Raw genomic sequence first — 144,179 nt, 5'->3', positions numbered from 1 at the left:
CTGTTTACTATTGGAACTGGTTCTCCAAAGAGTCCTGAGACTGAACCAGTGAGCAGAGAGGATCAGCACCTCATACGTAGGTCTGAGAGAGTTACAAAGGGTGTACCGCCCAAGAGGTATTCAAAAGAGTTTGCTAACTCAGCTGTTGCATGTGTTACTATTGTTGACAACTCAAGACAGGTTGAAGCTGTGTCTAGGGGACTTCCGGGTTAGCGCGATCGACTAATGGCGGATTCCCTCCGAGCTCTGGAGGGAATCGGCTCCGTGGAAGATGGGTCCTGCCGTGGCGGCGACGCGGGGACCCTCAGAAACCACAGACGCTGAAGCCTGTGGACTTGGTGACTCAGCGGGCACCATTTGCGCCCTCCGACCTGCGAAGAAGCCTTTTTAAAGGCTTTGGAGCGGGGGCCGGAGAGGGGCATGGTGCTGTGAGCAGACCGCTTCTTCTACGGAGTGAAGCCGCAAGCCATGGCCGGAGAGCGCTGACTTCTTCCTTTGAACATTTGGATTACAAAAGTAACAACCCGTGAGTAGTACGGAAATTGGACTTAAAAATTTATTTTTCCTTTGAATTCGGTACGATCGGGGGAGGTGTCAAAAGGAAGTCCGCCCCCCGTCCTGCAGACAATTTAAAGCAAGAATTGGATAACTAAGGTCGAGAGATTACTTCTCTCTTCGTGAGGCAAAAGTTATTAATTTCACGATTTTGTTGGGAATCTGCCAGGGAGATATTGTCCATCATGGCCCCAAGCCATCGATCTCCCGTAGACAGGCAGATCCAGCAGTTAGCGACACGAAGCCTGAGAAACGGATTGCCACATTCCAGGCTTGTGTACACTGTTTATCAGCAGATAAAAGCACAGCCAAAAGCTCGCACCACAGAAGAGCATTATTTACAGACTTTATTTAGCGTGGAACAGAACAAAGAAAAACATGACCGTTCTGTGTCAGCATCTTCGGCCAACTGAGAAAACGAAAGGAAACAGCAAGCATAAACATCCTGTGAACAGGACATGCGCAGACTCTGTGACTCTCAAAGCCTGCTCCCTTTTAAGGTGGAACGGAAATATCCTAACATCCTCCCCCTTTCCGTGTAACCTGTTGTACCTGTGGTTCACTCAATTGCAACCTTTGTACATAAACCTTAAGTTGTTCTCTGTTAACAACCTTAGACAACAGATCAGCAGGAATTTCATTTCCTGGCATGTAGGACACCTGAATCAGTCCTTTCTGAATACACTCTCTTGCACGATGTAACTTGATCTGCAAGTACTTGGTTCTCTGCTTGCAACTCTCCGAGTTCAGCAAAGCCAAACAAGATCTATTGTCTTGATACACTTGTACAGGACATTTCACAGAAACCCCGATGTCCTTAAACAGTTGCATCAACCATTCACAATCCATGAGTGAAAATGACAGAGCATTGAGTTCTGCTTCACAGGAACTTAGGCTCACTGTTGTTTGCTTCTTGCACAACCAGTCAAACAGGCAGTGGTTTAACATGTAGCATACTCCAGAAGTGCTTGTACCATCCGTGGTGTCACTTCCAAAACTTGCATCTGCAAAGATTTCAAGACCCCCAGTCTTCTGACTGGTGAACCTCAGCCTGTAGTGCATAGTCCCTTTCAAATAGCGGGCTATGCGCTTCAGAGCTTTCCAATCCTGAACCGTAGGATTGTTGGCATGTCTGCTAAGCAGATTACAGCTTACAGCTATGTCAGGTCTTGAACATCTGGCAATGAAATTCAGCTTGCCTAGAATGCATCTGTATAGCGTTGTGTCAGAAAACGCTTCAGCAGTACTGTCTACCTGGTAACCTGTCACCATCGGTGTGTCTGCTGGATTTGCATCAACCAAATTCAACCTGGTTAATACATCAGTAATTTTCTGTGTTTGGTGTACCAGAAAATTACCTGCTTGGTCCTTCTCCACCTGCAGAGAAAGATAGTTGGATACCTCACCAAGATCCTTCATGTCAAAGTGATCCTTCAGTTGAGCTAGGGTGCCTTGGTAAAAAGCCTGATTCTTCCAAAACATCAGAAGATCATCAACAAAACATAAACAATACAGTTTGTTTTGCCCCTCCTCCTTGACAAACACACATGGATCAGCTTTGCCCTGGTGAAAACCTAGAGAAAGCAATGTCTCAGTGAGTTTTGTGTTCCAACACCTGGCACTCTGCTTAAGACCATATAAGGATTTCCGCAGTTTACAGACCATTCCCTTCTGTATCTGCATCCCATCAGGTGGAAGCATGAACAGCTCCTCGTTCAAAATCCCGTACAAAAAAGCTGTATTAATGTCGTGGTGGGAAACATGCAGTTTCTCCTCCGCAGCGACCTTGAGCATCAGCCGAATGCTCTCATATTTGACTGTGGGTGAGTAGGTCTCGTGGTAATCCTGTCCTGGTACCTGTGAAAAACCTCTGGCAACCAATCTGGCTTTGTGTCTGACTACCTTGCCATTCTGGTCTGTCTTGGCCTTGAAGACCCATTTGCTGCCAACCAGTCTCATTCCTGGGACTACCGGTACCAATTCCCAAGTTTGGTTCCTGTTCAAGGAATCAACTTCAGCCTTCATGGCATTAAGCCAAGGCTCAGCATCTTTAGAGGTTAACTCCTGAACCTCTTTGAAGCTTGAAGGTTCCCACACCTTCTCTGAGCTACTAAGAACAGCAGTTGCTGTCTTAGCAAACTCATCAGCATACCTCTTTGGAGGTCTGCCTTTGGTTGCCCTTTCAGACCTACGTACTAGACGCAAGTCTTCTGGACTCATCTCCTCTTTCTTAGGAGAAAAGTGACCAATGGTGAACAGTGGTTCTTCCAGTTCATTGTCAGACGCATCAGATGGTCTGACTGAGGCCTTTGCGCTCTGGTAGTCTGCTGTGTCATCACTGTCACTGACACCAGCAGCTGCACCGCCCACTGAACTGGAATCCGAACTCTGATCATCATCATCCTCATCCTCATCCTCATCCTCATCCTCATCCTCATCAGCAGCAGCTTTCTCATCTTTAGCTGCTTGCTTGACATCACCTTCATCCTCCTCTGGGTAACTCTGGAAAATTCCCACATTTTCCCCCCACTTAGGATTGTACTTAACACTCCTTGTGAACTTAATGGACTTAGAGTTAGTCATCCATACCCTGTATGCACCTTTTTCGTACCCCATGAACAAACCATGTGCCCCACGCTTCCCAAGCTTGTTGGTTTGTGGGGAGTGTACCCACATGTCAGAACCAAAGATTTTCATGTGTTTGGTGTTGGGTTTCTTGCCAAACATCTTCTCATAGGGGGTACAACCAATGGGTGATGACAATCTGCGATTAAAGGAGTAAACCAAATTCCCCAGAGCCTCCCCCCAAAACTTATCAGGGAGATTGGCATCATGCAACAAGGTTTTTATCCCTTGCAGCAATGTCTGATTTGCTCTCTCCGCAAGCCCATTCATCCATGGCGATCTGGGCGTTGACATGTCATGCTGGATTCCCTTCTCTGTCAGGAAAGCTTCAAACTGCTGAGAAGTAAACTCCCCGCCTCGATCGGTAAACAGACAGGAAATACGTTTACCGTGCACATTCTCCAACCAAGCACAGAATGACTTAAACTTCGGAAACGCTTGCGATTTCTGTTCGAGCAAAAACACATGAATGTACCTAGAAAAAGAATCAATCAGAACCATGAAGTACTTTGCTCCCCCTAAAGAGGGCGCAAGTGGACCAACCAGGTCCGCATGCACTAGCTGGTAGGGCTTGGAGGCCTGCCTGCTAGACTCCTTGCCTTTTGGAGCAACCTTCACCTTGTTCTCTGCACAAGATACACACTTCATGTGAAATTTACAGGGTTTGATGTTCAAACCTTCAACCACCTCTGGCATCTTGGCCAGTGCCTTCCAAGAGAGGTGACCAAATCTTCGATGTGCATCGTGAATGCAACCTGCATGAAGAACTTTGTTAGTTTGAGCAACACAACAAGAATCAGCATTAGACACAACAGCACTAGTGTCGTCATAAGTTATATGGAACAAACCATCCATAAACTTTGCATGCAAATAGTCCTCTTTGCCTTTACTGATGACACAGACGCTCCTCTTGAAGGAAATCTGAAAACCATGCCCAGTAAGCTGCGGGACACTCAGCAAATTGCTTGCAGCGCCTGGAACATAAAGTACACCGCTGATGGTTGTGTGCAAACTTGCAAGTTTCACAGTCCCTTCTCCTGCAATTTGCAACGTCCTTCCATCAGCCAGGTGGATCTCACCTTCTTGAGGCTTGAAGGAGATAAACAGGTGGCGATCCTTCGAAATATGGCGGCTGGCACCTGAATCGATAATAAACCTGCCTTTGGCTGTTGGAGCAGTCTTTACAGCAAGCAAACCCTTGTTTTCCACTGGCGTGGGCTTTTGCAGCTTGCCCCCCTGCTCCTGGTCAGCAGACGTGCCTTTAGCCTTTGGTGAAGCTGTGCCAGCAAACATAAACTTGTTTTCCACTGGCGTGGGCTTTTGCAGCTTGCCCCCCTGCTTCTGGTCAGCAGACGTGCCTTTAGCCTTTGGTGAAGCTGTGCCAGCAAACAACGCTTTGTTTTTCCCTGGCGCGGGCTCTTCACCCTCCCTCTGCTCCTGGCCATCTGCAGATGCCTGCCTGTGTTTACCTTTGCCTTTCCGGCCTCTGCAAAGGCGATGACCTTGGTTCTCACGAGAAACAGAGCTCTCAGCTGCCGACTCCTTGGCTCCCCCTGGAGGCTGGAATGCTGCCTGGGATGACGTGACGGTCAGCTCCCCCTGCAGCTTGCAACCGGTGCCCTCAGCATCCCTGCATTCACTCGCATTCTGGGAAACAGCTAGGACCTCCGATGCAGTCAAACTCTGGGCTGGGATGACTGGCAAATGAGCTTTCATCAAAGCATTCCACATTCCACGTGCAGTGGTGTTGCCAGCCAGCGTCTTAATTTCCTCAAGAGATACGGATAAGACTATTACGTCTATCGCCTTCAAATCATCGGCTTTCCATCTCTCTGTCAGAGGAACCGGGGGGGGGGGCTCAAATATGGTATGCCAGACCCCAAACTGACGCAGCAAACTTTCACACCATTTTGCCCAGGTTTCATAATTCTGCCCATCCAACTTAGGACACTGAGTATCTCCATAAGCTTGGAAAAACTCCATTTCCAGCTTTTGCTTTAGCCGTGAGTCTTTTTTTAACTTCAGAGACTCCTTATCTTGGCAGCCATTAATCACGAAGCCTCTTTGGCGCAGCTCCCAGGCCAATTAAGCCTTGCCGGAGATCAAAGGCTCCTTGCCGAGGTAAACAGAAAAGCGTCCCTTTCTTTCGCTTTCCCCACAACATACCTCTCTGACGCAGTCTGTTGCAGCTTTTACTCTCCTGTAGGTGCTGTGAATCTGGGCCCGAAACCTTGTTGTTGGGAATCTGCCAGGGAGATATTGTCCATCATGGCCCCAAGCCAGCTGTCGGACGACCATCGATCTCCCGTAGACAGGCAGATCCAGCAGTTAGCGACACGAAGCCTGAGAAACGGATTGCCACATTCCAGGCTTGTGTACACTGTTTATCAGCAGATAAAAGCACAGCCAAAAGCTCGCACCGCAGAAGAGCATTATTTACAGACTTTATTTAGCGTGGAACAGAACAAAGAAAAACATGACCGTTCTGTGTCAGCATCTTCGGCCAACTGAGAAAACGAAAGGAAACAGCAAGCATAAACATCCTGTGAACAGGACATGCGCAGACTCTGTGACTCTCAAAGCCTGCTCCCTTTTAAGGTGGAACGGAAATATCCTAACAGATTTGGCATTAGAAGTATTTTGCTGGAGGATAAGAACTGATTTTTAGGAGCTGACGTGCAACCCCCCGGGATCCGGGAGCGATCGGTAAGACAGCCTGTTGAGAAGACATAAAGAGTTTGACAGCTGCCAAATGAGCTGTCAAAGATAGAAAAATTTGCCTTTCGTTATTTCTGCTGGTTAATTTTGATACATTTGACTTTAAGTTGTGGAAAATAAAGAAGAAATAAAAACAAAGTAACTAGACTGTTGGAGAAAGAATACTAAGTAACTAAAATCCCTCTAGAGGGGGTTTTGAGACATTACAATGGCTGCAGATGGAAAAGTACAGGCTGAGCTGAATAGAATGTTCTTTCTCTTGGGAAAATTACAAGATCAGAGTGAAGCTCTGGCTACAGAAGTAACGACCTTGAACTCTAAAGTAAATAAACTTGTTGATTGTGCTGAGGACTTGACTCAAGAAGATTCTGCAGCTGAACAAGAGGAGATATGTGCTGATTCAGAGGAGTGGGAAGGAGGAGCTGAAATGCCGCAAGTGGAAAAGATCAACCAGAGGCCTGTAAAAATGGATTACAAGGGAAACAAGACCTGGATGATGAGAATTTGGTATGAATTTGAGAATGAAGATTGGAGAGATCTCTCCAGGGGGAGATCGGAAGATCTATGGATTACAAATTTGATTAAGACGAAAGTTGGAGCTTTTGGGACATTTGGGACATTTGGGACATTTGGACTTAAAAGGAACAAGAAACACAATTTGGGCTCCACTCTTGAATATGGAGGTCTGGCTGGAAGAAACATAGACCCTATTGGGACAGAGCTTCTCCGGGACTCGATGTCCAACATAAAGGAATACCAACAAAACCGGCAGAGAGGGACTGAGAGAGATTTGAGGGCCTCGGACGTGAGGGATCCAGGCTGAGAACTGATAGACTGATGGATATTCTTTGGGGATCGAAACCGGGAAAGGGGGGGGTGAGGGTTTTGGAATCCAAAGGGTGTACAATTATATGTTGTTTTTTGTTATTTTGTTTAAAAATTAATATAAAAATTGGGAAATTTGTGGAAGGGAACTTGGGTCGACCTTAGAAAAGGAGGTAAAAGATGGGTATTGTTGTTTAATGGAGGTTTATAAGTTAAATTTGGTTAACTAAGAAGAATTAAGTAAAATATTAATAAGGTAAAAGTAGGAGATAAGAACTTGCTGAGTTAATTATGGAATTGGGATGCAAGAAGGGGAGGTGTGGGGAAGTCAGGGAAAGTGGTTAAGAAATTAAGGATTGGAAATTATATGTGTTTGTTTTTGTGTTTGTATGTCTGTATCGTGTATTATGTGTGTTTATATAAATTGTGAAAACCCAATAAATTTTTTATAAAAAAATAAATGAAGCTGTGTCTAAGTCAGAGACAAAGACACAACAGAGAGTTGCTAAGCGTAACACTACATTCCCTAGCCAAGGAAATGCAGATGCACTCATTCCTTGGAAGTCAGACAACCAGAGAGGTACACTGGGGAAACCAGTGGCGGGTAGTTCCAAGGGTGGAACTGAAACAACAGGGGAGTGTTATGTGTATAACAACTGTTTGTTTTCTTCTCTGGATCACGCTTTGCTCGCAGCGCACATTGATTCATATGGGGGAGTATGTTACGATATTGAAGCAATGCAGCCGCGAGCTGCTGGTAGCTTGAAAACAAAACATAATGGGAATGTTGGGACTGTTCCGTGGGAAACAGAGGGACAGTCAATTCACAGTGCAGAGGGCACCGGAATTAGCTCAGAGTGTAATATGAGCTGGACAGGAAGTGTTTGTTCTCTCTCGACTGCAGGAGTATGAAGAGAGCAGTCATGTTTTCTGTAATGCTGCAAAGACAGAAATAAAGGCATGTAAATACGTTTCTGTCTATCTCTTTCCCCTGCCCGGGGGGGGGGGCAGGAAAGAGGGGGGGGTGTTCTTCTCACGCTGAGAAGGATCGCCTATCGCGACCTCTGCCTGGATCTTGCCGGTAAAGCAGACAGGGAGGTCAACAGGAGACCAAGCCGGGTGCCTGGGAGAGTTGCCAGTTTCTCCTGATAAAGGCTTGATTCCTCACACGCACACCCTTAATATTGTGTTATACGTTATCCACTTCTCTTTGATGTTGTTGCTTTTTTTAACAGCGATTGCTTCTAGTGGAGAGTTCCATCTTGGGGTTTTCTTTCTTTTTTAAAAATAAAATATTTATTGAGATTTTACACAAAAGAAAAACAGTGTGACAAACAATACAAAAAAAACATTCAAAAAAGTAGAAAAAGAAGAGGAAAAAAAGAAAAAATATCTTAAAAAAAGAAATAATCCATTTTTCAATATCTTTCAGCAAATCCTTACCCTCTTTCATTTTTCTTTACTCTATATTCTTAACCTATTATAACTATAATTTCTCATCCAAATAACTATCTATATTTACATATTCTTATAAGCCTTAATACCAAAACCATTTATTTTCAGTCCAACATCACTTTAACATTCATTAATTTTACAGTATTTCTGCAGATAGTCTTTAAATTTCTTCCAGTCTTCTTCCACCATTTCTTCTCCCTGGTCTCGGATTCTGCCAGTCATTTCTGCCAATTCCATATAATCCATCATCTTCATTTGCCATTCTTCCAGAGTGGGTAAATCTTGTGTCTTCCAATACTTTGCAATAAGTAACCTTGCTGCTGTTGTAGCATACATAAAAAAGTTCTATCCTTCTTTGGCACCAATTGGCCGACAATGCCTAGAAGAAAGGCCTCTGGTTTCTTCAGGAAAGTATATTTAAATACCTTTTTCATTTCATTATAGATCATTTCCCAGAAAGCCTCAATCCTTGGGCATGTCCACCAAAGGTGAAAGAATGTACCTTCAGTTTTTTACATTTCCAACATTTATTATCGGGCAAATGATAGATTTTTGCAAGCTTGACTGGGGTCATGTACCACCTGTAAATCATTTTCATAATATTCTCTCTCAAGGCATTACATGCCATAAACTTCATACCTGTGGTCCACAACTGTTCCCAGTCAGCAAACATAATGTTATGTCCAACATCTTGTGCCCATTTAATCATAGCAGATTTAACCGTCTCGTCCTGAGTGTTCCATTTTAACAGCAAGTTATACATTCTTGAAAGTATCTTTGTTTTAGGATCTAACAATTCTATTTCCAACTTTGATTTTTCCACCTGGAAGCCAATTTTTTTGTCTAAATTATAGGCCTCTCTTATTTGGTAATAGTGAAGCCAGTCTCGCACTTTATCTTTTAGTTTCTCAAAACTCTGCAATTTCAGATTATCTCCTTCCTGCTCCAAAATTTCCCAATATTTCAGCCACTTGGCCTCCATATTGAGCTTTTTCTGGGCCTTTGCCTCCATCGGTGACAACCACCTTGGGGTTTTGTTTTCAAGTAAGTCTTTATATCTTGTCCAGACATTAAATAATGCTTTCCTGACAATATGGTTTTTAAATGCTTTATGTGCTTTAACCTTGTCGTACCACAAGTATGCATGCCACCCAAAAACATTGTTAAAACCTTCTAAATCCAAAATGTCTGTGTTCTCAAGAAGCAGCCAATCTTTCAACCAGCAGAATGCTGCTGATTCATAGTAAAGTTTAAAGTCTGGCAGGGCAAATCCACCTCTGTCCTTTGCATCCGTTAATATTTTAATTTTATCCTGGGCTTCTTGCCCTGCCAGACAAATCTAGAAATGTCTCTCTGCCACTTCTTGAAACAGTCCATTTTGTCTAAGATTTGTAATGATTGAAATAAAAACAGCATTCTTGGCAATACATTCATCTTTATAGTAGCAATTTGACCCAACAAGGAAAGCTTCAGATTTGACCATATTTCTAAATCCTTTTTGACCTCCGACCAACATTTTTCATAATTGTCTTTAAATAAATTCCCATTTTTGGCTGTCATATTAATCCCAAAATATTTCACCTTCTTAACCACTGTTAAACCTGTCTCGTTCTGAAACCTCTCTTTCTCATTCGTTGTTAAGTTTTTCTCAAGGACTTTAGTTTTTAACTTATTCAACTTAAATCCTGCCACGTGACCAAATTCTTGGATCAGTTCTAATACTCTTTTAGTACTAGGTTCTGGCTCCTGTAATGTCAATACTAAGTCATCTGCAAAGGCTTTCAATTTATATTGTTTGGCTCCAACCTTTATACCCTTAATCAGATGGTCCCTTCTGATCATATTTAACAAAACCTCCAGGACCGAAATAAAGAGTAATGGGGAAATTGGGCAGCCTTGTCGTGTCCCTTTCTCTATCTTAAATTCCTCTGTCACCACATTATTAACTATTAATTTAGCCTTTTATTCTTAATAAATTGCACTTATACCATTTTCAAACTCTTGACCGACCCCCATCCCCTGAAGGTTTTTCTTCATAAAACTCCAAGAAATATTATCAAAGGCTTTCTCGGCGTCCACAAAGATTAAAACTGCTTTAGTGTTAATGTCCTCTTGCAACTTCTCCAAAATGTTAATTATATTCCTCGTGTTGTCAGACAAGTGTCTGCCTGGGAGAAAGCCAGCTTGGTCCTTATGTATCTCTTCCCCTAGTACTTTTTTCAGCCTTTTAGCCAAAATGTCAGCAAATATTTTATAATCCACATTTAACAGGGATATGGGTCGATAGTTCTTAAGTTGTGTCTTTTCGGACTCAGTTTTCGGTATAAGAGTAATATATGCTTCTTTCCACGACTCTGGCGCTTTTCCCCCCTCCAAAATTTCATTGCAAACCTCTTTTAGTGGTTGAATTATCCAGTCCTTCAAGGTTCTATAGTATTTTGAGGTTAAGCCATCCGGCCCTGGAGATTTTCCCAACTGCATATTCTGAATGGCACCTTCTACCTCCTGTTCCGTAATTTTGTAGCTCAACATTATTTTATTTTCTTGAGAGATCTTTTGCAATCCATTTGTTTTCAAAAACTGGTCTATCTCAGTCTCTTTCTGAGGCCCTTGCGTATATAGTTGTTTAAAATACCTCTGGAAGCATTTTCTAATTTCCACTGGATTCTGAATGTTCTTTCCATCCACCTCTAAATTAGCAATAGTATTTAACTTTTGTCTTTTTTTCATCTGCCAAGCTAGCAGTTTCCCACATTTATTAGCCAATTCAAAAGTCCTTTGTCTCATTTGTTTAATTTTCCATTCAATTTCCTGATTCATTATTATCATGGGAATTGGGGTTGCTTGTGTGTAAACCTCCAGCTGTTCCAATTGCTTAGGGGTGGTTGCATCTTTCCCTGGCTGAGCAGCCCTTTTGCGCGGCTGCCTCAGTCGCTGGTAGAATCCGTCAGTGGGTGTCTCCTAAATTTCCTCCAGCATAAGAATTCCTTAACGGACAACCTCCTCCTCGCCTCTCTGCGCGGAAGCCTTCTGCGCAGAGTGGGCGTGCCACACGGTGGTCCTCCACTCTCCTCACTGACTTCACTGGAAGAGTCTCGGAGCCTCCCCTCCGAAGTGCTCTCTGCCTCTCCCTTCTTCCTGGTGTCACCTGGACTTCCTTCCCCAGAGGACGTTCTCTCTCTTCCCTTACTGGTTCCCTCTCCGGCAGAATCTGGGAGCCTAGCCTCTCCACTCTGCTCCGATGTCAGTTCCCTGACAATTATCTTCATATATTGCACTTGATGTAGCTTTATTTCTCTCAGAATCTCTTGTGAATTGGGTTTCACTCTCAGTTTCTTCTCGCCCTCTTTAATTTTTTCCATTTTTTTTCTCATTTTGGACTCTCTTCTTTAAAGCCATTTCCGCCTTGGAGGAGATGGGGTTGCGGGCGGACTCCTCCCACATGCGTGCGGGGGCTGGCCTTTGCCCCCGCGCGAGCAGGGAATCCCCGGGTGTTTCACTGAGCCGGCCCCCAATCAGCGGGCCGGGGAGGTGGGGCCTGGCCTGGCCAGGCACGCCCGGAGACCGCCCTCTTTCCACCTGGGCAGCACAGAGGGTTTTTTTTCTTCGCTTCTGCGTTTAGCCACTACGAACCTCACCTTTAGCCGCACGCGCCTCTCCCCGCCTGAGCTGAAATCACTGTAGAGACCACAGTCTCCTCCGGAGCTGAAATCACTGGTGCCGCAGGGGTGTGCCGGCAAAAGAAGGTCGAGAGACGCGAGCAGCTGCGCAGCAATTTTGTGCTTTTGCTTCGTTCCAACCTGGTCGGCTGCAGAGAGGCAGGGGGATCGGAGCAGCGGACAAGTCGTCCCTAGCCAATAACGGAGGCATGGTCACCACCGGGAGCGTCGCGCTTGCGCCAGGAGAGGAAGAGGGGTAAAGTACCCGTAGCAGCCACCTTCCGCTCCTTCATTCCCCTGTGTGTCGCTGTTGTCGCGCTTGCGCCAGGAGGGGAAGAGTGGTAAAGTACCGGAGCAGCCACCTTTCGCTCCTTCATTCACCTGCGTGCCGCTGTTTGCCTCCCGGGCCGCCTTTCCCCCGCCTCCATCTCTGCTTCCCTTTTCTTCAGCTACCTCCCCTGCTTTTCCTCATTTTCCTCCTTGCTAGCGCCGGATTAGAGCTGCAGATAGGTAGCCCTGATCTGCCCTCCTCCATCCTTAAATCCCCCCCCCCCGGGCATTGCCGATCGCGCTTCCCTTTTCATTGTTGTTGTTTTGCCGGAATTCTTCTGCCGGGTTGCTGCGGACATAGCACTCAGAAGCCGTGGCCGCCATTTATGTTAAGGGGTCGGGTAAGGGCAGAGAATAAGCGCCATTGTTGAGGGCACTCGTGTGGTGCCGCGAGCGGCCATTTTAGTGTAGGCAGGGGGAAAGGGCTGATAGCGGCCGCCATCTTGGTAGGTCCACGTGTTGAAGCCCCGGCGGCCATTTTAGGTGTGGCGCGCGAGAGCGTTTTACTTTAGCCTTTTAATTAAGCAGGTCTATTGTGTCTTTATCTCGGCTGCTAAACAGAAGGTGGAGGGATTTTATTACTCTTGTTTTTCCTGGTTTCTTTCAACTGTCGGCTAAGCGCGGTGTGCTTTATTTCTTAATCTTTTCAAATTGCCTTTCTGCTGCTGGGTGACCAGTCGGTAGAGGGAGCGTACAACTAAGCGGTATTTATTGGAATTTTCAAGATAATTGACATAAAATAGATAAGGATCTATAAACAATTACAATAATAATCTATTTAATAACAATATTAATATCTATATAATTAATACTTTAAAAATATAAATAATAAATAAATAAATAAATATAAAAATACAAAAAATACTAATAAAAAATAAAATAAATATAAAAATAATATTTTTTTAAAAAAAAAGAAGAAGAAGAGGGGGTTGTGGGGTTATTAGTCTATTTGGTTTAGGTTACAGTTGAACTGGTCTGATTATTTGAACTATTTTGATTCTTCCTCTAGAGCTTGAATATCTTATATTACCAATTAGATCACAGCGAGCCTTGTTAAAATTAAGCTAGCCCTAAGTCAGTGTGGTTAATACGGACAGCGAGCCTTGTTAAAATTAAGCTAGCCCTAAGTCAGTGTGGTTAATACGGACAGCGAGCCTTGTTAAAATTAAGCTAGCCCTAAGTCATTGTGGTTAATACTGACCGTGGCAGTGTGGATAATACTGAAGATTAGAAGATTAGTCAACCCCTTCTAGGGTAGGTAATAGCTAGGCCAGTGTTGATCAGCATTTCTAGAGTCAAGCGCAAGCTGAGACAGGGTTGACAATCCCGAGCTGGGTTCAACTTGAGGCCGTGTTGCTGTTAGCGGTGGCTCTTAAGTCAGCCTAGATGATCTGAACTGGTAAAGGGGTACACGGACCTCCTAGGCGGGCAATTCTAAATTTCTAGACCAACAACTTGGTGGTTAGTTCCCAATTCTTTACGAAATGGCTTCCGGTGGAGACCAGCAGGCATCCACTTCCACCAATCAGCAGGCACCTCCCGCAGGCAATGGCAGCGCACAAGTGCCGGCCATGCCTTGCGACCCACAAGCCTTCGCCCAATTTTTCATGGCATTTGAAACATTTTACAAACAGTGTAGGTCTAGGGGGGCTTTGGCACTGCCAGCCCCAGAACCTTCGCAGGAGGTGATACCCGACACTCCTCCTAGCTGCCAAGTTCAGCAGGTCATCACCGCCATTGCAGGGGGCAGCAACCAGTCAGAAACGACGAATATAGGTCGCCCAAACACCCGTGCCCAGGCAGCCACTGCTAAGAAAACTAACCAAAGCATAGGCAAAGGAAAGGCACCGGCTAAGGGTCCCGGCAAGGGGAAGGCCACTGCCAAGGGCGCCAGCCGTAACACCGCCTCACAGATTGTAGACATCCCTAGTGTGTTTCAGGAACAGCAGCCCCAGCACAGCTCTACCGAGGACAGCGCGGGTTCTGCCCTGGAGGATGAGCACATTGAACCTCCCATCCCTCAGCCAGCGGAAAGTGCGACCACAGCCAACGTCGAGGTACAAGGTGGAAAGAGGAAGTCCAAGAAGAAGCACACGTCCTCTAAGAGGAAGAGAAGTAAACAGTCAGAGACTGAGGATGAGTCAGGTACGTCATCCTCGGATTCGGATAGCGAGGGCCCCATGGATAGCTATTGGGGTCTAGGGGAGGATAATCATGGGCTCCCACTTTGGGCTCATGAAAGGAGGGCAATTCCCATCGCAAGACCTTCAATGGTGTACTGGCATGGAAGGATGGGGCATTGGTGGAGGATGTAAAAGTTGCCACCAACCAATCCACTGATTTTATTTTGGGATACCATTTGTCCCAGAAGAAGAGGAATAAGATCCTCAATGGGGACTACGTGGACATGTTTACCCTTCTCCCTCCGACCAAGTTGACAGGGAAAGGGGAGAAGAGGCGCTCCTATGGTAAGCGGAGGTATAGGACGCCTAGGGCGGAGCGCACCTTTGAGAATTGGTTGGACGGGTACCAGGTTTTCATGGGAGTTGTGTGCGCAGCTTATCCTCGGCGCTCCATGGATTTGGTTGCTTATTTGGCTCACGTCAGGTGGGCGCATGCCCTTTCGGGAGAAAATGCTCTAACGTATGATGAGAATTTCTGTAGAAACGCATCTCTCCTACCTTCCACCCGCTGGGATCTAACGGATCCTAATTTCTGGGGAGAGGACGTCAATCCCTACATCGAAAAGAAAAATCAGGAATCCTCCAAGGCGGTTAAGACAGAGGCGAAGCGGCGCCACCAGTGCTGGGAGTACAACAGGGGTGTATGCTCGCGACCCTCCTGTAAGTATCTGCATGAATGTGAGCGGTGCTGGGGTAACCACCCCGCCTCTGCCTGCTTCAAGAACAAACAGCAGCCCTTTCGGGGGGGGCCAGGGGTTCTTCCACAACAATAACAGGGGTGCCCCCGGATCCACCCACCAGGGATCAGGTAACCGCCAGTAATTTGCACCTGGGTCTAGCCTCCTCCCCCATCAAACTTCAGCCCCTCAAAACTTTGCTGGAACAATATCCCGACCGAAAAGCGACACAATACCTTTGGGAGGGGTTCTCCAAGGGGTTTAGAATCCCCGTGGCTGCCCCCCTAACACCGGGGACCCACAAAATCAAAAATCAGTTAGGGGAAGGCCAGAGACTGTCAAAAAAAAGATAGAGAAGGAAATCCGCACAGGTAGGGTAGCAGGTCCTTTTGCAGAGCCCCCACTAGAAGGTCTTCACTTATCCCCATTGGGCATCGTACCAAAAAAGTCCCCAGGGGAATTTCGCATGATCCACAACCTCTCCTACCCAAGGGGGGGCTCGGTCAACGATTTGATTCCCCGGGAGCTTTGCACGGTGAAATACGCCTCCTTCGACCAAGCAGTAAAAATGATTCACAGATTTGGGCAGGGGGCACTCCTGGCAAAATGCGACATTGAGTCAGCGTTTCGTTTGCTTCCTGTCCATCCAGCGGACTTCCGTTGGTTAGGCTTCCGGTTTGGGGGGGCGTATTTCATTGACAAGGCGATGCCCATGGGCTGCTCCGTGGCTTGCTTAGCCTTCGAGTGCTTCAGTACCTTTCTTGACTGGGCCCTACGCTTTAGGACAGGATCGTTGGGCGTTTCCCATTACCTCGATGATTTTATTTTGGTGGCAGAGAACAGGCTTAGATGCGCCGTGCTCTTGGACGCCTTCACGGCATTGGCAGGCGAGCTGGGGGTGCCATTGGCCTCCGAGAAAACAGAGGGTCCCGCTACTTCATTAGTTTATTTAGGCATCAAATTAGACACTGTGGCCCAAACCTCCAAACTACCCCGGGAAAAGCTGTTAAGCCTTAAGGAATTCATACAACAGCTACTGCCCCTCAAGAAGGTCACCTTAAGGCAAATTCAATCACTATTAGGCCACCTAAATTTCGCTTGTAGGGTAGTGGCACCAGGTAGACCTTTTTGTGGCCGGCTAGCCAGACTGTCAGCAGGTCTTAGGGCACCCCAGCATAGAGTGCGCCTCTCTAAGGAGGTCAAAGCAGACTTGGAAGTCTGGTTACAATTCCTCGAAAAATACAACGGTATTTCCTTGTGGCAAGATTCCATGGCACTCAATGCTGACTTCCAAGTCCAGTCAGATGCGGCAGGGTCCTTGGGTTTCGGAGTCTGTTTCAGGGGTCAATGGTGTGCAAGAAGTTGGCCTGAAGATTGGCGGGGCCAGCCCATTTCTCGGGACCTTACGTTCTTGGAATTCTTCCCTATCGTAGTGGCAGTTCATCTTTGGACAGAGCAGTTCCGCAATCATAGACTTTGTTTCAACACAGATAACCAGGCTGTGGTAGCAGTCCTCTCCAGACAGTCTGCGTGCTCCCCCAGGGTCGGAAGCTTGTTACGGTCCTTCGTCCTCCTATGTCTCGAGCAGAACATATATTTCTCAGCCAAATTTGTACCCGGCACTAATAATGACATCGCGGATGCTCTGTCTCGCCTTCAGATGGAGCGCTTCCGCTCGTTAGCGCCGGAGGCGGAGCAGTCATCGATGCCTTTCCTGGAGCATCTCTGGAGTCTTGGGAGCAAGAAGTGATGAAGGGAGTATTCGGCGCAGTCGCCCCTTCCACAATGAGATCTTACAAAAAAGGGTGGGCCGACTTTTTAAAGTTCCGCATTAAATTACCCAGCGCATGTCGGAACTCTGTCCCCTCTACGAGGGAGGTCCTTCACTATTTGGCACACTTGAAGGAACTGGGCAGGGCACCTAAAACTCTCAATATTCAGTCTGCAGGGATTTCATATTTTTGCAAAACCTTTTTCGCCACCGACCCGTGTGCTAAGTTTATAGTGCGCAAGACTTTAGAGGGGTGGCGCCGGCTCCAGCCCCCCAGCTCCGACAGGAGGAGGCCCATAACTTTTGATGTTCTGACCCAGATACATAAAAAATTACGTGCAATTTGTTGGTCAAAATACGAGGCTCGCCTATTTTCGGCAGCCTATTCCATAGCCTTCTTTGGTGCCCTCCGCATAGGGGAAGTGGTCTGCGAGGTAAGGGTTGCCCACGGCCGGAGGGGCATCCTCCTAAGTGATCTGACCCTATCAACAAGCGAGCTCATAGTTCAAGTGCGGAGCTCTAAGACGGATCAGCAGGGCAGGGGGGCACTCTTGCGGTTACCAGCCGCACAAGGCAGTGGCCCCTGCCCGGTTAGGGATACAAGGCGTTTCCTCTACTTAAGACCCAGTGGCCCAGGCCCCTTCCTAATCCATGCTGATGGATCACCTTTGGCTAGACACCAGTTTACTCGAGTGATGCGCAAAGCTTTGGCTGCTTGTGGGCTGCCCGAGGCCGAATTCGCAGCCCACTCCTTCCGTGTTGGTGCAGCAACTACCGCGGTGCACCTCGGTCTCTCCATGGAAAGGATAAAGGATCTGGGCCGGTGGAAGTCTAACGCATACAGGGCCTACTTAAGAAGGTAATTGTGAATAGTGGCATACACCTGACCTTGGTCTTTCTATTTATTTTCTTTTCAGAATTACAAAAGGTACACATTTGGTTGGTGGGCCACAGCATTGTGCACTGGGCCAAGAATCGGGCCATGACTACCGGGCTGGGGCCAAACTTAAATTTACCTGCGAATGTCGAGCTGTCATGGATGGAGCGAAGAGGGATGCGCTGGAGCGAATTCAAGCCAGCTGTGATGGCGAGAGCTGCCTTTGAGGGCCCCCCGGATGCTTTGGTTATTCAGTTGGGGGAAAACAACCTTGTATACCGCAAAGCTATTGACTTGAGATGGAATATATTTGACGATCTGGCTGATTTGATGGCGGTTTACCCAAACATTACGATATTGTGGTCCTCACTGCTTGAAAGGAGGACATGGAGGGATTGTGTGAGCCCGGTTGGGATAAATAAAGCAAGAAAGGTTTTGGAGCGGGCTGTGCAGCGTAGAGTGGCGGCTCTGGGTGGGGGCGTCATTGGCCACCCAAGCATCCAGTACAGCAACAAGGCCCTCTACAGAGGTGATGGCGTGCATCTCTCAGATGCGGGAAACGACATTTGGTTGGGGGACATCACGGCAGGGATTAGGAATTGGTTGCAGGGTTAAAGGTATTGGCGGCGAGCTTCACTCGGGTGGCGGTTAGGCATTGGCACGGGGAATTGTTATGCAAATGAAAGGGGGGAAGGAAGCGCCATCACCTTCCCGCAATGAAAGGGGTAGTCCGGTAGAGGACTCCGGGGGGCGTTGCCTTGTCTGAAACCTAGGGAGGTAAGGGCCTCCGGCACGCCCCCGAGCGGTGACACCCGTGGGATCCTAGTTGGCGTACTTCAACAGGACCCCCATGGTTTGTGGACAACCCTTCCCGGTCTCCATGCCGGGTATCACTTTCTGTAACTTGTCCAATCCCAAGGTTGGTGGTACTTTGTCTAATGTTCCTGGTCGTAAGGCCCTTGGATCTTCTTCCACTCCTTTTTGCAGGTCTTCTTCGTGATCTCTCAGAAATTTTTCTTTCTCCTCCACTGATCTTATTTTAAACTTTTTACCTTTAAAGGTAAAAGATAGGCCTTGGGGGAATTCCCACCTAAAGATGGTTCTATTACCTTTCAACAGTGTCACCAAATCTCCGTAGTTAGACCTAAGGTCCAGCAACTATTTCGGAATATCCTTAAATATCTCCACTCTTGATTCGTGTATTGTCAGAGTATTCTGGTAATGCAGGCTCAATATTTTATCTCTCTCCTCTTTTGATCGAAGGGTGATCAAACAGTCTCTCACCCTGTTCTTTCTCCCTCCTCTTCCAAGTCTAAAAGCTTTTACTATCTTAAAGTCTTGCTTGTCATCCAGTTTCCAAAAGCCTGCAAATTCCTGTGTCAAAAAGTCACTTAGGTTATCTTTCTCAAGTTCAGGTACCACCCTGACTCTCAAATTGGTCTGTTTCTCCTTCAATTCAATCGTAGACAAAAGTGCCTGGTGGGTCCCAAGCTGTGACTGGTGGTCTCCAAGCTGTTTACATATCGGTGTTATCTTTTCCTCTACAGCGGCTGCTTTTTCTTTTGCTTCCTCAGCTGTCTTTTGATTTGATGCAGATTCTTGCAGCAATTTTTCAATAGATTCTGTATTTGAATTTACCTTCTGCCCCAAATTGTTAATGCTTATGGTGTTCTGGTCAATTTTATTTGTCGCTTCAGTAACTTGTTTACTTAATTTATCTAAGGTTTCATATATTTTGCTTAAAACTGAAGTGAATCCTTCTTCCAATGTCATACCTTTTACCCCCGCCTGTGCCGGGTCTTCCCCTTGTGGAACAGAAGGGCCAGATGCAGATGCTCTGCGCTGTTGCAGTGCTGCGCTGGTCTGTTGGATTCTAACTTTGCCCAAACTTGTTGTCCTTTCCTCCATAACACTTTATCAACGAGTCAAGGTCGCTCCCACAGTCGAACTTGTTTTGTAGTTAGAAGTGGAAAATTCCCCAGCCAATTGTAACAATTTCAGTGAGCCTCTAGGGGGACACAATAACAGTCAGAAATAGTGCAATAAAGTAACTTCCCAGCTCTTCAAGAGGCCCCCTACAAGAAAGTTAATACCAATTTCTAGTCCAAAGTGTCTCACATGCAGAGTTAGCTGTCCAAAAAGTTACATTGTCCATAAATAGTGCGGTTCTCAGAACGACTGTTCTATTTGTCTTGGCAATCCGATCCCAGGGATTGAGTGGTGGTCTTATATCCCTCCTTCTTTTCCTTCCTCTCTTATTTTTTACAAGCAGAAAACACTTTCCCTTCTTCCCTCCCCTCTGAATTCAGGGAGGGAGTTCTTCATTATTTGACGTTTGGGCTTGAGACTTTTAACGCACCTCTCCCGGTCTTAGCTTAGTCAGTCTTTGCTTTAATCTATATACAAAACGGAAGGTGGACTTCCTGTTTACACCTTGCCGCTTCGGTGCCAAATTAGTCCATTTTTTTTCTTTTAACTTCAGATCTTAAAGCTTGACCTACTCACGGGTTGTTGTTTAATAGCCGAATTGTCCCAGGAAAAAAGGTCAGCGCTCTCTGGCAACAGCTGCACGGCTTCACTCCACGGACGTAGCGATCAACTCTCAGCACCGCGTCAAACCCCCGTTTTGCTCCGGAGCCCCTTGCAGGGTTCCCTTTTGCCTCCCGGACAAAAAGCCAGCTAGGTCATTGTGTATCATCATCTGGAAGCCTTTTTTTGATCTTTCGGCTAAAATAGTTGCATATAATTTATAATCGTTATTTAGAAGTGCAATAGGCCTATAGTTGTTAATAAGTAGATTGTCCGTTCCCTGTTTTGGAATTAATGCAATAAAGCTGTCTTTCCAAGAATCCGGCATGGTTCCGTCTTTTAAGATGTTGTTCATGATACTTCTTAATGGGTCAGACAGGTAGTCCTCCATTTTTTTATCATATATTGCCGGTAGGCCGTCTGGCCCTGGTGGCTTTCCTATCTTTGCTTCCTTAATTGCTCTTTGCATTTCGTACGATGTAATAGGGGCATTCAACAGTTCTTTTTGTTCTTTAGTAAGTTTCGGAAGACAGTTCTGTTCTAAATGTTCTCTAACTTCTTCTGTTGTTTCATTTCCTTCCTTATAGATTTCTCTAAAGAATTCGAGGAATCGTTTCTCTATTTCTTTAGGGTTGTTTATTATTTTGCCTTTGCACTTAACTCTATTTATAAGCCTTTCTGCCTCTCTCTTCTTTAATTGCCATGCTAATAACCAGGCTCAGGTTCTGTTTCAGGCTGTGTCTCTGTTTCAGGCTCTGGCGCTGTATCAAACACTGTTGCAGACTCAGGCTGTGGCACTATGGCTGTAGCTGTGGCTCTGGTTCTGTTTCAAGCTCTGGCACTGTATCAAGCACTGTTTCAGGCTCAGGCTCAGGCTCAGGCTCCTGCTCTTTATTAGGCTTTGTGTCAGTCTTTGGCTCTAGCACTTATTCTAGCTCTATTTCAGGCTCGGCCTGTGTCTCAGTCTTTGTCTCTGTTTCACGCTGTTTCTCTGTTTCAGGCTCCGACGCTGTTTCAAGCCCTGTATCTGTCTCTGCCTCTGTTTCAGGCTCTGGCACTCTATCAAGCACTGTTTCTGGCTCTGGCTCTCTTTCAGGCTCTGGTTCTGAATTAGGGTTTTGTTCTGGCTCTGGCTGTGTCTCTGGATCTGGCTCTGACTCCAGCTCCAGCTCCGGCACTGTATCAAGTACTGCTGCAGACTCAGGCTGTGGCTCTAGGCTGTGGCTGCAGCTATGTTTTGCGCTCCGGCCCTGTATCAAGCCCTATTTCTGGCTCTGGCTCTGGCTCTGGCTCTGGCTCTGGCTCTGGCTCTGGCTCTGGCTCTGGCTCTGGCTCTGGCTCTGGCTCTGGCTCTGGCTTTCTTTCAGCTCTGGCTCTGAATGAGGCTCTGGCTCTGGCTCTGATTCAGGGTCTCGCTCTGGCTCTGGCTCTGGCACTCTATCTTTTTTTTTTTTAATAAATATTTTATTCAATTTTCAAACATAAAATAGAAAATCACATAGCAAACACACACAATCCCTTCACCAAAGAAATAACAATAAAAAAACAAATGCAATTACACCAACGAACAGTATAAAAAAGAAAAAAGAAAGAAAACACAACTGTTCATAACATTTTTTATATAACTAACTGGACTTCCTCACATCTCCCTTACCCTGCATTCTCTGTAATAAAAGTACCAGCAAATTATTACCTTGTTTCATTTCTTATTTTGTACTTCTCAAATGTTATATTTCTAGACTTAAAGTAATTTTTGTCAATTATTTGTAACTTAGGTTAAACATAGTATTGCTTTAAGTTTCGACCTTTTCTTACATATCACTTAATTTTCTATATCTCACAGTCAAGTTACTGGAACCATATTTTTCTAGATCGTGCAATTTCTTAACATTCATACAGTTTGTACTGTTTTTGTAGATAGTCTTTAAACTTTTTCCAATCTTCTTCCATTGTTTCTTCTCCCAAATCTCGGATTCTGCCAGTCATTTCGGCCAGTTCCATATAATCCATCAATTGCGTCTGCCACTCTTCCAGTGTGGGTAAATCTTGTGTCTTCCAATGTTTTGCAATAAGTATTCTTGCTGCTGTAGTCGCATACATAAAAAAAGTTCTGTCCTTCTTTAACACTTTCTGGCCGACAATGCCCAAGAGGAAGGCTTCTGGTTTCTTAGTAAAGGTATATTTAAATACCTTTTTTAACTCATTGTAGATCATTTCCCAGAAGGCCTTCACTCTTGGACAAGTCCACCAGAGGTGAAAGAATGTCCCTTCAGCCTCCTTACATTTCCAACATTTATTATCAGACAGGTGATATATTTTTGCAAGCTTGACTGGGGTCATGTACCACCTATATATCATTTTCATAATATTTTCCTTCAAGGCATTACATGCCGTGAATTTTTTTTTTAAATATATATTTATTAAGGTTTTTCAATACAAAAAGGCATATTTAGTAAAACAATGTTAATTATTTAACATCTTTTCATCATAACTTTGGACTCCCTCCCTCTTCCCCCACACACTTGCATCATTATAAAATTATTTCCAAGCAAATTATCATTTTGTTCCTAATCTTTAGATTCAGTCATTAAAATATAGTTAAACTTAAATCTAGTTTAGTGAAAGACAGTTATTTCTGTTCTGGCATCCCTGTCAATATTCAGCCAAATTACAATATTTTTGTAAATAAGTCTTAAATTTCTTCCAGTCTTCTTCAACTCTCTCTTCTCCCAGATCTCGGATTCTGCCGGTCATCTCAGCTAGTTGCATATAGTCCATCAGCTGCATCTGCCATTCTTCCAGGGTGGGTAGATCTTGAGTCTTCCAATTCTTAGCGATCAGTATCCTTGCTGCCGTTGTTGCATACACTCCCAAGGTGGCCACATTAAACGCTATCAGTTCGGTGTGCCTTGCCACCTTCATTATCATTGGGACGGTCTGCAAGCTGACTTCTCCTCCCAACAGCTCCCTGCCATCGATCGTGGTCACCTGCAGGGGGTTGCTTAAAGGGATAGTCTGTATCTGGTGCTCAGCAGCAAACTCCTTACTCATGAAATTGCAGGAGCTGCCTGAGTCCAATAGCGCCTTTATCTTTAGTGGGTGTCCGTTAGCCAGCTCTAGTAACACCTCTATGACTAGGGCAGGTTTAGGAGGTTCTGGCGTGGGCACTTTCACTGCTCTTTGGCCTGGCTGCTGTGCCCCGACGGTGGCAGCCAGGTGTTGGCTTTTACTTGCTCCGGTATTTCTTCCTCTCTTCCCTCAACAGCTCCCACCATCCCTTGCCATTCCTTCCTCTGGGGGCAGACTCTGGCAAAGTGACCTGGCTGTTGGCAGAGATAGCATTTCCGGGCGCCTTTTCCCTCCTTCTTTCCCCCCTCACTGGGCTTTGAAACTGCGCGCGCGCTGTTCCGATTTCCATCGGCTCTGCCGGCGGGAAAGTTGGCTCTGGAATGTCTGGAATGCGGAACTCCTTCCAACGTTCCCCCTTCCCGCCTCTCCAATGCTCTCGCCTCCTGGCGCGCTCCTATGGTCAGCGCAGATTTGGTCAGCTGGTCCATAGAATCCGCCCTGGGGCCCCGGGAAAGTTCGTCTTTCACAGCCGAAGCAAGCCCTTCTTCAAATAACATTTGAATGGGTTCCGCCGATAAGTCCCACCCCAATCTGTGAACCAGCATGGTGAACTCAGTCCAGTACTCACGGACAGATCGGCTCCCCTGTTTGCAAGCCATTAACTGTCTGCGCACCACTCCCTTCTCAATATCGCTGGAAAACATCAGATCCAAGGCGCGAAAGAACTTCATCGTGTCCTTTAGGACGTCACTATTCGCTGCCATCAGGGGTCTAACCCAGTCTCTCGCCCCCTTTTCAAGATGCCCAATCACGAAAGCCACTCGCGATTCCTCATCAGGGAATTCATCAAACTGCAGATTGAGGGCATATTGCATCTCTGTCCGAAAGGCATGATAGTCCTTGGGCTCCCCCCCAAACTTCTGCACCAATCCTGGTACCTTTCTGGCGAGCTGGGTGGCTTTCCCCTTTTTGTCTGCATCCTGAGCCCTCCTCTCCTCAAGCCTCGCCGTCTGCAGCGCTAGCTGGACTTCCAACACCCGGTACCTTTCTTCCAGGCTTGGACTCGCTCCCGCTCCTGCTTCTCCGGTTCCGGCTGGGTTGCTCATGATGCCTTCTCCTGCACAAGCTGCTTTTCAGAGACTGTCAGAATGCTGTGATGGGATGATGAGCTGCTTGTGCGTAAAATCGTAGTCCCTCAGAGTTTGTTCAAGTCCACAAACCTCTGTCTGTGACGGAGCTCCTCAGACATGGCTCCTCTAGTCACTCGCAGATTCTGACAGTGGCTGCTTTCGGAATCGCTTCCAACATAAAAGCTCCTTAACGGAAACACGTCTTCTGGACTCACGGCGTGACAGTTTCCGGCGAGGAGTGGGTCTCCCTATGGGAGGTCCAGAAACCTCCCCACTGTTCTCGCTGGACGTGTCCCTGAGCCCTCCCTCTTGCTCGCTTTCCCTCAGAGACCCACCTCTCCCCCTGCTGGTTCCTGCTTCCGCTGCTGGGTCTCTCCCAACCTCCGTGAGCCCTTCCACCACCCGTCCCTCCGATGGCAGTTCCCTGACAGGAATATCCTTGAATATCACCACGCTTGAATCGTCAATTTCCAGAGTCTTTTGATAGTGCAAATTCAGAATTTTATCTCTCTCTTCTTTTGTTCGAAAAGTAATCAAACAGTCTCTCACCTTGTCTTCTTCCAAGTCCTAGGGGATTTTAACATCCATGCCGACACGACCTTACAAGGGGCCGCTTGGGACTTCGTGGAAAGCATGGCCTCCATGGGGCTGTCCCTGAATAAGTCTGGCCCAACCCATAGCCGCGGACATGCCTTGGACCTGGTGTTTACCTCTATGGATGTTGGTGATCTGACACTAAGTAAAAGAAAAACGAAAGAAGTGCCATGGTCAGATCACTTCCTGGTGCAACTGGACTTCTCCGCGACCCATCCCCTCTGCAGGGAGGTGGGACCAATTCGGATGGTCCGCCCCCACCACTTAATGGATCCAAATGGTTTCCAGAGAGTGGTAGGGGATGCTTTATCCCATGTTGATGGCCTTTCAGCTGATTCCCTGGTGGCCCGCTGGAATGTGGAGTTAACCAGGGCTATTGACTGTTTGGCTCCGAAGCGCCCTCTCTGATTGCATGGAGCCCGGACAGCCCCATCGTTTTCCACGGATTTGAGGGCAATGAAACAATCGTTGAGACGGCTAGAGCGCCGGCGGCGGATAACTCATTCCAAATCTGACCGGACACAGGTTAGAGCTCAACGTCGAGCCTACCAAGTGACGACGGTGACGGCGAAGAGGAGCTTCTTCACCGCCTCTATTGCATCTGCAGAAAACAGCAGCAGGAGACATCGGGGCCCAGTACGGGCCATATGATCTCCTGCAATGATTTTGCAAAGTTTTTTGCAGATAAAATCGCTCAGATTCGGGAAGAAGTAGACTCCACCGTGGGAGCAGGGCCGGGGCGGGAGAGTGCTAGAGTTTTGTCTAGTCAAGTTGCATGGGATTAATTCCAATCTGTTACCTCCGAGGATGTGGACAGGCTGCTTGGACGAGTGAAACCTGTTACGATATGAGAGCAATGCAGTTGCAAACTGCCAGCTCGATGTTTACATCACATGATGCGACTAGCTGTGGGAAAGAATCTTCCCGGAAGTTCACAGGCTGGAAAAGTCTTTGTGAAGTGTGTAATATGAGACCTTCCTGTTGTGTTTGTAAAGGAGGTCCTTGTGACTTGCTTGAAGGAGTCTGAAGTGATCGGATGTGTTTTCTTGTAGGCTTGTACGGTCAGAAATAAACATGATGTAAAAGGACTTTCTAAGTACTCTTCTTTCCCCTGCCAAGGGCGAGAAGTGGGTGTGCATTTTCCACGCTGGGAAATGTCGCCTATTAAGATCTACCCTGGACCTGCGGGGATTGCAGCCAGGGAGGTCACCGGTAAACAAGCCGGGAGCCTGGGAGAGATGGGCCAGCCTCTCCTGTTAAGGCTTGTTTTCCAACATGTGGTAGCAGAGGATGGTTGATGGATCGTAAACATCCTCTGCAATGAGTTGTGGTAGCACGCGGATGGTGGCTACAAAGTAACGGCTAAGGACAGCTGGAGCACCGGTGGAGACGTGTTTTGCTGATAAGCGATGTTCCACGGACCCCTGATGATTGAAGATTGATGGCTGGATGGTGTACATGGATTGAAAATTCTCCGGTTCACTCTGATGCTGCCGTGTTTTTGGATTAAAACTGGCAGAGAAAGCCACATACTTCGCATTCCAGGGGAGCTGATAAAGTCTGCCGTCACCTGCCAAGTGCCGTTGTCTGCCAATGACTTTCGTGAGCACTTTTGAGCTAATTTATGAGCTAGTTAGCTTCAAAAGCAAAGAGAGAAAAGCAAGCCGAAGCGAAAGCGAGGCTGAGGCTGAGAGGCTGGAAATAGCTGTTGGAATTTCAGCGTTTGTTTGTTATCTCACTGACTCTTGGAAGGGACTTTCCAAGCGAGCTGCCAGGTGCATAGCAGCTAGTAAACAGCACTATAGGCTTTTGGGTTTTTCAGCTCGTGACTGAGAGCTGAAGCTTGGATTCAAAATGGATGCCAAGAAAAGGGGAGGTTTACCTTATCCACTTCCCCTAAGAGAGAGAGACCGCCTTGCTGCAATAGATGTCGCTGACAGGGGAGCGATTCTAGCACCCCCACTGCTAATGCAAGTGAAGAGTAAGCTGTAGCTCTGAACGTTGTCCGTTGTTACAATTGTGGACAGACTGGACATATTCAGAGGAACTGTAAGAAGCCACGTCAGCAGAAAGGAGCTAGAGGGAGCTCTGCAAAGCCTGAGGCCTCATGCAAAGGTCGTCCCAAGTCCCAGGTGAAACCTGCGAAGGCTTTGCTGTCGCTAAAAGTCACATCATCGGTGGAAAACACTTTTGTTTTGGACACGGGAGTGACGCAGCACATGGCATCACGCCGGGAACTGTTTTCTACATTTGAGAAGCAAAGCTTCACAGTGAAACAGGCCAATGGTCAGGCGATCGCAGCGACTGGGTTTGGAACTGTTTACATGGAGAGCCTGAACTTAACTATAAACAATGTGTATTTTGTTCCTGATCACCACCTGTCTCCTGGATCCTTGCCCATCCTGGCTTATAAAAGCAAGCCGGGAAGGACTGGGTGATGGGCTTCGTGGGGTGGTGAATGCTTCCCTCCGTGAGGGAGCCTTCCCAGACCCGCTGAAAGAGGTGGTTATTAAACCGCTTCTTAAAACCCATCTTTAGATGAGGCCATGATGGCCAACTATTGCTCAGTCTCAAATCTTCCATTCTTGGGCAAGGTGATTGAGCGAGTGGTTGCTGAACAACTCCAAGCACGCCTGGAGGATGCGGAGCGTTTGGATCCCTTCCAATCAGGATTCAAGCCTCATCATGGGACTGAAACTGCCTTGGTCGCACTGGCTGATGATCTCCGGCAGGCTAGGGACAAAGGTGAGAGCTGTTTCCTAGTTCTGCTGGATCTCTCAGCGGCATTTGATACCATCGACCATAACATCCTTCTGGACCGTCTTGAGGGGCTGGGAGCTGGGGGCACTGTCATACAGTGGTTCCGCTCCTTCCTCCTGGGCCGTGTTCAGAAAGGGGGGGGTTGAGTGTTCAGACCCCTGAGCTCTCACTTGTGGGGTGCCTCAGGGTTCTGTCCTCTCCCCCATGCTTTTCAACATTTACATGCAGCCACTGGGAGAGATCATCAGGAGGTTTGGGCTGGGTGTTCATCAGTATGCGGATGATACCCAGCTCTACCTCTCTTTTAAATCAGAACCAGTGAAGGTGGTGAAGGTCCTGTGTGAGTGTCTGGAGGCGGTTGGAGGATGGATGGTGGCTAAGAGATTGAGGTTGAATCCTGACAAGACAGAAGTACTGTTTTTGGGGGACAGGAGGCGGGCAGGTGTGGAGGACTCCCTGGTCCTGAATGGGGTAACTGTGCCCCTGAAGGACAAGGTGCGCAGCCTGGGAGTCATTTTGGACTCACAGCTGTCCATGAAGGCACAGGTCAAATCCGTGTCCAGGACAGCTGTTTACCAGCTCCATCTGGTACGTAGGCTGAGACCCTACCTGCCTGCGGACTGTCTTTTTTTAAAAAAGTAATATTTATTGAAATTTTACAAACAATAAAAAGTTTCAAAGTTTAAACATAAAAAATAAGAACAAAGAATAACCCTAATAAAAGAAAAAAGAGCTACAAAGATACAAAAACAAAACACATGAAAAATGCAAAATAGAAAGCAGTTAACAAGAAGAAAAAAAAGAAAAAAAATCAATATTTTCATATCTTATACTTCATTACTAGTTTCCTGACCTCCTCACACCTCCCTTTTTGTATTCCAGTTCAGATATTTAATTCAGCAAGTCCTTACCCTCTATCATTTGTCCTTGCTCAGCATTAAGATTCTGCCTGCGGACTGTCTTACCAGAGTGGTGCATGCTCTAGTTATCTCCCACTTGGACTACTGCAATGCGCTCTACGTGGGGCTACCTTTGAAGGTGACCTGGAAACTGCAATTAATCCAGAATGCGGCAGCTAGACTGGTGACTGGGAGCAGCCGCCGAGACCATATAACACCGGTCTTGAAAGACCTACATTGGCTCCCAGTATGTTTCCGAGCACAATTCAAAGTGTTGGTGCTGACCTTTAAAGCCCTAAATGGCCTTGGTCCAGTATACCTGAAGGAGCGTCTCCACCCCCATCGTTCTGCCCGGACGCTGAGGTCCAGCGCCGAGGGCCTTCTGGCGGTTCCCTCATTGCGAGAAGCAAAGCTACAGGGAACCAGGCAGAGGGCCTTCTCGGTAGTGGCACCCGCCCTGTGGAACGCCCTTCCAGCAGATGTCAAAGCGATAAACAACTACCTGACATTCACAAGACATCTTAAGGCAGCCCTGTTCAGGGAAGTTTTTAACGTGTGATATTTTAGTGTATTTTTGGTTTCTATGGAAGCCGCCCAGAGTGGCTGGGGAGGCCCAGCCAGATGGGCGGGGTATAAATAATAAATTATTATTATTATTATTATTATTATTATTATTATTATTATTATTATTATTATTATTATTATTATTACTAAAAGTTGAAGCTATGGTGGGGTGTGTGGGTGTCCGTCCGTCCATGTGGCCGCTGTGTATTCAACATTCCACCCCCTCAAAAGCAACCTAAGAACCTTAGTTTTCCTTTCACAGTGCTACGATTCCCAGCACCCTTAACAAAACAAACCATTGTTCCCAGGACTTTTTGGGTGTGGGTGGGAGGAGATGTGCTTTACATGTGTGGTGTGCAGGCATCTCCCAGCACATGTGTGTGGGGATTCAAGACTAACTCCTATGCTTTTCTTCCTTAGACCAGCTTGACGTTGAGAGCCACGTGGTAAGGAAGATCTCCAAGCACACTTCCTAGGGGGTCCTCTTTAATCCTCAGATGTGCCCACAAAGGCATGATCCAGCACCCTCATGCCACAGCTGCCTCTGGAGTGACCTTCCCTCCTGTAAGAGGCATGCCTCACAGCTGAGTGCCTGGTTGTTTGGGTAGGGCGGAGGCTGGGAATCTTGTGGGCTCCCAGATATTGCCAGATCCAATGGCCTTCTGCCTCAGCCAGCATGGCCAACGGTCAGGGGTGATGGAATCCAACAACATCTAGAGGGCCACAGAATTCCCCATCCCTGGTCTAATGAATTTGAGGTTCTTGGTTTCTCTCCCTCTGCCCCCTTTTGCCTGGAAAAGCACTTTGGCAGATTCCTTTGGAGGATTTGGGTGTGACAAGCTGTAGCAGTGCACTGAATAAAACAACTTTGAGAAGCTGAAACACCGGGCTGTTTTCTTTTCTAATAAAAATGTTCACTTTGCAGTTCACAGGCACAAAACACAATGTTGATATTGTCCAGGAAATGGGTTTTCAGTTGGAGGGCATGGGTTGCGTGAGAGCATGTTGTGTGGGATAACCAGTCTTATATAACCAACATGCTTCAGTCTACTTAGTGCATGAAGGGGTTAACACCATAGAGTAAACTGTCCTGCCATCTTAGCCATGTCTCTTCCCCTTACCTTGGGAGTGAGTTCTGATCTATTCTGGTATTCACTTCTTCAGCGTTTAATGTACTGTAGGGTTTTCCTGATTTTATGGTTTTATCTTTCTGTAAACGGCTTTGATGTTTCTTACCATCTGGTAGTGTATAAATTTTATGAAATAAATAAATAATTTTGAATAAATAAATAAATAGGAAAATGTAAAACCACAACCTCCGAAATGAAAGCTACTGTCCTTCCAGACGGATGTTTTTGCGTGGAGGGGGGCCGTATTCTGCAATGTGCTATCGATGCAATAATAGTGCAGCTTTGTAATGGACTGTCCACGCAAACATCATTCTGCTTTCTCAGTTGCTCTGCAATGCTTCGCCAGAGATCTCGGAGGCCAAAGAGTTTGCTTTTCTGCTCAGTACAGGGGATCTTGCCAGCTCTTCACCCCTGACTGGCCGAAGATGCCCATCTCTCATCCATGCAGCTCCACAGCGTGCCTGGATGATGACTCAGATGGAGCTGGACACACCATTCCTGAAGGATGCAATAATATTGCAATTGTGGTGGGCCAACTACATGTCATTTTGCTTTGCAAGTTGTTCTGTGATGCTTCCCCTGTGCTACTATATTATTATCAGCCAGAGGGGCCCTCTTGATCTATAAAGTGCAACTTAAGTGGGACAAATCCCCCCCATAACATTTAGATGGATTTAGGGGAGTGCAACTGGTTTGGTCACACTGGCGTGAAGCCTTGCGAGCCCCATAGGAGACACCGCAACTATGATGTTGAATAGACTTTGAGAGGTGTGGGGGCACTGAATTTTGGCATCGTACAGGGCTCCCCTGGAATTTGAGATGCCATGGTTTACCACTGAAGAACAGTTGTGGTATGAAAAAGGTACCTGGTTTCAGCTGGAAGTTAGGGGGCACTGGTTGGAAGTGTCGGAGTATGTCTGTCCCGAAAGCTTTGCAGGCACGAACAGTACTGAATACAGTCTTGCATATAACTGCCCTCCTACTGTCATGAATAGAAACAATCATGAATCGACAAAAACGGGCATCTGGAAGGAACCACTATGCCAAAAGGATGTCGGACTGAATGGGCCTTGGCCTGACCCAGCAAGGCTCTTCAAATGCGCTTATGTTCCCCTGACTTTGGGGACGCCTTGCAGGAGTCCCACCCGTCTCATGGCTATTCTTCTAGTGTGGACCAGTTCGACAAGCTCTCCCCCGAAAGCAGGTGCACCATCCAGAACATGCTGGCGCTGTATCTGAAGAAGAAAGCGAACACAGACCAGGAGGCAGGGAAATCTAGGGGAAGCGAGGCCTTCATCCGGGAAGCCTTGACTCCTCACGTGCTCCATGGGATCAGCTTCGACCCCACCACCCAGTCGTCTGCTGCAGCAGATGAGGATGGGCATTCCTCCCCTTTCAACCATCTGGCGGAGTCACTCTTCCACCTGGCCCAGAACAGGAGGCTCCTTCCCAACACGCAGAATGCCTTGCACGTGATCAATGGGCCTGTGGTCACTGTGACATAGGCAGGGCCGGATTTATGTATAGGCTAGGGGGCCTCGCCAGCCTGCCCACTCCCCAGCGCCGCAGACAGTCTTCCCTCTCCCAAAATTGCAAACCCAAGACTTCATGCCGGGCATTTCTCCCCCATTTCAATGACATTTTGCTTCAAAAGGAAAGGTGGACTTGGAGAAGGCAAGCAAAATGCGAGGGAGATAGTGAAAGATACAGGAAATTGAATGCAGATTTCCAAAAAATAGCAAGGAGAGACAAGAAGGCCTTCTTAAACGACCAATGCAAAGAAATAGAGGAAAACAACAGAATGGGAAGAACCAGAGATCTGTTCAAGAAAACTGGAGCTATGAAAGGAACATTTCATACAAAGATTACCATAATAAAGGACAAAGGTGGAAAGACCCTAACAGAAGCAGAAGACGTCAAGAAGAGGTGGCAAGAATAAACAGAGGAATTATACCAGAAAGATATGGATGGCTCGTACACCCCAAGTAGTGTGGTTGCTGACCTTGAGCCTGACATCCTGGAGAGCAAAGTCAAATGGGCCTTAGAAAGCACCGCTAATAACAAGGCCAGTGGAAGTGATGATATTCCAGCTGAACTATTAAATTTTGTTAAAGATGATGCTGTTAAGGTGCTACACTCAATATGCCAGCAAGTTTGGAAAACTCAGCAGTGGCCAGAGGATTGGAGAAGATCAGTCTACCTCCTTTAGAGGAAAAGGCCTTGAGGGGAGGACCTGTTGCCTCCACAATCCTTCCTAAACATGCATAAGCTGAGAGGCAATTGTCCGACAAATGTGGTGCTGTGGGGAGGCAGGAACATTTCCCTGCAGTTAAGTATTTTCTAAGTCCCTTTCCCAAAACTTCCCCAAACGGTTCTGAAGCCTCTCTAACCTCAGAAGTCTTTTCTTCTCTTAGGAATTCTGGGATTCGAGGATAACTTCAGTGTTATGAGTATGGAGAAGGAAAGAAACCTGCAGAATCAGCAAATGAGTGCCCGCCGGGAGCCTCCACCCCCACTGCTGCCACCAAGCAGGCTGTAAGGTGCCTTAGAGGTGTACTGTGCCCTCCTGCCTCCTTGGTTTTAAGGACTACTTGAGTTCTGTTCTCATCTCCCTTAGGCATATCCGTGACAAGGAGAGCATGAGCAAGAAGCAACCCAAAGTGACCAACACTATGCGCAAGCTCTTTGTCCCTTCCACACATACGCAGTCCGGACAGAGAGAGGGACTCATCAAGCACGTCCTCGCCAAGAGAGAGAAGGAATATGTCAACATCCAGAATTTCAGGTCAGATCATGCAAAAGTGCAAACACCATGCAAACACCAGTGGAACCTGTATCATAGTTGGGGTTGGAGAAAGCGACATCTACATGACAGCTTTATTGTTGGGTGCCAGGCAAAGTCTGTCCTGTTCACTCAGGCCACATGGGTGGGTAATTTAAAGTATGAGTTGTGGTGGGCAATTTTCCTTGGTGCCACATACTGAACCGTGGCTTCATATTATGAGCAGGACAGCAGCCTCTCCTCCAGGTTTGCACACCTCTCCCCCACCCCAAGCCTATTGGGAAGCTTCCACTTGGATTTTAAATTAACCACAGTTTGGTGTGTCCAGATCCTATGGTGGTTAATTTTACCAGCTTTGTAAACCCATGATTGGAAGTTGGCATGTTTCAATGAACCATGGTTAAAATTAAGCGGTTTGTGCAGCTTCAGACATTGTGACAAGATGCAGTTAATCCAAAACTGAAGCAAAACCTTTGGAACTCCTCCTAAAAGCTGTGCTGGAGGACAGGGAGGTGTGACCCCCCCCCAACACTTGGTGTGAGTCATTCTTATAATGCTAAGCTTACTATTTCAAACAAAGTTTTTGCTTTGGTTATTTCCCCGTACCGTTAGTAGTACGCAGTGGCCATTTGTTTTTAATGTCTGCTTTTATGATATGTTTATCAGTATGTGGTTAGCAGCTTCAGATGCTACTGTTTTACAGAGGCTGTTTAGCTTGCTCTTTTTACCCCTTTACTAGACAGGCTGTATTTCTGTGCTGTTTTCAGAGTGGGGAATGCCCATTCCTTCATGGCCAGCATGGAAACACAGAATGCTAGCCATTTAGGAGGTTTGCAAAGAGGACAAGGGTGTTACGGGGTAATCTTCTAGCAAACAAGCTTGGCTGGCACAGCAGATCTGAGAGGTGGTTTTCTGCTCCCTGAAAGCCAGCCTGGAAACCAGGTTGCCAGGTGAAGGAAGAATGGAGAGATCAACCAACTCACTTGCCTTCAAAGAATTTCTGGTTGCCTGTGGCTACTGGGATAGTGCTTAGATATCAGGCTGGCTGACACATCTTAAAAAATACAAGGAAAAAGCTTTTTTTCTTTCATTAGCAAAACTCCTTTGGGGCCCAGAATAGCTAAGCTGAGGAAGAAGTGGCTGGCATTACTTGTTTGTTCTTGGTCCTGATCTTGCCTGCCCTTGCACACTCCTGTTGTCTTTGCATATTTAACCAGCACGTCTGTTCCGATTGGAGTCCTATTCCTGCAGTTCCACATCCTTCTCTTTGGCACTTGGGCATTCGGTTCCAGGAGCTGGACCTGAGCACAGAGGCTTTCTTCTACTTGGACTCGACAAAGGAGCAAGAGTGGCTGACAGCTGTGGAAAAGGCTTTGCATTCCAAATCCAAGTACAAGAAAGTAAGTCCAACCCCACCCATTTCTTCAGCAGCCAGACAGCTGTCAGGAGCTGGAGTGAGGAGGAGGAGGAGGAGGAGGAGGTGGTCAGCAATAAAAAACACCTGGTGTCAGTGGTGTTTTACTCAAAAGAAGCCAAAATTCTTTATTCAAAGAAACCAAAACTGTGCAGGCCTAGTGATCACAGAAACCTTTCCCAACAGGTCTTGCCCCAGTGAGGTAGTTGTGAAGGCTGAAGGTTGCTACCCTCCCACCACTCTCTTAATTCTCCTCCTCCCCCTGGCCCTTCCCAAGCAACCTGATACTCTGACACCTTGCCTGTCTTTGCTCCCTCCTCTTAATTTCTCTGTGTTCTGGGAGACCAGCAGGGAGGGGAGCTGATCGCAGCAGGATGGGGAGACCCCCTGGCTTCTTCAGCAGCCTGCCTGATCTCTGCCTCTTGACCCCCGCCTCCAGCCTCCACTTCTGCCTCGGATTCTGGGCTGCTGTTTGCCACAGAATCTTCCTGCCCTCCTGCCTCTTCAGTTTCCAAAACCCCCTCTTGCTCACAGTCTGCTCCCTCTTCTCCCTCTGATGGCTCAGCGTCGTCGTCCCCCCACCAGTTCCCTGGCTCTGAGCCTTCTTCCCTTGGGGGATCCCCAGTTGGTGCCACCTACCACTCCTATCTGCATCCAGCCAGCCCATGACAGCAAGCAATGAACAAAGCTGGTAGACACCCCAGTACCTTGCATCTTCTAGGTGCAGCTGGTGCGTCTAGTCGGAATGATGTTGCTCATCTTTGTCAGGAAGGACCAGCTCAGCCGCATCAAGGAAGTGATGAGGGAGACAGTGGGTACAGGCATCATGGGGAAGATGGTGAGTAGACCCTGACAGCGGAATTCCCTATGTCTATCTTTCTATCTGGCTATATGTTTGTATAATCTCTGCCAACCAGTTTCCCCCTCTTTCCTGCTTGCTCACTAACAGCCATCTTTGCTCCGCCCCTGCAGGGTAATAAGGGGTGTGTGGCCGTGAGGTTTGTCTTCAACAATACCAGCTTCTGCATTGTCAATTCCCACCTTGCTGCCCACGTGGAAGACTTCAAGCGCCGAAACCAGGATTAGAAGGATATCTGTGCCCAGATGAGCTCCCTGCCCCCTGACCAGGGTCTGCCGCAGCTGACAATCATGAAACACGAGTGCGTTTCAAGGGCTTGGAGGGAGATAGCCTTGGCTGATGTAACTTGTTGGTCTCCGCTATCTGGAGAAGCAAATTGAGTCACGTTTCTGTAACTTTCCTGCCTGTGTGTAGCTCAAGGGTAGGCAGCATAGTGCTCTCCTAATGTTGATAGACCAAAATTCCCATAATCGCTAAGAATTGGCCTTGGTGACTGGGGCTCATGAGAGTTCCACTTCAGCAACACCAGGAGGGTGCAGTGTCGGCAATCCCTGCTGCTGCAGCTGCACCACTAAGGTTTCTACTAGAGCAGCCAGAAGTGCCCAGCATTGTAGGCTCCTGCTTCATTCAGGGCAGGCAGATACTAAACATCTGTGGAAGTGAGTGCTGGGCTTAATTCATTAATTTCTGTTTATTGTGGGGATTTCTTCCCCAGAGTGGCTTATTTAAAATAATAATCAGAAATGCACCTCAAGATAATTTAAAGAATATAAACAGTACCTTAATAGCAGCAGATCTAAAAAGAGCAATGTTGTAATCTAAATAAGCACATCTTCCTACAAGTGAATAGTAAATTATAGCAAATGTGGGCAACTTCTCCAGCAAAAGCAGAGCAGCCATTTTGCATGGAGAAGGCTGGGAATGATCTCTGCCTGAAAGCTGCTGCCAGTCCATGTAGTCAGTCCTGAGCTTGATGGGTCAATGGTCTGCCTCAATATAAGGTAGCTTCCTATGTTCCTGTGTACTGCAGCAGTGTTTGGAGGGCCACAAGCGCCCTGCCCATGAATTAAAGACCCATGGGAAATTCTAAAAGTCTTTGCTGAAAGGACATCAAAGCAGGGGCCAGGTGAACCTCTTTGGGAGATTATTCTGAAAGGTAGGGTGCCATTACTGAAAAGGCCCTGCCATACTTGAAAGAGCAGGAGTTCCCGGGCGCATCGGAAGATGGCTGACAATAACATCTCTCCGACCCACACGAGGTAATTTGGAGACTATGATGGGGGTCATTAGCCTCCTTACCCCCCCCCCGGATGGTGGGGGGGACTGCCCTTGCCTGCTGTGCCCTACACCACCCCCGAATTTGTGGGGGTGGGGGCACTAGGCACAAAGCCCTCCTGTGGGATTCCGTCACTCCTGGACGCCGTCCCTGATCCGCGCCACTAGCTGCAAGAACTTCAAAAGAAACAATTTGAATGAAGCTAATTGCACATATTTCAAGGAAGGAGGGGGAGTAAATACTGCTAACAGAAGAGATCTCTGATAAAACAAGACAAGAATAAATCATGAGAAGATACGCCAAGATACGGTATGGCAAATGGCTGATGGGGGAGGGGGAAAAACTTTCCTTTCTTTCCTTATGTGATTTAACAAGAATCCCCTCCCCTCACGAGTCAGAAATGTCGTTTTAAGGACTCAAGCTGTGGATTTAAGACTGTGTGGAGATAAACTTTCAAACCAAGGCATGTTTTGAGAAGAGCGTGGAATGTACAAGAGCTCTGGAATGACGCAGTTAAAAATGCCGTCGCCATATTGGGAAGTTCTGTCGGAGGTCTTGAGTCTGGGAGGAGAAATAGAGAAATAGAGCTGCGACAGTTTTACGAGATAATGATGGAAAGAGCGATGTTATCTATGAAGGTGATGATATATGGAAACCATCTCGATTCGAGGATTGGAAGAACGGAAAAATTCACACAGGATTAATATTGGTGTTTATCGGCTTAAGGAGACTATCAGAAGAGATCATAAAGAAAAAAGAGAAAATATATGAACAAGATGTGATGTGGAAACAGATAAGACGGGATAGAATTATGAACTCTGTTTGGACTGATTTGGTTTGATTTGGACATTAATGCAGTAGCAAGAAGATGATCAGAATCCCCCTTCGGATCTTGAAATATGGGTCCCCCCAACAAAATTTAAAATTCGGCTTTGTAATTCGGAACTTATGTGATGTGATTTAATTTGATTTGATTGGCCGGTTAATAGAAATTATTTTTTTTTTAAAAGAAAGAGCAGGAGTTCCCTGGGAAAGGGCTGCCCCTGCTAAAGATTCTAGTCAGTGGAGAGGCAGTGCAAAAATTGTGGGAATGTTCAGGGATGCAGGAGAGGATATATTGTGAGATTATATCCTTATCCAACTTGTGCTAACAAGTTCCCAAAATATCAGCAGAGCAGGACATTCCCTTTTTACGTTCGCAACGGTAATGTGTGCTCAGGTTCGCTAGAACCTCTATAATAATCACTCTGGTAATTTCCCCTTTGTTCCCTCTTAAAATACAAGACACGACATGGGGGTATTTTTGTCCACCAAAAACCTGAATTTATTTAAAGATAATTATGAAAAATGTTGGCTGGAAATTAAAAAGGACTTGGAAATTTGGTCAAGACTGAAACTTACCTTGTCAGGTCGAATTGCAGCTATAAAGATGTGTGTCTTGCCGAAAATGTTATTCTTGTTTCAAACCCTACAGATCGTGGACAGAGTGGAATGCTTTGGAAAGTGGCAGAAGGACATATCTAGGTTTGTCTGGCAGGGCAAAAAGCCCCGAATAAAATTTAAAATACTAACTGACTCGAAAGAAAGAGGGGGGTTTGCCCTGCCAGACTTGAGGTTGTACTATGAAGCTGCAGCCTTCTGTTGGTTGAAGGATTGGTTTCTGTTGGAGAACACTGATGTCCTAGATCTGGAAGGGTTTGACAATGCCTTTGGTTGGCATGCATATTTGTGGTATGACAAGGCGAAAGTTCATAAACTGTTCAAAAACCATATTGTCAGGAAAACAATTTTTGCCGTCTGGTTGAAGTATAAGGATTTACTAGAAGGTAAGACCCCGAGGTGGTTATCACCGATGGAAGCCAAGGCTCCAAAAAAAAGACCCAATATGGAGGCCTACTGGCCAAAATATTGGGAATTAATTGAGAGATCTGGAGATAATTGGAAGCTGCAGAGCCAGGATAAACTAAAAAGCAAGGTGCGAGACTGGCTACATTATGCTCAAATTCAAGAGGTTTTTAAAATGGACAAAAAAGTTGGTTTTCAGGTGGAAAAATCGAAATTGGAGACGGAATTGCTAGAACCAAAGACCAAGGTACTTTCGAGAATGTATAACTTGCTGCTTAAATGGAATACACAGGATGAAACAGTTAAATCTGCTATGATAAAATGGGCACAGGATGTTGGACATAACATTATGTCTGAGGACTGGGAAAGGTTGTGGAACACCGGTATGAAGTTTACGGCATGTACTGCCCTGAAAGAGAACATTATGAAAATGGTATACCGGTGGTACATGACCCCAGTCAAACTAGCTAAGATATACCACCTGTCTGACAATAAATGCTGGAAATGTAAGGAGGCAGAAGGGACATTCTTTCACCTCTGGTGGACCTGCCCGAAAGTGAAGGCCTTCTGGGAAATGATATACAATGAATTGAAAAAGGTATTTAAATATACCTTTCCCAAGAAACCGGAGGCCTTCCTCCTGGGCATGGTGGACCGGAAGGTGTTAAAAAAGGATAGAACCTTGTTTATGTATACAACTACAGCAGCAAGAATTCTTATCGCAAAGCATTGGAAGACACAAGATTTACCCACACTGGAGGACTGGCAGATGCAGATGATGGACTATATGGAATTAGCAGAAATGACTGGCAGAATCCGAGATCTGAGCGAAGAAAAAGTTGAGGAGGACTGGAAAAAATTCAAGGACTATTTGCAAAAGTACTATAAGTTGTTTGAATGTTAAGAATGTGCACGATTAGGAAATGTTATGCTCCTGCAATTTGATTAGGTAAATGACAAAGTAAGTTATAACAGAGGAAAATAAGACAATTTGAAACAAATATATTATGTTTATTATAAAGGTACTAAAATTGAACCACAATTTTTTTTTGAAATTGGTTACATAATAACTGAAAGGTACAGTAAGTTGTGAAATAAGGTAACAAATTGCTGACAATGTGAGTTCAAAGAATGCAATGTTGGGAGGACGTGAGGAGGTCCACAGGAGAGTAACTTTTTGGAAAGATAATATGAAACTCAATTTTTTTTTCCTTCTTTTCTTTCTTCTTTCTTCTTATCTTTTTATATCTGTCTATTTACAAAATTTGTTTCTTGTTCACTGTTTTGTAACAGATGTTGTGAACTAATGGAAAAGAAACGCAATAAAATTTTTATTAATAAAATAAAATAAAATACAAGACACGACACAGTCTTTTATAAAAGTATAATAAAGAGTTTACTCACGTTCTGTTCACAATAGGATCCCAGAAGGCAGACAGGCTTAATAAGGTAATATACATTTAGAATCTATCTTATAAGAAGATAGTCCCTTTCTCCTCTCTTGCCTGCGAGCCAAGAGAGCATCTTTAGCAGATGTTACTTCTTTGAAGGAAGATGGCAGAGAGAGAGAGATGGCTGCCCTGCCCTTTGCTTTTATCATTACCTGCACAGGTGAGGCCACACCCACCTCTGGTCACATGTGGAGGAAGTCTGTCCCAGGAAGTTTACCTGCTGGCTGGACAGACATACCTCCCCATGTTTAAACATGTACACTCTAGGAATGTTGTAATTGACTGCTCCTGTGTTTTACATCCCACATACCCCTTCTCAGGCAATACAACATACACAAAACATAAACAACTTTATTCAACCACCCAGAGTCCCAGCTTGACACGTAGATTCTGGAAACTCTCTCTTGGTACGGCCTTTGTCAGGTTGTCAGCAGTCATCTCTTGAGTGCTGCAGTAGGATAGTTCCACTAGTCCATCCTGGATCATCTGGCGTATATAGTGGTATTTCACCCCAATGTGCTTTGTTCTGGCTAGGAACTTCTCATTCTGCGTCAGCTTCATGCAACTCTGATTGTCCTCTAGCAAGCTGACAGGTCCTTTTCTCACCAACCCAAAGTCCTTTATGAGTTGATCAAGCCGGGCGATCTCTCTGCAGGCTTTTGTTGCTGCAACGTATTCTGATTCTGTGGAAGATAATGCTACACAGCTCTGTTTATAACTGCCCCACGCAACAGGTCCATCCCCAAACATAAAAACATGACCACTTGTTGATTTATAATCAGCATTATCCCCAGCCCAATCCACATCAGTATACCCAACCAACTTAGGGTCTCTGATGGCTGATAACCTTAATTTACAATTCATGGTACCCTTCAAATACCGCACCACCCTCTTTGCACCTGCCCAATCATGCTCAGTGGGAGAATTCACTTTTCTGCTAAGAATCCCCACAGCATTAGCTAAGTCAGGTCTACATGTGGTAACTAAATACAAAAGTTTACCAATCGCCGACCTGTAGTCGTCGTTGTCTGGCAACCGCTTCGAATCCTGCTGATTCTTCAGGATGTCAGTAGCCATCGGTGTAGCAACTGGGTGTGCATCTTGCATCTGCATGTGTTCAATCAGCTCGTGGATCTTTTGCTTCGGGCTGAGAAGAAATGAGCCGTCCTCTTCTCTCTCCACTTGGATCCCAAGGTAGTATTGAACATCTCCTAGCTCTTTGACCTCCACCTCTTTGCTAAGGTGTTTTACTATCTGTGTATAGTCTCTCTCACTTGCTGTGGCAATAATCAGGTCATCAACAAATGCTAGGATATATTAAAATTGTCCATTATTTGACTTACTGTACAAGCACTTGTCAGCGTTGCCGTGCTTGTACCCAAGTTGCGTCAGCATGTTATATAACTTCTGGTTCCAGGCTCTAGCAGCCTGTTTAAGTCCGTAAAGTCCTTTCTGGAGTTTGCACACTAAATGTGCCTCATGTGGTTTTACAAAACCTTTGGGCTGTTTCATATAAATTTCCTCTGAAATCTGCCCATGAAGAAAAGCAGTAGCAATGTCAATGTGTTTCACCCTAATTTGCTTGGAGGCTGCAATGCTCAAAAACATTCTTATGCTGCTGTACCTCACGGTTGGTGCAAAAACTTCATCATAATCTTCACCAAAACGCTGTGAAAATCCCTGTGCTACAAGTCTAGCTTTGTAGCGCTGCACTTCTCCTTCTGACCCCTTCTTAACCTTGAAAACCCATTTACTGCCAATGGCCTTCTTACCGGGAGGCAGCTCAGTGAGTGTCCAGGTCTTGTTCTGATGCAGTGCATCCATCTCCTCCTGTGTGGCCTTCCTCCAGAGACTGGCTTCAGCAGCTGGCATCTCCTGTATCTCTTCCCAAGTGGAAGGTTCCTGTGGAAACGCTGACCCTGCAAAGTAGGACAGCCGTAATGGTGGGACACCTCTGTTGGTTCTGGATGAGCGTCTGACCTCTGGTTCTGCGACCGCATCAGCTTCCTCAGCCTCTTCCAACGCAGGCATGTCAGCTTTGCCATGTTCATCAAAATAAACCGCATGGTGCGCATTTGTCCTACCAGTTTGTAAGTCCAAAATTCTGTATCCTTTGCCTCCAGAAGCATATCCCACAAGGATACCTGCTTTTGCCCTGGAGTCAAGTTTGTGGCTGTGTTCTTTGGGCACATGGAAGTAACACGGACTTCCAAACACACGTATGTGCGACAAATTTGGAGCTTTCCCATGCCAAAGTTCAAATGGTGTGTGCTCTGCTCCTTTTGTTGGCAGTCTGTTCTGCAAATAGACTGCTGTGTATACTGCTTCCACTCACAGCTTCTGTGGCAAACATGCATCTTTTAGCATGCACCTTGTCATAGCCATAATGGATCTAAACTTTCTTTCTGCTATGGCATTCTGCTGTGGTGTGTAAGGAATTGTGGTTACGTGTGCAGTTCCTTCCTTGGCCAGGAGAGCCTGCATTTCATTTGAGCAGCACTCACCTCCACTGTCACTCATTAACACAGCTGGAGCTCTTTGGAACTTGTTCTTGAGCATGGCAATGTATTCCTGGAGCTTGTCCACTGTCTCACTCTTCTCTTTGAGGAAATACACAACACAATATTTTGAAAAATTATCCAGAAATATTAAAATATATCTATTCTTTCCCAGTTAGGGAACATTCATGGGTCCACATAAGTCAGTGTGCACTATGTCAAGCACTTTGTTGCTTCTTTGTTCTGCACAACGTGGAAATGAAGGTTTTACAGCCTTCTCAGTAATACAGCTTATGCACTTTGCTGGAGCTTTGTTGCTCTGCTTTACCTGCAAACCTCTTACAAGATCTCCTTTTTGTAGATCCAGAATAACGCTGGTGTCTCTGTGTCCAAGCCTTCTGTGCCATAGGTCCAGATCTGCCTCATCCTTCTGGCTGGAATGTGCCACTTTTGCAGACTGGTTCTCTGAAAGATTAATCTCATATACACCATTTATTAGCTTTGCTTGACCAAACACTTTGCCATTTTTAGTCACATTACATTCTCCATTTCCAAATGTGATCTGGAAACCTTTCTTGTCTAAAGTGGACACGCTGATTAAATTGAAGCTCAGCTCTGGTACGTACAAAACTCTAGAGATTGTGTTCTCAATGCATTCATTGTTTATATTGCATTTCAAGTTCATGGAACCTGCACCTTACTTCTAGTATTTCTCACTGGAGATTCAGCTCTCTCTCTGCATTCCTGTTTTAAATGACTGATCAAGTCTTTAAAGGTTAGACCTTCTCTGTGGTCCATGAGGCTTACAAATGCGTTAAATCTTGGTCCAAGCGATGATAACAAGAATGATATCTTTGTAATATCATCAAAAGCTTTGGGAGTTAGATCAATCCTCTGAATAATCTCAGTAAACTTGTTAATGTGCTCTGTGAATTCCTCTTTTGAATTCATCCTCAATCTGGTTAATTTATACATTAAGCTTCTGTACCAGTTAATGTTAGATTCTGCATATATGTGCTCAATATCTTTTAAGATTTGAGATGCATCATCTCTACTGTTTATTAATGATAGATGCTCATCACGAAGTCCACTCAAAATTACGTGTCTGGCTTCACTGTTCATGCGTCTCCAAGCACTTATCTTGGCTAAATCTTCCTCAGATGATCCTGTAGGCTGAGGGTCTAAAGCTTCCAAAATGTGCTTTGAATCTAGCAATCCTATTAAGCACTGCTTCCAGTGCACAAAATTGTGTTCATTTAGCACAGGCATTCCTAGTCTTGCATCACTATCAAAAGCTGCTCTAGCCATCTTAAAATCCAAAAATTTAAAAATTTTCAAAATTCAAAATTTCTCAAAATTCTAAAATCAAAATCTCAAAAAAACCTCAAAATACGAAACAATTCTTCACTGCCTTGGGTCACTGTGAACTCAGAGGGAAGGGGGGGTGTTGCTTAATCCCCACTGCACAATGGAACAAAGGACCATGTGCTTACCAGGAAGTTCTATCAGAAAAATACTACTCAACTCAAAATCACAATCCAATGCAATCCTTCAAAAATACGCAAAACGTATGCAATACTGGGCCCATAACCCTTTGTGGGAATGTTCAGGGATGCAGGAGAGGATATATTGTGAGATTATATCCTTATCCAACTTGTGCTAACAAGTTCCCAAAATATCAGCAGAGCAGGACATTCCCTTTTTAAGTTCGCAACGGTAATGTGTGCTCAGGTTCGCTAGAACCTCTATAATAATCACTCTGGTAATTTCCCCTTTGTTCCCTCTTAAAATACAAGACACGGCACAGTCTTTTATAAAAGTATAATAAAGAGTTTACTCACGTTCTGTTCACAATAGGATCCCAGAAGGCAGACAGGCTTAATAAGGTAATATACATTTAGAATCTATCTTATAAGAAGATAGTCCCTTTCTCCTCTCTTGCCTGCGAGCCAAGAGAGCATCTTTAGCAGATGTTACTTCTTTGAAGGAAGATGGCAGAGAGAGAGAGATGGCTGCCCTGCCCTTTGCTTTTATCATTACCTGCACAGGTGAGGCCACACCCACCTCTGGTCACATGTGGAGGAAGTCTGTCCCAGGAAGTTTACCTGCTGGCTGGACAGACATCCCTCCCCATGTTTAAACATGTACACTCTAGGAATGTTGTAATTGACTGCTCCTGTGTCGGAGCCAGCCGTTACAAAATGGTGCTTTTTAGCATAAAATAAAGACACAGTGAGACAGTTGTATTTTCATGGATGGAGGAGCAGCTCCTTCCTGCTTCTTCTCTCCCTCCAGTCCTTTATTACCCTTTGTTCTCCCCAGCCGCATGGCCATTTGCCAGTGTCTCACGTTACCTACATCCGGTCCTGGCTTTAACCCACCCACAAACAATATAGGGTTACACTGCCCAGAGGGGGGGAACATAACTCCTTATAAGGTCAATGCATTCCAATACATTGTAAAGCTCAGAGTGCTGGTCAGCCGAGGTCAGGGGGCACCCTGCAATATTACAAGCCTCTGCCGTGGCTATCTGACTCCCACACTCCTGTGTTTTACATCCCACAAAAATAAGTAGGCCTTCTTCTGGTACCCTTTTCCCAAACCTTGAAACACTTTAAAGGCCAAATGGGATACTCTGAATTGGGCCTGGAACCAGTTCAAGAGCCAGTGTAGTTCACAGAGCACTAGCCTAATATGATCATACTGCCCAATTCTAGTTATCAGTCTTACTACATATTTCAGGAAGTGGCAGCAGGCTGCCCCCCACCCCCCGACCCCGTGAGCTAGCCTGTAGCTGTGGTTTCTTTGCTTTTTTCCAGCATTGTCATCTGGTTGGGTGATCTGAACTACAGGCTTTGCCTTCCTGATGCCAACAATTTGAAAACTCTGATCACTAAAAATGAGCTTCAGAGACTTCTGACTTACGACCAGGTGAGAGACATATTTGTGTTATATATGGTGGTTCAGGATATTGCCCTGTTTATTTCCTATGTCTGGGATACCCCAGCCTAGGCTAGAGAAACCACTTTCAGACAGTTAGGAGCAAAGTGTAGCTATAACATAGAATGACTGTGACTTCTACAAATGCTTTTTAAGGTTGCAGTTTTGTGCAACCTTAATTAGAAGCAAGTCCCAATTAAGTTGGAGGGTTGCCTTGGAATAAGTAGGACTGCTCTGCAATTTCCCAGTTAGAGGGCTTTCCTAGCTCAGCACATGATCCAGATGTTGTTGGACTCCCATCAGCCCCAGCATAGCTGCTGTCCAGCAATATCTAAAGGTCTAAGGTTTCCTGCTCTAGGTTTTGCATCTATCTGGAAAATCTGCGTTGCTCACATGTTCTTATCAGCAGATACTTCCATTAAATCAAATTAAATTGCTGGTGCTTTTTGTTTTAAATTTTTCTCTCCAAGGTTTGTGTGTTCATAATGTTTACGACCTTTCTCCCACTTGGCATAAGGATCATTGGTATTTTGTGTTGAAACAGAGGCCTGATTGCTGCACCTTATGGTGGATTTAAACTCTGTGAGCGTAGTCATGCCTTAGCCCTTTTAGAAGGAAGCTGCAAGGAAGGCAAGGGGGGGCAGCCTCAGACTTCCAACATATGCAAAACCATCATAAAACATTAAAAACTTCCCTAAATGTTGTATAGTTACTTATTGTTAGGATATTTCCGTTCCACCTTAAAAGGGAGCAGGCTTTGTGAGTCAGAGAGTCTGCGCATGTCCTGTTCACAGGATGTTTATGTTTTCTATTGATTTCGTTTTCTCTCTCTGTCGGAGACACTGACGCAGGCAGTCATGTCTTTCTTTGTTCTGATCAACGCTGAATAAAGCTTGTAAATAATGCTCTCCTGAGTGCAACTTTTGGCTGTGCATTATCTGCTGACAGAGTGTGCATGAGCTCTAGATGTTGGGCTATTTTCTAGAAACTCATGTCGCTAATCGATGATACTGCGTGCCTACGGGAGATCGATGGATCGTCCGGCAAACGGCTTGGGGCCATGATGGACTTTATCTCCCTGGCAGTATCCCAACAACAGGTTTTGGGCCCAGATTCACAGCACTTACAGGAGAGTAAGACTGCGACAGACTGCTTTGAGAGGTATGTGGAGGAAAAGCGAAAGTAAGGCTTTTCTGTTTGCCTTTCAACTCCGGCAACTCTCTCTTTGCCTTTCAACTCCTTTCAACTCTTCTATGCAAAAGGCGGCCAGTTGGTTCCACCAATCAGAAAAGCATTTATCAGTAAAGTCCTCCCGATGTTACTGTATGGGGTTGAAATCTGGGGGTGGAATTTAAAAACACTACAACGACTGGAGATTCTGCAAAACTCTTTTGCACGAAAGATACTGGGTCTCCCCAAGGGCTCGGTTGCTGCACAGTTAAGAACAGAACTGGGCCTCCCCTCCATTGTTGCGAGAGCCCACATTAGAATTATTAGTTTTTATTGTAAATTAATCAATGCCTCAGGTTCCCTATTAGCCAGGCAAGCCTTTTTAACTTGTTCTCATAGCAACAAATGGTCCAAGGTCATGGAGACTATTACTGCACGCTATTCCCTCCCAGATCTCGACACGCTGTCATCTTGGGACCAACATAAAATCCGGGCCTGGATTCTTACAAGAGATGAGGCCATGGACCGGGCACAGTCCACCACAGCCCGCCTCTCCATGTGGCTCCCTAAAGTGAAAGTGGTAAGATCACTTGCCAACTACTTGATAGAAATGACGGAGCCCAATTTGAGAAGAGCGTTTACTATGGCCCGTTTCCATTCTATACCCACGGCCTTCCTCCAGGGGATTTACTCTAAGACCCCTATTACTCAGCGTCTATGTCCATGCACAATGAATGAAGTAGAGGACTTCACACATTTCTTTTTCTACTGCCCTATTTATGAGCCAATAAGATCTAATCTCCTCCTCTTCATCCCGTCCACCATTACGTCTAAGGAAGACTGTTTGAAATCCCCAAATTTCACGTGGGGTGGCAATCTTCATAGTGCAGGCTCTGAAACTCAGGGCTACTCTGACAGGGTAGTGTGTCCTAGACCTGGACCTGTTTTAATTCTTTTTATTACATTTTTTTTAACTCAATGTGCCGAGCTTATTTTGGGGCCATTTTATGCTTTATATATATCCGCATATTAGATTTTTGGCGCTGGCAACTAAATCTTTGCATTATTGTCCTAGGGTAATTTAAATGTCATTACGCCAGCAATATCGCCTTGAATTTTGCTTGGTTGCTTGTCTCTAGCATTTTTGTATTGTCTTATTTTGCTATGGCTGTATGCTAATGCAATAAAGGTTTGATGAACTCCGGCAGACTAATGAATCTGGGAGCCACGCCAAAGGCTTCGTGATTAATGGGCTGCCGAGATAACAAGTCTCTGAAGTGAAATAGACTCATGGCTAAAATAAAAGGCTGGAATGGAGTTTTCCCAAGCTTCTGAGGCTGCTGATGAGTGCCCTAAGTTAAGTGGGCACAATTATAAGACCTGGGCAAAATGGTGTGAGAGTTTGTTGCGTCAGTTTTGAGTGTGGCATACTGTGTCTGAAGCCCCTCCAGTTCCTCTGACAGATAGATGGAAAGCCCAGAATTTGAGGGCGATAGACGTAATAGTCTTGTCCGTCTCTCTGGAGGAAATTGCAATGTTAGCTGGCCACGTGACTGCACGTAAGATGTGGAATGCTTTGAAAATAGCCCACCAGCCAGTCATCGCAGCCCAGAGTTTGACTGCATCGGAGGTCCTGGCTGTTTCCCAGAATGCGAGTGAATGCAGGGATGCTGAGGGCACCGGTTGCAAGCTGCAGGGGGAGCTGACTGTGATGTCATCCCAGGCAGCATTCCAGCCTCCAGGGGGAGCCAAGGAGTCGGCAGCTGAGAGCTCTGTTTCTCATGGGAGCCAAGGTCATCGCCTTTGCAGAGGCCGGAAGGGCAAAGGAAAACAGAGGCAGACGTCTGCAGATGGCCAGAAGCAGAGAGAGGGTGAAAAGCCCACGCCAGTGGAAAACAAGGCTTTGTTTGCTGGCACAGCTTCACCAAAGGCTAAAGGCAAGTCTGATGGCCAGGAGCAGGGGGGCAAGCTGCAAAAGCCCATGCCAGTGGAAAACAAGGTTTTGCTTGCTGGAAAGACTGCTCCAAAAACCAAAGCCAGGTTTGTTATTGATTCAGGGAGTACCCGCCATATCGCGAAGGACCGCCATCTCTTTATCTCCTTCAAACCTCAAGAAGGTGAGATCCACCTGGCTGACGGAAAGACGTTGCGAATTGCAGGAGAAGGGACTGTGAGACTGGCAAGTCTGCACACTACCATCAAAGGTGTACTTTATGTTCCAGGCGCTGCAGACAACTTGCTCAGTGTCCCACAGCTTACTGGGCGTGGTTTTGAGATTTCCTTCAAGAGGAGCGTTTGTGTCATCAGAAAAAGGCAAAGAGGACATTTTGCATGCAAAGTTTATGGATGGATTGTTCTCTATTACTTATGATGACACTGGTGCTGTTGTGTCTAATGTTGATTCTTGTTGTGTTGCACAAACTAACCAAGTTCTTCATGCAGGATGCATTCACGATGCACACAGAAGGTTTTGTCACCTCTCTTGGAAGGCACTGGCCAAGATGCCAGAGATGGTTGAGGGTTTGAACATCAAACCCTGTAAGTTTCACATGAAATGTGTATCTTGTGCAGAGAACAAGGTGAAGGTTGCTCCAAAAGGCAAGGAGTCTAGCAGGCAGGCTTCCAAACCCTACCAGCTAGTGCACGCAGACCTGGTTGGTCCACTTGCGCCCTCTTTGGGTGGAGCAAGGTACTTCATGGTTCTGATTGATTCTTTTTCCAGGTACATTCATGTGTTTATGCTCGAGCAGAAATCGCAAGCGTTTCCTAAATTCAAGGCATTCTGTGCTTGGTTGGAGAATGTTCATGGTAAACGTATTGGCTGTCTCTTTACTGATCGGAGCGGGGAGTTCACTTCTCAGCAGTTTGTGGGGTTTTTTTTATAAATATTTATTAAGTTTTCACAAATTTTAAAAACACATACAATACACACAATACAAAGATATACATACAATAACAAACAAACACGTATAATTTCAACTCCTTTTTTTCCTTAAACTTACTTCATCGACTTCCCCATACCTCCCCTTTCTGCATTCCAATTCCCAAAATTATTTCAGCAAATCCTTCCCCTTAATTTTATCCGATTTTTCCCTTTTCTTTTCTTTTACTTAATCTTTAACAGCTGTAATTCCTTACTTTATATAGCCACAACATTTTAATATTCATTAATTTTACAATATTTTTTAAGATAAATTTTAAATTTCTTCCAGTCTTCTTCCGCCGTCTCTTTCCCCTGGTCTCGGATTCTGTCAGTCATTTCAGCCAATCCCATGTAGTCAATCACCTTCATCTGCCACTCTTCCAAGGTGGGTAGATCTTGTGTCTTCCAATACTTTGCTATGAGTATTCTTTCTGCTGTTGTAGCATACATGAAGAATGTTCTATCCCTCTTTGACACCAATTGGCCGACAATGCCCAAGAGAAAGGCCTCTGGTTTCTTAGGGAAGGTACACTTAAGTACCTTTTTCATTTCATTATATATCATTTCCCAGAAGGCCTTAATCTTCGGGCACGTCCACCAAAGGTGAAAGAAAGTACCTTCAGTTTCTTTACATTTCCAACATTTATTATCGGGCAAATGATAGATTTTTGCAAGCTTGACTGGGGTCATGTACCACCTGTAAATCATTTTCATTATATTCTCTCTTAAGGCATTACATGCCGTAAATTTTATACCGGTGGTCCACAACTGTTCCCAGTCAGCAAACATAATGTTATGACCAATGTCTTGTGCCCACTTAATCATGGCTGATTTAACTGTCTCATCTTGTGTATTCCATTTCAGCAACAAGTTGTACATTCTTGACAAATTCTTAGTATTGGGTTCTAACAGTTCTGATTCTAATTTTGATTTCTCCACCTGGAAGCCAATTTTCCTGTCCTGTTTGTAAACCTCTATTATTTGGTAATAATGGAGCCAGTCTCGTACTTTAAACTTCAATTTCTCATAACTCTGTAATTTCAATTTATCACCCTCTTGTTCCAAAATTTCCCAATATTTTGGCCATTTGGCCTCCATGTTGAGCTTTTTCACAGCTTTCGCCTCCACCGGCGACAACCACCTTGGGGTTTTATTTTCCAACAAATCTTTATATCTAATCCAAACATTGTATAGAGCTTTCCTAACAATATGGTTTTTAAAAGCTTTATGAGCTTTAACCTTGTCGTACCATATGTATGCATGCCATCCAAATACATTGTTAAAACCTTCCAAATCCAAAATGTCTGTATTCTCAAGAAGTAGCCATTCTTTCAACCAGCAAAAAGCTGATGATTCATAATAAAGTTTAAGGTCTGGCAGGGCAAATCCCCCTCTTTCCTTTGCATCAGTTAAAATCTTAAATTTTATTCTGGTTTTTTTGCCCTGCCAGACAAACTTCGAAATATCTTTTTGCCACCTCTTGAAGCAATCCATCTTATCCACAACTTGTAATGTTTGAAATAAAAATAACATTCTAGGCAATACATCCATCTTAATAACAGCAATTCGACCTAACAAGGAAAGCTTCAAATTTGACCATGTTTCTAGATCTTTTTTTACTTCTGTCCAACATTTCTCATAATTATCTTTAAATAGATTCACATTCTTAGATGTCATATTGATCCCCAAGTATTTCACCTTCTTAACCACAGTTAATCCTGTTTCATTCTGGAACCTCTCCCTTTCAATAACTGTTAATTTTTTCTCCAATACCTTAGTTTTTTGTTTGTTCAGCTTAAATCCTGCAACTTGACCAAATTCTTGAATCAATTCTAAAACCCTTTTCGTACTAGTGTCTGGCTCTTGTAAAGTAAGTACCAAATCATCTGCAAAAGCCCTCAATTTGTACTGTTTAGCTCCGACCTGTACCCCTTTAACCAGCTGGTCCCTTCTAATCATATTTAGCAAGACCTCCAGAACCGATATGAACAGTAGTGGGGAAATTGGGCATCCCTGTTGTGTCCCTTTTTCTATTTTAAATTCTTCCGTTATCACATTATTTACAATTAATTTGGCCTTTTGTTCTGAATATATTGCACCCATACCATTCTCAAATCCTTGTCCTACCCCCATCCCATGTAGATTCTTCTTCATAAAACTCCAAGAGATATTGTCGAAGGCTTTCTCCGCGTCCACAAATATCAGTACTGCTTTTGTGTTTATGTTCACTTCTAATAGTTCCAAAATGTCTATTATATTCCTCACATTGTCTGACAAATGCCTTCCTGGAAGAAAACCTGCTTGGTCCTTATGAATCTCCTCCATCAGTACTTTTTTCAATCTTTTTGCCAAAATGTCTGCAAAAATTTTATAACCCACATTGAGTAATGAAATGGGGCGGTAGTTCTTAAGCTGAGTCTTTTCAGTCTCTGTTTTCGGTATGAGTGTGATATAAGCTTCTTTCCACGATTCTGGTGCCCTTTTCCCCTCCAAAATTTCATTACAGACTTCCTTCAAAGGTTGTAGTAACCACTCCTTCAAGGCTTTGTAATATCTGGAAGTCAACCCACCCGGTCCTGGAGATTTGCCCAATTGCATGTTTTGAATGGCACCTTCTATCTCTTGTTCAGTTATTTTCTGATTCAGATCTATCTTATTTTGATGAGAGATTTTTTGTAATCCATATTTCTTTAGAAACTCATCTATATCCCCTTCTTTCTGCGGCCCTTGCGGATAAAGTTTTTTAAAGTAACTTTGGAAACAGTTTCTAATCTCATTTGGCTTATAAATATCATGGAACTTTGAAGTGTCAGGCATAGCTCTAATGGCTTTAGCCCAAACGTAGCAGAGTTTTCCTGCACAGCGAAGAAGCTAGTCGAGGTGGAAATGACTAGCCAGCTAGACTCAGAATAACTATTTACAGGATTTATTAAAAGGAAAAATAAAACCAGCAGAGTTTCTGCATACAAAACAAAGCAAAATAAATCCTTTCTTTCTCTCTCTCTCTCTCTCTACCATACACAGCACTTCTACTCCTAACACCGCTAACACCAAACTGTGCTAGCATTCCTAGATAACAGAGTTGAGTGCTGGTCGTTAACCAATCAGAGTAAGTAGTTTCTAGGTCAAGCAGACCTTGGCTTTCTGCCAAGAGTAAATTGACACTGCCTTGAGTTAATTGTGTGAAGCCAGAATCTGTAAGTTCCCATGAGAATCAATTAACAGAAACTGAACACCCCCTCACAGATTCTGCTGGACAATTAACATCAAATAACACCTATGTAGGAGATTATTTTTCCAGCAAACCTAAACCCTTGCACATTTGCTTGTTCTTTATCTTTGCCAATGGTTTAGTTAATACATCTGCTACATTTTCTTCACTTGATACATAAGTACATGTGATTATATTGTCTTGTACACAGCAACGTACATTTTGGTATTTTACAGAGATATGTTTGGAGCGTGATTTGAAACCCTCTGTTTTACTTAAGGTCATACAAGCTTGATTATCAATGTAAACTCATACTGGTTCTCCACAATTTACATTTAAATCTGCTAACAAATACTTGAAATAAATCACCTCGTTGCACAATTCACTCAATGCGGCGTACTCAGATTCCGTTGATGACACACTTACAACATCTTGCTTGCGTGACCGCCAGCTGATTAAAGCTCCACCGACCATTATGACTAGTCCTGTGACAGATTTTCTATCTGGCAAATTTCCCCAGTCACTATCACAGTAGCAACTCAACATTTCGTCCTCGGAAGAATTTAATTGTAACATATAGCCAATTGTCTGTTTGAGGTATCTCAGAACTTGTTTTACCCCTTCCCAGGCATTTAGTGTGGGTTTTGAGACCAATCTACTTAATATGCCTACTGCGTAGCTAATATCAGGTCTGGACCACTGTGCTAGATACAATAAACTTCCAATTACAGAGTGATATACGTCAGGATGTTCAAATTCAGGACTCTCATCTATATGAAGTGTTTTTATGAAACCTGGATCCATAGGCACCGCTGCCCCTTTGCAATCCTGCATCCTGTATGTAGTCAGTAGTTGTTTAACTTTGTTCTGCTGACTAATTAGGCAGCTGCCATCTTGGGCCCAGCACACTTCCAACCCTAGATATGTCCTAACCGGGCCTAAGTCTTTCATTTTGAACTTACTGGACAATTGCTTGGCAAACCTTTTAGTTTGTTTATCTGTTTTACAGGCATACAATACATCATCTACATAAATCAGACAAAACTCTTGATCACTGCCTGTACCACGTACATAAACACAATTGTCAGCTGTACTCTGCTTGAAACCAAATGACACTAAGGCCTCATGGAAACATTTGTTCCAAGATCTTGCAGCCTGTTTGAGACCATATAGAGCTTTGTTTAATTTCAACACTCTATTGGAACCTGTCTCATAACCAGGCGGTTCAGCTAGATACAGGTCTTCTGATATTGATGCATGTAAATATGCAGTCTGGATATCAAAATGGTTTAACAGGAGTTTTCTCTTTGCTCCAAGCGTTAAAATCAGCCTTACACTGTCCCCCTTAGCAGTAGGGGAAAAAGTTTCGTCATAATCTTTTCCAGGCCTCTGAGAATATCCTTGAGCCACTAAACGAGCTTTGTATTTGTACTTTCCTGTCACCAGAGGTTTAAGTTTGTACACCCACCTGCAGCCTACAATCTTTGCCCCCTCAGGCGCTGCTACTGGTGTAAAGACCTTATGCTCATTGAGAGAGGACATCTCTTCCTCCATTGCCTGTTTCCAGAGCTCTGCCTCCTCTTTTGGTAACTTTAACACCTCCTTAACTTAGTTGGTCTTTAAGGTGCTACTGGAAGGAATTTTTTTATTTTGACCTCCTGAAAACTCTTGGGTTCTGCAATTACACTAAACACATTTGCAGTATCTGGAGAAAAGCGCACCGGAGGCACTCCTTTGTTTTGTCTTTTAGATCTTCTGGGAGAAAATTTTTCTTCTGACCCACTTTCCTCCTCAGAACTACGACCTCTCTTTTGTTGCTTAGCAACTGGTCTCTGGCTAATTCCACTTTCTTGAGAGCTCTTATCTGAACTTTCCTCCCCCTCAGACTCTGATTCTCTGTGTCTACTTTCAGAGTCATGAAGCTCCTGGGAAGGTTCAAACCAAACCTCAGTATTGGCATGTAGTCTCTCCCAGCCACTATGTTCACAAAAACTGGCATTCCTGGAGATCACAATGCCATTTGTCCCTTCAGCAAAGCGGAAACCTTTCCCCAGCTCCTGGTAACCCACAAACACTAACTGTTTGGTCTTAGGATCTCCCTTCTTTCTCATTTGTTTTGGAATTAATACCCAGGCTTTTGATCCAAACACATGCAAATGGTCAATTTTAGGTTTTTTCTGAAACAATTTAAAGTACGGAGTTGTACCTATTGTTTGATGAAAGAGCCTATTTTGGAGATAACACGCGGTGAGCATGCTCTCCCCCCAATAAGACATGGGCAAATCAGCATCATCAAGCATGGCAAACATCATATCTTGTAAAGATCTGTTTTTTCGCTCTGCAACGCCATTCTCCTCTGGGGAAAAAACGTTCGTTTTCCTATGCCCAATGCCACGCTTTTGTAACCAATCTCTAAAAGCATTTGACATAAATTCACCACCTCTGTCCGTCTGAATCCTTCTGAGTTTAATGGACAGAAATCTTTCCACAGATGCCACCCAGCCTTTAAACTTAGTGAACACATCACCCTTATTTTTCATGGGAAAAACCCAAGAGTAACGCATGGCGTCATCCACAATTGTTAATGAAAAGCGCGCTCCACCCCTGCTTACAGCAAATGGACCAATTACGTCCATGTGAACCAGCTGTAGTGGTGACTCACTAACTCTGTCACTTCTGGGGTAAGAGACTCTGTGGGTTTTAACCTTTTTACAAACATTACAATCAAGGTACTTGTTACAACTCTTTAAATTACCCCCATCAGCCAATTCAGACATTTTTAGTACACTTTTCCAGCAAGCATGCCCCATTTTCCTATGCAATAAGTGCACACAGTTGTCATGTATAGCTTTGTTATTCACTGCAGGCTGAGATTTACTGACTAATTCTGCAACTTGAGATCCTGCTTTAAGCCAAAACAAGCCTCCCTCTGACTTAGCAGTGCCTAAAATCTCACCAGCCTTCTTAATAATGCAACTGTCTCCTTCAAAATACACTTTAAACCCAGCTTTTAGCAAACAATCTACAGACATCAGATTGCTCCTTAATGAAGGCACACAAAGTACATTTTGCAGGCATTCACGAAGACAAGGAACAAAAACTGCACCCCCCGAAATCACTTCGGAAGTACTTCCGTCTGCTAGAGCCACCTGGCTGCGCTGTGCTGAGTTCTTGGAAACAAACAATTCATCTGAATTTACGATGTGCCGAGACGCTCCCGAATCGACCACCCAGACAGCTTGTTTCTCATCAGCAATCTTGACCTCGGCGGTCACCAGCTGAGCCGACTGTTTTTGTTTGAAGAATTTCTTTTTACGCTGCTGCTGCTGCTGATCTCGTCTCTGCTCCTGCACCAGCAACTGAGACTTGACCAACTCCGGACATTGTCGTTTTAGATGCGCTGAAGACCCACATCGGAAACAACGCCTAACAGCAAATGCTGACTCCTCACCAGTACGCTGCTTTTGCTTCACCTCTGGCACGGCATGAGAACTCCTTCCAAACCGCCCTCCAGTAGAAGTCTCTGCAGCCAACGACCTTTCTTGCCTCTTCTGCCATTCTTCAATCAAACGCCCAGTAACGTAACTGACTGATAAATCACGCTCCTGTATGCCGTCTAGAGACAAAACTAATTTTATCCCAGCTTTCCGGGAGAGAACTCAAAATAATAGCCACCTTCTCCTGCTGGTCTAACGCACAGTCTCTTTCCTGTAGCGCAGCAAACTTTAACTGTAAACTGTGTAGGTGTTCCTGCATTGTAACCCCAGGCTGTAACATTGCCTTGTACAATGCCTTGCAAATGAACAGCTTGGAAACCGCTGTCTCACGCACATGGAGTTCTTTAAGTGCTTGCCACACACCTCTAGCTGTCTTGATTCCCCTCACATACGGCAACTGGGAATCTTCCAGCCCCAAGACAATTGTGGCCCTTGCTCTTTGGTCTTTATCGAGGTCTTCATCATCAGGCTTCGTAGGAAACTTACTCACCACTTGCCAGAGACGATCCCTCTGCAGCACTGCCTGCATGCGTTCCGACCACAGCAAGTAATTGGAGTCATTCAGACGCTCAAAAGCCATCTGAACTGGTTGTGAGGCCATCTTGAGAGCGATGTCCCTGGAACCCGGAACCAGCTACTCACGACCACCGAGAGAGAAAACAGGAACCACAGCACCCAGCACTCACACGCTGCAGCTGTTCTCCTTGTGTCCACTGCGTCACCAGCTCACAACAGTCAGGAACCAGCCAGTGTCCATCTGCTGCACCGACAGGAACAAGAACTTCTGGAACTACTGGAACCAACACCGTTGATGCTGACACCACCACAACTCAGGCTGGCAGCACAATGCCCATAAACTCATGGAACTTTGAAGTGTCAGGCATAGCTCTAATGGCTTTAGCCCAAACGTAGCAGAGTTTTCCTGCACAGCGAAGAAGCTAGTCGAGGTGGAAATGACTAGTCAGCTAGACTCAGAATAACTATTTACAGGATTTATTAAAAGGAAAAATAAAACCAGCAGAGTTTCTGCATACAAAACAAAGCAAAATAAATCCTTTCTTTCTCTCTCTCTCTACCATACACAGCACTTCTACTCCTAACACCGCTAACACCAAACTGTGCTAGCATTCCTAGATAACAGAGTTGAGTGCTGGTCGTTAACCAATCAGAGTAAGTAGTTTCTAGGTCAAGCAGACCTTGGCTTTCTGCCAAGAGTAAATTGACATTGCCTTGAGTTAATTGTGTGAAGCCAGAATCTGTAAGTTCCCATGAGAATCAATTAACAGAAACTGAACAAAATATTCTTTCCTTCAACCTCTAAGCTTGTAACCGTATTTAATTTTTGTCTTTTCTTCAATTGCCAAGCCAGAAGTTTGCCACATTTATCTGCAGATTCAAATGTCCTTTGTCTCATTTGTTTAATCTTCCATTCTATTTCTTGATTTGTCAATTCCATATATTGCGTCTGAAATAGCTTAATTTCTCTCAAAATCTCTTGGGACTTTGGTTTAGATCTCAATTTCTTTTCTCCTTCTTTTATCTTTTCCAAAATCTTGTCCTTTTTCTCATTTTGGCTTCTCTTCTTTATTGTATTTTGTTGTATTAAAAATCCTCGCATAACAGCTTTACTTGCGTCCCAAATTACTCTTTTTTCAACATCTGTTTTTAAATTTATTTCAAAATAGTCTCTCAAAGTTTTTTGGGCCTTTTTGTAGATCTCTTCATCTCTAAATAAGGTGTCATTCATCCTCCATCTGAAGGAGCCAGCTGTTGTTAACTTCATCTCCATCTTTACAGCATTGTGGTCGGAGCAGGTTTTTGGGTAGATTTCCACTTTCTTTATCTTTGGAGCCATCCCACTAGTAACCCATATTTGGTCAATTCTAGTCCATGTCATCATAGCTTCAGAAAAGAAAGTTCCCTCTCTCTCGAGAGGGTTCTTTGTTCTCCAGATGTCAATCAAGTCCATGTTTTCAGTCATTTCAAAGAAAGTCTTTGGTAGTCTCCCATCTTTGGAGACTACCTGTCTTTGTGCTTTGTCCATATTTGTAGATACTACTCCGTTCATGTCCCCCATCAAAATTAAATTGTAATCCAAGTAATCCAGTAAGGTCTCATGCAACTTCTTTAAAAAAATCAGATTTCCCCTCATTTGGTGCATAAATTCCCACGATCAGAAGTTTTTCTCCTTGAACCTGAATTTCAATTGTCAAAAATCTTCCTTGTTCATCTTTAAACATCAATTTCGGTAACAATTTTTCCTTTGCATAAATCACAACTCCTCTTTTCTTAACTTTGTCAGAAGAAATAAATTCTTGTCCCAATCTTTTGTTGATAAGTAATTTTCTATGCAGCCTCGTCACATGTGTTTCTTGTAAACAAATCAAGTCCAAATGTTCTTTTTTCAATATATGAAACACATTTCTCCTCTTTCGAGGAAAGTTCAAACCATTGCAGTTCCAGCTTAGAAGTTGCAAAGCCATCTTACAGTTATTTACTTGCCCCTCCTGCCGCTCCGAGTAGTTGTTCGTCAGTAATCGGTAATTTCAGTCCAAATGATAGATTGGCAATATCAGGTATTACATCTGCTGATGATCTAGGTTCCACTCCAATCACTTCTTTCAGAAGGTCTTCTTCGTTGTTTCGTAAAAATAGCTCCTTGTCACTCACAGATTTAATTTTTATTTTCCTTTCCTTGTACTTAAAAGATAGGCCTTGAGGAAATTCCCACCTGAAGAGTATTCTATTCTTTTTCAGTAGGTCAACCAAATCTTTGTAATGAGCTCTGGCGTCTAAAATGTGCTTGGGTATGTCCTTGAAGATTTCCACAAAGGAATTTTCAATTTCCAGCGTCCTTTGGTAATGTAGGTTCAATATTTTATCTCTTTCTTCTTTTGATCTTAAAGTTATCAGACAATCCCTTGGTTTCTTTCTGTTCTGTCTTCTGCCCAATCTGAAAGCAGCCTCTATTTTAAATTCTTCTTTCCCCAGCTCCTGTTGCCAAAAGTCCAAAAATTCTTTTGTGAGAAAGTCCGCCAAACTATCTTTCTCACTTTCAGGCACTGCTCTTATTCTCAAATTTCTCTCTTTTCTTTGCATTTCAAGCATAGACAAAGCTAGCTCATGTTCTTCCAATTTTTTATGAACTGGTGGTATCTTTTCCTGGGTGGTGACAGCAATCTCTTTAGCTTCTTCTGCAATCTTTCGAGTTGTAGCTGATTCTTCTAAAAGTTTCCCAATAGACTGCGTGTTAGAATTCACCTTCTCACCCAGGTCATTAATACTTTTCGTGTTCAAATCAACTATTACTTGCACCATTTCTGAAAATTTGTTTTAATCTGGGAAAAGCTCTGCACGCTTAAAGGGACATTGAAGGTACCTTTGTAATTTATTTCGGACTGCTGGGATTTTAATGGCGGAAAAAGTTCTTGCTTTCTTCTGAATTACAGGAGTGCTCCCCCTAGAGGATTTGGGATTTATAAGTCTCTGGGAACTGCATATTATTTTGACTATCTGTTGTCTTGCTGTTTATACTTTGGACTGTCTTTCCCATGGAATTGCTTACAGTTTGACCTTGACGCATAGACAGGTGTGGAATGAGTGGCACAGGGAAAACAAGGTCGGCCAAAACGAAAGCAAAACAATCTGTACAATTGCTACAAACAACTTTGACTTCTCAGTCGCGCAGATCATCTGTACCAACTGTTCTAGGACTGCAAGAAGGGGAAGTTGTGCAGACAGCATCAGAGGATATGGCTTCAGGAGGACTTGACCCAGTCTCAAAACAAATTTTGGAGCAACTGGCAGCTTTAAACAAAAAGGCTGATGAACAGTCGATTAAAATTGATCAAGTCACAGCCACTATTAGTAAATTGACTGAGCAAGTCACTCAACACACGCAAGTAATTGGGAATCTTCAGGCAACAACTGCAGAAAATCGTAAGTTGGCTGAGGAAGCCAATCAAAAAGCAGAACAAGCTAATCAAAAGGCCGAGGCAATAAAAGGGGAGGTAAGGCCACTGCACAAGCAGATTAATGAACAGCAGGCCTACCTGTCTATGGTGGAATTGAGGAATCGGGAAAATAACCTTAGATTAAGAGCCATCCCAGAACTTGAACAAGAAGATCTGATTGGTTATCTGACATCAGAAATATCAAAGTTCTGGGGTATAGAAGAAGACAAGGACTTTAAAATTGTCACTGCTTTTAGACTGGGAAGAGTGGTTAGGAAGGACAGATCTAGAGATTGCTTGATTATCTTGAGATCCATACAAGAAAGAGACAAAATACTAGGCCTACATTTTGGAAAATCACTGGAAATTCAAGGCAAAAAAGCAGAAATCTACAGAGACATACCGAAACAACTTTTGGACCTTAGAGCTACATACACAGAGCTTGCAAGACTATTAAGAGGCAACTCAATTCCTTATAGGTGGGAGTTCCCCCAAGGACTATCCTTTAATTTCAAAGGAAGGAAAGTTAAAATCAGAACAGCAGAAGACCAACAAAAGTTTTTGAAAGACCACGAAGAGGACCTTCAAAAGGGAGCAGCAGCATCTTGGCCACCACCTCCGCCTGCACCTGCATCAACACCAGCACCCCTGGGTTCAGAGGAAAAGGAAGAGACACCACTTTAGGACCAACAGATTGATCCAGGATGTCTCTGCAGCTCTTTAGTTGGAATATTAATGGCGGAAATTCTCCGGAAAAAAAGAAGAAGAATCTTCCATATATTGAAAAAAGAACAATTGGACATTATTTGCTTGCAGGAAACGCATGTGTCAGGGGTTCAGGAGCAGAGGCACAGGAAAGGGAGGAAACAGAGAGCGAGGGGGAGGAATCCGAAGGTAATATGAGCGACGACAGCGGACCGAGATCTCCGAGTCTTTCCAGTGAGTCGGAAGATTCTCAGAAAGGGGCGCCAGTGGTCAGAGCAAGGGGGGCGCCTAGGGGGACACCCCAGGAAGAAGGGACCAGAGGGGACTCAGAGAGCAGCAGTTGGAAATCGGGACCAGCGTCCCCACCAGAGCGCAGTAGGGGGGAGGAGTCCCAGGTATCGGGATCTGGCGGCTCTCCGCAAGAGGGAGGACAGGAGTTAGGATTGGCCACACCTCCATCGGGGAGCGAGGAAACGGTCGAGAGGAAGGTTGAAGGCTGCGCGCGCGCGCCAAGTTCAAATGCACAGGAAGGCGGCACAGCAAGCAGCCCGGATAGAGAGCCAGGTCCCAAAGCCCGCCGCAAAGAGGGAGAAGAGTCGGGGGGGGTCAGCGTCAGAAGAGTCCAGGAAGGAAGAGACCACGGGGGGTAGAGGGACCCAGAGGAGAAAGGAAAGAAGGAAGAGGTGGAGCAAGGCGAGAGTATTAAGTTGGTGTACAGGAGGCGGAGACTCAGACGGAGCTTCGCCGGTCTAACTTCTAAGACGTAGAGCTGCGCGCTGCGGCTTTGAAATGGAAACTGTAACTCAATAAAGACTTTTGTACAGTACTGCCGGCTAGCGTGGTCCTCTGTGAGCTGGGACCTGGAAGCGGCTCTGACAGTAAGCTCCGTCTCCCTTTTGCACCAAGAGCCTCGCAGCGTGAGTGGACGCAGCGAGGGGTGAAGATTGGTGCTTCGAGAGCTCACGAAAATCGGACGAAATGACTACTGAACAGCAGATAGCAGCCCTGCAAAATGCAGTGTCACATCTAAACACCGAAATACTCGCATCCAGGAAGAGGGAGGAGGAAGCGGCTGCCGCCTACAAGGATCTCCAAGTCAGGTTGGAAGTGCTTACGAAGCAGGGGCAACCGGGACCCAAATCGGAGGGAATTGGGCTGGGGAGCAGAGGTGGCAGCCTTGTATCTCATTTCGATGGTAATTTGCAGCAGTACCCCAACTTCAGGGCAGATGTGCAGTTTGCGCTGCAACTGCTGGATAAAGACTTTAGAGATGAGCAGGAGAAGGTGGGGTTTATTTTATCCCATCTGCATGGAGACGCCAAAGCGTGGCTGCGCAATCTATGGAGGGATAAGGATCCGGCGCTCAGAAGTGCGGATGCCTTCATTAAAGCGATGGATTCGTGTTTTCTATCAAATATAGACGTTGATATCGCCCGGAAGGAGATACATGGGCTGAAGCAAGGGAGAGCCAGTGTGAGGCAGTATCATTCCCGCTTTTTTGCACTGGTCAGTGCCCTGGAATGGGACAAAGATTCAGCCCCGGTCAGAGACCTGTTCTGGGAAGGATTGAACAGTGCTGTAAAAGACAAAATTGCGAGGGGGGAGAGGCCCCGGAGCACTCAGGAGATCGTTCAGAGGGCGCTGACGATTGGAGTGCGGCTGGAAGAACGTCCATGGAGCAGGGACGAAGGGCGTGGAGGGTGCGAGTTGGCGAGAACGCCTTCCTTCTTTCCCAGGGATGCAGCGCGTGCGCAATCCACGCCTCCGCCAGGAAGAGGAGGGGAACCTATGGAGGTTGGAGGTGCCAGGGCTCAGTCAGCAACCAGAGCCATAGCACCAGGAGCAGTCAAGATGAAGCCTCCTAGAGGGAATAGGAAGTGCTACCTCTGCGACAGTCCTCTACACATGGCGAAAGAGTGTCCCCAGAGGCTCCACAAGCACACTGCAGCCTCAGCGATGGTAACTGAAGCAACTCAGCAGAGAGAACCGCTGCAGGGAAACGACGGAGTCTGGCTGGAAACAGAGGCACTGGGGCCCAGCCAAACGAGTCAGTGAAGCAGTCCCCAGAGATTTTGCAGCCCACAGACCCCCTCCCGCCCAAACCAGTTGTGCAGCTCACCGCATCGCTCCAGCTACCCAATGGACTTACAATAGAAGTGCCAATTACTGTTGACTCTGGCAGCAACGCGGACTTCATAGGGCAGGATTTCGTCCAGCAGCACAAGTTAACGCTACTGCCAGCCACGCTGCCCCTGAAGGTTGTCACGGTGGATGGCAGAGAATTGCTAGGGGGGCAAGTGGTGAAGCAAACGCCGCCGATGGTGATGCAGATCGGAAATCACAGGGAAGTCATCAGCTTTAATGTCACCAAACTGTCGGACACGCCTGTTGTATTGGGCATGAGTTGGCTGGACAGGCACAGTCCAACGTTGGCTTGGTACCAGCGACAACTAACTTTCGGCTCCTCTTACTGTGCAGAACACTGCATCCTGCCTAGACTGGAGGGGGAAGAAGAGGACGCACAGCTGCAATTGGGCACGCTGCAAGCAGTTCCCCACAAGTACGCAGAATTTTTGGAGGTTTTCTGCGAGAAGGAGGCGGACAAGCTACCTCCACACAGGCCCTATGACTGCAAGATTGACCTTCTGCCAGGGGCGACGCTACCGACAGGGCACTTGTATTCCATGTCTGAGGATGAACTACAGGAACTCAGGGAGTTCATAGATCATAATTTGAAGCGCGGGTTCATCCGGGAATCCCAGGCAGTGGGGGGCAGTCCCGTATTTTTTGTGAAGAAGCGGGACACGCCCCAAAAGAGGCTGGTGGTGGACTATCGCGTTTTGAACGCTAAAACCAAGCCCACGGCTTTCCCCATGCCCAGGATCGACGACCTCCTCGCGACGGTGCGCAAAGGACGCGTCTTCACCAAGTTGGACCTGCGAGGGGCGTACAATCTGATCCGCATACGGGAGGGCGACGAGTGGAAGACGGCCATGTTCACGCCCCTGGGCACCTACGAATACAGAGTTATGCCTTTTGGATTACAAAATGGTTCCCACTGTTTTCAAGCTTTCATGCATCACGTGCTGGCTGGGCTCCTCTACAAGAAGTGTGTCTGCTTCCTGGACGACATCCTGATATTTTCAGAATCGCAGGAGGTTCACGACAGAGACGTCAAGGAAGTTCTGCGAAGGCTACAGGAGCATAGACTGTATGCCAAGCTGGAGAAGTGCCAGTTCGACGTGACGGAGGTGGATTTTCTGGGCTACAAATTGTCGGACAAGGGGCTCGCCATGGACAGCGCCAAGGTTCGCGCAGTGTTGGACTGGAAGAGCCCGCGCAACCGGAAGGAGGTCCAGCGGTTTATCGGCTTTGCTAACGTCTATCGGAAGTTCATCAAGGGGTTCGCGATGCAGACGGCGGCCATTACCGACACGCTCAGCTCCAAGAAGAAAAAGTTCATCTGGACGGAGGAGGCGGAGCAGTCCTTTCAGAAACTCAAACGTCTCTTCTCGTCCGAAGAGCAGTTACTGCATGTGAATCCTGGCAAACCGATGAGGGTTGAGACAGACGCCTCAGACAGGGCCGTGGGAGCCGTCCTGTTGCAACAAGACCCGCATGGGGATTGGAGACCGTGCGCCTTCTACTCCAGGAAGCTCAGCAAGTCGGAGCAGAACTACACCATCTGGGACAGGGAGTTGCTGGCCATTCATGCAGCATTCAAGGCGTGGCGGCACTTCCTGATCGGAGCCAAACAGACAGTGCAGGTCCGCACGGACCATAAGAATCTAGAGTACTGGCGCACGGCGAGGTTCCTGAACCAGAGGCATTTACGTTGGGCGGAGTTCTTCGCGGACTTCAACTTCCGGATAGAGTACGTCCCAGGTGACACCAACATCATGGCAGATGCACTGTCCAGGAAGCCGCAATACCTCGAGGAGGCAACGCCAGTGGCGGCCAAGCACATTTTTGCACCAGAAGCGTGGGCGTGTGCTTCGGCAACCGTCGACCTGGATGCTGTACGTCGCGCGCTGCAGGACGACTCTTTCGCACGAGCGAAGATGGAGGAGGTGCACAGGGGCCAAGCGAAGGGCGACGAGTTTCAGATACGCGAAGGATTGCTCATGCGCAAAGGGGCCCTCTACGTGCCGGGAGACGAACTCCGCGCGAAGGTACTGCAGCAGTTGCACGACGCACCCACCGCTGGGCACTTTGGCAAAGAGAAGACAATAGAATTAGTCACCAGGGACTTCTGGTGGCCCAAGATGCGGGGGGAAGTCGCGGATTACGTAGCGAGGTGCGACACCTGCCAGAGGGCTAAACCAGTGCACAAACCGCCGGCGGGCCTGCTGGAACCGCTGCAAACGCCGCTCGAACCGTGGGAGAGAGTAGCCCTGGACTTTGTCACGGATCTGCCCAGCTCGAGGGGCAAAACAGCAGTGCTAGTGGTGGTGGACTTGTTAACCAAAATGGCACATTTCATTCCGTGTGTGAAGGTGGCCACGGCGGAACAGACCGCCAAACTGTTCATAGATCACGTGTTCAAAGTTCACGGTCTGCCACGGTCTATACTGTCCGACAGGGGGCGACAGTTCATCTCGAACTTCTGGCAGAAGCTGATGGGCATCCTGAACGTCAAGATCAACCTAGCGTCGGCGAGACACCCGCAGACCAACGGCCAAGCAGAGCGGGTCAATGCCATCATGCAGCAGTACCTGAGATGTTACGCAAATCAGCAGCCTGCTACGTGGGTGGACTACCTGCCTCTCGCCGAGTTCGCCTACAACAACACGAAGCACGTGCCAACGGGGGTGACGCCGTTCTTCGCCAACAATGGGAGGCATCCCAGAAACTTCCCGGGATTAGAGAGAGTGGGGGAAGGGGAGCCACAGGCACCGGACGCATTTGCGTCGGAGTTGCAGGAGGTCCACGAACAGCTTCGAAGGCAGTTAGAGCTAGCTAAGCACGCATACAAACTGCAGGCAGACAGACACAGGAGGGTTGGGGAAGACATACAGGTGGGAGACTGGGTTTGGTTGGCAGCCCAGGCAGTGCCGGCCAGGTCGTTAGCGAAAAAGAAGCTCGGCCATAAGCAGCTAGGGCCCTACCAAGTCGAGGCACAGGTCAACCCAGTGGCTTTCAGGCTGACACTTCCGGAGGGGTCCAGGATGCATCCGGTTTTCCATAGGTCAGTGCTCACTCCCTACAAGGCACCGCACAGATTTCAGGAGCCCGGGACGGCACCAAGGCCGCTCAGGGACAGGACAGAGCAGAGGGGGTCACCAGAGGGGGAGCCTCTCAACGAGGTCACAGAGATTTTAGACTCAAGGTGGGGGGAAGACGGAGTAGAATACCTTCTCGCCAGAGAAGGCACCCCAGTCAGTGCCAACAGCTGGGTGCTGGGTTACGCCTTGGACGAACCGCTGCTAAAAGACGAGTTTCATGCCCTCTTTCCACACAGGCCCATGCCAGCCGAGTTTTTCGACGACTGGCTTTTCACGCCCACACTTTCAGACAGCACGTTCCAGGGGTTCGACTCGGACGAGGACCCGACACTGAACGCACGTTCCCAGGAGGGGTCACCCTCGGGATCTGCCTCAGAACCCTCATATTGGTGGGATGATCGACCAGAGGAGCAGTGGCGCAGGAAGTGGCTGGAGGGTCCAGGACGAGCAACGTCCCCAGAAGGAACCGAGGGAGAGACGGATATGGACATGTTCGGGGAGGACCTTGGGTTCGAGCACGGCGGCACAGAGATGGAAGCAGAGGAGGAAGAGCCGGATTTCTCCAGTTGGATGTACGCCGCGGGGGATGAACTGTATCCGGCACTCACCCACATATCACCGGAGCACCCAGCACCCACGCCTGAAAGAGGGGAGGGGGGAAGGGGGGCTTCAAGGGGGGATGGATGTCAGGGGTTCAGGAGCAGAGGCACAGGAAAGGGAGGAAACAGAGAGCGAGGGGGAGGAATCCGAAGGTAATATGAGCGACGACAGCGGACCGAGATCTCCGAGTCTTTCCAGTGAGTCGGAAGATTCTCAGAAAGGGGCGCCAGTGGTCAGAGCAAGGGGGGCGCCTAGGGGGACACCCCAGGAAGAAGGGACCAGAGGGGACTCAGAGAGCAGCAGTTGGAAATCGGGACCAGCGTCCCCACCAGAGCGCAGTAGGGGGGAGGAGTCCCAGGTATCGGGATCTGGCGGCTCTCCGCAAGAGGGAGGACAGGAGTTAGGATTGGCCACACCTCCATCGGGGAGCGAGGAAACGGTCGAGAGGAAGGTTGAAGGCTGCGCACGCGCGCCAAGTTCAAATGCACAGGAAGGCGGCACAGTAAGCAGCCCGGATAGAGAGCCAGATCCCAAAGCCCGCCGCAAAGAGGGAGAAGAGTCGGGCGGGTCAGCGTCAGAAGAGTCCAGGAAGGAAGAGACCACGGGGGGTAGAGGGACCCAGAGGAGAAAGGAAAGAAGGAAGAGGTGGAGCAAGGCGAGAGTATTAAGTTGGTGTACAGGAGGCGGAGACTCAGACGGAGCTTCGCCGGTCTAACTTCTAAGACGTAGAGCTGCGCGCTGCGGCTTTGAAATGGAAACTGTAACTCAATAAAGACTTTTGTACAGTACTGCCGGCTAGCGTGGTCCTCTGTGAGCTGGGACCTGGAAGCGGCTCTGACAGCATGTGACTAGGCTCCATAGGAAAGTGTTAATTAACAAAAGACTAGGCCAAGAATTTATTTCATCAGACAGAGTCAAGAAAAGAGGCGTGGTGATTTATGCAAAGGAGAACCTGTCACCGAAATTTCTATTTAAAGATGAGCAAGGAAGAATTTTGGCAATTGAAATACAGACACAAGGAGAAAATTTTTTGATATTAGGAATTTACGCACCAAATGAGGGGAAATCAGAATTTTATAAGAAGCTGCATGAGATAATGCTGGACTATCTGGACTATACCAACATCATTATGATGGGAGATATGAATGGGGTGGTCTCTACTCACATGGATAAGTCACAAAATCAAAATTTAACAAAAGATGGCAGACTACCTAAAACTTTTTTTGAACTAACTGACAGTATGGATTTGATTGACATTTGGAGGACAAAGAACCCCTTAGGTAAAGAAGGAACATTCTTTTCTGAGGCCCACCTGTCATGGACAAGAATAGACCAAATATGGACAACTAGAGGGCTGGCACTTAAGACTAGAAAAGTGGAAATCTGCCCAAAAACTTGCTCCGACCATAATGCCATGAAAGTGGAATTGAGACTCACTCCAATCGGTTCCTTCAGATGGAAAATGAATGACACCCTACTAAGAGATCAGGAGATTGTGAAGAAGGCCCAAAAAACTTTAAAAGACTATTTTGAAATAAATTTGAACACCTCGGTGGAAAAGAGAACAATCTGGGATGCAAGTAAAGCAGTTATGAGAGGGTTTCTGATACAACAGAATACGATCAAGAAAAAACTCTGGAATGGAAAAAAGGACAAGATATTGGAGAAGATAAGAGATGGAGAGAAAAAATTGAGACTAAAACCAAAATCAAAAGAAGTTCTGAGAGAAATTAAGTTCCATCAAGCACAATATGCAAAATTGATAAATCAAGAAGTGGAATGGAAAATTAAACAAATGAAACAAAGATCATTTGAATCGGCGAACAAGTGTGGAAAACTGCTAGCATGGCAGTTGAAAAAGAGACAAAAATTGAACTTTGTTACCAATCTGGAGGTTGAAGGGAGAAACATTCAGAAACCAGAAGAAATTAGAAAGTGTTTCCAAAGATTTTCCAAAAAACTTTTTACGCAAGGGCCGCAGGAAGAGACTGAGATAGACCAATTTTTAAAAGTTAATGGACTTCCAAAACTACCTCAGGAGAAGAGAACAATCCTGAATTATAGAATAACACAACAAGAAATTGAGGGTGCCATTCAGAATATGCAACTAGGTAAATCTCCAGGCCCAGATGGTCTCACCTCCAAGTACTACAAGATACTGAAAGACTTTCTGATACAACCACTAATGGAGGTATGTAACCAGATTATGGAGGGGAGGAAGGCACCGGAATCGTGGAAAGAAGCTTTCATCACATTGATACCTAAACTGGAATCTGAAAAGACTCAACTTAAGAACTACCGTCCCATCTCACTCCTTAATGTGGATTACAAAATTTTTGCAGATATTTTGGCAAGTAGACTTAAAAAAGTGCTAAATGAAGTAATTCATAAAGACCAGGCAGGCTTTCTCCCAGGTAGACATTTGTTTGACAACACCAGGAATATTATTGACATTTTGGAGCTTTTGCAAACCAATATCAACACGAAAGCAGTGCTAATCTTTATTGACGCAGAGAAGGCCTTTGACAACGTTTCTTAAAAACATCTGGAACGAACTGGAAGACTGCATTCTCCTTGTCTCAAATAAGTTTCCCTCTGCCTCCTTAATTATTGGTGGGGATTTTAATGCAAGGCTAGGCCACTCAGACGAACAGTTAATCAAGGAAAGTGGAATGGGTCCCCTAAATGCTAATGATGAACATTGGCCCCTATTCAGGCGTCACTCACTTGACCCAGTTACCAATTTTGCTGGTACATGTCTTTTTTAAATGGCACTTAGATTAAACCTTGTTATTTTAAACGGCCTCTCCTCGGGAGACTGCCCTGGCCAATTTACTTACTGGTCAGGCTTAAGGCATTCTGTTATTGACTACATCCTTGTCTCCCAAGAACTCTTCGATGAATATATTGAATTTACTGTAGATATAAGAACCGAAAGTGACCATTTACCCCTAAATCTTAAAAGGACTGAATTTTGGGAACCCTCTAGATGTGGGCTTGCCCCGCAGACTCCTGATCCTAGTGCTTTACAACAAATAGGCAGATCCAGAATTAAATGGTCCCCTTATGTTAATAACAATTTTGGTATTTGGACACAATCAATGGAAGGTCAACTCCTCTGGGCTGATCTCACTTCCAACGACATTGAAGAGACCTCCCCAATTGACCATTATAACACATTAATCCAAAAACTCCAACCGTTATTGTCAAGACCCAGAAGATCTAACCAAAATGACTCCCCTACCAACAAAAAATGGTTTGACCACGAATGCACTCAGGCAAAACTTATACTCAGGGAATGCTTTAAGGTCTTCCAGCAAAATCCTAACCCTATCACTAAATTAGAGTTACAACTTAAAAAAAAGAACTACAAAGAGTTATTAAAAACCAAAAAAAGAACCGCAGACTCTCTCATCTGGCAGGCCCTCATAAAAGCGTCAATAGAAAAAGACAATTCCAACTTCTGGAAAATTATCTCCAGTCAAACCAAAGCTCCTAATGAGGGCACAATAATTCCTGCAAATTCATGGGAAGAGCACTATAAAGTGCTGTTTAGGGAACATCGTCCTTCTGCGCCGCTTAACATCCCCTTAGATAATGATACACCATGGCCCCCAACATCTGAAACTGAAATCACTTCGCTAATTCTACAAATGAAATCTGGCAAAGCCCCAGGAAGTGATTTCATTGTCGCTGAACTTCTGAAAGCGCAAATAAACTGGTGGGCCCCGGTCCTTGCAAATCTATTTTCATATATAGATAAGACAACTGAAATCCCTAAAGATTGGGGACTAGCTATAATTGTTCCCATATTTAAAAAAGGCAACCCCTCTGATCCATCTAATTATAGACCAATTAGTCTCCTGAATGTGATCTGTAAACTTTATACAAAACATCTATGCCTAAAATTATGTGAATGGTTAGATCATAATAACTTGCTAGAAATTGAACAAGCAGGGTTTTCATCCGGACGTTCCACCATTGATCACTGCTTAGTGTTAGATTACTTTGTCTATAAGTATGCGAAACATTGGAAAAAGTCATTATATGCGGCCTTTGTGGACCTAAAGGCAGCATTTGATTCTGTATCCAGGAGTAGGCTCTGGGCCAAATTGGCCAATATGGGTATTAACAGAAGGTTATTACTTCTGATGATTAAGCTTCATGAGAACAATACCCTCCAGATAAGACTTGCACAGGACGGCAGACTCTCTAGAGAAATCCCAGTCCAAAGAGGAGTTAGACAAGGATGCCTATTAGCCCCATTCCTATTTAACATCTATGTTAACTCCCTGGTCACATGCTGCCGTGAAATTGAAACCCACCCCCCTGTGTTCTCTAACGGCAGAAAAGTACCAATTTTAATGTATGCGGATGACGCTGTTCTTCTCTCTCAAACCAAAGTGGGTCTGAAACGTGCCTTAAGAAAGTTTAGTGACCAATGTAACACTGAACTGTTAACAATTAACTTTGCCAAAACCAAAATTGTACATTTTAACCGCTCCTTCAGGAAAGATAATTGGAGCGTAAATGGAAACGCCATTGAACAGGCTAAGACCTTCCAATACTTAGGCATTACTTTCTCTTATAATGCCAAATTGTCAACACACTTGACCACATCAGCTGTATCAGCAGAAAGAAGTGCAAATGCTATCCTTAGATTATTCAGAAGGAAAGGAGCTGGCTTCCTCCTGATGGCCCTAACAGTCTTTCAGGCAAAATCTTTAGCCCAACTCCTATATGGCTCTCAAATTAGCCCCTCTGCCAACCTTAAGACCCTTGAAACAGTACAATCTAAATTCTTAAGATCATTATTTGCTACCCCTAAGTGTACACCTAATGCAGTCTTAAGGCAAGAGGCAGGACTGCCCAGAGTGGAATTAAAAGTCTGGGAACAAGCAATATCCCTCTGGCTGAAAATCCATTACAATCCTAAGGGTCTATTACCTTGCTTCCTGGCCGCAGTTCCCTATCCTCCTTGGCTTATGCAAATAACTAACAAGATCAAACAAATTGGCCTAAACCCTGAAAATCTTTTTAGTGGAACTCTGAACAAGGCAAAAGCTATTATCACTCGGAGACTTTATGATATCGAATTACAACAAGAAGGCGCCCTACTCCCAGAGACGTATAGATGTTTAAAAGCTTGGCCTAATTTTGCAGCTGCCCCTTACTTAACTAACATCACTAACGAAGCCTATAGATGGGCTTTCTCTAGAGCCCGCTTTGAGACAATGCCCTCAGCAGTGCTGTACGGCAAATTCACGCGGGTTCCAATGCATGCGCGTCTCTGCTCTTGTACGTCTAATAAGGTAGAATCTGTCACACACATTCTTTTATTTTGCGAATATATAGTGAAGAACGAGTTCAACTTATTTTACCGCTTCTATCAAAATTTATACCCCTTCAATATTATTTGGAATCCTCCCCTGAAATACCTCCTGGAAGATTCCTCAAGCTCAATATCATATGAGGTGGCTAAATTTTGCACTTTAGTAATTAGGAAGCGTAAATCTCTTCTGTTGAATGGCACACTCCGAAGTTCCCTTGTGTAACCTTTTTTCCCCCTGAGATTGTTGTTGATTTCTTGTTGTCTGATCTTGTGGTGTTTAGTGTCACTGGCTTTGGCCGCAATAAAACTTGAACTTCTTGGAAGTTCATGAAGAAAAATTTGGAAGGGATGGGAGTGGGACGGGGGTTTCAAAATAGTATAGAAGCAATCTATTCAGAGCAAAAAGCTAAACTGATAGTGAACAATGTGGTGACAGAAGAGTTCAAAATTGAAAAAGGAACACGACAGGGGTGCGCCCTATCCCCTCTGTTATTTATCTCAGTCCTGGAGGTACTTTTGAATATGATTAGGGAGGACCGGTTGGTGCAAGGAATACAGGTCGGAGTGAAACAATATAAATTGAAAGCTTTTGCAGATGATTTGGTTTTGTTTTTTTTTAATGGTTTTTATTGCATTTTTTCCAATTACAGACAGAAAAAAGAAAGAAAAAAAAGGACAAGAAAAGAAGATAAAAAGAATCATAACCTTTCAACAACTTATTTCAACTTTCTATCGAACTTCCCCACATCTCCCGCACAATGCATTCTTTACAATAAATTTATCAGCAAATTATAACCTTGTTTCATGTGTTTCTTTTATACTTTCAATTGCAGTTTAAGTTTAAATCCCTTATTATCCATTTACTCTGAAAGCAAAACATAATATCATTTTTAACCATTTAAACTTTGATTCTTTCAATAATATTATCCAATTTCATATATATTCCACTCTCATTGCTGGGGCTAACATTTCAGGTCATGCGGCATTTTATAGTTCATATAACTTATGAAATAGTCCTTGAATTTTTTCCAATCCTCCTCCATTGCTTCCTCTCCCAGATCTCGGATTCTGGCGGTCATCTCGGCCAACTCCATGTAGTCAATCAGTTGCGTTTGCCACTCTTCCAGTGTGGGCAAATCTTGAGTCTTCCAATATTTGGCGATAAGAATTCTTGCTGCTGTGATAGCATACATAAAAAACGTTCTATCCTTCTTTAGCACCTTTTGGCCCATAATGCCCAAGAGGAAGGCCTCCGGTTTCTTAGGAAAGGTGTACTTAAACACCTTTTTTAACTCGTTATAAATCATTTCCCAGAAGGCCTTCACTCTTGGACAGGTCCACCAAAGGTGAAAGAATGTTCCTTCAGCCTCCTTGCACTTCCAACACTTGTTATCAGACAAATGGTATATCTTAGCAAGCTTGACTGGGGTCATGTACCACCTGTATATCATTTTCATAATGTTTTCTTTCAAGGCATTACATGCCGTAAATTTCATACCGGTGGTCCATAACCTTTCCCAGTCTTCAAACATGATATTGTACCCAATGTCTTGAGCCCACTTTATCATGGCTGATTTAACTGTCTCATCCTGTGTATTCCATTTAAGCAGCAAGTTATACATTCTCGATAATACCTTGGTTTTTGGTTCTAACAACTCTGTCTCGAGTTTCGATTTTTCCACCTGGAATCCTGTTTTTTTGTCCAACTTAACAACCTCATTAATTTGGGCATAATGAAACCAATCTTGCAGCTTATCCTTTAATTTTTCAAAGCTCTGCAACCTCCAATTGTCTCCAATTTTTTCTATTAATTCCCAATATTTCGGCCAGCCGGCCTCCATATTGGGTTTTTTCCACGCCTTAGCCTCCACTGGTGATAACCACCTCGGAGTCTTACTTTCAAGTAAGTCTTTGTATTTCATCCAGACCATAAAAATTGCTTTCCTGACAATATGGTTTTTAAACATTCCATGTGTCTTTGCCTTGCCGTACCACAAATACGCATGCCATCCTAACGAGTTGTTAAAACCTTCCAGGTCTAGGACATCTGTATTCTCTAATAAGAACCAGTCTTTCAACCAGCAGAAGGCTGCCGCTTCGTAGTATAACCTTAAGTCTGGAAGGGCAAACCCCCCTCTTTCTTTTGCATCAGTTAGTATTTTAAACTTTATTCGGGGCTTTTTGCCCTGCCAGACAAACTTTGAGATGTCCCTCTGCCACTTTCCAAAACATTCCACTCTGTCCACGACCTGCAAGGTTTGAAATAAAAACAACATTTTTGGCAAAACATTCATCTTTACAGCAGCAATTCGGCCCAGCAAGGAAAGCTTCAGTCTCGACCAAGTTTCTAAATCTTTCTTAACTTCTGACCAACATTTCTCATAATTGTCTTTAAACAAATTCAAATTTTTAGGCGTCAAGTTTACCCCCAGGTATTTCACTTTCTTAACCACAGTTAACTCTGTTTCCTTCTGAAACCCCTCTGTTTCTAAAGGCGTCAAGTTTTTTCCCCAAAACTTTAGTTTTTTGTTTGTTCAACTTAAATCCTGCCACCCGACCAAATTCTTGTATCAGTTCCAAAACTCTTTTTGTACTAGATTCTGGCTCCTGTAGTGTTAAAACTAAGTCATCTGCAAATGCTTTCAGTTTATATTGTTTCACTCCGACCGTGATCCCCTGTATTTGCCGGTCCCTCCTAATCATGTTCAGCAGAACCTCCAGGACTGATATAAATAATAGGGGGGATAAGGGGCACCCCTGGCGTGTTCCTTTTTCAATATGGAACTCCTCTGTCACCACATTGTTCACTATCAACTTAGCTTTTTGTTCTGAATAAATTGCTTCTATGCCATTTTCAAACCCCCGTCCCACTCCCATCCCTTCCAAATTTTTCTTCATAAATTTCCAGGAAATATTGTCAAAGGCCTTCTCTGCATCAATAAAAATTAACACTGCTTTAGTGTTAATATTTGTTTGCAAAAGTTCCAGAATATCTATAATATTCCTAGTATTGTCAGACAAATGCCTACCAGGGAGAAAGCCTGCTTGGTCCTTATGAATTACTTCATTTAAAACCTTTTTCAATCTACTTGCCAAAATGTCTGCAAATATTTTGTAATCCACATTTAGGAGTGAGATGGGACGGTAGTTCCTAAGTTGAGTCTTTTCAGTTTCCACTTTAGGTATCAATGTGATGAAGGCTTCTTTCCACGTTTCCGGTGCCCTTCCTCCCCCCATAATCTGATTGCAAACCTCCATTAGTGGTTGAATCAAGTAGTCTTTTAGTGTCTTATAGTACTTGGAGGTCAGCCCATCTGGGCCTGGAGATTTGCCCAGCTGCATATTCTGAATGGCATCCTCAATTTCCTGTTGTGTTATTTTACAGTTCAAGATTGATTTCTTCTCCTGAGATAATTCTGGTAAGCCGTTGAGTTTCAAAAATCGTTCCATCTCAGACACTTCCTCCGGCCCTTGTGTGTACAACTTTTTAAAGTATTTCTGGAAACACTTTCTAATTTCACCTGGTTTCTGAATATTCTTCCCTTCCACCTCTAGATTGGTAACATAATTTAGTTTCTGTCTTTTTTTCAACTGCCATGCCAGCAGTTTCCCACATTTATTTGCTGACTCAAAAGATCTTTGTCTCATTTGTTTAATTTTCCATTCCACTTCTTGATTTATCAATTTCAGATATTGTGCCTGATGGAATTTAATTTCTCGCAAGATCTCTTTAGATTTTGGTTTAGATCTCAATCTTTTCTCTCCATCTCTTATCTTCTCTAATATTTTATCCTTTTTCCCATTCCAGAGTTTTTTCTTAATTGTGTTTTGTTGTATCAGAAACCCCCTCATTACAGCTTTACTCGCGTCCCAGATTGTTCTTTTTTCCACTGAAGTGTTCAAGTTGATTTCAAAGTAGTCTTTTAAAGTTTTTTGGGCCTTCTTTACAATCTCTTGATCTTTAAACAGGCTGTCATTCATTTTCCATCTGAAGGAGCCGGCTGGAGTAAGTCTCACCTCCATTTTCAGGGCGTTATGGTCGGAGCAAGTCTTTGGGCAGATTTCCACTCTTATAGTCTTTGGTGCCAGCCCTCTAGTTGTCCAAATTTGGTCGATTCTTGTCCATGACAAGTGGGCCTCAGAAAAGAAAGTTCCCTCTCTACCTAGGGGGTTCCTTGTCCGCCAAATATCAATCAAATCCATATTGTCTGCCAGTTCAAAAAAGGTTTTCGGTAGTCTGCCATCCTTGGTTAAATTTTGGTTTTGTGACTTATCCATCAAGGTAGAGACCACCACATTCATATCTCCCATCATAATGATGTTCGAATAGTCCAGATAGTCCAATAATGTCTCATGTAGCTTCTTATAAAATTCTGATTTCCCCTCATTTGGTGCATAAATTCCTAATATCAAAACTTTTTCTCCTTGAGTTTGTATTTCAATTGCCAGGATTCTTCCCTGTTCATCTTTAAACAAAAATTTCGGTGCTAGGTTCTCCTTTGCGTAGATCACCACGCCTCTCTTTTTTACTTTATCTGATGAAATAAATTCTTGGCCTAGTCTTTTGTTGATTAATACTTTCCTGTGGAGCCTAGTCACATGCGTTTCTTGCAGACAAATTATATCCAGATGTTCCTTTTTCAAAATATGGAAAATTCTTTTTTCGTTTTTCCGGGGAATTTGCCCCATTAATGTTCCAACTATACAGCTGCAGAGACATCCTGTATCAATCTGTTGTTGCTCTTTATGGGGTGTCCTCTTTTTTGTCCGGGTCCGAGGGAGATGGTGTTGGTTCTACTCCAGGCTGTGGCGGAGGCCAGGGGACTGCTGTTCCCTTCTGAAGATCCTCTCCGTGGTCCTGCAGGAACTTCTGATTGTCCTCTTTTGTTTTAATTCTAACCTTCTTTCCTTTGTAGTTAAATGATAGGCCTTGTGGAAACTCCCACCTGTAGGGTATCCCGTTACTTCTCAAAAGTCTTGCTAGGTCAGTGTAAATAGATCTGAGATCCAGTAATTGTTTGGGTATATCCTTATAAATTTCCGCTCTTCTGTCCTGGATCTCAAGTGACTTATTAAAATGAAGGTCAAGTATTTTGTCTCTCTCCTGTTTAGTCCTTAGGATAATCAAGCAGTCTCTGGGTCTGTCCTTCCTAGCAACTCTTCCCAATCTGAATGCAGTTGTTATTTTAAAGTCTTCGTCTTCCTTTATACCCCAGAATTTGGAGAATTCTGCTGTCAAGTAGCCGGTCAAGTCTTCTTTCTCAAGCTCTGGGATAGAGCGTAATCTCAAATTATTTTCTCGATTTCTCAATTCCACCATAGACAGGTAGGCCTGCTGGTCACCAATGTGCTTGTGTAGTGGCCTTACCTCTCCTTTCAATTCATCCACTTTTTGAATTGCTTGGTCAGCTTTTTCATTCGCAGTTTCGGCCAATTTCCGGTTCTCAGACGTAGCGTCTTTTAAATTCCCAATTGCTTGTGAGTGCTGTGCCACTTGTTCAGATAGTTTTGTAATAGAGGATGTGGCTAGGTCAATTTTTGCTGTTTGGTCGTCAACCTTCTTATTTAAAATTGCAAATTGTTGTAACATTTCCTTTAGAAGTGTATCAGATCCCCCTGCAGCCATATCCTCTGTTGACAGCTGTTCAGCTTCCTTTAATTCAGCTGTTGTTGAAGGTTCAGTTCCCCTCAATTCAGCTGTTGTTGGAGGTTCAATTCCCTTTAATACAGCAGGAACTGATGATCTGCGTGACTGAGAAGTCAAAGTTGTTTGCACAAGTTGGCCTTTCACTGCTTTCGCTTTTGCAGCTCTTGTTTTCGGGGGGCCACTCATTCCACACCTGTCTATGAGTCAAGGTCAAATTGTCAAATGTTCCATGGGAAGAACAGTCCTCAATGTAGATAACACCAGCAGAGAGTCAAAACAAAGTTAGTTCCCAGGAATTTGTAAATCCCAATCTCCACTAGAGGGAGTACTGTTACAGTTCATGAAAGAAGGAAGAAAGTTTTAGTCGCCATTAAAGTTCCTGCAACTGAATAGTTTGACAAAAGTCCTTAAAACTTTTTTCCACTAGCAGAGCCCTTACAAAATTGCCACAGAATCACATCCAAAGGTGCAAGATACAGTTACTTGATTGTATCTTCCAGTATTGCCTCTATGTATCTATTTCCGCTTTATAAATTGTATCCGCAGAAAGCACTCTTTTCCCCCGCCATCCCGAGGCTGGGTTTTAAACTTTAAAGTCCACAAAAGGAGAAGGTTCCCAATTTGCATCCACACAGTAAAATAAAGAAAGAAGAAAACTTGCCTTTCATTTCAACCTCCAGTTCTATCAGACGCATGAAACTTCCAGTTTTATAATCCCTTTCTACTGCTTCCAGCTTGTCAGATCCTTTGCCTTTGATCTGTAAGCCTTGCCGGAAGACGGACTTCCTTTTTTTCGTCTCCCGCTTTCAGCCAAATTTAAAATTTGTAGTTCCAAAGTAGAGTAATTCTTACTCACGAGTAGATAATTTAGGATCCAATGGTTAAGGAAGAAAGGTCGGCGCTCATCAGCAGCAGCCGCGCGGCTTCGCTCCCGCAGAAAGAGCGATGAACTCACAGCACCGCTTCCCCTCCGCGCTTCCGGAACCCCTTACGGGGTCCCTTCTTCATTTTGGGGGTCGCTCCAGGTGCCCGCCGAGTCCCACGGCCACGAGCTCACTCTGCCCGTGGTTTTTCTTAGTGGATCGTCGCTGTGCCGTAGCGAACGATCCTTTCCTGCGGAGCCCCTCTTTAGAGACTAAAGAGGACCGCCATTGCCTGTTTCGCGCCGCCTCCGGAAGTCAGATGATTTGGTTTTAACACTACAGGAGCCAGAATCTAGTACAAAAAGAGTTTTAGAATTGATTTATGAGTTTGGTCGGGTGGCGGGATTCAAGTTGAATAAGCAAAAAACCAAGGTTTTGGGAAAAAATCTGACACCTTTAGAAACAGATGGGTTTCAGAAGGAGACAGAGTTAAATGTGGTTAAAAAAGTGAAATACCTAGGGGTTAATTTGTCTGCTAAAAATTTGAATTTATTTAAAGATAATTATGAAAAATGCTGGTCAGAAATCAAAAAGGATTTAGAAACTTGGTCAAGATTAAAACTTTCCTTGTTGGGTCGAATTGCAGCTGTAAAAATGAATGTATTGCCAAAGATGTTGTTTTTATTCCAAACCCTACAGATTGTGGACAGAGTGGAATGTTTCGGAAAGTGGCAGAAAGATATCTCTAAGTTTGTCTGGCAGGGCAAAAAGCCCAGAATAAAATTTAAAATACTAACTGATGCAAAAGAAAGAGGGGGATTTGCCCTGCCGGACTTAAGGTTATATTATGAAGCTGCAGCTTTCTGCTGGATGAAAGATTGGTTTCTTTTAGAAAACGCTGATGTCCTAGATCTGGAAGGGTTCAATAATGCTTTCGGATGGCATGCATATTTGTGGTACGACAAGGTAAAGGTTCACAAAATGTTCAAAAACCATATTGTTAGAAAAGCATTTTTTTTTTTGTCTGGACTAAATACAAGGACTTATTAGAAAATAAGACCCCGAGGTGGTTATCACCAATAGAGGCTAAGGCCCGAAAAAGACTCAATATGGAGGCCGGTTGGCCGAAATATTGGGAGATAATAGAAAAAATTGGAGACAACTGGAGGTTGCAGAGCCTGGACAAATTAAAGAATAAGGTGCGAGATTGGTTACATTATGCTCAAATTCAAGAGGTTTTTAAAATGGACAAAAAAGTAGGATTCCAGGTGGAAAAATCGAAGCTAGAGACAGAACTGCTTGAACCAAAGACTAAGGTACTTTCGAGAATGTATAACTTGCTGCTTAAATGGAATACTCAGGATGAGACAGTCAAATCAGCCATGATAAAATGGGCGCAGGACATTGGGTATAACATTATGTTTGAGGACTGAGAAAGGTTATGGACCACTGGAATGAAATTTACGGCATGTAATGCCTTGAAGGAAAAAATTATGAAAATGATATATAGGTGGTACATGACCCCAGTCAAGCTTGCAAAAATATATCACCTGTCTGATAACAAATGTTGGAAATGTAAGGAGGCAGAAGGGACATTCTTTCACCTTTGGTGGACTTGTCCAAAAGTGAGGGCCTTCTGGGAAATGATATATAATGAGTTAAAAAAGGTTTTTAAGTATACCTTCCCCAAGAAACCAGAGGCCTTCCTTTTGGGCATTGTTGGCCAAAAGGTATTAAAGAAGGACAGAACTTTTTTTATGTATGCAACCACAGCAGCAAGAATACTTATTGCAAAGTATTGGAAGACACAAGATTTGCCCACACTGGAAGAGTGGCAGACGCAATTGATGGACTATATGGAACTGGCTGAAATGACTGGCAGAATCCGAGACTTGGGAGAAGAAACAATGGAAGAGGACTGGAAAAAATTTAAGGACTATTTACAAAAATATTATAAGTTATATGAATGTTAAGAATTTGCATGATTTGGAAAATCTAGCTTCAGCAATAAGATTCGGTGATATGGGAAACCAAGTTATAATTATGAAAGGACTAAAGTTTAAAGAAATATCATATTTATTTTAAGGTAAAAGTAAATGGACAACAAGTATTTTAAACACAAAATATAATTATTTGAAAGTACAAAGGAATACATGAAACAAGGTAACAATTTGTTGATATTTTTATTGTAAAGAATGCAGGGTGAGGGAGATGTGGGGAAGTCCGGTTGGTTATGAAAAAATGTCTTGGAAAGATGGATTTCTTTCTTTCTTTTTCTTTTTTCTGTTATTTCTTCTATATATCTGACTTTACATCTGTACCTGAAAAAAGCAATAAAAATATTTTAAAAAAAACAAAAAACAAATCAAGCTTTGCTGCAACCTCAGCCAGTTGTTTCCTAAATTCTGCCAATTGTTTGCTGGATTCCTCACCTTGTTTAGTCAAATGTTCCAAAGATTCATTTATCTTACAAAGAGCTTGCGTTACAGCATCGGTAGACATAGCTTTTGGTTTTGTCTGGTCAGCTGCAGCTGTTACTGTACCAGAAACCGAGGCCCTTCTCCGGTGTGAGGCGTCAGTCCTCTGTTGTTTCCCCAATCTAGTTCCATATGCCATAACACTCTCACACCAGCCAAGGTCGTTCCCACGCTTGTAGGTTGTTTTCAAGTGGAAGTTTCCAATGGCTTAACTTCTACAGTCCCATTTGCAGCTATTTTAACCAAATCCTCTAGAGGGGGAAATCTCCAGAGTACTTGCAACAAAATGTCTCTTTAAAAAGATTCCAAGTTTCCTGTTGTAACAATTCCCCCAAAGTCTTATGATCCAGTAATTCTGTATCTTTCACAGAGTTAAGTTAAGTTAAGTATCAATTTAGAAGAGTTTCCTTTAACAAAGTGACAGTCCTCTATTTGGCTTCCCTATCAAGACAGTCCGTTCCCAGGGTTTTAAGAACAGCAGATGTAATTCCAAAAAGTTCCTTTTTCATGCAGGTATATTAGATAAATCTTCCTCCCCCTCTGCTCCTGCATGCATGAGGGGGATTTCAAATTCACACTTCTCAGCAGTTTGAGGCTTCCCTGACTGAGAAGGGAATCCAGCATGACTTGTCAACGCCTAGATCGCCATGGATGAATGGGCTTGCGGAGCGAGCAAATCAAACGTTGCTGCAAGGAATAAAAACCTTGCTGCATGATGCCAATCTCCCTGATAAGTTTTGGGGGGAGGCTCTGTCAAATTTTGCTTACACTTTTAATCGCAGATTGTCATCACCTATTAGTTGTACCCCCTATGAGAAGATGTTTGGTAAGAAACGCAACATCAAGCACATGAGAATCTTTGGTTCTGACATGTGGGTACACACCCCACAAAGCAACAAGCTTGGGAAGCGTGGGGCACATGGTTTGTTCATGGGGTACAAAAAAGGAGCATACAGGGTATGGATGACTGACTCTAAGTCCATTAAGTTCACAAAGAGTGTTGAGTACAATCCTAAGTGGGGGGAAAATGTGGGAATTTTCCAGAGTTACCCAGAGGAGGATGAAGGTGATGTCAAGGAAGCAGCTAAAGCTGAGGAAGCTGCTGAGGATGATGATGATGAGAGTTCGGATTCCAGTTCAGTGGGCGGCGCTGCTGCTGGTGTCAGTGACAGTGATGACACAGCAGACTACAAGAGCGCAAAGGCCTCAGTCAGACCATCTGATGCGTCTGACAATGAATTGGAAGAACCACTGTTCACCATTGGTCACTTTTCTCCTAAGAAAGAGGAGATGAGTCCAGAACACTTGCGTCTAGTACGCAGATCTGAGAGAGCGACCAAGGGCAGACCTCCAAAGAGATTTGCTGATGAGTTTGCTAAGACAGCAACTGCTGTTCTTAGTAGCTCAGAGAAGGTGTGGGAACCTTCAAGCTTCAAAGAGGTTCAGGAGTTAACCTCTAAAGATGCTGAGCCTTGGCTTAATGCCATGAAGACTGAAGTTGATTCCTTGAACAGGAACCAAACTTGGGAACTGGTACCGGTAGTCCCAGGGATGAGACTGGTTGGCAGCAAATGGGTCTTCAAGGCCAAGACAGACCAGAATGGCAAGGTTGTCAGACAAAAAGCCAGATTGGTTGCCAGAGGTTTTTCACAGGTACCAGGACAGGATTACCATGAGACCTACTCACCCACCATCAAATATGAGAGCATTCGGCTGATGCTCCAGATCGCTGCGGAGGAGAAACTGCATGTTTCCCATCATGACATTAATACAGCTTTTTTGTACGGGATTTTGGGGGAGGAGCTGTTTATGCTTCCACCTGACGGGATGCAGATACAGAAGGGAATGGTCTGTAAACTGCGGAAATCCTTATATGGTCTCAAACAGAGTGCCAGGTGTTGGAACACGAAACTCACTGAGACGTTGTTTTCTCTAGATTTTCACCAGGGCAAAGCTGATCCGTGTGTGTTTGTCAAGGAGGAGGGGCAAAACAAACTGTATTGTTTATGTTTTGTTGATGATCTTCTGATGTTTTGGAAGAATCAGGCTTTTTATCAAAGCACCCTAGCTCAGCTGAAGGAGCACTTTGACATGAAGGATCTTGGTGAGGTATCCAACTATCTTTCTCTGCAGGTGAAGAGAGACCAAGCAGGTAATTTTCTGGTACACCAAACACAGAAAATTGCTGATGTATTAACCAGGTTGAATTTGGTTGATGCAAACCCAGCAGACACACCGATGGTGACAGGTTACCAGGTAGACAGTACTGCTGAAGCGTTTTCTGACACAACGCTGTACAGATGCATTCTAGGCAAATTGAATTTCATTGCTAGATGCTCAAGACCTGACATAGCTGTAAGCTGTAACCTGCTTAGCAGACATGCGAATAATCCTACTGTTCAGGATTGGAAAGCTCTGAAGCGCATAGCCCGCTATTTGAAAGGGACTTTGCACTACAGGCTGAGGTTCACCAGTCAGAAGACTGGAGGTCTTGAAATCTTTGCAGATGCAAGTTTTGGAAGTGACAGCACGGCTGGTACAAGCACTTCTGGAGTATGCTACATGTACAACCACTGCCTGTTTGACTGGTTGTGCAAGAAGCAGACAACAGTGAGCCTAAGGTCCTGTGAAGCAGAACTCAATGCCCTGTCATTTTCACTCATGGATTGTGAATGGTTGATGCAACTGTTTAAGGACATCAGAGTTTCTGTGAAATGTCCTGTACAAGTGTATCAAGACAATAGATCGTGTTTGGCTTTGCTGAACTCAGAGAGTTGCAAGCAAAGAACCAAGTACTTGCAGATTAAGCTACATCGTGCAAGAGAGTGTATTCAGAAAGGACTCATTCAGGTGTCCTACATGCCAGGAAATGAAATTCCTGCTGATCTGTTGTCTAAGGTTGTTAACAGAGAACAACTTAAGGTTGTACAGAAGTTGCAATTGGGTTGAACCACAGGTACTACAGGTTACACGGAAAGGGGGAGGATGTTAGGATATTTCCGTTCCGCCTTAAAAGGGAGCAGGCTTTGTGAGTTAGAGAGTCTGCGCATGTCCTGTTCACAGGATGTTTGTGTTTTCTATTGCTTTCATTTTCTCTCTCTGTCGGAGACACTGACGCAGGCAGTCATGTCTTTCTTTGTTCTGATCAACGCTGAATAAAGCTTGTAAATAATGCTCTCCTGAGTGCAACTTTTGGCTGTGCATTATCTGCTGACAGAGTGTGCATGAGCTCTAGATGTTGGGCTATTTTCTAGAAACTCATGTCGCTAATCGATGATACTGCGTGCAAACGGCTTGGGGCCATGATGGACTTTATCTCCCTGGCAGTATCCCAACACTTATCTCCTTGACATCTGACGGGAGGGTGTCCCACAGGGCAGGTGCCACTACTCAGAAGGCCCTCTGCCTGGTTCCCTGTAACTTCACTTCTCACAGTGAGGAAACCGCCAGAAGGCCCTCGGTGCTGGATCCTGATGCCTGGGCTGAACAATGGGGATGGAGACACTCTTTCAGGGCTGAGGCCATTTACGGCTTTAAAGGTCGGCCCCAACACTTAGAATTGTGCTCAGAAACATACTAGGAGCCAACGTAGGATGCAAAAGGATGGTTTTGCAGTTGTTCATAGTGTTGGGGTGTATTCTGGTGGTTGTTAACAGTTTGTATGGATTATTGGTACATATAACATTGCATATTGTAGGTATGGCTAAACTGTGGTCTGCCAGATGTTATTGAGCTGCAGTTCCTGTTGGCTCCAGCCATCATGGCCAGTAATCAGGGATGATGGGAATTGTAGTTCTGCAGCATTGTGAGGGCCACGTGTCTGCTACTCCTGAGTTAGAGGATTTTCCTGTCGTGTGATGCAGCTAAGTAATTTACGATGACATGGGGCAAAAATGCACAAGCATCCTGTACCTTTAATAATTGTGTATAAGATAGGATTTCAGCAGGTATACCCCCTTTTTTTGCACTTGGCTAACCTACTAGTAGGGATGCGGGTGGCACTGTGGGTTAAACCGCAGAGCCTAGGGCTTGCCGATCAGAAGGTCGGCGGTTCGAATCCCTGCGATTGAGTGAGCTCCCCTTGCTCGGTCCCTGCTCCTGCCAACCTAGCAGTTCGAAAGCACGGCAAAGTGCAAGTAGATAAATAGGTACCGCTCCGGCGGGAAGGTAAACGCCGTTTCTGTGTGCTGCTCTGGTTCGCCAGAAGTGGCTTAGTCATGCTGGCCACATGACCCGGAAGCTGTACGCCGGCTCCCTCGGCCAATAAAGCGAGATGAGCACCACAACCCCAGAGTCGGTCACGACTGGACCTAATGGTCAGGGGTCCCTTTACCTTTACCTTTAACTTTAACCTACTAGTACTTCCCCTTGGTCTTCCAGCACAATAGTGGCTGTTAATAGACTCCATTGTCAGGCAACAGGGGGTCTTTTGCTTCTCTGCTGATAAGCGATTTCTTTTTGGCTTTAGCTAAACATTCAGCGTACCCAAAAGACAGCTTTTGCTGATTTCACAGAGGGAGAGATCAAGTTCATCCCGACGTACAAATTCGACTCTAAAACAGATCGCTGGGACTCCAGGTAAGCGCCTGCTTGATAGTTGAGCCTTTGTAAGTAAGTCCTCTAAATCATTCTTCTGCAAGGCTTGTTTGTTTTTCCTAGTCTGCTGAGAAGCTAGTAGTGTCCTGCCTTTCCATCCTCTTGAGCAGGCTAGTAAAAATATATATATTTTAAAAATGGCTTTCTGCTAAGCAAGCTGGTGGAGGAGGGATAGAGTTGAGGGCTGGATGGACTTCCTTTCCTCTGCAGCCAGAATGGAGACCAAGCAAAGGAGGGAGAGAGAGATCCAGCTCTCCTTCGCCTGCTCACTTTGCTTGCATGGAATTCCGGGTTGCCAAAGGCTGCTAGGCGAGTTGTGAAATGCAAGGCTGTGATATGTTGTCTTCCTCAACCCATCCCTGCTCAAAGTCTCTGTTTTGGCTCCTTTCCCACAAGCAGCCTTTTCCCCACATTTGTCCTGATAACCAGCATCCTCTGTTTCATGGTGTGTATAACCGATGTTGCAGTTCATTGAAAGGTGCAGCAGGCTGAATGAGAATCCTGTTTGTGTCAAGGAAGTCTGGGAATTAGACTTGGTGCTCTCTCAAAATGAATCTGCCAGGGCATAAGAACATGAGAGCAGCCCTGCTGGATCAGGCCATTGGTCCATCTGGCCCAGCATCCTGTCCTTACATTGGCCAATGAGATGCCTCTTGGGGAGCCCACAAACAGGACCTGAGTGCAACAGCACGCTCCCCTCCTCCAAGCCATACTGCTTTTGTTGGTGGAGTATGTTCTGTGGCCATTATGGCTAGTAGCCATTGAGCCTCATCATCCATGATTTTGCATATTATTGTGGTTATTGACAACTGTAAGAAGCCACCTAGGCCTGCTAGTTTAATTTCTCTTGCTGTGGTACTGGGGAAATCAAAAGGACAGGCGGAACATGTAGTGACGAAGCCGGAAAACGGTAGGCTCCTTTGGGCAGCATTTCAGGTGCCAGAAAGGGTATTTTTACATTTCTTGAAGCTTGGATCACTGAAAAAATAGTGTCTGAACAAGAATAACGGGGCCCATGGAAAGAAGCATATATTACACTTATACCGAAAACTGAGTCTGGAAAGACACAACTTAAGAACTACCGACCCATATCCCTGTTAAATGTGGATTACAAAATATTTGCTGACATTTTGGCTAAAAGGCTAAAAAAAGTACTAGGGGAAGAGATACACAAGGACCAAGCTGGCTTTCTCCCAGGCAGACACTTGTCTGACAACACGAGGAATATAATTAACATTTTGGAGAAGTTGCAAGAGGACATTAACACTAAAGCAGTTTTAATCTTTGTGGACGCCGAGAAAGCCTTTGATAATATTTCTTGGAGCTTTATGAAGAAAAATCTTCAGGGGATGGGGGTCGGTCAAGAGTTTGAAAATGGTATAAGTGCAATTTATTCAGAACAAAAGGCTAAACTAATAGTTAACAATGTGGTGACAGAGGAATTTAAGATAGAGAAAGGGACATGACAAGGCTGCCCAATTTCCCCATTACTTTTTATTTCGGTCCTGGAGGTTCTGCTAAATATGATTAGAAGGGACCATTTGATTAAAGGTATAATGGTCGGAGCTAAACAATACAAACTGAAAGCCTTTGCAGATGACTTAGTATTGACATTACAGGAGCCAGAATCTAGTACTAAAAGAGTATTAGAACTGATTCAAGAGTTTGGTCATGTGGCAGGATTTAAGTTGAATAAGTTAAAAACTAAAGTCCTTGAGAAAAATTTAACAACGACTGAGAAAGAGAGATTTCAGAATGAGACAGGTTTAACAGTGGTTAAGAAGGTGAAATACTTGGGGATTAATATGACAGCTAAAAATGGGAACTTATTTAAAGACAATTATGAAAAATGTTGGTCGGAGGTCAAAAAGGATTTAGAAATATGGTCAAATCTGAAGCTTTCCTTGTTGGGTCGAATTGCTGTTATAAAGATGAATGTATTGCCAAGAATGTTGTTTCTGTTCCAATCATTACAGATTTTAGACAAGATGGACTGTTTCAAGAAGTGGCAGAGAGACATTTCTAGATTTGTCTGGCAGGGCAAGAAGCCCAGAATAAAATTTAAAATACTAACTGATGCAAAAGAAAGAGGGGGATTTGCCCTGCCAGACCTTAAACTCTATTATGAATCAGCAGCTTCCTGCTGGTTGAAAGATTGGCTGATTCTTGAGAACACAGACATTTTGGACTTAGAAGGCTTCAATAATGTTTTTGGGTGGCATGCATACTTGTGGTACGGCAAGGTTGAAGCGCATAAAGCATTTAAAAACTATATTGTCAGGAAAGCACTGTTTAATGTCTGGACAAGGTATAAAGACTTACTTGAAAATAAAACCCCAAGGTGGTTGTCACCAATGGAGGCAAAGGCCCAGAAAAGGCCCAATATGGAGGCCAAATGGCCAAAATATTGGGAGATTTTGGAGCAAGAAGGAGACAAATTGAAATTGCAGAGCTTTGAGAAACTAAAAGATAGTTACCAAATAAGAGAGGTATATAATTTGGATAAAAAAATTGGCTTCCAGGTGGAAAAATCAAAGTTGGAAACAGAATTGTTAGATCCCAAAACTAAGATACTTTCTTTTTTCCCCCAAACATATTTTTTATTAATTTACATCAAAACAAAACAGAAATAAAATTCTACATCTTATTATCACAAATTACTTTCTTTAGGACTTCCTTCAGCTTCTCCACAAATCATCCGTAGTCATTTTTTAAATTACGCATTTCATACTTTATATTGACATTATTTGACTCCTTACTTCCATTTCTCTTTAGACAATACTCCTACATTTTTCACAGTGCTCTTTTAAATCCCACTAGTGTTATCTGTCCTTCACTTATATTTTCCAGATATTCCACAAATTTCCCCCAGTCCTCAATGAACCTTTGGTCTCTTAAGTATCTAATTTTCCCCGTCAATCTATCCAACTCCGCGTAATCTAACAATTTCATTCTCCATTCCTCAACTGTCGGTATTTTCTGTTGTTTCCAGTTTTGGGCCAGGAGGACTCTTGCTGCAGTCGTTGCATATTGAAACAATTTACAATCGTTACTCTTTATCTCCCTTCCTAATATTCCTAACAGGAAAGCCTCGGTTTTTTTTCCAAATGTATACCTTAAATTTTTCTTCATTTCATTATATACACTTTCCCAAAAACCTTTTGCCTTTTTGCATTCCCACCACATGTGGTAGAAGGACCCCTCTTTTTCCCTAAGATACTTTCAAGAATGTATAACTTGCTGTTAAAATGGAACACTCAGGATGAAACGGTTAAATCTGCTATGATTAAATGGGCACAAGATGTTGGGCATAACATTATGTTTGCTGACTGGGAACAGTTGTGGACCACTGGTATGAAATTTACGGCATGTAATGCCTTAAGAGAGAATATTATGAAAATGATATATAGGTGGTACATGACACCAGTCAAGCTTGCAAAAATCTATCATTTGCCCAATAATAAATGTTGGAAATGTAAAGAAACTGAAGGTACATTCTTTCACCTTTGGTGGACGTGCCCAAAGATTAAGGCTTTCTGGGAGATGATCTATAATGAAATGAAAAAGGTATTTAAATATACCTTCCTGAAGAAACCAGAGGCCTTCCTCTTGGGCATGGTCGGCCAATTGGTGCCAAAGAAGGACAGAACTTTTTTTATGTATGCAACAACAGCAGCAAGAATATTGATTGCAAAGTATTGGAAGACACAAGATTTACCCACACTGGAAGAATGGCAGATGAAGGTGATGGACTACATGGAACTGGCAGAAATGACTGGCAGAATCCGAGATCAGGGAGAAGAGGTGGTGGAAGAAGACTGGAAGAAATTTAAAGACTACTTGCAGAAATATTGTAAAATCAATGAATGTTAAAGGGATGTTGGATTGAAAATAAGCGGTATTGGTAAAAAGATTAACAAGAATATGTAAATACGGATTGACAATGGTTGAAAATATATAGTTATAATAGGTTAATATATTGAGTGAAGATAAATGATAGAGGGTAAGGATTTGCTGAATTAACCATGTGAACTGGAATACAAAAAAGGGGTGTGTGAGGAGGTCAGGAAACAAGTAAATGAAATATAAGACATGAAAATATTGATTTCTTTTTAACTTTTTTTTTACTTTCTATGTATTTTGTCTTTGTATTTTTGTATCTCTTTTTCTTTTATTATTGTTATTCTTTTTATTTCTTATTTTTAATTTTGTAACCTTTTATTGTCTGCAAAATTTCAATAAATATCATTTTTTTTTTTAAAAAAAAAAGAAGAATAACGGGGCCCATTGCTTTTGGGAAGGATCATAATTTGGTGGTGTGCCATATGCTTTGTATGCAGAGTCTCAAGTTGAAAGGCACCTCCACCTGAAAAAGGATTGGGCCACAGAGAGCTGCTGCCAGCCAGAGTAGACTTAATTAATTATTTGTGGGGTTGGAAGGGATCATGAGGCTCATCTAGTCCAACCCCCTGCAATGTAGGAATCAAAACTGGGGTAGGTCAGAAATTCATTCTGACCTGGTAGAAGGCAGCTTTTGATTTCCTAACAACTCTCTCCATGAGGCAAAATGCCTGCACACATCTCCAGCTGTTGACCGTGGTCAAGATCACAGGCCGTGTGTGGAGCCAAAGTTTGACTGTGTGAGCCTTGTGTGTTGCCTCAGCCAGTCGAACAGTCCTGTTGTCTCTCCTGCCTCCTTGCAGTGGGAAGTGCCGTGTGCCAGCATGGTGTGATCCAATCCTCTGGAGAGGAGGCAGCATGAATCAGCTCAGCTACCGAAGCCACATGGAATTGAAAAGGAGCGACCACAAGCCCGTCAGCTCCCTCTTCCTCACAGGGGTAACACCTGCCCTGGCCAGGGCTATCGTCTATTCAGGGTTTTTAGTTGCCTGCTATGTGGCACCTCCTCGAATCTGGGCAGGCCCTGACCAACAACCAGGCCCCTTTCCACAGAGCTCCTCCTTGGCAAATGACTTCCGGTGCAAGGAGTGGGCAGGTTTTGGCTCTGTTAAATCCCTAGGCTTCCATTCTCCACTGTTCTGAGTACATGCTGCTCCTGCAGGCATGGCAGACCACATGGACTGAACTGTATACCTTAACCGTTGGCTCCATTCATGCAATGGAGCTTCTGTGGTACTTGGCTTGGAGCATTTGGCTTCAGCCCATTGGGTCTGGAAGTCACAGCCGCTGCCATCCTGGGGAAGCTCTCAGAGTTACAGTACTTGCCTCTTTCAGGGCTGGGAACAGGGGGGTGCATCAGGCCTTTCTGCTCTTAACTCATGCCCCCCCTTTAGTCCATAGCCCCAACAAATGTGCTCTGTCCCCCCCCCCCCAATAGGTGAAGGTTGTGGATGACCGACGGTACCAGAAAGTGTTTGAGGATATTGTTCAGTTGATGGACAGGATGGAGAACGAATTCCTTCCCTCCCTGGAGGGAGGTAAAGACGAATAGGATCCTCTCCAGCCCCTTAAAGAGGGTTTGCTGCAAAAAGATCAGGGGGGAAAGAAGCCTGCTTTATAGCATGTCAGGCCCTTGGCCCATCTAGCTCAGTCTTGTTTATACTGTCTCCGAGTGGTTCCCCAGGATTTCCGGGGGATCTCTCCCAGCCCTACCTGGAGATGCTGGGGATAGAACATGGGACCTCTGCATGCAAGGCAGATGCCCTTCCACTGAGCTGCAGCCTCTTCCTCTTCCTCACAGGCAAATACTCCAGGGGTAGCCAGTGTGGTGCCCTCCAGATGCTGGACTACAACTCCCATCATCCCCAGCCAACATGGCCAGTGGCAATGGGAAGTTGCAAGTGTGGGAACGTTCAGGGATGAGGAGAGGATATATTGTCTGATTATATCCTTATCTAACTTGTGTTAACAAGTTCCCCAATTTCAGCAGAGTAAAACATTCCCCTTTATTTTAAGTTTGCAACGGCAGCGTTTGCTCAGGCTTGCTAAAGCCTCTGTAATAACTATTCTGGTAATTTCCCCATATTTCCTCATAAAATAGAAGAGATGACACAGTCTTTTACAAAAGTATAAAAAGAGTTTACTCACATTCTGTTCACAATCAGATCCCAGAAGGCAGACTTAGCTTAATGAAGTAACATATACTTGGAATCTATCTCTTAAGAAGACAGTCCCTTTGTCCTCTCTTGGCTGGGAGCCACATGCATCGAAGAAGCAACATCTACTGGGTCAAAGAAGCCCTCTTGGCTGGGAGCCAAGAGGGCTTCTTTGACTCAGTAGATGTTGCTTCTTCGATGCATGTGGTGAAAGAAAGAAGGAAGAGAGAGATGGCTGCCCTGCCCTGTGCTTTTATCATTGCCTGCACAGGTGAGACCACACCCACCTCTAGTCACATGTAGAGGAAGTCTGTCCCAGCCCAGAGGGAAACAGGAAGTTTACCTGCTGACTGGACAAACATCCCTCCCCATGTCTAAACATGTTCACTCTAGGAATGTTGTACTTGACTGCTCTTGTGTTTCACATCCCACAGCAAGTGCAGCAATATCTGGAGAGCCCCACATGGACACTCAAGAACAAATGAGGCCACTGTGAGGTGGCGTTTGGACCTGTTGCATGTGCAGTCCCCTAAATGAGAGCCCGGGGCCAAGGACAAAGTTCCCCCTGGAGCACGTTTCCTTACCATCTGCTGAAGGCAAGCACTCTCTTTCCCCCCCTCCCCCCATTTTGCTCTGCAGTTTTCATTTGAGAATGTGAAGTTCCGGCAGCTGCAGAAGGAGAGGTTCCAGATCACAAACAACGGGCAGGTCACCCTCCATTTCTCCTTTATCCCCAAGCTCAGTGACAGCCAGTATTGTAAGCCATGGCTTTGCGCTGAGCCCTGTGAGGGATACTTGGAGCCCAGTGAGTCTCTCTCTGGAATCATAGAACTGTAGAGTTGGAAAGGGAACCCAAGGGTCATCTAGGGAAGGCTTTTGTTTCCTTTTCATCCCCCCTTTTCTCCTCCTCTTCCCAACCCTCCTCCCTCAAACCTTGGGAGTTTTGTAGAGCAGGGGAGGCTTAACATTTGTGGGCTACATTGCCCCATGCTCAAGCCTCCAAGGGCCACATTTCAAAGCAGGTGAGCCCAAAGTGTAAAAGTGTGTGACCAGCTTTAAACAAGCACACACACACACACACACACACACACACACACACACACATGAATTGAAGCCCAAAAATGCTGAAGGGTCCCCAAAAACCTTTTGGCATTGCAGGGAACCAGTGAGAGCAGTCCGTCAAAAAATAACTTTTTTTTAAAAAAATGCCTATTTTTACGTTGTGGAGGCACAAAAATATCTTGGGGATCATACAGAACTAGCCAAACTTTTAAAAACTCAATGAAATGTAAACTAAAAAAGAAAGTTACATGGGGGCGCAAAAATCCTTTAGGAGACAAATAAGTGCTTTCCCTTTTTATATTCTTTTGTTAGGATCACTTTCTCTTACCCCCCAGTATCCTGTCACCATCTTTTGTGCAGCTGCTGCTTTGGAGGAATAGAGAGGAAAGTGGGGTGGGGGTGGGAACTGAGTCGCTTCTTCTCCTAATTCTTGAAGTTAAGGTTTCCCCCATACACCTGGGAGAACAGGATGCTGTACTAGATGGGCCATTGGCCTGATCCAGCAGGCTCCTATTGTGTCCTTCTGTTCAATTCTTCACTATCTTAACTTTTAATTTACAGACAAGCAAACTTGGCTGTGCCAAAGAGTGTATCTACCTGACCTCCTCCCGTTTTAGATGAGACGGTGGACATTTCCCTGGATGTGTACGTCAGCAAGGACTCTGTGACGCTTCTCAAATCAGGAGAAGATAAGATTGAGGATATCTTTGTCCTTCACCTTGACCGTGGCAAGGACTATTTCCTCACCATCAGTGGGAGCTGCCTACCAAGCTGCTTCAGGACCTCCTTGGAAGCCTTGTGCTGGATGCGGCAGCCGATTCGCGAAGTTCCCGTCACCAAACCTATTGACCTGGTAGGGAAAGGGGTTGATTTACCTGGCAGGTTCATTTGCTGAATGTCTAACCTTCCCACTCTGCTTGCCTGCTTGAAAAACAGCTGCTCTTCCACTCAGAAATGTGTGGACTGGGGGTCCTTTGCTGCATTCAGCTTCAGCTTCTGTAGCTGTGCATTCGCTTCCTGTGTGCTGTTCATGTCCTTTGCGGTGACTGAGTCATCCCAAGTTCTTGTCTTCCCACCTGCCCTTTCGCAGGGCCACTAAATCGTGTGCATTTTCCTGCCATCTGCCCAGATACTGTTCAGCCAATGGGCTGTTTCTTTCTCTTCTCAGGGCCTGTCCCATTAACACACTTTGTTGTCTTTTCCCCACTTTTCTTTTGCTCTTGCCTTCCTCCTCGGATCTCAGGGAGAAGACAGCTTCCTAGAAAAGGTAACAGTTGGTTTGATATCCTCTAGATGTTCTTGTTCTTTCCTTTCCTGGAAGCGAAAGGAAAGTCCAATGCTGTAAAGAAAAATGTTGCATAGGAACCTGGAATGTAAGAACCATGAACCTTGGTAAGTTGGATGTGGTCAAAAATGAGATGGCAAGAATAAATATTGACATCCTGGGCATCAGTGAACTAAAATGGATGGGAATGGGCGAATTCAGTTCGGATGACCATCATATCTACTACTGTGGGCAAGAATCCCGTAAAAGAAATGGAGTGGCCCTCATAGTCAACAAAAGAGTGGCGAAAACTGTACTGGGATGCAATCTCAAAAATGATAGAATGATCTCGATACAAATCCAAGGCAAACCTTTTAACATCACAGCAATCCAAGTTTATGCACCAACCACTGGTGCTGAACAAACTGAAATTGACCAATTCTATGAAGACTTACAAAACCTTATAGAAATGACACCAAAGAAGGATGTTCTTCTCATTATAGGGGATTGGAATGCTAAAGTATGGAGTCAAGAGATAAAAGGAACAACTGGCAAGTTTGGCCTTGGAGTTCAAAACGAAGCAGGGCAAAGGCTAATAGAGTTATGCCAAGAGAACAAGCTGGTCATCACAAACACGCTTTTCCAACAACACAAGAGACGACTCTACACATGGACATCACCAGATGGGCGGCATCGAAATCAGATTGATTATATTCTCTGTCATAGGCTTTATGCTGTCAAGCCGGCATAGATAAAACTCCGGGCTCATGGCCAGTTCCAATCTATTTGATTTATTGACAAAGTTCAAAAGTACATCTCCTGTGTTTCAAATCACGTCCGACCCTTCCGGCACAGTTGCCGCGTCTGCTTTCTTTTTCCTTTTTTTTACCCAACATGCAAGTCTGCGGAAACCACGCCCCTGACTCCCTCTGTTTACTGAATGACTGGTTCCAGGCTCATCCTCCTCCCTCCCTGCCTCTGGCTTGCTGTCAGACGACAGACTGCTAATGATCTCTTTTGGCTTTCTATAAGTGCTGGTTTCTCCCCTTAAATCTTTCCCTGTTTGCCTCTCCCTGACATCCACCCCCTCCTCAAAGGCCCCTTCCCGCTCAGGAGACCCGACTGTACCCATATCTCTTTCCTCTGGGGTGGTAGGGGAGAAGCCAGCAAAACTACCCTCTTCCTCATCCGTCTCTTCGAACACCCCCCTCCAACCCCCAATTCCTGGTGTTCCCCAGTCTACGCCTTCATCTTCTTCCTCCTCCTCGTCCAATGCTGGGAAACCTTCGAATTCCTCTTCGTCATCTGTTGTTTCGAACACCTGTTGAAAGGACCTACCCTTGCTTTTGGGTTTGTCAGGGGAAAAACTGTGGAACTCCTCCACCAGTTCCTTGTCGGAAATACTGTCTTCCGGGACCCAGGTATTCTCTGATGTCAGGGCCCTTTCCCAAGCCACCAAATATTCCAAATTCCCCCCTCTCCAATGAGAGTCCAGTATTTCCGTAACCTCGTTGCACTGCTCCCTTTCCTCCATTTCGGGTGGTGGGCCTTCCCCTTCCCCACTACCCTGCCTCCTTCCCCCCTCCCTGTAGGGGAACAGCAGTGACCTGTGGAACACCTGGTGGATTCTCATGCTCTCTGGCAACCTGAGCTTAAACGCCACCGGATTTATTTGTTGGATAACCTCAAAGGGCCCTACCTTCCTGGGCTCGAGTTTCTTGCAGCCCCCTTTCCAAGGCAATCCTTGCGTGGACAACCACACCTTGTCCCCAACCCTGATAACCCCCGGTGATGTTTGTCGGCTTCCTTCTTGTATAACTCCTGAGCCCTTTCCAAATTCAACTGCAGCTGTCTGTGGATCGCTTCCATCTCCTCCACAAACTGTTCGGCAGCGGGAACACTCCAAGACTTCTCCCCCCTCCTGGGGAAAGCCCTTGGATGACGCCCATGATTGGCAAAGAACGGAGTCATCCCAGTGGATACATTCTCCGCGTTATTGTAAGCAAACTCTGCCAGGGCTAGTTTGTCCACCCAATCGTTCTCTTTCTGACTTACATAACACCGCAAATACTGTTGTAAAACAGCATTCGCCCTCTCCGCTTGCCCATTGGTCTCGGGGTGCCTAGCCGTCGTAAAGCTCACTTCCACCTGGAGCAGCCCCATGAGTTTGCGCCAAAATCGTGAGGTAAATTGAGCCCCCCGGTCCGAAACCACCCGTGAAGGTACCCAATGCAACCTAAACACATGCTCTACAAACAAATTGGCTGTTTCTTCCGCCGTCACTGCGTGCGAACGGGGCACGAAATGGCACATTTTGGTCAGGAGATCCACCACCACCATGACTGCGGTCTTACCCTTACATCTGGGCAGATCAGTGATAAAATCCACCCCTACCACCTCCCATAGTTTCCCTGGTGTGGGCAACGGTTCCAGCAACTCCGCTGGTGCCGCCCTTTCCCCTTTGGCCCTCTGGCATGTGTCGCACCCTCACACATATTCCTTTACATCCTCTCTCACCCTTGGCCACCAAAATTCCCGTGTGGCCAGTAGCATGGTCTTATGCTGTCCAAAATGCCCTGCTGTGCAGCTGTCGTGGAGTTGCTTGAGAATTCTGCCCCGAAGGTTTTCTCCTGGAACATACAAGGCCCCTTTATGGTACAGTAGCCCCCCTTTCACTTCAAAACCCCCCATGGCACCCCCTTTTTCTCTTAACTCCCCCATTTTTTGTCTGGCAAAGACATCGTCTCTGAGCAGTTGCATCAGTTCGTCGTCCTTGACTAACGTCCCCCCGCACATCCATTTGCTCTCAGGGAACATCAGTCTTGCCACCGGAGGACCTTCCCCCATCATATACTCGGGTTTCCGGGAGAGCGCATCCGCCCTTGCATTCTGCTCTCCCGGCACATATTGGATCTTGAAGTTGAAGTTGGCAAAGAACTCTGCCCATCTTATCTGTCTCTGGTACAACACCCGCGCCGTACGCCAGTACTCCAAATTTTTGTGGTCAGTGCACACCAAAATTTGGTGCTTTGCCCCAACCAGGAAGTGCTTCCATTGTTTGAAAGCAGCCACGATCGAAAGCAATTCCTTATCATAGATAGTGTAGTTCTGCTCCGATTTGTTCAGTTTCTGCGAAAAGAAGGCACACAGTCGCCACTCCCCCTTTCGATCTGGCTGCAGCAGCACCGACCCTATCACCCGATCCGACGCAACTGTCTCCACCCGTAGTGGTTGAGCAGGGTCGACGTGGATCAGTTGCTCCTCCGAAGCGAAAGCCCTCTTAAGCTTCTCAAACACCTCTTGGGCCGCCTGTGTCCACTGAAAACTCTTCTTGACACTGGGACAGCCCATTATGGGCGCCGTCAATTTTGCAAATTTTTTTATGAATTTCCTGTAGAAATTGCTGAAACCCAGGAAACGCTGAACATCTTTCCTGGTTTTGGGACTCTCCCATTCCACCACCGCTTTCACTTTCTCCGGATCCATGGCCAACCCCTGGTCCGACAGTCGGTACCCCAGGAATTTGACTTCCTTTGCGTGGAACTGACATTTCTCCAGCTTGACCCACAAGCGGTGCTCCTTGAGTTTGCTCAGTACCTGACGTACGTCCTTCACGTGCTGTTGTTCATCTTCTGAGTACACAAGCAAGTCGTCCAAAAAGCAAAAACAGTTCTTGTAGAGCAAAGGTCCTAGTACATGGTGCATGAAGGCTTGGAAACAGTGACTTCCACACTGCAAACCAAAGGGCATGACTAAATACTCAAACACCCCCATCGGGGTGAACATGGTGGTCTTCCACTCATCCCCCTCTCGTACTCGGATGAGGTTGTAAGCCCCCCGGAGGTCCAGTTTGGTGAAAATCTTCCCCTTCCGCACCCGTGCCAAAACGTCGTCGATCCTCGGCATTGGGAAAGCCACCGGTTCCGTCAGGCTGTTCAGGGTTCTAAAGTCCACCACAAGTCTCCGTTCTTTAGTCGACTTCTTGTCCACGAAGAACACTGGGCTCCCCCCTGCCACCTTGGACTCCTGGATGAACCCCCTTCTTAGGTTTTTCTCAATAAACTCCTTTACGTCCTTGAGCTCTCCCTCCGACATGGAATAGGTTTTCCCCACCGGCAACATGGCCCCCGGGGCCAGGTTGATCTGACAGTCATATGGTCGATGTGGCGGCAACGCACCCGCCTCTTTCTCGCTGAACACCTCCTGTAGATCCCTGTAACACGACGGAATCTCGCTCGTCCGCGCTCTGCATGCTGCTGCCCTCCTGCCCTCACTTTGTTGAGGTAGCCCTTGAGCCAGGCAGTTCTCCATGCAGTGCGTCGAACCGAACGTCAGGGACCGTTGGTGCCAGGAAACCACCGGATCGTGCAACGCCAACCAGCTCATGCCCAATATGATAGGCGGACCCGCCAGTGTGGCCACGTGAAAGGCGATGACCTCTGAGTGGGTAGCCACATGCATTCGAATTGGAGGTGTTCGATGCGTCACTTCACCTCCCAGCAGTTCTCTTCCATCAATTGTGGTCACTTGCAGTGGAAAATCCAGAGGCCTCAGGTTCAGTTGGTGCTGCGCAGCAAACTCCTTGCTAAAAAAGGACGCTGACGCACCAGAATCAACGAGCGCCAACTCCTCCACCGTCTGTCCATTTGGGAGTTCTAGGACCACCTTCAACATTATGCTTGCTTTGGGGTGCCCAAGCCGAGGACTTTCTGTGTTGCTCCCGCCTGGCTGTTGCCCCGGTTCACCACCAGCCAGGCTTCTTCATTTCCCGAAGGCTGGGGCTCCTCTGCCTCTGCCTGCTGGGTGGCCCCCACCATTCCCTGCCAGTTACGACGCTCTGGACACACTCTGGCAAAGTGCCCAGTCTTCTGACACACAAAACATCTTTTTGCCGCTTGCAAGTCTTTTTTCTCCTTCCCGCCAGACCGTTGGGCTTTCAAACTCTCCCGCGCCTGGGCTGTGCCTATTTCCATGGGCTCCGGCTCTTGTTGACGTTCTGGGGCAGCTGCAGGCATCTCAAGAATGCGGTCACCATGGAAACTCCGCTCTCTGCCTTGCTTCCTTTCCTGCCATCTGGCTTCTTGTCTCAAACCCACCCCAAGAGCAGCCTTTGTTAATTCATCCATATTTTTAGGTCGTGGCCCCCTTGCAAGCTCGTCCTTAATTTCTGGGTTAAGTCCATTTTTAAACAACGCTTGTACAGGTTCAGTCTCTAAATCCCAACCCAGTTTCTGCACGAGCATAGCAAATTCGGACCAGTAACTGCGTACCGTGGATTTGCCTTGTTTCAAAGCCAGCAGCTCCTCCTGCGTTTTGTCAATTAAACTTTGATCTGCATAGATAAAGTCCATAGCTTGCCAAAATTTGGCCTCATTTCTGAGGGCTTCATTCCCTGAGGCTATTAATGGCCTGATCCAGCTTCTAGCCCCTCCCGCCAGGTGTCTAATGATGTGAGCAACTCTCTTGCCATCGTTCCCAAACTTGGCTGATTCAAGCTCTAAAAAATATCGCATCTTGGTCTTGAAATCCAAGTAACTTTCTGGATCCCCATGGAACCATTCCACCCACACTGGCTTGCCCCCATCTGCCAATAGCCCACCTGGGGTTCCTCTCTGAGCAGCCCTGGCTTCCTCCAGATGGCTCTGCAGGTCGGCCGATCTTTGTTCCAGAGCGACATTTCGCTTTTTCAGCTCCAACACCTCCTTTTCCATTCTGAGGCTTATTCCTTATTTCACCAGCTTTCCAGCAGCAATTTGAGACGCGGCAAGCTGTCATAGGCTTTATGCTGTCAAGCCGGCATAGATAAAACTCTGGGCTCACGACCAGTTCCAATCTATTTGATTTATTGACAAAGTTCAAAAGTACATCTCCTGTGTTTCAAATCACGTCCGACCCTTCCAGCACAGTTGCCGCGTCTGCTTTCCCCCCCTTTTTTTTACCCAACATGCAAGTCTGCGGAAACCACACCCCTGACTCCCTCTGTTTACAGAATGACTGGTTCTAGGCTCATCCTCCTCCCTCCCTGCCTCTGGCTCGCAGTGAGACGACAGACTGCTAATGATCTCTTTCGGCTCTCTATAAGTGCTGGTTTCTCCCCTTAAATCTTTCCCCGTTTGCCTCTCCCTGACATTATCTGCAGCCAAAGATGGAGAAGCTCTATACAGTCAGCAAAAACAAGACCTGGAGCTGACTGTGGCTCAGATCATCAGCTTCTTATAGCAAAATTCAAGCTTAAACTGAAGAAAGTAGGAAAAACCACTGGGCCGGTAAGATACAATCTAAGTCAAATCCCTTATGAATACACAGTGGAAGTGAGGAACAGGTTTAAGGATTTAGATTTGCTGGACAGAGTGCCTGAAGAACTATGGATGGAGGCTCGTAACATTATACAGGAGGCAGCAACTAAAACCATCCCAATGAAAAGGAAATGCAAGAAAGCAAAGTAGCTGTCCAACAAGGCCTTACAAATAGCTGGGGAGAGAAGGCAAGCAAAATGCGAGGGAGATAGTGAAAGATACAGGAAATTGAATGCAGATTTCCAAAAAAATAGCAAGGAGAGACAAGAAGGCCTTCTTAAACGAGCAATGCAAAGAAATAGAGGAAAACAATAGAATGGGAAAAACCAGAGATCTGTTCAAGAAAATTGGAGATATGAAAGGAACATTTCGTACAAAGATTACCATAATAAAAGACAAAAGTGGAAAGGACCTAACAGAAGCAGAAGACATCAAGAAGAGGTGGCAAGAATACACAGAGGAATTATACCAGAAAGATATGGATTTCTCGTACACCCCAGGTAGTGTGGTTGCTGACCTTGAGCCAGACATCCTGGAGAGTGAAGTCAAATGGGCCTTAGAAAGCACTGCAAATAACAAGGCCAGTGGAAGTGATGGTATTCCAGCTGAACTATTTAAAATTTTAAACGATGATGCTGTTAAGGTGCTACACTCAATATGCCAGCAAATTTGGAAAACTCAGCAGTGGCCAGAGGATTGGAGAAGATCAGTCTACATCCCAATCCCAAAGAAGGGCAGTGCCAAAGAATGCTCCAACTACCGCACAATTGCACTCATTTCACACGCTAGCAAGGTTATTCTTAAAATTCTACAAGGCAGGCTTAAGCAGTATGTGGACCGAGAACTCCCAGAAGTGCAAGCTGGATTTCGAAGGGGCAGAGGAACCAGAGACCAAATTGCAAACATGCGCTGGATTATGGAGAAAGCTAGAGAGTTCCAGAAAGACATCTACTTCTGTTTCATTGACTATGCAAAAGCCTTTGACTGTGTTGACCACAGCAAACTATGGCAAGTTCTTAAAGAAATGGGAGTGCGTGATCACCTCATCTATCTCCTGATAAATCTCTATGTGGGGGAAGAAGCTGTTAGTTTGATTAGCTCCGGCCCATTTGGAGCTGATACAGCAAAGTGTAGTTCCGCAGACGAAAGGATAAGCAGGTATCGTGCTACATGATAATTTTATTTCTCAACTATACCGAGAACACACAAACATACATTTTGCCTCTGTGAGAGCAGAGAGCAACTCTCTCTCAACAAAGAAACGACAGAACAAAGAAAACAGGAAACCAGTGTACGTCACATCCAGTCTCTTTTTCCCGTGGGAATCCAACAGTAACTTGAACTGTGGAATGTAAACATTGTCTTGTGACATGCATTTGCTACTCAGTGAGGGAAATAGAAACCAACAGAAGCTACAGTTAGAACTGGATATGGAACAACTGACTGGTTCAAAATTGGGAAAGGAGTACGGCAAGGCTGTATATTGTCTCCCTGCTTATTTAACTTATATGCAGAATTCATCATGCGAAAGGCTGGGCTGGATGAATCCCAAGCCGGAATTAAGATCACCGGAAGAAATATCAACAACCTCAGATATGCAGATGACACAACCTTGATGGCAGAAAGTGAGGAGGAATTAAAGAACCTTTTAATGAGGGTGAAAGAGGAGAGCGCAAAATATGGTCTGAAGCTCAACATCAAAAAAACGAAGATCATGGCCACTGGGCCCATCACCTCCTGGCAAATAGAAGGGGAAGAAATGGAGGCAGTGAGAGATTTTACTTTCTTGGGCTCCATGATCACTGCAGATGGTGACAGCAGTCATGAAATTAAAAGATGCCTGCTCCTTGGGAGAAAGGCGATGGCAAACCTAGACAGCATCTTAAAAAGCAGAGACATCACCTTGCCAACAAAGGTCCGTATAGTTAAAGCCATGGTTATGGAAGTGAGAGCTGGACCATAAAGAAGTCTGATTGCTGAGGGATTTATGCTTTTGAATTATGGTGCTGGAGGAGACTCTTGAGAGTCCCATGGACTGCAAGAAGATCAAACGTATCCATTCTGAAGGAAATCAGCCCTGAGTGCTCACTGGAAGGACAGATCGTGAAGCTGAGGCTCCAGTACTTTGGCCACCTCATGAGAAGAGAAGACTCCCTGGAAAAGACCCTGATGTTGGGAAAGATTGAGGGCACAAGGAGAAGGGGACAACAGAGGACGAGATGGTTGGACAGTGTCCTCGAAGCTACAAACATGAGTCTGACCAAACTGCAGAAGGCAGTGGAAGACAGGAGTGCCTGGCATGCTCTGGTCCATGGGGTCACGAAGAGTAGGACCCGACTAAACGGCTAAACAACAAGATGTTCTTGTAGCAGGCTCAAATCAGGTACAGGCAACGCCCCGTTTACACGGGGGTTGCGTTCCGAGGTACCGTGCGTTTAAATGAAATTGCGTATAGTGGGGACAGCATTGGAAAAGCCTGCAAACACCCTCTAAACTTCCGGAAACCCTTTTGTTTTTTTTTTGTTTTTTTAAATATTTTTTATTACATTTTTTCCAGATAAAGACATACAAAGAAACAAGAATAAAGAAAACAGAAAAGAAGAAAAAATTCATCATTTCAAAACTTTTTTCCAATCATCTACCGGACTTCCCCACATCCCCCTCACCGTGCATTCTTAACAATAAAAATGTCAGCAAATTATAACCTTGTTTCATGCATTCTTTTGTACTTTCAGATAGTTACATTTAGGTTTAAATTACTTATTATCCATTTACTCCAAAAACCAATATAATGTTATATTTAAACGTTAGTCCTTTCATTAATATAACTTAGTTTCATATAGACCCAATCTCGTTGCTGGAGCTAGCCTTTCCAAATCCTGCGAATTCTTATGATTCATATAACTTATAAAGTTTTTGTAAATAGTCCTTGAATTTTTTCCAATCCTCCTCCATTGCTTCTTCTCCCAAATCTTGGATCCTGGCAGTCATCTCGGCCAATTCCATATAGTCCGTCAGTTGCGTCTGCCACTCTTCCAGTGTGGGTAAATCTTGAGTCTTCCAATGTTTTGCGATGAGAATTCTTGCTGCTGTAGTTGCATACATAAAAAACGTTCTATCCTTCTTTAACACCTTTTGGCCGAAACCCTTTTGAAAGGCCTTTTGAAAACCAGCAGCACTTGCCAGACTCCCTGCAAAACTCCTTGCTTCAACTCTCCACAGGCCTGTAAGGTCGGTGCAAAAGTTCCTGGGAGGGAGTCTAGATGCTGTTTCCATGCCACTTTGCCGCTTTTGTGCTCTTTGGGGGGACATTTTTGCCCCTTCAAGTGCCACTTCCAGCTTTGCGGCAGTGTGCATGTGCCTCGAAGGCACGTAAATGGAGTTGCACTTGTCAACGATCAGCAGGTGCTCCATGCAGTGGCAGCTGGTCCCTTAGGGCAAACCAGGCACTACCCCACCAACCTGACTTTCCTCTCAGGCAACCCTCACCTGCCTGCCTTCTTACTCAAATCCAGTCCAGGTGGTGGCTCTAGCTCTCTGCTTTTTTCTCTTCCCTAGTCTCAACGTGGCCCTTGTAGAACTCGGAAGAGGAGAACGGAGACGAAACCAGAATTTGCCATCACTGCTTGTAACTGATTTTGCTCTGCTTGACTCTGGGTCCGCTTGCGATTGGCAGCACGGGAGGCAGAAAGCCCAGTCTCATGATGCAGGCGCCAGTCCCCTCTGGCCCCAAGAGCCAGTTTTCTCCTTGTCTCTGTGCTCAGCAACTGCAGCACAGGCTATGCCACTCTTGCTTACTCTTACCACCTGAGCACTGGCATTTGGGAAGCAGTTGTGGCTGCTTTGGGGTGGCTCAGGGAAATGTCACGCCTCTCGAAATCAGATATACTTGGGTGTATTATCATAGCCACAAGGAGACAGTGGTGACTGTCAATTTGGACAGCTGTAGACATTTAGAATCATGGAGGATATGTTTATCAGTGGCTACCGGGGGCTTCCGGGCGGATTCCCTCTGAGCTCCGGAGGGAATCGGCTCCGCAGGATCGGGTCTTGCCGCTGCGGCGACGCGGGGACCCTTAAAAATCACAGGCGGTAAAGCCTGTGAGCGTGGTGACTTGGCGGGCACCATTTGCGCCCCCCCGAGCTGCGAAGGAGCCTTTTTAAAGGCTTCGGAACGGGGACGGGGTGAGCGGCGCGGTGCTGAGAGTCGACTGCTTCTCCTGCAGAGTGAAGCCGCACTGCCGTTGTCGGAGAGCGCTGACTTCTTCTTGTGAGCAATTGGACTTTAAAGTAACAACCCGTGAGTAGTACGGAAATTGGAATTGTAAAGAAAATTTTTATGAATTAGGCACGATAGGGGAAGGTGTAAACAGGAAGTCCGCCTCCCCTCCTTGTAAATAATTTAAAGCAAGGACCTGCTAACTAAGGTCGAGTGAACCCTTTCCACCCCTTTTTTGGTAAAAGATTTTAATTTCACGGTTTGGCAGTTTAAGAAATTTTACTGGAGGATGAAGAGCTAATTTTGGGAGCTGATGTGCCACCCCCCCCCCCGGATCCGGGAGTGCTCCGTGAGAAAGCCTGTTGATGAGGTACTGAAGAGTTTGACAGCTGTCAAATTGGCTGTCAAGACGGAAAAAGAGAACTTTGTTTCTGTTGCTCCTGCTGGTTATAATTGTTACAATTTTCTTACAATTCGTTGAAAACAAGGAAGAGCTGATACAAACTAACTTGATTTTTGGATTCGAACTGGAAGGATTATCAAGGAACCAAAATCCCTCTAGAGGGGGTTTTGGGACATTACAAGAATGGCTGGAGGAGGGAAAATTCAGGCTGAACTGGACAGAGTTTTTGTTCTCTTGGGAAAGTTACAAGGCCAAATTGATGTTTTGGCTACAAATGTTACAACTCTGGACTTAACAGTAAATAACAATATTGAATTTGATAAGGATTTGAATCAGGAAGTCTATTCAACTGGACAAAAAGAGAAACTTCAGAGCTTTGAGAATTTGGAGAAGGAGATATATGTTGTCCCTGAAGAAAAGGATGGAGGAGCTGTAATTTTGCAGATGACAAAGGAGAGCTTGAGGCCAGACATGATGGAAACAAAGGAAAATAAAAATTTGATGTGGAAAATCTGGCCTGAACTGGAGATTGAAAAATGGAGAGATCTCCTTATGTGGAGATCCGAAGACCTAAGGATTACAAACTTGCTTAAGGTGGAAGTTGGAGCTTTGGGGACATTTGGACTTGAAAGGAGTAAGAAACAAGATTTGGGCTCCACTTTTAAGTATGGAGGTCTGGCTGGAAGAAACATGGATCCCGTTGGGCCAGAGCTTCTCCAAGATTTGGTGTTCAATATTAAGGACTATCAAAAAAACCGGCAGAGAGGAATTGAGAGAGAATTAAGAGCCTCGGATGTGAGATCTCCAGGCTGATAGTAGATTAAGACTGATAGACATTTATTGGGGACTGAAACCGGGAAAGGGGGGGTGGAGTTTGGGAATCCAAAGGGTACATAACTATAATTTGTTTTGTTTTTATTTTGTTTTGTTATTTGTATGAAAATTGGGAAATTCGTGGAAGGGAATTTGGATCGACTTTAGAAAAAATGTTTTAAGAATGAGTATTGATGTATAAGTATTGATGTTTAAGTTTGGATAAGGTAATATTGGTTTTTTAGAATGAACTAAATTAAATGAAAATAAGGTTAGCAAAAATAAATTGAGGAAATGGATGAAAGAAAAAAAAAGTAAAATAATAATATGTTAAATTAAATTATTAAGTTAAAGTTGAGAAATAAGTAATAAGGATTTGCTGAGCTAATAATTTGAATTGGAATACAAGAAGGGAAGGTGTGAGGAGGTCTGAGAAATAAGTTAAAAGAAATAAGTAATTGAAACTTTATGTGTTTTTAATTGTTATTAAGTTTTACATTTTTGTATGTTTGTTATATTTTTTCTTTTTTGTGGTTGTTTATTTTTGTTTTTGTTTCATTATAGAAAATGCTAATAAATATATTTTTTTTTAAAAAAATCAGTGGCTACCGGTCAGGGCTATTTATTGCCACTATTATCATAAACCACATGCTTTTGATTATCAGTTTCTGGGGAACATGATGGACAGAGTGCTATTGTCCCCGTGTCCCTATGGACTCCCAAGGGCATGTGGTTGGCCATTGTGGGAACAAAATGCTGATCTAACCCAGCAAGGCTCCTGTGTTCTTTAGCATGCATCAGCTACTCTTGCACTAAGACTCTGATACAGTATGCGTCATTCCCCACACTAATACTCTCTCTCTCTCTCTCTCGACAGGGGCGGGGAGTATTGGCGGTGGCGGGGGGGGATGAATTGGGTCCTAATCAACAGCTTCCCTTGGGATGAGAGGAAGTGGAGTTGGGATCAAATTCTCCATCCTTGCCAACTCCTTTTAGTGATGGGCTGCTTGCCATTGCTGTGCTCCTAAAGCTCTCTTGCTCCCCCCTCCTCTCTTTCTCTTTCTCTTGAATGTGGTAGCTTGAGATAGAACTAACCACCCTGAACATTTCTGGAGAGGAAGATGGGAAGGAGGCAGGAGGCATGGTTCACCAGCTGCTGTGTGCTGCATTGCCCAGACAAAGTCGTGGGCTGGGGCTCCAGCTGTTGTTCAGTTTCTACCACTGCCTCTGCAACGTGCTCTACACAAGGGGTGGTGAACATGTGACCCCATCATCTCATCATGCTGGCTGGGGCTGCAGCCCATCAACCTATGAAGGCCCATCCATGTTCTGTTGCTGTTTTTGTTACTTATTTCCTGCCCTTCACCCTAAGGTCCCAGGGCAGGTTCCAACAATTTAAATAAAATGTTAGCCAAACCTCATGTCCACAGCTGCATATTTAGTAAGCTTTTGGGTGAACTGCACATCCAGAGTGGGAGGATTACTAGCTGCATATTAATAGGGGAGGGGGAGCTTGGATTTGGGGTGCGAGCAATTAGTTTTTTCTTTTCCCACTTGAGATGCTTGTTGTGGCTAGAGCCGGGCGATATGTCAATAAAGATATTTTCAAGTCAGCTTGAAGTCTAGATAGTGAGACTGGTTTCATAATTTCTGACCTGGCAACATATTGCGAATCATGATGTGTGTGTGTACTATGCAAAAAACACCATGTGGGGGGAAACTGTGAAGCCAGACTGTTAGGTAGATTTATTGCTTTATTGTTCAGCGCCCAGTCACGCTTCCCCTGGGAGCCTCTGTAGATCGTAAAGCAATTAGCAGATAGCAAAGTTGCACAGCAGTCGTGTGTTTGAAAGGGCAGTAAAACAAGTCCCACACATTTCTTCTGTCCTAATATCACTTTATTTGCTCAAAAGTAGCATATTTACAATTCATAAAGACCATCAGAGTGTAGCTACATTTTCTCTGCGTCCTTCTCTCTCAGTGTGCAGCTACGCAACAAAGCTGCTTTCACTTTTCACTCAGCTCACAGCATTCCAAGCTGCTTTCGTCATGTTCTGGCTTACTTCCCTTGTAAGCGCCTCCTCTCAGCCTCGAGACACAGAAGGTTAACCCTTCACTACACCCAACACCCCCTCTTGTCTCGCGCCTGAGAGGAGAATCGACCCTTGGTCATCCCAAACCCAGACCTTCGCAAAACTCCCCATGTCTTTGGAAGGTGAGTGGCTTCGTGAACCCATCAGCTAGGTTCTTGGCAGAGGGACAATACTTCAGCGCAACTAATCCCTCCTGAACACTCTGGTACACATTCCGAAAGCGAATGTCTAGGTGTTTAGTTCTGGCCTTGAACTGACCTGACTCTGCCAAACGCAGGCATGGTTGATTGTCCTCGAAAACACGTATCGGCAGACAATCCACTTCGCAGAGTTCCTGCACCAAGCAAGCATAGAACTCTACTTCTCTGCACATCTCTGAAAGAGCACTAAACTCAGCCTCAGTGGATGAGCTATAAGACTTTGCTTCTTGGACCTCCATCCAACTACTGAGTTCCCAAACTTCACCACTAGGCCAGACACAGACTTGCGATCCTCAAGATTAGCCCAATCCGAGTCCACAAGACAAGTCAGTTTGACTTCTCCCTGTGCTGGCAACCTAAGACAAAAGTCTTTGGTCTCCTGTAAATACCTCAGAACTCTCTTGATGCCATTCCAGGCTTGCACACTAGGGTTTGATGCCTCCCTGCTGAGCAGATTGACAGCAAACGCTATATCAGGTCTGCTCCACTGGGACAAGTACAACAAACTCCCTAGGGCTGACTGAAACACTTCAGTATTTTCGAACGCAGCGCGTTCTACTTGCTGGCTGTCTCCATAGGACTTCTCACTCCTGCACAATCACTCATCCTCATTTTCTGAAGCAATTGCTCAATTTTGCCTCTCTGGCTGAGCAAAAAGCTTCCATCCTGTGCACGCTCAACATTGACACCTAGATAGGTTTTGACAGCACCAAGCTGTTTAAGCTTGAATCGTTTACCTAGTTCTTTGGCAAACTTCTCCGCCTGTTCATCTGTTTCTGAGAAGAATAGCACGTCATCAACCCAAATCAGCAAATACTCTTGTGTTGCTCCTGAACCTCTCAGATAAAAGCAACTGTCAGAGCTGCTTGAAGATCCTAGCTCACGGAGGATCACGCTAGCCAGCGATCATTAAGTAAAAGTCTTTATTGAATTACAGTTTCCATTCTCACGCTGCTGCTCGCAACTCTACGCCTAGTAGCTAGGTCGGCGAAGCTCCGTCTGAGTCTCCGCCCCGTGTGCACCAACTTAATATCCTAGCCTTGCTCCACCTTTTCCGCCTGACTGTCCTCCTCTGGGTCCCTCTACCCCCCGGGGCTTCTTCCTTCCGGGATTCTTCTGACGCTGACCCGGACCCTCCTGCCTCCTTGCGCCGGGCTTTAGGACCTGGTTCCCTTTCGGGGCTGCTTACTGCGCCGCCTTCCTCTGCATTTGAACTTGGCGCGCGCGCCCAACCTTCCACTTTCCTCTTAACCGTTTCTTCGCTCCCCGATGGAGGTGTGGCCACTCCTGACTCATGCCCTCCCTCCTGTGGTGAGCTGCCAGCGCTTCCCCCCTGGCTCCCTTCCTCTTCCCTGCTTCCTGGCGGTGACGCTGGTCCCGATTTCCAGCTGCTCCCCCCTGAGTCCCCTCTGGCTCTATCTTCCTGGGGTGCCCCCCTAGACTCCCCCCTTGCCCTGGCCACTGGTGCTCCTTTCTGTGAATCCTCTGATTCACTGGAAAGACTAGGAGATCTCGGGTCGTCGTCATCACTCATCTTTTCTTCTGCCTCCTCCCCTTCGCTCTCTGTTTCCTCCCTTGCCCGTGCCTCTGCTCCTAAACCCCTGACATCCATCCCCCCCTCGAAGCCCCCCATTCCCCCCTCCCCTCCTTCCGGTGCTGGAGCTGGGGGCTGCTGTTGCAAAGTGACGAACGTCGGATATCGGTCGCTTCCCGTGGCGGGCCTCCATCTGAACTCTCCCGGGTCTTCCTCCCTGCTCTCGTCGACGACGGTCACCTCCGCTTCCATCTCTGTGCCGCCGTGCTCGAAACCAGGGTCGTCCCCGAAAATGTCCATGTCCGTCTCTCCCTCACTTCCTCCTGGCGGCGTTGCTCGTCCTGAGCATTCCAGCCACTTTCTGCGGAACTGCTCCTCTGGCCTATCGTCCCACCAATACGAGGGTTCTGAGGCAGATCCCGAGGGTGACCCCTCCGGGGAACGGACGTCTCGTGTCGGTTCCTCGTCCGAGTCGAACCCCCGGAACGTGCTGGCCGAAAGCGTGGGCGTGAAAAGCCAGTCGTCGAAAAAGTCTGCTGGCATAGGTCTATGTGGGAAGAGGGCATGAAACTCGTCTTTGAGCAGAGGTTCGTCTAAGGCGTAGCCCGGCACCCAGCTGTTCTCACTGGCCGGGGTGCCCTCCTTGGCGAGAAAGTATTCTACCCCCTCTTCCCCCCATCTGGAGTCCAAAATCTCTGTGACTTCGTTGATGCGCTCCTTCTGTGCCACTCCCGCGTGCCCTGTTCTGTCTCTGGCCGGACTCGGCGCCGTTCCGGGTTCCTGGAACCTGTGCGGTGCCTTGTAGGGAGTGAGCACCGATCTGTGGAATACCGGATGCATTCTGGAACCCTCCGGAAGTGCCAGTCTGAAAGCTACCGGGTTGACCTGCTCTTCGACTTGGTAGGGCCCCAGTTGTTTATGCCCTAGTTTCTTCTTGGCCAACGACCTGGCCGGCACTGCGTGGGCTGCTAACCAAACCCAGTCTCCCACGTGGAGCTCTTCTCCAACCCTTCTGTGCTTGTCTGCTTGTACCTTGTATGCGTGCTTGGCCAGCTCCAGGTGGCGCCTCAGCTGATCGTGGACTTCCTGCAGCTCCGACGCGAACGCATCTGCTGTCTGCGGCTCCCCCTCCCCCATTCTTTCCAGTCCCGGGAAGGTTCTGGGGTGCCTCCCGTTGTTGGCGAAGAACGGCGTGACCCCCGTGGACACGTGCTTCGTGTTGTTGTAGGCGAACTCGGCAAGCGGCAGGTAATCCACCCACGTCGCAGGCTGTTGATTTGCATAACATCTCAGGTACTGCTGCATGATGGCATTGACCCGTTCCGCTTGCCCGTTGGTCTGCGGGTGTCTCGCCGACGCCAGGTTGATCTTGACGTTCAGGAAGCCCATCAGCTTCTGCCAGAAATTCGAGATGAACTGCCGCCCCCGGTCGGACAGAATAGACCGTGGCAGACCGTGAACCTTGAACACGTGGTCTATGAACAGTTTGGCGGTTTGCTCCGCCGTGGCCACCTTAGCACACGGAATGAAATGCGCCATCTTGGAAAACAGGTCCACCACCACCAGCACTGCCGTCTTGCCCCTTGAGCTGGGCAGATCCGTGACAAAGTCCAGGGCCACCCTTTCCCAAGGTTCGACCGGAGTTTGCAGCGGTTCCAACAGTCCGGCCGGCGGTTTGTGCACTGGTTTGGCCCTCTGGCAGGTGTCACACCTCGCCACGTAGTCTGCGACCTCCCCTCTCATTCCAGGCCACCAGAAATCCCTGGCTACTAATTCCACCGTCTTCTCCTTGCCAAAGTGCCCGGCCGTGGGCGCGTCGTGCAGCTGCTGCAGCACCTTGGCTCGAAGTTCGTCTCCCGGCACGTAGATGGCCCCTTTACGGATGAGCAATCCATCTCTTAGCTGGAAACCGTCGGCCGCTGCCTTGCCCCTTTGCACCTCTGCCATCTTTGCTTGTGCGAAGGAGTCCCCCTGCAACGCTCGTCGCACCGCCTCTAGGTCCACGGTCGCCGCGGCGCACGCCCACACTGTTGGTGCGAAGATGTGCATGGCGGCCGCTGGTGTTGCGTCCTCCAGATACTGTGGCTTACGGGAGAGAGCGTCTGCCATGATGTTGGTGTCCCCCGGGACATACTCTATTCGGAAGTCGAAGTTCGCAAAGAACTCAGCCCAACGTATCTGCCTCTGGTTCAGGAACTGTGCCGTGCGCCAGTGCTCTAGATTCTTGTGGTCCGTGCAAACCTGCACCGTGTGCTTGGTGCCGATCAGAAAGTGCCTCCACGCCTTGAACGCTGCGTGAATGGCCAGCAACTCCCTGTCCCATATGGTGTAGTTCTGCTCGGACTTGCTGAGCTTCCTGGAGTAAAACGCTCCCGGTCGCCACACCCCCTGCGGGTCTTTCTGCAGCAGGACCGCCCCCACGGCTCTGTCCGAGGCGTCTGTCTCCACCCTCATCGGCTTGCTGGGGTTGACATGAAGCAGCTGCTCTTCCGACGCGAAGAGACGCTTGAGTGCCTGAAAGGACTGCTCCGCCTGCTCTGTCCAAATGAACTTCTTTTTCTTGGAGCTAAGCGTGTCAGTGATGGCCGCCGTCTGCATCGCGAAGCCCTTGATAAACTTGCGATAGAAGTTCGCAAAGCCGACAAACCGTTGGACCTCCTTCCGGTTGCGCGGGCTCTTCCAATCCAACACCGCTCGAACCTTGGCGCTGTCCATGGCGAGCCCCTTGTCAGACAGCTTGTAGCCCAGAAAATCCACCTCCGGCACGTCAAATTGGCACTTCTCCAGCTTGGCGTAGAGCCTATGTTGCTTTAGCCTGCTCAGCACTTCCTTGACGTGTTTGTCATGCTCCTGCTGCGACTCCGAAAAGATCAGGATGTCATCTAAGAAACAGACGCACGTCTTGTAGAGAAGTCCCGCCAACACGTGATGCATAAATGCTTGAAAAACGTGGGAGCCATTTTGCAATCCAAAAGGCATAACTCTATATTCGTAGGTCCCCAGTGGCGTGAACATGGCTGTCTTCCACTCATCACCCTCCCGCATGCGAATGAGGTTGTACGCCCCCCGCAGGTCCAACTTGGTGAACACTCTGCCCTTCCGTACCTTTGCGAGGAGGTCGTCAATTCGGGGCATGGGGAAGTCCGATGGCCTAGTCACACTGTTCAAAATCCTGTAATCCACTACGAGTCTCTTTTGGGGCGTGTCCCGCTTCTTAACAAAGAATACGGGACTGCCCCCCACTGCCCTGGACTCCCGGATGAAGCCGCGCTGCAAATTATGATCAATGAACTCCTTGAGTTCTTGCAGTTCGTCCTCTGACATGGAATACAGTTTCCCTTTAGGCAGCGCCGCCCCCGGCAGCAGGTCAATTTTGCAGTCATATGGTCTGTGAGGGGGTAGCCTGTCTGCCTCCTTCTCGCAGAAAACTTCCAAAAATTCAGCGTACTTGTGGGGAATCGCTTGCAGCGTGCCTAGCAGCAGCTGTGACTCCTCTTCCTCTCCTTCCTGCCTGGGCACGATGCAGTGTTCAGCACAAAAGGAAGAGCCGAAGGTCAGCTGCCTCTGGTACCAAGCCATCGTTGGGCTGTGCTTGTCCAGCCAACTCATGCCCAATACAATGGGCGTGTCAGATAGTTGAGTGACGTTGAAGCTGATGATTTCTCTGTGATTCCCAAGTCGCATCACCATTGGTGGCGTCTGCTTCACCACTTGCCCCCCGAGCAGCTCCCTGCCATCCACCGTGACAACCTGCAGGGGCAGTGTGGCCGGCAGCAACTGCACAGCGTGCCTGTCGACAAAGTCCTGCCCTATAAAGTCCGCATTGCTGCCTGAGTCAATGGTGATTGGCACGTCCATGGTGATTCCATTGGGCAGCTGGAGAGATGCTGTGAGCCTCACTACTGGTTTGGGCGGGAGGGGGTTCACGGGCTGTAAAATCTCTGGGGACTGCGTCACTAACACGTCTGGCTGGGCCCCAGTGCCTCTTCCTCCAGCCAGACAGCGTCGTTTCCCTGCTGTGGTCCTCCTTGCTGCGTTGCTGCAGTCACCATTGCTGAGGCTGCAGTGAGCTTGTGGGGCCTCTGGGGACACTCTTTTGCCATATGCCCTGGCTCCTCACAGACGTAACACTTCCTGTTCCCTCTAGGAGGCTTCGCTTTCACTGCTGCCGGTGCTAGGGCTCTGGTTGCTGACTGAGCCTTTGCACCTCCAACCTCCATAGGTTCGGCTCCTCCTCCTGGCGGAGGCGTGGATTGCGCCCGCGCTGCTTCTCTGGGAAGGAAGGAGGGGCCCCCGGCTGGTTCGCGCCCTCCACGCCCTTCGTCCCTGCTCCACGGACGTCCTTCCAGCCTCACCCCCACTGCCAGTGCCCTCTGAACGACCTCCTGGGTGGTTCGGGGTCTCTCCCCCCTCGCGATCTCATCTTTAATCGAGTTGTGCAGCCCCTCCCAAAAGAGGTCTCTTACAGGAGCCGAATCTCTGTCCCATTCCAGGGCACTGACCAAGGCGAAAAAGCGGGCATGATACTGCCTGACGCTGGCCCTCCCTTGTCTCAGCCCATGCACCTCCTTCCGTGCAAGATCCACGTCAATACTTGATAAAAAACACCCATCCATCGCTTTAATAAAGGCATCTGCATTCTGGAGCGCCGGATCCTTATCTCTCCATAAATTGCGTAGCCATGCTTTCGCATCCCCATGCAAATGGGACATGATGAACCCCACTCTCTCTTGTTCATCTCTAAAGTCTTTATGCAGCAGTTGCAGTGCGCACAGTACGTCGGCTCTAAAGTTGGGATACTGTTGCAGGTTCCCATCGAAGTGAGAGACCAGCCCGCCTGTCCGTCTCGCCAACCCAATTCCCTCCTGCCGGGGTGTCTGCTTTGTCAGCACGTCTAACCTGACCTGGAGATCCCTGCAGGCGGCAGCTGCTTCCTCCTCTCTCTTCCTGGATGCGAGAGCCTCGGCGTTCAGTTGTGCCACTGCGTTTCTGAGTTCCTCTATCTGCTGCTCAGCCGTCATGTCGTCTGCCGTTCGTGAGCTCGCTAGTAGGCACCTGTTTCTCTCCCCTCCTCGAGGCTGTAGATGCCCACAAGAGGGAGACGGAGCTTACTGTCAGAGCTGCTTGAAGATCCTAGCTCACGGAGGATCACGCTAGCCAGCGATCATTAAGTAAAAGTCTTTATTGAATTACAGTTTCCATTCTCACGCTGCTGCTCGCAACTCTACGCCTAGTAGCTAGGTCGGCGAAGCTCCGTCTGAGTCTCCGCCCCGTGTGCACCAACTTAATATCCTAGCCTTGCTCCACCTTTTCCGCCTGACTGTCCTCCTCTGGGTCCCTCTACCCCCCGGGGCTTCTTCCTTCCGGGATTCTTCCGACGCTGACCCGGACCCTCCTGCCTCCTTGCGCCGGGCTTTAGGACCTGGTTCCCTTTCGGGGCTGCTTACTGCGCCGCCTTCCTCTGCATTTGAACTTGGCGCGCGCGCCCAACCTTCCACTTTCCTCTTAACCGTTTCTTCGCTCCCCGATGGAGGTGTGGCCACTCCTGACTCATGCCCTCCCTCCTGTGGTGAGCTGCCAGCGCTTCCCCCCTGGCTCCCTTCCTCTTCCCTGCTTCCTGGCGGTGACGCTGGTCCCGATTTCCAGCTGCTCCCCCCTGAGTCCCCTCTGGCTCTATCTTCCTGGGGTGCCCCCCTAGACTCCCCCCTTGCCCTGGCCACTGGTGCTCCTTTCTGTGAATCCTCTGATTCACTGGAAAGACTAGGAGATCTCGGGTCGTCGTCATCACTCATCTTTTCTTCTGCCTCCTCCCCTTCGCTCTCTGTTTCCTCCCTTGCCCGTGCCTCTGCTCCTAAACCCCTGACAGCAACTATCAGCAACACTTCTCCTGAAACCTAGCTCTTCTAAGGCTTCATCCAGGCACATGTTCCAGTTTCTAGCAGATTGACGTAATCCATAGATGGATTTGTGCAATCTCCACACAACTGTTGGGAATACTGCCAGGGAGATATAGTCCATCATGGCCCCCAAGCCGGCTGCCGGACGTCCATCGATCTCCCATAGTCACGCAGATCCAGCAATTAGCGACACGAAACCTCAGAAATAGACTGCCACATTCCAGGTCTCGTGCACACTCTTTATCAGCAGAAAACACAGCCAGAAACCTGCACCGCAGAAGAGCATATTTACAGACTTTATTTAGCGTTGAACAGAACAAAGAAAAACATGACCGTTCTGAGTCAGTGTCTCCGACCGACTGCAAAATCAAAAGGAATAGCTAACATAAACATCCTGTGAACAGGACATGCGCAGACTCTGTGACTCACAAAGCCTGCTCCCTTTTAAGGTGGAACGGAAATATCCTAACATCCTCCCCCTTTCCGTGTAACCTGTAGTACCTGTGGTTCAACCCAATTGCAACCTTTGTACATAAACCTTAAGTTGTTCTCTGTTAACAACCTTAGACAACAGATCAGCAGGAATTTAATTTCCTGGCATGTAGGACACCTGAATGAGTCCTTTCTGAATACACTCCCTTGCACGATGTAGCTTAATCTGCAAGTACTTGGTTCTTTGCTTGCAACTCTCTGAGTTCAGCAAAGCCAAACACGATCTATTGTCTTGATACACTTGTACAGGACATTTCACAGACACTCTGATGTCCTTAAATAGTTGCATCAACCATTCACAATCCATGAGTGAAAATGACAGAGCATTGAGTTCTGCTTCACAGGACCTTAGGCTCACTGTTGTCTGCTTCTTGCACAACCAGTCAAACAGGCAGTGGTTGTACATGTAGCATACTCCAGAAGTGCTTGTACCATCCGTGGTGTCACTTCCAAAACTTGCATCTGCAAAGATTTCAATACCTCCAGTCTTCTGACTGGTGAACCTCAGCCTGCAGTGCATAGTCCCTTTCAAATAGCGGGCTATGCGCTTCAGAGCTTTCCAATCCTGAACCGTAGGATTGTTGGCATGTCTGCTAAGCAGATTACAGCTTACAGCTATGTCAGGTCTTGAACATCTGGCAATGAAATTTAGCTTGCCTAGAATGCATCTGTATAGCGTTGTGTCAGAAAACGCTTCAGCAGTACTGTCTACCTGGTAACCTGTCACCATCGGTGTGTCTGCTGGGTTTGCATCAACCAAATTCAACCTGGTTAACACATCAGCAATTTTCTGTGTTTGGTGTACCAGAAAATTACCTGTTTGGTCTCTCTCCACCTGCAGAGAAAGATAGTTGGATACCTCACCAAGATCCTGTTAGTATCTTGGCTCACAGTCAGAGGTACCTGGCCTCCCCCGAGGCAATTGAGCGAGATACTGTGTTTACCTTCCGTCTGTGACCCCCGGCAGGCTAGGTAAACAAACCCGGCGATTCTTCTCATTAGTCGTGAGATAGAACACACCCTCTGCTTCTCTGCTTCTCTCTCCCTCCCTGCATTCTCCCAGGGAGGGGAAATGAGACAGACAGGAGTCCTTTTTACATGTTTTATTCCTGTCACTCAGCAGTACATAGAAATGTGACTGTTCCCTTCAGACTCCATCAGAAGAGACTCAGACTCCTCCCCTGCACTTCCAGTACAGGTCATATAACACTCTGAGCTAACATCCGGTGCTCAGTACAGAGAATAGGCTCCACCTTTTCCCCAACAGTACATCTGCAAAACATAACATCCTGTTTTGCATTCCAGCCATCTGGAGCTGGCTTTTGCCTTGGTGCTTTTTCCCAACAGATCCTTCATGTCAAAGTGCTCCTTCAGCTGAGCTAGGGTGCTTTGGTAGAAAGCCTGATTCTTCCAAAACATCAGAAGATCATCAACAAAACATAAACAATACAGTTTGTTTTGCCCCTCCTCCTTGACAAACACACATGGATCAGCTTTGCCCTGGTGAAAACCTAGAGAAAGCAATGTCTCAGTGAGTTTTGTGTTCCAACACCTGGCACTCTGTTTGAGACCATATAAGGATTTCCGCAGTTTACAGACCATTCCCTTCTGTATCTCCATCCCATCAGGTGGAAGCATGAACAGCTCCTCGTTCAAATTCCCGTACAAAAAAGCTGTATTAATGTCATGGTGGGTAACATGCAGTTTCTCCTCCGCAGCGACCTTGAGCATCAGCCGAATGCTCTCATATTTGACTGTGGGTGAGTAGGTCTAGTGGTAATCCTGTCCTGGTACCTGTGAAAAACCTCTGGCAACCAATCTGGCTTTGTGTCTGACTACCTTGCCATTCTGGTCTGTCTTGGCCTTGAAGACCCATTTGCTGCCAACCAGTCTCATTCCTGGGACTACCGGTACCAGTTCCCAAGTTTGGTTCCTGTTCAAGGAATCAACTTCAGCCTTCATGGCATTTAGCCAAGGCTCAGCATCTTTAGAGGTTAACTCCTGAACCTCGTTGAAGCTTGAAGGTTCCCACACCTTCTCTGAGCTACTAAGAACAGCAGTTGCTGTCTTAGCAAACTCATCAGCATATCTCTTTGGAGGTCTGCCCTTCGTGGCTCTCTCAGATCTGCGTACTAGACGCAAGTCTTCTTGACTCATCTCCTCTTTCTTAGGAGAAAAGCGACCAATGGTGAACAGTGGTTCTTCCAGTTCATTGTCAGACGCATCAGATGGTCTGACTGAGGCCTTTGCGCTCTTGTAGTCTGCTGTGTCATCACTGTCACTGACACCAGCAGCAGCGCCGCCCACTGAACTGGAATCCGAACTCTGATCATCCTCATCCTCATCCTCATCATCATCATCCTCAGCAGCTTTCTCAGCTTTAGCTGCTTGCTTGACATCACCTTCATCCTCCTCTGGGTAACTCTGGAAAATTCCCACATTTTTCCCCCACTTAGGATTCTACTCAACACTCCTTGTGAACTTAATGGACTTAGAGTTAGTCATCCATACCCTGTATGCACCTTTTTCGTACCCCATGAACAAACCATGTGCCCCACGCTTCCCAAGCTTGTTGCTTTGTGGGGTGTGTACCCACATGTCAGAACCGAAGATTTTCATGTGTTTGATGTTGGGTTTCTTGCCAAACATCTTCTCATAGGGGGTAAAACCAATGGTTGATGACAATCTGCGATTAAAGGTGTAAACAAAATTCCCCAAAGCCTCCCCCCAAAACTTATCAGGGAGATTGGCATCATGCAACAAGGTTTTGATTCCTTGCAGCAATGTTTGATTTGCTCGCTCCGCAAGCCCATTCATCCATGGCGATCTGGGCGTTGACATGTCATGCTGGATTCCCTTCTCAGTCAGGAAAGCCTCAAACTGCTGAGAAGTGAACTCCCCGCCCCGATCAGTAAACAGACAGCCAATATGTTTACCGTGCACATTCTCCAACCAAACACAGAATGCCTTAAACTTCGGAAACGCTTGCGATTTCTGTTCGAGCAGAAACACATGAATGTACCTGGGAAAAGAATCAATTAGAACCATGAAGTACCTTGCTCCTCCTAAAGAGGGCGCAAGTGGACCAACCAGGTCTGCGTGCACTAGCTGGTAGGGTTTGGAAGCCTGCCTGCTAGACTCCTTGCCTTTTGGAGCAACCTTCACCTTGTTCTCTGCACAAGATACACATTTCATGTGAAATTTACAGGGTTTGATGTTCAAACCTTCAACCACCTCTGGCATCTTGGCCAGTGCCTTCCAAGAGAGGTGACAAAACCTTCGATGTGCATCGTGAATGCAACCTGCATGAAGAACTTTGTTAGTTTGTGCAACACAACAAGAATCAGCATTAGACACAACAGCACTAGTGTCGTCATAAGTTATATGGAACAAACCATCCATAAACTTTGCATGCAAATAGTCCTCTTTGCCTTTACTGATGACACAGACGCTCCTCTTGAAGGAAATCTGAAAACCACGCCCAGTAAGCTGTGGGACACTGAGCAAATTGCTCGCAGCTCCTGGAACATAAAGTACACCTCTGATGGTTGTGTGCAGACTTGCAAGTTTCACAGTCCCTTCTCCTGCGATTTGCAACGTCTTTCCGTCAGCCAGGTGGATCTCACCTTCTTGAGGCTTGAAGGAGATAAAGAGATGGCGGTCCTTCGAACTATGGCGGCTGGCGCATGAATCAACAATAAATCTGTCTTTGGCTGTTGGAACAGTCTTTTCAGCAAGCAAACCCTTGTTTTCCACCGGTGTGGGCTTTTGCAGCTTGCCCCCCTGCTCCTGGCCAGCAGACTTGCCTTTAGCCTTTGGTGAAGCTGTGCCAGCAAACATAGCCTTGTTTTTCTCTGGCGCGGGCTCTTCACCCTCCCTCTGCTTCTGGCCATCTGCAGGCGTCTGCCTCTGTTTACCTTTGCCTTTCCGGCCTCTGCAAAGGCGATGACCTTGGTTCCCACGAGAAACAGAGCTCTCAGCTGCCGACTCCTTGGCTCCCCCTGGAGGCTGGAATGCTGCCTGGGATGACGTGACGGTCAGCTCCCCCTGCAGCCTGCAACCGGTGCCCTCAGCATCCCTGCATTCACTCGCATTCTGGGAAACAGCTAGGACCTCCGATGCAGCCAAACTCTGGGCTGGGATTACTGGCAGATGAGCAGCTTTCAAAGCATTCCACATCTTACGTGCAGTGGTGTTGCCAGCAAGCGTCTTAATTTCCTCAAGAGAGACGGATAAGACTATTACTTCAATGGCCTTCGAATTCTGGCCTTTCCATTTCTCTGTCAGAGGAACCGGAGGGGCCTCAGACACGGTATGCCACACCCCAAACTGACGCAGCAAACTTTCACACCATTTTGCCCAGGTTTTATAATTTGTTTCATTTAACTTTGGACAGTCAGCATCTCCAGAAGCTTGGAAAAACTCCATTTCCAGCTTTTTTCTTTAGCCGTGAGTCTTATTAACTTCAGAGACTCCTTATCTTGGCAGCTCATTAATCACGAAGCCTCTCTGGCGCAGCTCCCAGGCCAATTAAGCCCTGCCGGAGATCAAAGACTCTCACGCACATACCTCTCAAACGCAGTCTGCTGCAGCTTTTACTCTCCTGTAGGTGATGTGAATCTGGGCCCGAAACCTTGTTGTTGGGAATACTGCCAGGGAGATATAGTCCATCATGGCCCCCAAGCCGGCTGCCGGACGTCCATCAATCTCCTGTAGTCACGCAGATCCAGCAATTAGCGACACGAAACCTCAGAAATAGACTGCCACATTCCAGGTCTCGTGCACACTCTTTATCAGCAGAAAACACAGCCAGAAAGCTGCACCGCAGAAGAGCATATTTACAGACTTTATTTAGCGTTGAACAGAACAAAGAAAAACATGACCGTTCTGAGTCAGTGTCTCCGACCGACTGCAAAATCAAAAGGAATAGCTAACATAAACATCCTGTGAACAGGACATGCGCAGACTCTGTGACTCACAAAGCCTGCTCCCTTTTAAGGTGGAACGGAAATATCCTAACAACATCCTGCCTTAAGTTCTCAAACCCCGGAGGAGGAATCATGTACAGCTCCTCCTGGAGATCTGAGTTAAGGTAGGCAACATCCACATCAAAGTGGTTTACCTTCCAGCCTCTGTGCTGCACAAGCTAAAAGCGTTCTCAGAGTCTCCGCTCGTGACGTTGGCGAATACACCTCTGTGAAGTGTATTCCCTTCCTCTGAGTAAATCCTCGAGCAATTAACCTGGCTTTATACTGTGGCTCTCCAGCGTCAGTGGGTTTCAAACGGTAAACCCACCTGGAACGCACAGCCTGCTTGCCCGGTGGCAACTCTGTGAGTGAGAACACACCTAGATCTTTCATGGACTTCATCTCTTTGTCCATTGCTCTGTGCCATTTGCCTGCTTCTTCCTCAGGTAAACTCTGAATATCCTCGAAGGATTCAGGTTCACATCTTGCAGAACCTACCCAGATGCCTGAAGCGTCGTACCGATCAGGAGGCCTCCTTGTCCTCGCTGATCTCCTCAGTGTGAATCCTGGTGACCCTGCTGCTTCACTGGGTCCAGCTAAATCATCCTCAGTGTCTTCCCCCTCTGACCTGCTGCGCCTCTTGGGCCTTACAGCTGGTCCAGCAGGTGAAGAAGGCTCACTCTTTGGCTCAAACTTGACACTTGCCTGAGGAGGTGTTCTAGGTTCCTCCCTCTGAGGGATCCTGAGCTGTCCCTGCCTTGGACTCTGTCGCTCTGGACCATGGTCCCCAGCACCAAGTTCCTCTTCCTCCTCAACGTCTGAGTCATAGAACTGCTGTGGAATCACGTCTGGATTAGCGTGCAGACGCTTCCAACCAGCTTGCTCACAGAACTCAGCGCTATTGCTGATAACCAACCTAGACTGGTTTCCACTTGGGTACGCAAACTGCCAGGCCTTTGAGCCAGGCTCATACCCTACAAAGATCATTCTTTTAGATCTTGGCTCACCTTTCTTGCATAGAGCCTTTGGAATAAGTACCCAAGCCTCACAACCAAACACACGAAGGTAGTGTACCTTAGGCTTCTTTCCATGCAGTAAGAAATACGGTGTATTTCCTACACTAGAGTTGTACACTCTGTTCTGCGTATGGACCACAAATCTCGAAGCTTCAGACCAATATTTCTGGGGTAGCCCTGCGTCCCACAGGATCGCAGACACAGCTTCCTGCACCATCCTGTTCTTTCTCTCTGCCAGCCCATTCTGTTGCAGAGAGTAAGGAGCGGTCAGTCTGTGGCTAATCCCCTTCTCCCTAAAGAAATCCTGTAAAGCAGAACCAGTGAATTCAGAACCTTTGTCACTTTGAAAACCACGAACTTTGGTGGAAAAGGTTACCTCAACTGCGGTGATCCAATCCCTGATCATTTTAGCCGCCTCCCCTTTCGTTTTCAGAGAGAAGGTCCAAGCAGACCTCGAAAAATCATCAATCAAAAGCAGAGAATACCTTGAACCTCCCAGTGACTCAACAGACATGGGTCCACACAAATCTGAATGAATTAATTCAAAGGGTTGTGTGGTCTGCCTCTCTGACTTTGGATATGAGCATGTCACAATTTTTGCCTGTTTACATGCATTGCAATCTAAAAATTTGTCACAAACATTAAATTTGCACCCTTGTGTCAGCTCTGGTGCTTTCTGGAGATATCTCCAATTCAAATGGGCGAAGCGTCGATGCCAAATATGTGAACAACCATGGTGGGGCGCTACATTCACACATTGGCCCTTCGCATCTTCGGTGTCATCCTCTCCTGTGGAAAAAGCCACATTTACAGCAAACAAATTATCTTTAGACTGCACTGTGTACATGTGTTTCCCATCCTTGGAGAATTCACATTTGTCACCTGCAAAAGAAATATGAAAACCATCGATAAGTAGATCATGCACACTTAACAAACAGTTAGTTAAACCGGGCACTGCATAAGCTTTGACTTCATGCTTAAGAAAAGGACAGAAGAAAAGGCCTGTCCCTGTTAGCCTTTTCTGCTTCCATCTGCAATCGTCACATATTTCTCAGTTTTTACTGTCCTGCAATTCCTCAAAAGACTGCTAGATGGCACTAGCGAATTTGTCGCACCATAGTGTATTATTACAGTGAGAAAGTCTTGTTGTTGACATTCCTGGGTCGCCAGGGCAACAATCTTCTCACTACCCCCCTCCTTGGGGCTTCTGCAGATGTCCTCTCTGGTTGTCACGGCAACAGACTCCCTCCGGCAGGAAGACTTGCCCACGACCTTCACAGCTTCCGTAAATGCAACTCTCTCAGTTGCCATGGAGACTGGACTTGTCTCAGCGTTCCCACACAACTCTGAAGCTCTTATCTCTACTTGCTGCAGGTGGCCAGCCTTGAAGCCTCTAGCTCTTTTCAGCTTGCCAGGCTCCGACTCACGACGTAAACAACTCTTGGCAGCTTTTGGAGAAAGAGGCGTCTCTGAGCTTTCACTGCTCACTGCCCCCCCCCACTGCTCACGGGGTCTCCAGGACGTTTTCCTGCACCCCCTCTGATGGGTGAAGGGCTCCCAACACTTGGCCTCTCTCCAGGTTTCTCACACAGACACGTTGCAGCATCCACACAGCTCCCAGGCTCAGCAAAAGCACCAGCAGCATTAGATAGGTAGCCGTGTTGGTCTGCCATAGTCAAAATAAAAAAATTCCTTCCAGTAGCACCTTAAAGACCAACTAAGTTAGTTCTTGGTATGAGCTTTCGTGAGCATGCACACTTCTTCACTTCTTCAGATAGTATCTGAAGAAGTGTGCATGCACACGAAAGCTCATACCAAGAACTAACTTAGTTGGTCTTTAAGGTGCTACTGGAAGGAATTTTTTTTTATTTTGACCAGCAGCATTGTTAGCAACAACAACAGCAACAGTCCCTTCGCCCCCCTGTGGGGGCTCCCAGCTCCTCCCAGCTGTGTATCGGCTCTCAAGAATGTGGCCGGTGCCATCTTGCCTCTCCCTTTCGGATGCAGCCACTTCTCGGCCCTTGCTTCCCACTCCAGCTCCACAAGCTTCTTGGAGTGCTAGCCAAGCGGCCTCTGGCTTTCTTGCACCCAGCACAACTAGCACCAGTTGAGCATCCACACTTTCTGCCAAAAAAGCAAGCACACGCTTCTCAACTTCACTTTGCTCTGCAGCCCTCTTAGCCTCTGCTTTCCCAGCTGCATTCTGTGGAGGGGTGAATTACATTCCAAAGCTGCTCCCCAACTAACAAAAGCTCTACTTGAAAGCTCCACTGCAGCCAGTTTTGGCTAGTCAGTTTCTGACATGGCAGTTTAAACTCAAAGCCATGTTCACGGGGCTGAGCCATTGCCTCCCTTCTGTTGGCCTTTTGCAAAGGTACTCACTCAGCAGCCAAACTGGGCACTCCGGACGACGTGGCTCCTCAGCTCCCACTCCGTCAGCCTCCTCCGATCTGCCCTCTGAAGTCTCAGCAGTCGAGCAAACTGACGATCAGCAAATAAATCTTCAAAGCCCTTTCACACACACTTCACGTTGACCCATAACCTTTGTTAGGTAGATTTATTTCTTTATTGTTCGGCGCCCAGTCACGCTTCCCCTGGGAGCCTCTGTAGAACGTAAAGCAATTAGCAGATAGCAAAGTTGCACAGTGGTCGTGTGTTTGAAAGGGCAGTAAAACAAGTCCCACACGTTTCTTCTGTCCTAATATCACTTTATTTGCTCAAAAGTAGCATATTTACAATTCATAAAGACCATCAGATTGTAGCTGCATTTTCTCTGCGTCCTTCTCTCTCAGTGTGCAGCTACGCAACAAAGCTGCTTTCACTTTTCACTCAGCTCACAGCATTCCAAGCTGCTTTCGTCACGTCCTGGCTTACTTCCCTTGTAAGCGCCTCCTCTCAGCCTCGAGACACAGAAGGTTAACCCTTCACTACACCCAACACAGACAATGCTTCTCTAGATTCCAGCAGCCCCTGTGGACTCTGCCAGTTCAGCTTTCCCCTGCCCTCCTGCAGGGGGCAGCAAATCACAAGAGAGCAGGCACCAGCAAAAATCACAATGCGGGGAAAACCGTGAAGCCAGCCAATGCCTCTACATAGCTCCATCTTATTTCAGACATTGTGATATATTGGTGTATTGCAATGTTTAGCTAGTGATATATCACAGTGTTGAAAGCCAGCTATCGCCCAGCCCTAGTTGTGGCCTCAGAGGGCAAGACTTGTCCACCCAGCTGGAGCAAGGAAAGAATGCATACAGGCACACATTCTGTCAGGCTCTCATGCCAGTCCCGCTTGTCATTGGACCTCCAGGAGAAGCAGTTTCTGGATATAGTACCCCAGGATGGTGATGACTCCACTGAGCGGCCAAGGAGATCTGGCTTTTGGTGGACCACCTCTTCAAGAATGCCTGCCACCAGGTGAGCTGAGGGGGACTGTACCATTGAAAGGATGGGTGTTGGCTGGAATCCAGTACCAGTTTTGGGGTGTGCAGGTTCCAAACGTCACAATTGAGTTATATCTTAGCTACCGACTCGCTCTTACAAACTCCTGCTGTGAGTATAGTGGCACCTTGGTGGAGCGGCAGTGGGTGGGACATCCAGCATATGGTATTCCTTAGAGCGGCTCAGAAAAACCCAAGTGTTCACAACCATTATCTGTCTATCCCTAGCAAAGCGGCTCTCTGAGACTCGCCACTAGAAGAAGCGGGGAATGATTTCACTCTCCCATTGCCCCAAATCATGAGAAGGGTAGTAGGAATGCTACTGTGGAAAGCAGGCGGGATAAAATTCTCAGCCCTTCTGCCAGCTCTCTTGGTGATGGGCTTCTCTCCATTGTTGCATTCCTCGACCTCACATTATGCACCCAGGGCTGGATTGTTCTTCATGCTATCCAGGATGCACCTCATCCCTTCCTAATGCATGGGTGATACTCTGCTTCAGGAGGACCTCTTCCAGACCCCGGGCACGCAGGACGAGCTGCAGGAGATAATTGAGTGCCTGGACACCAGCATTCCCGAGACGATCCGTATCCTCTTTGGGGGACATTGTTGGGGAGCAGGGCTGCTTGGTGGTTTTCTTTCGCTCTTGGCTGGAGTGGACCTCACTTTTATATACCTGGTGGCTTAGGTTCCTAGGCCACCCCATCCTTAAGGCTCTGGGACACAGCAAAATGAAATGCCCACAGTAAAGTCCAGTCATGCATCCAAACAGCTTAACAGCTTTAACCCCCATTTGAAAACATCAGCCTGGCTAGATAGAGCAGAGGTGGGGAATCTTTTTTTAAAAAAAAAATATATATTATTTTTATTCAATTTTTCCAATACAAAATTTATACAATTCATACATCTTTTTTTAATATCCGTATTCTTTTTGACTTCCCTCAACTTGACTGATACTCCTTCCCTTCTTAATTTCTTACACATTTCTAAAACCTTACTTCCATTATTTTTATAAATTAAGTCTTATTTTGCTCACATTCTGACATTTCTTCTTACAGAGCTTTGTTAAAACTTACAAGCGTTATTTGATTATCACTTAATTTATGCATATACTCTGTAAACTTTTCCCAATCTTCTATAAATCTCTGATCTCGTCGATTTCGGATCCTTCCCGTCAATCTATCAAGTTCTGCATAGTCCGTCATCTTCATCCTCCATTCGTCTAGTGTAGGTAGCTCCTCTTGCTTCCATTTCTGTGCATCAATATTCTTGCTGCAGTCGCTGCATATAAAAATAACTTCCTTTCTCTCTTATTTATCTCACTCCCTGTAATACCAAGTAACAACGCTTCTGGTTTCTTAACAAAAGTGTATTTAAACATTTTCTTCAATTCATTATATATCATTTCCCAAAAGCTTCTTACTTTCTTACATTCCCACCACATATGATAGAATGTACCCTCTTTTTCTTTACATTTCCAACATTTGTTACATCCTTTGTACATCCTTGCTAACTTCACTGGTGTTACATACCATCGATACATCATTTTCATCACATTTTCTTTTATTGTTGTGCATGCAGTGAATCTTAAACCTTCTTTCCATAATTTCTCCCAATCCTCCATCTGTATATTATATCCAAAATCTTTGGCCCAGTCAATCATAACCGATTTTACCTCTTCATCCTTTGTATGCCATTCTAATAATATCTTATACATTTTGGCCACAACTTTAAAATAATTATTTATTACCGGTATTTCTTTCTGAAATTTTGACTCTTTATCATCAAAGCCTCTTAATGTCAGATCTTTTTTAAACATTTCATTGATTTGAAAATAATGCAGCCAATCATTAGTATATTCCTTAACTACCTCAAACGACTTCAGCCTCCATTTACCTTCTGTTTTTGTTATTAGGTTCTGATATGTTACCCATCCCCCTTTCATATTGATTTTTTTCACACTCAACGCCTCTAGTGGTGACAACCAATACAGAGTTTTTACTTCCAACAGATTTTTATACCTTTCCCAAACTTCTATCAAAGACCTTCTTATGATGTGGTTTTCGAAACCTTTATGTACTCGCTTTTTATCATACCATAAATAAGCATGCCACCCAAATCTATTATCAAAACCTTCTAAATCTAGCAAATCGGTGTTTTCTAATTTCATCCATTCCTTCAACCAGCAGAGGCAAGATGCTTCATAATATAATTTCAAGTCTGGCAGAGCGAAGCCTCCTCTTTCTTTCACATCAGTCAGTAGCTTAAACTTTATTCTCGGCTTCTTACCCTGCCATATAAACCTTGAAATTTCTCTTTGCCAATTTTTAAAGATAGCTGCCCCCCTGATTACTGGAACAGTTTGAAATAGAAATAGCATCTTCGGTAGCACATTCATTTTTATTATTGCAATTCTTCCTCAAAATGAGAATTTCATTCTTCCCCACACCTCTAAGTCTTTTTTTATCTTACTCCAGGTTGGTATGTAGTTGTTCTGATACAAATCAATACTTCTGGGGGTTAACCAAACTCCTAAATATTTAACTTTCTTTACCACTTCTATTTCTAGTTGTTGCTGCACTTTGTTGATAGTTTCTCGATCCATATTTTTACTAATCATTTTTGTCTTTTTCTTATTCAAAATAAATCCTGCCAATTGGCCAAACTGCTCTATTTCATTCAAAACTTCTGTTACCGTATTTGTCGAATTTTCCAAAGTTAATCAGAGGTGGGGAATCTTGACAGGCCCGCAGGCCCCACATCTAGCATCATACATGGTGTCAAGGTAAAGACATGGCTGCAAAGGAGCTTCAAGGGTGCGTTCAATTGTTCTTTGGCAAGCAGGGTTTGTTGACCGCACTTTTGGAGTTGACCACTAGTATTTGTTGTTTGGATTGAAACCATGCCTGCAGAAGGACATTTCCTCGGCAAATCAGCTTTGCAGGCAGCTTCGTCAAGAGGGGAGGTGTGGGATAATTACATTGGGATGGCTCAGTTGGTAGAGCGTGACACTCTTAATCTCAGGGCTGTGGGTTCAAGGTCCACCTTACGCAAAAAGGGGGAACTTGCAAGGTGGGCCCAGATGTATAAGGACTGTGAGATTTTGATCAGCTCCAGCCCATCTGGAGCTGATACAGGCTCATCTTATATTGAGCCCAAGCAGAGTAGTCACACAACGAAAGGATGAGGAGATATTGTGCTACATGCTAAAGTTTATTTACACTCTATGCTGAGAGCATACAAACATGTATCTTGCCTCTGTGAGAGCAGAGAAGCAACTCCTCTCGACACAAAGAAACCGAGAGAACACTGAAAAACAGGAAACCAGTGTACGTCACATCCAGTCTCCCATTCCCGTGGGAACCCAACAGTAACTCTGACTGTGGAATGTAAACAATTGTCTTGTGACAAGCATTTTGCTGCTCAGTGAGGGAAATAGAAACCAACAGCCTCCCCCTTTCTGTGAACATCACTGGGCAGCATGTTTGTACAATATCAGAACAAACCCAACTTCTGCACATAGGTACAGTGTTGATCCCTTGATACAATCTTGGACAATACATCAGCAGGAATTTCAGTACCTGGCATATAGGACACCGTTACGAGTCCCTTCTGAACACATTCCCTAGCATGTTGCAGTTTCAATTGCAAATGCTTCGTGCTTTGCTTACAACCTTCAGAATTCAGCAAAGCCAAACATGCTTTGTTGTCCTGGTAAACCTGGATTGGACATTTGACAGGAATTTTCATGTCTTTGCACAATTGTAACAACCATTCACAATCCTTAAGTGAATAAGACAGTGCATTCAGTTCAGCTTCACAAGTACTTAAGCTAACTGTTGTTTGCTTCTTGCACGACCAATCAAATAGACCCTGATTATACATGTAGCAAACTCCAGACATACTTTTCCTGTCTGTAGTGTCACTTCCAAAACTTGCATCTGCAAATATTTCAAGACCACCAGACTTCTGATTGTTAAATCTCAGTCTGTAATGCATAGTGCCTTTCAAATAGCAAGCTATGCGTTTCAGAGCTTTCCAATCCTTAACAGTAGGATTGTTGACTTGTCTGCTTAGCAAATTACAGCTAACAGCAATGTCTGGTCTTGAACATCTGGCAATGAAGTTTTGCTTACCTAGCACACTTCTGTACAGTGTAGTGTCAGAAAATGCTCCTTCAGTGTCGTCTACCTGATAACCTGTTGTCATCGGTGTGTCTACAGGGTTAGCATCCATCAGGTTTAGTTTGCTTAACACATCAGCAATTTTCCGTGACTGGTGTACTAGAATGTTACCATCTTGATCTCTCTCTATTTCCAGAGATAGGTAGTTGTTTACCTCACCAAGATCTTTCATGTCAAAATGCTCTTTCGGTTGAGCTAGGGCGTTATTGTACATTGTGACATCCTTCCAAAAGAACAAAATATCATCAACATAAAACAAGCAATACAGCTTCTTTTGCCCCTCCTCTTTGACAAATACACAAGGATCAGCTTTCCCTTGCTGAATACCTAGAGAAAACAATACTTCAGTGAATTTTGTGTGCCAGCACCGTGCACTCTGTTTGAGACCATAAAGGGATTTCTTCAGAGAACAAACAAATCCCTGTTTTACCTGTACGCCATCAGGTGGAAGCATATAAAGTGATTCACCTAGAGATCCGTACAAAAATGCTGTATTCACGTCGTGGTGAGAAATGTGTAGATTCTCCTCTGCAGCAAGCTTGAGCATAAGCCTAATGCTCTCATACCTCACGGTGGGTGAGTAGGTCTCGTGATAGTCTTCTCCTGGTACCTGTGAAAAACCTCTGGCTACCAATCTGGCTTTGTGTCTGACTATCTTGCCATTTTGTTCTGTCTTTGCTTTGAAGACCCATTTGCTTCCAAGCAGTTTCATTCCTGGAACTACTGGAACTAGCTCCCATGTTTTGTTCCTCTCTAAGGAATCAAGCTCAGCCTTCATGGCATTTAACCATGGCTCAGCATCCTTTGAATCCAAAACCTGGATTTCTTGGAAACTTGAAGGTTCAAATACCTTCTTGGAGCTTTTAACAGCTGCTACTGCTGTTTTAGCAAATTCATCAGCAAATCTCTTTGGAGGTCTGCCTTTAGTGGCTCTTTGTGACCTGCGAATTAGCCGTAGGTCTTCAACACTCTCCTCTTCCTTCTTAGGAGAAAAGTGGCCTATAGCGAACAATGGTTCCTCCATTTCTCAATCAGAGCCTTCAGAGGGTCGCATAGAGGCTTTCGCACTCTTGAAATCCTCTGAATCATCTGATTCAGTCTCAGACTGAGGATCAGGATCAGGATCTTGATCAGTGGGTGTGGGTTGTTGCGGCAGCTGTGGCTGTTGCTGCTGCTGCCTATCCTCAGTCTCATCACTATCATCAGGATAACATTGGAAAATTCCCACATTCTCCCCCCACTTGGCATTGTACTCAACACTTCTTGTGAGCCTAATTGTCTTAGAGTCAGTCATCATTATTCTGTAAGAACCCTAGAAAGATACCATGCAATCCACGCTTGCCTAACTTGGAGCTTTGTGGTGTGTGAACCCACATGTCAGAACCAAAAATTCTCATGTGTTTGATGTATGGCTTCTTGCCAAACATCTTCTCATAGGGGGTACAACCAATCGATGATGATAATCTCCGATTATAACTGTAAACAAAACAGGAGAGAGATTCGGCCCAATAACTCTCTGGAAGATTGGCATCATGCAGCAAGGTTTTCAGACCTTGAAGCAATGTCTGATTTGCCCTCTCACAAAGTCCGTTCTGCCATGGTGAGTGAGGACTAGACAAATTGTGCTGAATTCCTTTCTCAGTCAGAAAAGCTTCAAACTGCTGAGAAGTGAATTTCCCCCCGCGATCAGTGAAAAGAGTTTTTATCTTCTTACCATGCACATTTTCCAACCAAGCACAGAATTCCTTGAACCTAGGAAATGCCTCTGATTTCTGCTTGAGATTGTACACATAAATATACCTGGAATCAATGAGAACCATGAAGTACCTGTTTCCACCCAAAGAGGGCGACAGTGGACCAACCAAGTCAGCATGCACTACCTGGTATGGTTCTGTAGCTTGTCTACTAGACACCTTACCTTTTGCAGCCATTTTCACCTTGTTTGCTGTGCATGCCTTACACTTAATGTGGTACATGCAGGGTTTAATAGTCATACCTTCAACCAAGGCAGGCATTTTAGATACTGCCTCAAAATGTAAATGACCAAATTTCCTGTGAAAATCATGAATACATCCTGCATGCAAAACCTTGTTAGAACCTGCAATGCAACAAGTTTCATCCTGCACATCATCATCATAATACAACACAAACAAACGATCAACATATTCAGCATACAATACATAATCGTTGTAATGGGAATTGGGGTTGCTTGTGCGTAAACTGCAAACTGCTCCAAGCTAGCCGTGTAGCTAAAACTTTCCCCGGTTGACAGCCCTTGAAACGCGACTGTCTTAGTCACTGGCAGAATCCGTCAGTGGGCGGGACCTAAATTTGCGCCAACATAGGAGTTGTTTGACTCCAAGTCTCCGCCTAGATCCCTGCGTGGAAGCCTTCTGCGCAGCGTGGGCGTGCCAAGCGGAGGTCCTGTGCTCTCTCCGCTGATTTCACTGGAAGAGTCTCTGAGCCTCCCCTCCGCCTTGCTCTCGGCTTCCCCTTTCTCCCTGGTGTCCCCTGGATTTCTTTCCCCCGTGGGAACCCTCTCTCTCTCCTTGCTAGTTCCCTCCCCTGCATCACTGGAGCGACTTTCCTCTCCTCTTCCCTCTGATGGCAGTTCCCTGACAATCGTTTTTCTTTGTGATGGTGCACTTCTTGTTCTTGAAGGAAACGTCAATGTTCCGTTCATTCAGCTGCGCAACGCTGAGTAGATTGTGTGCAGCATCTGGAACGTAGAGAACATCGTGTATCGACAAGTCCAAACTGTGAAGAACAGCAGTTCCGTAGCCTTGACTGGAGATCGTGTGGTCATCCGCCTGGTGAATCGCACCTTCCTGCGGTGTAAAAGACATGAACAGTTGCTTGTCGTTGCATATGTGTCTGGTGGCTCCTGAATCAATTACGAAGAAAGATCTAGACGTCTTCTGGACCTTTGGAACCTTTGGAGTGAAGCGTGAGACCATTGCCTTGTGCTGCGTTGTCCTGGACACCGGACCTTTGCCTTTGCCTTTTCCACGCGATGAGCTTTCGCTGCGTTGCTCAGTCTTGGCCCTGGGAAATCTGCATTCCCTCTTCATATGGCCTAGACGCCCACACAAGTAGCATTTCACTGCCTTCAAAGCTTTGGCGCCATCTGGTGGTTCCACTGCATTCTCGGATGACGTCTGTGAAGACTCCCCCTTACCGATGCAGCTAGCACCTCGGCAGTCAGCTTCATTCTGAATCACAGCAGTAACATGCTCTACTGTTATCTGAGCAGTTGGGAAAACAGCAATCTGAGTGGCAACGGACTCCCAACTTGAACCCAAAGAATGTAGTATCATGAAGGAATACACAGCCTCTGGAAAGGTGAGTCCTCTCTGTTGCAGCTCATGTCTCAGATTCTGCATCTCCATCAGATGAGCACGCACATCTGCACCTTCAGCAAGTGCCATATCATGCAGCTTGGCATAGTAGAACAAAGAAGCACCAGCCTCTGTTCTCAAATGAGCGTCTCTTAAATAATAATAATAATAATAATAATAATAATAATAATACATTTTATTTATATCCCGCCCTCCCCAGCCGAAGCTGGGCTCAGGGCGGCTAACAACAAATCTCTCTGGCTGAGGTCTTATCACGCAATAGACAAAGCTCTCCTGGGGATACTAGCAATGTAAGAGTTCCCCTTGCTTTGGAATCCTTAGCTGCCCATTCATCTGTTATCGGAGCTGGGGGGGTGTCTGTAATAACATTAAACAGACCCTCTTTTCGCAGAAGAGCCTCTGCGTACAACACCCATTCCGCGTAATTCTTTCTATTGAGCTTAGGAATCCCACAAGCATCAGCCAGCCTTGCATTAGCCATCTCTGCTGCATTAATCAAGCTGCGTCTGTGTTTACTGCAGCTCCATTCCAAAGCACTTCCGTTTCAAGCCTCTGCCGAGCCTCTGCAGTAGCAAAAAGCTTCTTCGGCTTAAAAGTTGAAAGTCCAGCCTTAAAGCCATTAATTAGGAGTTGGCAGGCTTCCCGGTAGCAAGATCACATACCTCTCATCAATCTTCTTGACGCGCAGAGCAGATAACGCCAATCTGTCCCTCTGTTCCTCTGCCGGCATTCCGATTTCTGGAGTCCATAAGCAAAAATGTGAGATTTTGATCAGCTCCGGCCCATCTGGAGCTGATACAGGCTCGTCTTATCTTGAGCCCAAGCAGAGTAGTCACACAACGAAAGGATGAGGAGATATTGTGCTACATGCTAAAGTTTATTTACACTCTATGCTGAGAGCATACAAACATGCATCTTGCCTCTGTGAGAGCAGAGAAGCAACTCCTCTCGACACAAAGAAACCGAGAGAACACTGAAAAACAGGAAACCAGTGTACGTCACATCCAGTCCCCCATTCCCGTGGGAAACCAACAGTAACTCTGACTGTGGAATGTAAACAATTGTCTTGTGACAAGCATTTCGCTGCTCAGTGAGGGAAATAGAAACCAACAAGGACAAAGCTTCTTGCTTTGGACCAGCCTGGGAAGGAGGCAGGGTGCAGGTAACAGGATAGAACACTTTCCTTCCAGGCTGTAAATAGCTGGCAGTAACCACTCGGTGGCCGAAGCTCTGCTCATCTCCCTGGAGGCAGTGCCAGAACCAGTCCTTTGCTATGAACTGTATCAGCGCTGCCTTGAGTGCTCACATGACAGCCACCTCTGTCGCCAGGTTGGCCCCAGAGCCCCATCTCTTCCTGGCTGGTCTGTGGTGTGTACAGAAGCATAGAATCAGAAGGGATTTCCAAAGTCATCTAGTCCAACTGTTGCAGCGAGTAACAGGAAATCCACTAAAACATCCCTGAAAGCCAGTAAACCGGCACACTGGCAGGAGGGTTAGTCTGGTCTGGGAAGCCTTGTTAACTGCAGAGGTTGCTGATGTCTCCTTTGATAACCATCCCTCTCGGTTGTGGAGGGGGGTGGGGTGCGCACATGTTGCCTTTTTGCTTTCTGACAAGGAGTTGTAACAATAGCTCACCTGTTTCAGTGAACCTCGCTTCAATTTTCAACACAGGAAGCAGCCATATACTGAATCAGACCCCTGGGCCATCTAGCTCAGTATTGTCGAAATTGACAAGCAGTGGCTCTCAAGGATTTCAGACAAGGGATGTTCCCTACCCTCCTGGGAGATGCTGGGGGTGGAACTTGAGACTTTCTGCATGAAAAGCAGAGCTATGGCCCTTCCCCCAAGATATCTCAGTTGGTAGAGCATAAGACTCTTAATCTCAGTGTCATGAGTTCGAGCCCCACCTTAGGCATTGCAGGGGGTTCGATTAGTTAACCCACGTGGTCCCTTCCGACTCTACAGTTGTATTATTCCCCAAAGTTCCCAGCAGAGTTCTAGTCCGGTTACCATTTTAGAAGGTCTTTTTTTTATGCCAGGTCTAAACCTGCAAACATAAAAAGTACACCGTGCTAGTGATCCATGCCCCTCCTCTAGCAAAGCTCTGCATTGAAACTCCAAACTGCCCCTCCCTGTCTTGCAGGTGATCTGCCGGTTGCCGTGGTCGCACCAGAACGTGTTCCGCTTCGTGATGGCTTTCCTGCGGGAGCTGCTGAAATACTCTGAGAGCAACAACGTCAGTGCCAACATGCTAGGTAAGGCCTGCCTGTCCTGGCTGGGAGCTGGCCTTCGTCCTGCTCCCGCCTCCTCTCATGCAAATGTTTTCGCTTCCCTGCAGCCACCCTCTTCGCAAGCCTCCTGCTACGGCCTCTGCCCAAAGTTCTGACGAAGCAGAGCCCACAGGAGCGTCAGCATGCCATCGGCTTCCTCCTGGGCTTCCCGCTGGGGGCAGATGACTACTAAAGGTGCCAAGCGTGACTGGAGACGAAGTTGGGAGGGAAGGGGCAAGGCCCAGCCTCTGTTCTCTGGTGCCTGCCCTTCCCCTTGTGCCATCTTGCCATATGCCAGCTCCCTTCCCTGTGCTTCGCCCTTTCCACCTTTTCCTCTTGACTCCTGACACAGTTGCACACTTGATTTTCCACAAGGTTCCAGGGCATTGGCAGCAGGTTAAGGGTGCTTTGGGAGGGACTTTGTTGGAGGACAGTCATTCCCCTGCCCATCCTACCACCACTGCTGCTCTCAGTCCCTGCGCAGTAGTCCACGCTCTCCCCTTCTGCTGCAGCTGAGCATGTGCTACTCTTGGTGGGTACAAGGCATAAGGATTCCTAGCCTGTCCTGGGATTGCAGGACCTCTTTCTCTGCCCCCCACCAGCCTTGATGCTCATCAAGAAGGGGCAGGGCAGCCACTGTGGCCCACGTACTCCTTAGCCTGCTCTGTATAGTTCAGATATCTGTCCCCATTCTGCCAAGTAGAGTTCTAGGGTGTTAATTCTTCATGAAACACTAAGCACTGCCTAAAGGGATCAGGGAGGAGGAGGGGGCGCAGGCTGGGCAGCAGGAGGGGAGCTGAGGCAGTGGGTACAGCTGGGTTGGGTTGGGCTCCCCACCCGACCCCAAGTTCTGCAACCTTGTCTTTCTGGTTTTCTGTCCTGGATTCCTGTACTTGGTGCACACACACACTTAATTTATTGGGAAACGGTTGTTTCAAAATAAAATATCCATTGTGCAGAGATTGTTCTGGTGTTTGGAGGGGAGCTACACTTGCCTTTGCTGGTTTCTCCACTGCCCTGAAGCTCAGCCAGACTTTCCAAATGTAGCCTTCTTGGGCTCTCGCAACACACATGAGGGAGAGGCTGTGGAGAGGGGGTGCTGCATGGTGCATCAGGTCGTGCAGATACCATGGAATCTGACTTAGCTCTTCACAACAAGGCTTGCAGGTGCAGAAAGAGGGCTACATTGCTTTCCCAAGGTGTTTCTAAATTGCTTTCATTCCTCATACTGCTTGCAGCTTGCAAGTTTCAGCCCAGCAGCAGCTGGCTGCGAATTATTGCATAGACTCTTGAGGGGAGGTCTGCCCTCCCCTCTCCCCATTAAGCTTTGTCTCCAGGGCTTAGTGGTAGGAGGGAGAACAGAGGAAGAAAAAGGACTGGGCTTGGCTTAAGTGGGGGGGGGGAGGGTGGGGGGGTTATGAGAGCATATGTGCACCTGGTGCCAAGGGATAAGGCTGCAGAACTGAGCAGAGCACACTTAAGAGCAGGAGGAGCTGAGCCCTGCTCCCACCACCACCACCAACAGCAACTCCTAGATGTCCAGTTGTTCTTCTCAAGGGAGTCCCAAAAATGACCAAAGGAGACTGGAGCTCTGAGAGCAGCTATGGAGACTGCAGAGTCTGGATGGAAGCTCTTTTATTATTATTTTTTCATTTGAAGTGGGATGGAGGGGAGGCTAGATGGATCACTTTGAGGGGGGGAGCAGGTGGAGAGCATGAGGGGGGGAGCAGGTGGAGAGCAGTGGAACGGGATTGGGAACTTCCCCCTTCCCCACTGAAATAATCCACCTGGGCACCCTAGGAATTGGCAGGGCCAACCTGCGCATGAGGCGTTGCGAGGCCATTGGCTCAAGGGGGGGGGGGCAGATCAAGGTCCATAGAGCACCATGCTTCCAGCCATGCCACTATTGTGACCATGGTCATGCCCTTGTGAGGGTTTCGCCAACACAACCTGCTCCTCTTCAGCCTCCTTTCCTAAAGGAGAAGCAGAGACAGGGCTCAGGGTGTTTCTGCCTCAAGCAAAAACATCCTCAGCTGGTCCTGGCAGTGGACATTAGAAATTGCTTTCGATATGGAAAAGAGTGGAATGAAGGAAAGTGGGGGGAGGGGAGTGTATTAAAGGAAAATGGATGAGTTTTCCAAACTAAAATTGGGATTGAAGACAGAGCTCTATTGAGTCACAAAAGGGGCTTCTGCCAGCCCAGTGGAATTTTCGGCTCCCCACATCCCAGCGTCTTAAAACACAAGAAGAGCTTGGGGAGTCAATTTTGTGCATAAGGTAGATGTTTGGCATGGTCTGTCCTTGATGTGAAAAGAGGATCCTTTCAATATTTACTTTGGTGAACTGCAGCTCCCACAACAACAACTCTGAAGGTGACGCAGATGTTCAGAGCGGGGTGCTGATAATGCCAAGGTCATAAGTTTGATCCCTGTATAGGCCAACTGCATTATTCCTGCATTGTAGGGGATTGAACTAGATCAGTGGTTCCTAATTAGCTAATTACTGAGGACCCCTTATTTTTCAAAAGCCAAGCCGCAGACCCCCTACTTTTGAAAAATTTGATAACTCTGGTAGTTACCTCTGCAAAGCAATTTTTTGAACAAAATGTGGGGTAATAAGCAAAGGATTTTAGGTATACTAAAAACAACAACACCGCCCATAAAATTTATGATATTGCCATGCAAAAATGACAAAAGATTAGACTTCCGGGTTAGCGTCATCGGCGAATGGTGGAGTTCCTCCGATCGGAGGAACTGGCTCCGTGGAAACTGGGTCTTCCCGCCGCGGCGAAGGTGGGGACCCGCTAGAAATCCCAGGCGGAGGAAGCCTGGGAACGTGGGGTTCGGCAGGGCACCGGAACCCCATTTTGGGGCTCCAGAGTGAAGTGGGGTGAGCGGCGTGGTGCTGCGAACTGATTGCTACTTTCACGGAGTGAAGCTGCACAGCCATTGCCGGAGAGCGCTGACTTTTTCCTGTGAACAATTGGATTTAAAACAAGTACCCGTGAGTAGAAACGGAAAATTGGATCAAGAAATATCTTAATTTGGCACCGAAGCGGGAAGGTTCAAAACAGGAAGTCCGCCTTCTGCTTTTTGTACATAGACTGAAGCAAAAACCTTGTAAGCTAAAGTCTGGAAAGTCGTTTAAAAAGTTTAAATTTCCTTCATTTATAATTACTGAAACCCCCTTGGAAGCAGGAGAAAAGGGGGGGGGACTTTGTTTAACGCCTGCAGGAGAGAGTGAAGAAAGATAAGTTTCCACCGTCTCTAACCTGGGAACGGGGTGTCAGAGACAGAAATTCTTGGAGAGGTTCATTGACTGTGAATGGAATACTTTGACAGATAGCTAAAGAAGAGAAATAAATTGATTCCAATGTTGCCTTCTGCATTCTAAAGAAACAAAATATCTGAAAAATGAAAGTAAATTTCCTTTGTTGGACTTGCCTTAAAAAAAATGGATACAAATAGAAATTGTCTCCTCTAGAGGGAGCTTGCTAAATTGTTGTTGCGTCTACTTGAGGACTCTACAGCTGTCAGATTAAGATCGTGGGACCAGTCCTTTTTGACCTTGACTAAATATGAGCTGGGAGGAAGTTTTGGTGCTTGCTTTATGCAAGACAAGTGCCTTGCTGGAACAGATGCATGAGAAGATGGATTTGATGAATGAGAAAATGGATTTGATGACTGTTGTAGTTAATAACTGTGGACAAACAGGGAATATTGATACAGAAACTATTCAGGGACCAACTCAGGAACCTGTACTGATTGGGGAAGTGCAGAAGATAATGGAGGAGGTTGCGGTTGCACCTCAAATAATACAAATGGAGAGACCCGAGGCCCTACAGGAGTATAAGCCGCTGTCTTTGAAGATTGAAGTTGGAGTCGGCCAGGGGGAGTCTGGAGCTGAGGAGGTTCTTAACTTTGGAGAGACTTCGAAATATGTTTTAAAATATTTTTTGGACTACATTGATGATTTTGGGGAGTGGGACTCTGGGGAATGGGCTGGTTGGATGAAGGGAGACGAAGATAATTTTGGGTTGGAATCCCCCAGAGACCTACTCCCCAACGAGAAAGGAAAGAAACTAAGAAAGAGACCAACAAAAGACAAGGAAAAGTGCAAGTATAAACAAGAAGAAGAAGATCTGCAGAAGGGACATGGAAGAGACTTAAGGGCCTCGGACATTAGATTACCAGGTTGATGGACTAGATGGAATGGACAGTAAGGAATGACACGACCCGAGACTAGGAAGAAGAGACGTTGAATGAAGATTGGAAGAAAATTTATAAAGAAAGTTTTTTTCTAGGGAATTAGCCTAAAATTAATGAACATTAGGGAAAATGTTGGAATGAAACTATATGACTCTAGTAGAAAAGATATCAGGAGTTATGTATAATCGAGTATTAAGCGTTAAACTCTAAAGTATTTTTGGGTAAGATAAGGTTAAATAACTTAAGGTAATTTGAATAACAGAATATGGGGAAAGGATGGAAAGGATTTGTTGAGTTAATTAATAGGTTAAATTGTCAAGATAAATTATTTAGTAAAAATTGAGAAAGATGGAAAGAATTTGCTGAAATAATCAATCAAACTAGAATTCAAAAAGGGAGGTGTGAGGAGGTCAATGAAACAAGCAAATGAAAGTTAAAGATATGTAATATGGGATTTGTGTCTTTCCCCCCCTTCTTTTTTATTTTTTCGCTGTATTGTTGCATTGGTTTTTATGTCTTTTTTTCTTGTTTTTTTTCTATGTATTGTAGTGTTTTTAATTTTTTTTCTTTTCTGTAATTTTGAAATTATTAATAAATATTATTTTTAAAAAAGACAAAAGATTAGTTGGAGGGAGACAAGGGATGGGGCCACGGACCCCTGATTGGGAATAAGGGAACTAGATGGTCCTCGGTGTCCCTTCCAACTCCACAATTCTATGATCCTGTGTCTTAAAGACAAATCTTGAGGAATAGTGTGTGTGTGTTTCTGTTTGAACTTTCCCAGCCTTTGCTTTATTCTGATTTGCGCTTGCGTCCCTACTCCCCATGTGTAGAATTACTATACGTTTGGATTTTCCTGGACATTCAAGCGTTTCCCACATGGACACTTGTTTCCAACGGCCAAATCCTGGCAATTCCGAGCGGATGGCAACCCTACCCACTTGTGCCAGATTGCCTGGCATACATTACAAGCATTTAGTCACATAGATTCTCCAGAATCCAGGGGCTAGCCGACCTGACTAGAAGAGACCATGACCAGGAGGAGGAGGAGTACCAGGAAGAATGGACAAAATTCAAAGATTATTTAGCTAAATATGTCAAGATAACCTAATTGGAAAAGCTTGCAAATATGAGATAGGTTTAGGATTTAAATATGTAAGGATAGGATTTAAGATGTTTAAAGCTAGATTAGAAAGAATGAAAGATGTTAAGTGATCAAGTTATTTTTTGAGAAGATTGATTTTGGAAAACTGTTAAAATGAAATACAATGAAATTCAACCAGGGGGATTTGAGGAAGTCACTTAACAATGTTATCAACATTGGTTTAATTACAATTAGGATGTATGTTTGTTTGTTGGTCTTAATTTTTTTGGGGAAAATTAATTAAAAAAACCCTGAAAAAAGCAACATAGATTATCCAGAATCCCAAGCAGCGACACTGTGAAACTTTCATAGGAATAAAAGGTAGGGGGAAAGGAGGCACAATGTCAAGCAGGCAATAGAATAAACCAGAGCACTGTGGGTCTAAAACCGGCCCCTGAATTTCTTGCTCCCCACTCTGCCCTTCTAACAATAACATTTTTTTGCTTGCTGGATGGCTGTGTGCAATGAGACCTCAGTCACTGAGGAAGGGTGCTGGCCAAGTGGTAGAAGTATGTGCTTGGCATGCAGGCGATCCAAAAATCAATTCAAGACCAAAATTCCAGTTCTTATGTTTTCTGTATACATGGCTAATTTAAAGGGGAATAGCATGGTGCCTTCCACAGAATCAGACCATTGATCCACCTAACTCCTTAAGGGAGGACCATAGCTCGCTGGTGATGCAGGTCCCAGAACAGTCTCCAGCATCTCCAGGTGAAACTGAAAACATCACCTGCCTGGAACCTTGTAGAGCCACTGCCAATCAGTACAGACAGTGCTGAGTTAGCTAGCTATGATCCATCCACCATCACCCTTTGCCCGTAGCAAAGGCACATCGCTGGTCCAAATCTTTGAACTCACAGGGTGCATCTGATTTTGGAGCCATCAATTGTACACATTTGGAATGGCCCTTGAGAAATGATAGTCTGCCTATAGTCAGCAGCTTACCACCTTGTTGTTTGTTAAAAACTTTAATAAAAAGCATGCTTAAAATAAAACAGGAAAAATGAAATTTTGCTGGCTTCTTGAGAAAAGAATAATGCCTAATTATTTGTATCTGCTTTTAAATGTTGTTTCTCTTCTCTTTGTAATGAGTTTTACTGGGTCTGTGGTCATTTTAAGTTGCTTACCTTCACTAAAATATATAAATATACTCGACTGGAAACTTTTATTATCCAAATTCAAACCCACTTTTCTTTCTTGGAATGTCCTCCATGGAAATTAGATGAGCAAATGGATAGCAAAATTCCTTGAGTGGGGAGGAGGGTTCAATGTTATAATAGATTAGATATGGACAGTCCTTCAGTACAGCAAAACTTGACACTTAGAAACCTTTGAGTCCTTTTCAAAAGGACTTCACCCACTATTTAGGGGGGAAGTATGTCAGAACTGACCTTCTGCAGTACTGATTCCACATTCTTGGACTCCTAATCTTACACGTAAATTAGAGCTGGAACCATCTCAGGCCCTATGGCTCTTGAAATGACCATGACCTATTGAGCAGAATCAACCTCTAAAGGGAAGTCCTCTTTCTGCATATAACTGTTAGTTCTCTTTCTGCACAAAACTGCTCCATTATGGGGAAGCCTTGCTCCTCTTTTCTCTTGCATTCTGGGAAGCCTTGCTTGTAGGCTTTTCTCTGCTTTGCAAACACTGTACGAACCTGCTCTTCATGCCTAGCTGACCACATCTACAGAACTTGATTGTTATATTGTTTCATGCTATGATCAATCATTAGTAACAGACATCCTAAGCTCATGGAAAACAAACTGTACCTGCTCTTCATGCCTAGCTGACCACATCTATAGAACTTGATTGTTATATTGTTTCATGTTATGATCAATCATTAGTAATTGTTTGTGCCATATTAATCTCTAGTTACAATTTAATTAGGAGGCTTCATGCCTGTCTAGTTATAGCTCCGATTCTCAGCCTTTAATGTATCAGTAATAAATGATCATATGTAAATCCCACCTCTCGCATGTAATTCCCGCCTTAGTACTTATGTTAACCAATCACAAGTTTCTTTGTGTATGTATCAACCAATCAGCCACAGGCCCACCTGTGGCAATGCTTGCAATATTCAATAAAATAGGCTCCCAGGGCCCGCCCTGACAGACGCCTCATGTTACACCTGCCTCTCTCGTCTCCCGTGATTTTTCATTCCTACAAACCTCTCTGGTGACTAAACCCCACTTGCTTTTACAAAATAAATTAACAACAGAGGAAAATCATGGAAGAAATAAAATGGCTTTTGAAATTAACAAAGGCAATTCCTATTATCCACATGTATTACGGGACATGTTAAAAGTGCCCCTAAGGGGAAATTCTGTAAGCAAAGGTAGCAGGCTTTGAAAAGCTTATGCAGATACACAAGGACACATTGCTGAAAGAAACAAAGGGATTTGGAGTGACCATGAGTGAACAGGTAGTACCAGAATGTACAGAATTGCACCTAGAAAAAGGTTACAATTGGATTACCGTATTTTTCGCCCTATAGGACGCACCGGCCCATAGGACGTACCTAGTTTTTTGGGGGGGAAATCAAGGGAAATTTTTTTATTTCCCCCCTAGGTTTGCGCAGCCACCCCCAAGCTTAGAAGAGGGAGACGGAGTGCTCTGTCTCCCTCTTCTGCCTTCAGGGACAGCTTGCCCCGTTGTCCCCCGAGGTTGTGGGGCTGGCGGGGGGAGAAGCAACCTTGCTTCTCTCTCTCCCCCCCCCCGCCAGCCTCCAGATCAGGTCGGGGAATAGCGGGGTGGCGGCGCTCCGCCACCCCCCTATCCCCCGAGCTTGTGGGGCTGCAGGCTGCTGCCCACAAGCCTTGCGAGCCCACGGGACATCCCTCCGGGCTTGCAAGACTTGCGGATAGCTTCCTGAAGCCTGGAGAGCGAGAGGGGTCGGTGCGCACCGACCCCTCTCGCTCTCCAGGCTTCAGCGAAAGCCTGCATTCGCCCCATAGGACGCACACACATTTCCCCTTCATTTTTGGAGGGGAAAAAGTGTGTCCTATAGGGCGAAAAATACGGTACCTTTTTGTAAACAAAAACAACAACAACCCCCAAAATAAAACTCAGAAGCAGCAGGACTCCTTAGGAACTCTTAAAAAAACAAAACACAAAACTGCATATCCCTACCTAGTCACCAAATGTGAGGGGAAACGTAAACAAGCATCTTACACTGCTTTAAATGATAACCAGATTCTGCAATTTTTTACCACACCAGAAGTAAAAGCACGGGGCATTAATAAGTTTTTGAAAAATCATGCAATTCATTTGTAGGCAAGTGAAAGCTTTCTGAAATGTACAAAATCTTACTAAGACACACAATCTGTTGAAATGACAAAGCAGCGGACGAGATTTGGGGACAGTGGTGTGCCACCTGAGGAAATGTTCCTTTCCATTCACCTTAAGCAAAGATGTGGTGACCTTGTGCATCCATAAATAACTTTCAGAAATGTATTTCATTACTTCCCAAACCTTATCAATGGGCTACCAAATGGCATTTCTTTCTATTTTTGATGAAACAGGGGAAGCAGCTTTAGAAGAAGGGGTAATTGACATTCACTGGCCTGGAAAACACCTGATGCCAATATGATGGCATAGCAGTGTCCGCAAATTGTAGGTGGTGCATTGATGGAGAAACTAAGGCAACAAATGG

General features: G+C 45.8%; 1 long non-coding RNA gene and 1 pseudogene across 3 annotated transcripts; one reads left to right on the top strand and one right to left on the bottom strand.

Moving 5' to 3' along the window:
• The first annotated feature begins 33,273 nt into the window (after nt 1-33,273).
• LOC310697825 (inositol polyphosphate 5-phosphatase OCRL-like) lies at nt 33,274-135,365 on the top strand (annotated as a pseudogene). The gene is made up of 15 exons (XR_014530133.1): nt 33,274-33,277; nt 34,384-34,532; nt 35,268-35,384; nt 35,519-35,706; nt 45,295-45,406; nt 85,487-85,596; nt 90,318-90,453; nt 90,953-91,063; nt 92,310-92,475; nt 93,350-93,585; nt 125,233-125,339; nt 125,862-125,946; nt 134,104-134,231; nt 135,046-135,157; nt 135,241-135,365. The product of XR_014530133.1 is annotated as an inositol polyphosphate 5-phosphatase OCRL-like (transcript).
• On the bottom strand, nt 107,604-123,496 carry LOC310697724. 2 transcript variants are annotated; one of them, XR_014521164.1, is made up of 3 exons: nt 120,967-123,496; nt 115,435-115,538; nt 107,604-108,882 (listed from the first exon to the last, which is right to left on the bottom strand). It is a non-coding gene; the product is annotated as an uncharacterized lncRNA (long non-coding RNA). The 2 variants fall into 2 exon arrangements; XR_014521165.1 differs by having other exon boundaries at nt 107,604-108,873; nt 115,425-115,538; nt 120,967-123,430.
• Nucleotides 135,366-144,179: the final 8,814 nt, after the last annotated feature.

This window comes from Podarcis liolepis (assembly GCF_965112155.1).
Source record: "Podarcis liolepis genome assembly, chromosome: W".
Lineage (NCBI taxonomy): Eukaryota > Metazoa > Chordata > Lepidosauria > Squamata > Lacertidae > Podarcis > Podarcis liolepis.
This window is presented reverse-complemented; position numbering and strand designations above follow the sequence as displayed.